At 41.0% G+C, this 144,179-nt stretch overlaps 3 protein-coding genes and 1 long non-coding RNA gene across 4 annotated transcripts; 1 reads left to right on the top strand and 3 right to left on the bottom strand.

Moving 5' to 3' along the window:
- Positions 1-29,596: 29,596 nt before the first annotated feature.
- On the bottom strand, positions 29,597-58,396 carry LOC105922930 (interferon-induced very large GTPase 1). Its single transcript, XM_036147048.1, has 5 exons — positions 57,380-58,396; positions 57,029-57,226; positions 56,591-56,726; positions 39,427-39,630; positions 29,597-34,617 (listed from the first exon to the last, which is right to left on the bottom strand). Exons 1-5 carry the CDS (start codon positions 58,394-58,396, stop codon positions 29,954-29,956), a joined length of 6,219 nt encoding a protein of 2,072 aa, XP_036002941.1. The 3' UTR covers positions 29,597-29,953.
- A 398-nt stretch (positions 58,397-58,794) lies between these two features.
- On the top strand, positions 58,795-79,445 carry LOC105935937 (N-acylneuraminate cytidylyltransferase). Its single transcript, XM_036147047.1, has 9 exons — positions 58,795-58,827; positions 59,005-59,217; positions 74,195-74,437; positions 74,599-74,642; positions 77,151-77,265; positions 77,347-77,441; positions 77,594-77,753; positions 77,836-78,022; positions 79,178-79,445. The coding sequence occupies exons 1-9, from the start codon at positions 58,795-58,797 to the stop codon at positions 79,390-79,392; spliced, it is 1,305 nt and encodes a 434-aa protein (XP_036002940.1). The 3' UTR covers positions 79,393-79,445.
- Positions 79,446-86,666: 7,221 nt separating this feature from the next.
- LOC105935938 (up-regulator of cell proliferation-like) lies at positions 86,667-97,195 on the bottom strand. Its single transcript, XM_036146680.1, has 4 exons — positions 97,157-97,195; positions 96,949-97,060; positions 96,641-96,838; positions 86,667-91,375 (listed from the first exon to the last, which is right to left on the bottom strand). Exons 1-4 carry the CDS (start codon positions 97,160-97,162, stop codon positions 86,694-86,696), a joined length of 4,998 nt encoding a protein of 1,665 aa, XP_036002573.1. The 5' UTR covers positions 97,163-97,195; the 3' UTR covers positions 86,667-86,693.
- Positions 97,196-100,890: 3,695 nt separating this feature from the next.
- On the bottom strand, positions 100,891-107,713 carry LOC118565746. The gene is made up of 4 exons (XR_004932572.1): positions 107,691-107,713; positions 101,266-101,327; positions 101,068-101,179; positions 100,891-100,949 (listed from the first exon to the last, which is right to left on the bottom strand). It is a non-coding gene; the product is annotated as an uncharacterized LOC118565746 (long non-coding RNA).
- Between the last annotated feature and the right edge of the window lie 36,466 nt (positions 107,714-144,179).

Raw genomic sequence — 144,179 nt, 5'->3', positions numbered from 1 at the left:
GCTCACACTTGACACTTCCTTCTTTTAAAATATGAATTCAAACCCGCAGAATTTTCCAACTACTCAAATTGTTCGGACTGCTGGTGGGTATGAAGTTTCATAGCGGAGTTTGCAGCCAGGATGAGGCAGCAGCAGCTGTCTGTTGCCAGCAACAGCCTTGTCAGATAATAAAGGGGGGGGGGGCGTCTTTTCCATCTCACGACTGCAATCTGTGGGTGTTTCAGACAGGCAGATACCTGAGTGAACAGCATGAACAGCATGGATTGTTTGTTTTGAAGAGCGACCCAAACCTTTGTGATCACTGAGCAGACAGGAACTCCCAGTGCTCCAGATGGCCAGACCAGCCCTGGTGACAAGCAAAACCAAGCAGATGATGACTGGAGCAGCTGGTGGTATCTTTAAAAGACTGGAAGGGGCTGATCAACATGGAGGCAGGAATCATCCAAAGGGCATGGCAAGATCCACTAACCAGCGGCAGTCCAGGCTGTGACCAGACTAGGCAGCTGATGAGTCCCTAGAGAGGGCAGAGCGACTACTTGAGCCACACTGGAATGCAGGAAAGGCAGGTGGTGCACACATGCACTACAGTGGAGGACAAGTGAGGGCAGGGCGAGTAAAGGAACGCAAGATAAGGCAAGCCGAGCACACAAACACAACGGAGCAAACTTGGACATTTCCCCTCGAACCAACCAGCATGCGCTTCAGCTGTGGAGCATGGGGACCATACACGTATATAAAGAGTAGACCCCGCATCTACCGCTCTCGCCTATAGGCGCTGACGAGATTTAAGGGGGCCATCTTGGGGCGGTCGACAATTCAGTTCAGGGTAATATGTTAACCAGGTGCAGAAGCAATTTTAGTCAACTATACTCACTGATTATTCAACTTATTTTCACATTGTTGTTTTTTTTTTTAACTTTAAAGCTATAGCTATTATAACAAATGGTTCAGTGCGTTTAAATATTCTTAGTGTGGTTAAAAGTAATTGAATATTCTGACAGAATTTATGTATGCTGCAAAACACAGCCACTCATACAACAATAAAAATTATTGTATATATATATATATATATATATATATATATATAATTTCCTCTGAGTCCCTGTGTAGAGCTTCAAATTGGTGCTTATTGGAAGTGGAGGCAGCTGGCCAGACTGACGTCAGCAAGCTTCCTCACCTGACAGTGCAAGCCCAAGCTCCAGATGATCAACCCCAGCTCGGAGGAGATCAGCTCATTCTTTCTCTCTCTCTGCCACCTACTTCTCTCTATCCCTCCCTCTCCTCTCCGACCAGATATGATTTTTGTTAAATAAATCCCGTTTTAAGTTATCCCATGCGGGTCTTCCCTTTGATTTGTTATGGTCCAAGAACCAGGCCATAACTAAAAATCTATCTAACTGTCCGAATTCCAGTCGTATCCACCGCAGAGGAAGATGAGGGACTCCTCTATGCTGCGTAAAGCAGCGGGTGAAAAGAGACAGACTGTAGCGTGTCCAGGGGCTTTTTACTGTGAGAACAGTCCTTTGGTGACTGTAAAAAACTCACTTTTCAGTGGCTTTAAACTTACAGTGTGATTTTATCTCTCCTGGCTGATTTCACAACTATACTGTAGATATGTGATGAATTTACCTGATGTTAAAAAATGAAGAGTTATTGTAAAGGAATCATGCGGCTGTAAAGTAACAACTCCGACCAGATGCAGAACAATAAAAAATAAAAAAGGTTACGAAAAAATTTAAACCGCTCCTGCACATGAATCCAGTGCAAACTTCAGGCATAATGCTGATCATCAACTACTATTATTACTCAATTGAGACAAAAAATTATAATTGTTGTGGACAATCATGTTTCACTGCTAAAAGTTTAAAAAAGTAATATAAAGGTGCTAAAACAACATCATTACCTTTGTGAAGCTTCTTAGTAAACAACAAACTTTATCTTCTTATTGTAAAAAGGTTTCATCTTACTGACACTCCTTTCTAAATATATAGCCTATATTTGATATTTCTGGAAATAAGATGTTTCTTTTCATATTTTATCATCCATTATAAATGTGGAAAATATTGATATAAACTGAGCAAAGCCGTTGGGTTACGTTTTAGCCGACAAACATCAACCGTTTCCTGTCACTGACCTGACGGAGTACAGACCATTCCAATTGACGCCAGAGTACTCTCATACTCTCAAGTACATACTTTCTGTTGTATGTTCCCAAGAACATACTTAAATACATACAAGAGCATACTTGGGTATTGAGAAACAACCAAAGGCCTTCCCTTCGCCTCAGTGTCAAAATGTCAAAGTAAAAGCGTACATGGAACATTCTAAACGTTGCAGTTGGTTCAGACGCTTTGTGCTTGTTTATTTTTAAAAGCCCAGCTGCTACAATATGTTGAGGTGCAAAGGAGAAAGAACGCTTGGGGGTCCGTTGTTTTAAATCATCTCCCTCCCAACACGGAGGCACAATGTCGTTTAACATCGCAGTTGTTTTTTAAGGGTTCTGACAGGTTGACATACTGTTGATACACTGCCCCTATGTTTGGTATATTTGTGCACGTTCGTGTAGATCAGGGGTCGGCAACCTGCGGCTCCGGAGCCGCATGCGGCTCTTTGATCGCTCTGATGCGGCTCAGGTGTTGAAAATAATTATGTCACGGAGCTGTGTACCTCATACAGGCAGTCGTCAATGCTGGCTGACGAACACTCCTCACCAGTTGGTGGTGGTAATGCACACTGAAAAGATTTTTGCTCACCATCAATAAACTCAAGAAGAAGAAGAAGAAAAAAAAGAAGAACTGGTAGTTTACTGGCTGCAGTGACATAAACACAGCGAGGCGGAGTTGAGGCGGCATTTTCAAATGCTGCTTTTTTGTAGTAAATTCTACAAATGACAAGGGCAACACGGTGACCTAAAATAACATGGAGTCATTGATGAGGGTGAAGAGAGCTAAACAGCAGGGCAAGAGTCGTTTCTATATCTGACGTTTGTTCATTTTCAAAGTGAGGAAAAGCGAACAGCGCTTGGCTCGAGGCTATGAGCGGAGTCCTGCACGGCTGAAGTCGAGCTTCAGGTGCCGCCTGAACGTCTGATAGCTCGTCTAATGTAGCTGTTAGCTGGTTAATGACAGGAGCTCGTTCACTTTTGCAGATGTGATTAAAATGTGTTTGGATTAAAAGGAAAGAAAGTATTCCGGATGAACCATTTATATTGGCTGAAAATCAAATAGTCCAAACATGATGTGCGTTTACTCGCTCCAAGCTTTATTCAAAATAAAAACTCAATTAGCAGAGTTGATGATTTCCATAAAAGAGAGTTGATGATTTCTATAAAACAACAGTAGAAGTACAAGCGCAGAGGTGCATTGGTTCTGGTGCGGGTCCATTCTGTTGCAAAAAAGCCCTTATGTGCAGCGTTATTCCATTTAAAATTTCAAAAGGATTTTGTGGCTCCCAGTGTTTTCTTTACTGTGTGAAATGGGTCTAAATGGCTCTTTGAGTGGTAAAGGTTGTCGACCCCTGGTGTAGATGAAAACCTTTCTGAAAACAATCCCTTGTTTATGATGTTTTTTTGAAAACCAAGCTACATGTCTACATGACCCTATTTTTACTTTCATTTGGTTTCCTCAGTAAATAACTTATTGCTCACACATATTCTCTGGTCAAGGTCCAGGAATAAACAGGCTGTCCCAGCTGTCACTGGATGGTTGAAATTTATACAAAAACAACAACAGCTCAAATAACTTCATGTTTCAACGAAGGTACCCAGAATATTGTCTCTCAATGCAAAAACATGGCAATCTTTGAGCCAATTGAGCTATAGCACCAGAAGATCACACCGAAATCCCTGTCAGTTAAAAACCAGAAACTCAGAAGAACAGTAATGGACTTGTCAGCCTCAATTTCAGATGCAACATTCAGATGGTAGGGTCAGAATTTAGTGTGAACAATTTAAAATCATGGGTCAATGCTATAGTATGGTTCAGGCGGTGAAATGTTCCCGAATATATATATATATATATATATATATATATATATATATATATATATATATATATATATATATAGAGAGAGAGAGAGAGAGAGAGAGAGAGAGAGAGAGAGAGAGAGAGAGAGAGAGAGAGAGAGAGAGAGAGAGAGAGATATGGATGGATGGATAGATGAAATAAAACTGTTCAGCAATTTCCCTCTGGGATTATTAAAGTATGTCTAATTCTGAAAACATCCAGCTGATATGGTTACATCTGAGGGGACTTTGAGTGTTATCAGATAAGCTGAGCGTTTCATTCGCCAATCTGTGCCCAGGAAGGCTGTCAACTATTTTGAGTTATGTTTTTTTCCTTCCCACCTTCCTTTTTTTGTGCCCTCTATCTTTTCACAGAGTAATGGCAGATGACCATCACTATATGCTGATGTCACTTGTGGTTTGTGTGTTTCACAAGCTGAGACTGCACCACACTGCAAACTAAAAACAATACGATTACACAGTGGCAACAATAGGAAAATAAATGTGCAAGACTATTCTTTTTAAAGGTTTTAAGTTGTCTTAGTTAAAAAGAAAAGTGTCTCTCGTGTACATACCGGTGTGTATGTGTGGTGTTTAAAATGATTTTTTTTTTTTTTGCAGACAATTGGCCAAAAAATAAATAAAAGGAAGATGTTTACATCTTGTGTGTGGAAGGGTGTCAATCCACCTGTTGTTATTCATATATTATTGTGTAACATACACTGTTTTGTCCACTACTTTACAGCTGATGAAATGTGAATTACTGATATGTGGGATCAGTAAAGTCTAAGAAGCTTTATGTTTGGTACCTTTTTTCCATTAACTGCAGTGTGTGTGTGAATTACTGCAAGGGCATTTGTTTTTTTTTTTTGTTTTTTTATTGAACAAATTTATACAAACAATAAGGCATTTGTATAAATACAAAATACCAACTATGATGAGAGGCCAAGGTAAAGTAGGAAAATAAAGACAAATAATTTAAAGGAAAAATAAGGAATAAAATAAATAAATCCAAAATAACATCAGGATACAAGATTGTATAGATTTGTAACATAGAAATCCTTGTCAGCATTTATTAGCTTAAGGGATTTAAGAAAGTATTTGGGAATCAGTTTCATGCATTTGGATTTGTGAATATATTTCTTTCCAAGAATTAGAATAGAATTTACCAGTAGAGAGTCTATTTTACACTCCAAGATGGTCCCGAATATAATGTCCTTCAGAGAAAAACACCTCAGTTGAGGAATTTTGGGGTGGATCATTTAAGGATATCTAGCCAAAAAAAACATTTGACAAATGACAATGAAAAAAATAAGTGATCCGGGGTTTGTCTCAATCCCAAAACGCAGATGTAACAGGTCATTGGAAGGAATCCTATTTGTAGCGCAGCTTTGACTCCTCCAATACAGCGGACACACAGTTACGTCCCAGCAGTGGGCCAACCCACTCAATTATATATGTCTATGAGTAAAACCCTTTCACTCGATAAACACTCCATTCTCCGCTAAACAACTCACAAACATGTTAGCTTAAAGACTGCTAAATATTTTTCCTTATACACCAACTTCTAAACAACAAACTAACAAGAGCTCTGTATAAACTCACATTCCTCCATAACAGCATAGACATTATATAAGAGTAGACCCCACATTGAAATTGTGAACAAACGAAGTATGCCTCAGCACTCTGCAACGTGTTTTTTGTTTGAATCAACGGACTATTGACATCAGGGCACCAGGGATAATCTTTCACAGTTAAGATGAACAGATATTGTTTGTATTTTGATTAGAACATTATATTCCTGTATTTTTAATCCACCAACAAAATTTAAGCTTGCTGTAGGAGCAAGTTCTCTATTTTTGTTGCGTTTTAGAATTTAGATTATTTAGTTCATTTTGATTTAATTGATTTAATTTGTTGTATAAATATCTTTGTTTAAATTTAGTATACAATACAATTGTTAGTAATTTGTTTAATTAGTTAATTGATTTTTTTTGGGTCCTTTAGTCCTCAGGAACTAACAGTCAGTCACCTTTAGTCCATCAATGAGTGAGCAGGTGAAGCAATCACCAATGCAGGAACCAGAGCAGGAGAGGCAGCAATGGTTTCAAGTTTGGACCATGTTGTTTGCCTGCAGAGACCTGGGGTCCGTTCTTCGTACGTCGCTAACTCAGTTAGCTGGATTAGATTGTTGACGATTTGGCATGATCTTGGATTCTTTGGTTCTTCAAAACTCATCCTGGACTTGCTGTCATAGCAACATGTACGCAAGCTTAAACCTGCTTGCGAGCAGGCTTATTTCATGTAAACAGGATTAGATCGCGGCTTTATAAGCGGAGGAAATATATCATTATTTATCTTCCCTAGTACATACATAAACTCATTCAAGTAGGTGCGTCCAGTTCTTAATATAGTAAAAATTATCTCTTCCCTTCTGCTCCTTTCTCCATAATTTTTTTGAACCCTATATAATCTTTTTCCTTTCTCATCTTTATCCCATATTTCTGTTTCTTTCTTTTTAATTATTGATTTACCTTCCCCTTTCCCAAATGTAATCTGATCTGTATTCTGCTTTCCTTAAGCCTTTTTAGCTAGCTTGTCTGCTGTTTCATTTCCTTTCACCCCTTCATGTGCTGGTACCCAACAGAACTGAACATCTATTCCACACCTATATAACCTATATAAACTAAGACAAGGTCTTTCCTATTATTTCCTCCTGACTGTATGCTTTCTATTGCTGCTTTTGAATCTGTGCAAATCACCACCCTGTCCGGTCTAACCTCCTCCACCCACTGTAAACTAATAATAATTGCAACCATTTCTGCTGTGTATATAGATAAAAGGTCTGTTAATCTTTTACAGATACATATATTGAACTCTGGAATGAATACCCCTATTCCCACATTTCCCTTTAAATTTTTTGATCCATCTGTGTATATTTTTAAATAACTATAATACAATTGTCTAATGTATAACCTAGTTTTAACCCCAACTTCATTATGTTTCTATTCTCTTTTCATTTCATGTATTTTTAAGTCAACTTTTGTTTCTGGAAACAACCATGGTGGCACAATACTAATTGGGTTATTTTTTGAGAATGTCTTATCATCCAACTAATATATTTTTACCCATTCATGCACAGTCCAGCCAAAGCCCTTTCTTGTAAATTTTGAATACTCCCAACAGGGGCACGTTTTTCGTACGTCGCTAACTCAGTTAGCAGGATTTGATTGTTGACGATTTGGCATGATCTTGGATCGTTTGGTTCTTCGAAACTCACCCTGGTGCGCAAACTTAAACCTGCTCGCGAGCAGGCTTATTTCGTGTAAACAGGATTAGATCGCAGCTGTTTAAGCGGAGGAGATAGGGAAGTCTGTCCAGCCAGTGAACTGGGACCACCTAGTGGCAGAGGACGGGACAGAATTGTGGAACACCATTTTTCAGTGTTTAATAAAAGACTAAACAAATAATGCTTAGTTCCTGTCGTTTTATTGAAACAATTCTTTATAAAGAAAAGCCAGCAAGTCATCTTCTGCCTGCAATAAGAGATAGTTATGTAAAGTCAGCAATACTACGGTCAAATGTTGTATTAGAAATTACTCTGAAGGACTTTTGCAGCAACTCGATCTCTAGTGCAATTTTCTCTTTTTCAAGTTGAGTTATATTTCTCCTCTTAATTTGTGTTTGTTTGTTTTTATCAGGTCAAAATACATTTTTTTTTGTTGAAGAAGCCATTTATATAGGGAAGGGATGTCACCCTGTGTCATTTTGTGAAAGAAAAAGAAGGGGTGAAACATGCCTCATGCAACAAAAGTAAAAAGAACATGTTTTTTTTCCAGCCTTTTTCTTGGTGGCTGTTATAAACAGACAAACACATCATTTAACAGTGGCTTTTAAAAAAGAGGAAGAAGTTGCTTTTTAAAAAACACTTTTTTCCCCATGTTCTAGTGGGTCCCGTGGAGGCTCTGACATAAAAGAACAAAGTAAATGTGAAATTATTAAAAAGCAAAAATTCATACTGTAGAAAGTGATAGAAACATCTACCATGGACAGTATTTACGCATTAATTTGTCTGCTACTTTTTGCCCGCCCTCTCTCCTGGCTTTAACAGATTTTGAGGTGTTTTAATTAATGACTCAAATTCATCATAACCTTCCATTAAAAGCTCTTGTTCTGCTTGGGAGAAAAACTGTGGGCGTTCTTTGGCCATGCTGAACAGCCAATAGCAGCGCTGCTGATCAATGTTTCTACTATCGATACATTTCCCCTTTTAAACAAACGCGCAGTTATCTCAGATAACTCAATCCAGCCATACTAATCATAAACAACAGGTGTGTTGGAAGAACCCAGTTAGCCGGATCATGATTAGCCGGATGAAATCATCTTGGATGTCTCATTTGATCTTGGATGTTTTAAGCACCGTACGAAGAACGGGCCCCAGTTCTTTATTATGCTTGTTGCTGGGTTTTCTTCATTACTGCTTTTAATTCTGATCCAATATGAAAGTGATATTTTAACCTGTCTGATTTATAAACGAGTTTCTCCAGCCTCTTCTAAAAGAGCATTAAATTGTTTCTACTATCAACACATTTCCCCTTTTAAAGTGACGCATGAACGCGCAGTTATCTCAGATAACTCAATCCAGCGATGCTAATCATAAACAACAGGTGTGTTCGAAGAACCCAATTAGCCGGATCATGATTAGCCGGATGAAATCATATTGGATATGTCATTTGATTTCGGATGTTTTAAGCAACGTACGAAGAACGGACCTCTGATCAACACATTACACTGAGCTGATCTGTTAAAAAATATTTTTTCAAATTCAGCTAGTTTCTGTTAATGAGTGCTTTAAGTAAATGGAATAGGCGTCTCATTCACATAACTGTGACACTGGAAGTAGATAGAGAAAAAAGAGGTTGTAGTAAAACAATCAAAACAGCTGTAATGAAGGAGGAAGCAGAGCAAATAATGTGGTATTTTTGATTGTCTCTACAAGATGCCAAACAAAGCAAATTAGCTTCCTAAGTGCTGGCCCGAGCCTTTTGGGGGCCCTAAGCAGAACTTGATTTGGGGCCCCCCCTCCCACCACGCAAAATCACCTATGCTAGAAGATTATTGACACAAACGTCACGCTATAATGTAATAGCGAAAATTAGAAACGAATACAGTGAGGTTATGTATCAATACAAAATAAATAAACGATACTTAAAATACTTCACTATTTTATTAAATCTTCTGAATACAAACTGTCACAAAACATATTATATTTCATCATCATTCATTCATTCATTAATTTATATCTGTGGTCCCCAACCTTTTTATCACTGCGGACCGGTCATCGCTTGTAAATATATATAATATATATAATATATATGGATGGATTATATATATATCCATCCATCCATTTTCCAAACCGCTTATCCCTCATGGGGTCGCGGGGGTTGCTGGTGCCTATCTCCAGCTGTCAAATGGGCGAGAGGCGGGGTACACCCTGGACAGGTCGCCAGTCTGTCGCAGGGCAACACAGAGAGACAAACAACCATTCACGCACACACTCACACCTAAGGACAATTTGGAGAAGCCAATCAACCTAACAGTCATGCTTTTGGACTGTGGGAGGAAGCCGGAGTACCCGGAGAGAACCCACGCATGCACAGGGAGAACATGCAAACTCCATGCAGAAAGACCCAGGGGTGTACTCGAACCCAGGACCTTCTTGCTGCAAGGCAACAGCGCTACCCACTGCGCCACTGTGCAGCCCAAAAATATATATATATATATATATATATATATATATATATATATATATATATATATATATATATATATATATATATATATATATATATATATATATATATATATATATCGTATTAGCAGCTTCCTCATAAAATTGTGCTGGCATTTGTTTAGCATCAAAGTTTGAGATCATCTCTGCCCGTAAATGAAAATGCACGTGGAAGAATACATTCTTCTGATAGCCGCTCCTTTGCTAGCGCGGAGCCGCATAGAGTAACTTCACGTAGCGAACCAACAGCCGCACTCGAACAACCGGTTAAGCAGGTCGGCTGGGTGACGGTTCGTAGGAAGCATAGCTCTAGATTTTAGCCCCCAGATCACCACCAACCCATCTGCGTTTCTAATAAATTTTCCCCTCTGAGCGACAGTCTCGCCGAGGAGCCGACCTTAATTATTGGCAGCTCCGTATTAAGAAACGTGGCACTAAAGAAACCAGGGACCATAGTTAAATGCCTGCCAGGGGCCAGAACGGGCGACATAGAATCTTACCTAAAACTGCTGGCTAAGGATAAGCGTAAATACCGCAAAATTGTTATTCACGCTGGCGGTAATGACACCTGGTCACGCCTATCAGAGGTCACCAAAGTTGGTGTTGCTTCTGTGTCTGAGTTTGCTAAAACAATATCGAACTCTGTAATTTTCTCTAGTCCCCTGCCTGATCTGACCAGTGATGACAAGTTTAGCCGCATGTCATCATTCAACCGCTGGTTGTCTAGGTGGTGTCCAGAAAACGACGAGGGCTACATTGATAACTGGCAAACTTTCTGGGGAAAACCTGGTCTGATCAGGAGAGACGGCATTCATCCCACTTTGGATGGTGCAGCTCTTCTTTCTAGGAATTTGGCCGGATTTATTAGTTCTCCTAAATGCTGACAATCCAGGGTCCAGACCAGGAAGCAGAGCCGTAGTTTAACACACCACTCTGCAGCTTCTGTACTGTTACCCACCCATTACCCTATTGAGACGGTGTCTTTCCCACGGCCAAAACTTAACAGATCAAAAACTGATCTAAAGGGAACAAATCATAAAAATCGAATAAAAATCCATACGGATCACTTTGAACCAAAAAATAAAAGAATTAAATGTGGTCTATTAAATATAAGGTCTCTCCCTCCAAAGACTTTGTTAGTTAATGAATTGATTTCTGATAATCAGATTGATTTATTTTGTCTCACAGAAACCTGGCTACAAGAGGACTACATTAGTATAAATGAGTCAAATCCCTCCAGTTATTCAAATTTCCACATTCCCAGATCTGTGGGAAGAGGAGGAGGAGTGGCAACCATCTTTCAGTCTGATTTATTAATTAGTCCCAGGCCAATTAATAATTACAGTTCTTTTGAACATTTAACCCTCAGTTTCCCTCATCCAAACTGCAAAGCAATAAAACCTCTTCTGTTTATTGTTTTGTATCGTCCACCAGGCCCTTACACTCAGTTTTTGGATCAGCTGTCAGACTTCTTTTCTGATTTGGTGTTAAATACTGACAAGGTTATTATAGTGGGTGATTTTAACATCCATGTTGACACTGAATGTGATAACCTTAGTGTAATCTTTAAAACTATCCTAGATTCAATTGGTTTTGCTCAAAATGTGCATAAGCCAACGCACTCTCGGCTCCATACTTTGGACCTTGTGCTGACATATGGCATTGATTGTGAAGAATTAACAGTTTTCTTCCGGCGGTACTTCCGGCGGCGCCCCTGGCGGCAGCAGCCGAACACAGCTCTGTACCAACTCGCGGACTTTTTGCATAAAAATGCTGCCAAACTCGCTGGAAACCACTCATCTACCCAGCCGATCAGTACTTGACCGCGAGCGCCTGTTGGAGTTACGATCAAGTTGTGTTTTTGGACTTTTAAATACCACGCTCGACTGCTTACGTGACTGTGGCGTCCTACGGAGACCAGCCCCGGAGGCCTGTGAAGCGGCGGCCTCGACGAGCAGCTCACGCCGGAGGAGAGCGACGCGGAAGCGGTGTAGCCGGCCGAAGAAGCGCGGGTGCCGAGGAGGCTTAGCAGCGAGGCTAAAGGCTAACCCATTCAGACCGCCGCTACCATCCATCTGGCTTTCCAACGTTCGCTCACTGGACAACAAAATGGACCATTTACAACTCGAGCTCTCTACAAAGAGGGAGTTGAGGGACTGCTGCGCTCTCATTCTGACCGAAACATGGCTTTCATCATCAATCCCAGACAACGCCGTTAGCCTGGAGGGGCTAGCTACTTTCCGCGCCGACAGACAGACAGAACTCTGCGGTAAGTCCCGAGGAGGCGGACTCTGCGTTTACACCAATAACACCTGGTGTAAAAATGCTAGATTAGTCACAAGTCTCTGCTCTCCGGACATTGAGCTTATGATTATTAGCTGCAGACCTTTTTATCTGCCTAGAGAGTTCACTGTTGTTATCATCGCAGCGGTTTACGTCCCTCCCAGCGCTAATACTAAAGATGCTATGGGTGTACTCTATCGGACTATCTCTGAGCTGCAATCTGCACACACAGAGGGTGTTTTCATCATTGCTGGGGATTTTAACCAGGCAAATATGAAAACTGTTCTCCCTCATTTTTACCAACACGTGGATTTTGCAACTCGGGGAGAGAACACTCTAGACTTAGTCTACACAAACATTAAAGGAGCATTCAGAGCAGTCCCCTGCCCCCACCTGGGCTCTTCAGACCACCTTTCTGTGATGCTATTCCCAGCATACAGGCCCCTGCTGATCAGAGCAAAACCAACAGCGAGGCAGGTGAGGGTGTGGACTGAGGGAGCAATGGAGGCGCTCCAGGACTGTTTTGAGTGCTCTGACTGGAACATGTTCAAAGCTGCTGCAACTTATGAGGACAAGATCAACATTGATGAGTACGCCATGACTGTGTCAGCCTACATCAACAAATGCATTGAGGACGTCAGCACCACCAAGACCATCATCACCCGAGCCAACCAACGACCCTGGATTACTGCGGAGGTCCGTCAAGCGCTAAAAGCACGGAACTCAGCCTTCAAGTCTGGAGACAAGGAGGCACTGAGGACAGCGAGAGCCAACCTGAACCGTGCCATCAGGCTAGCAAAGCGGAACCACAGTCAGAAAATCCAGGAGCTTTTCCATGACGCCAGCAACACCAGGAGCATGTGGAAAGGCATCCGGGCGATCACTGAATACAACACGCCCTCCCCCCCGGTGGGTGAAGTTGATGCTGACTTCCTCAATGGACTAAATAACTTCTTTGGGAGGTTTGAGGCACTAAACAGCACTCCAGCAGTGAAAGCTGTTCCCCATCAGGAAGAGGAGGTCCTCTGCCTTGATACCGCTGACGTGTGGAAGACTCTAAGGAGAGTCAACCCGCGGAAGGCCCCAGGCCCCGACAACATACCTGGGCGGGTGCTCAAGGAGTGTGCAGGTCAGCTGGCTGGTGTCCTCACAGACATTTTTAACACCTCGCTGGACCAAGCCACAGTGCCAGCATGCTTCAAGTCTGCCTCCATCATTCTGGTGCCAAAGAAATCTCAAGTCACCTGTTTCAACGACTACCGGCCTGTTGCACTGACTCCCATCATGATGAAGTGCTTTGAAAGGCTGGTAAAGGAACACATCGTCTCCAGTCTCCCATCAACACTCGACCCGTTCCAGTTTGCCTACCGACGGAACCGCTCCACTGAGGACGCCATCTCCTCTGCTCTTCACCTGAGCCTGGCACACCTGGAGGAGAAGAACACGTTCAACACCATCATCCCACAACATCTGGTGGGAAAACTGGAGCATCTGTGCTTCAACACACCCCTACGAAACTGGCTGCTAGACTTCCTCACCAACAGACCTCAGTCAGTCCGGGTCGGACAGAACACCTCTGATGTCGTCACCCTCAGCACGGGCTCCCCTCAGGGCTGCGTCCTGAGCCCCCTGCTGTTCACCCTGATGACACACGACTGCGTCCCCAGGTTCACCACCAATCACATCGTGAAGTTTGCAGACGACACAACGGTGGTGGGCCTGATCAGAGACGACAACGACCAGGACTACAGAGGGGAGGTGGAGCAGCTGGTGGGCTGGTGCAGAGAAAACAGCCTGATCCTGAACGTGGAGAAGACAAAGGAGATCATCGTCGACTTCAGGAAAAACCGGCCTCACCATGCTCCACTGCTCATCAACAACTCAGCGGTGGAGGTGGTCAGCAGCACCAAGTTCCTGGGGGTGCACATCACGGACAACCTCACCTGGACTGTGAACACCACGTCACTGGTGAAGAGGGCACAGAAGCGACTGTACTTTCTGCGGAGGATGAGGAGAGCCCGCCTGCCCCCGCCCATCCTCACGACCTTCTACAGAAGCACCATAGAGAGTATTCTGACCAGCTGTCTCTCTGTGTGGTGTGGAGGCTGCAGTGCCTCCGACTGGAAGAACGTGAGGAGAGTGGTGAGAACAGCAGAAGGGATCATCGGGGCTCCTCTTCCCTCCATTAAAGACATTTCATCGCAGCGCTGTGTGTCTCGAGCCCGTAACATCATCAGGGACCCCTCACACCCCCACCATATACTATTCTCCCTGCTGCCCTCTGGGAAGAGGTTCCGCAGCATCCGCTGCAGGTCCACTAGGTTCTGCAAAAGCTTTTTCCCTGCTGCCATCAGACTGTTGAACTGCTGAAGTACAAAAGTGTACCACACTAGATTCGCTGATTTGCACATTTGCACATTGTATCGTATCCTGCAAAACTGATGCTGCACCTTAACCGGAAACGTACTGCAAAACTGTGCACAATGCAACTGTCTACTTTTAAATCACTGCTGCACCCTACTGCATATTTGTCTACATTTGGTTTACATTGTCTACATTTCAACTGCCTACTGTTCACTGCTGCACTTTATCCGGAAGTAAATTGAAATTTATCCTGTAAGTGACTGCGATTGATCACTGCACTTTATCCTGTACTGTAATTCACTGCAAGGTATCCTGTAGAGTTACTGCAATATTTCTGAGCTGTGTGAAAACGAAATTTCGTTCTGTATGCACTCTGTGTATACAAAATGACAATAAAGAAAGTCTAAGTCTATTCTCTCACAATCCTGTCCTATCTGATCATTTTTTAATAACATTTGAGTTTAATCTAACTGATTTCTCCACCCCCAAAAGAGGATTCCATTATAGTACATCTTTATCGGATAATGCTGTATCAAAACTTAAAAAGTCTGTCCCCCTCTTAATATCCTCAGTATTGCAGAAATGCCCTGTAGATGGCAGCAATGCTGTTTCTTCCCATTCACAAATAGATACATTTGCTAACAGTGTGACTTCCTCATTGCGTTCTGCATTAGATAATGTAGCCCCCCTAAAAAAGAAGGTGATAATTCACAGGAAGCTGGCTCCCTGGTTTAATTCAGAGCTGCGTTCCTTGAAACACAATGTTAGGAAATTGGAGAGAAAATGGCGCTCTACACACCAAGAGGAATCCTACTTAATCTGGAGGGACAGTCTATTGTTGTATAACAAGACCCTTCGCAGAGTTAGAGCAGCATATTTTTCATCATTAATTGAAGAGAATAAAAATAATCCTAGATTTCTCTTCAGTACAGTTGCCAAACTTACTCAGAGCTGCAGCTCTGTGGATCCATCCATTCCCTTAGCTCTTAGTAGTAATGATTTTATGGGATTCTTCATAAATAGAATTGATGCCATTAAAAATAAAATAATTGGCATCCTCCCAAACATGATTACCTCGTCCTCAGTAAGTGAGGCAGCATTGGAGGAATCATTAGAACCTGCGCTGTGTCTGAACTGTTTAGAAGCAGTAGAGCTTTCTGAGCTATCTAAAATCTTAGCTTCATCTAAACCTTCTACCTGTATGTTAGACCCAATCCCAACCAAGTTGTTTAAGGAGGTATTCCCTTTGATCAGTGGTCCTATTTTACACATGATTAATCTATCCTTAGTAAATGGATATGTACCACAGGTTTTTAAAGTAGCTGTTATTAAACCTTTACTCAAGAAACCTTCTCTTGATCAAGATGAGCCAGTAAACTAGACCTATATCTAATCTTCTTTTCTTATCTAAAATTCTTGAGAAAGTAGTTGCTAATCAACTTTGTGAACATTTACAAAGCAATGACCTACTTGAGGAGTTTCAGTCAGGCTTCAGAGCTCATCATAGCACTGAAACGGCTCTGGTGAAGGTCACTAATGATATTCTCATGGCCTCAGATAATTGACTTGTGTTTGTACTTGTCCTGTTAGATCTTAGTGCTGCATTTGATACAGTTGATCACAATATTCTCCTACAAAGACTTGAACATACTGTAGGGATTAAGGGGAAAGCATTAGGCTGGTTTAAATCTTATCTGTCGGACAGATTCCAGTTTGTTCATGTTAATAATAAATCTTCCTCAAACTCTAGGGTCACCTGTGGAGTACCACAGGGTTCAGTCCTTGGACCAATTCTATTTACTATATATATGCTTCCGATCGGCAAAATTATCAGACAGCATGGGATTAATTTCCACTGTTATGCTGATGACACTCACCTATATTTATCCATAAATCCTGATGAATCCAATCAATTACTTCGACTGCAGTCATGTCTTGATGACATCAAAAGCTGGATGACTTTAAATTTCCTGCATCTAAATTCTGACAAGACAGAAGTTGTAATCTTAGGGCCAGAGTCCTCAAAAAATAAACTTCTTAACCAATCACTTAATCTGGATGGCATTAACTTGGCCTCTGGTAATAAAGTAAAAACCTTGGTGTTATTTTTGACCAAGACATGTCATTTAAATCCCATATTAAACAGGTTTCCAGAGTTTCCTTTTTTCACCTCCGGAATATTGCCAAAATTAGAAACATTTTGTCCAGGAGTGATGCTGAAAAACTAGTCCATGCATTTGTTACTTCAAGGCTGGACTATTGTAATTCTTTATTATCAGGAAGTCCACAAAATGCAGTTCAAAGCCTTCAGCTGATCCAAAATGCTGCAGCAAGAGTTCTGATAAAAATCAACAAGCGGGATCATATTTCTCCAATTTTAGCTTCCCTTCATTGGCTTCCTGTTAAATCAAGAATAGAATTTAAAATTCTTCTTCTAACGTATAAAGCCCTTAATAATTAAGCTCCATCATATATCAGAGCTCTGATTACCCCGTATGTTCCTAACAGAGCACTTCGCTCTCAGACTGCAGGTCTGCTGGCGGTTCCTAGAGTCGCTAAAGTAGAATGGGAGGCAGATCCTTTAGCTATCAGGCTCCTCTCCTGTGGAACCAACTCCCAGTTTTGGTCCGTGAAGCAGACACCCTGTCTACTTTTAAGACTAATCTTAAAACCTTCCTTTTTGACAAAGCTTATAACTAGAGTGGCTCATGTTACTCTGAGCTACCTTTATAGTTTTGCTGCTATAGGCTTAGGCTACTGGAGGACATCGGGGCCTATTTTTCTCACTTTACTGATTTTTACTGTTCTCCAGTTTACTGTTCTCCAGATTTGCATTGCATTACATTGAAATGACTGTTGTCATTTCAGCTTTTAACTTTTTGTTCTCTCTCTTTTTTCTTCATAGTAGGTACACCTGGTCTGACGTTCTGTTGACTGTGAAATCATCCATGGAGGACAGATCACCGACTATTACCATCTAATGTAGAACAGATTACTAGATCAATGTGTGCTTCTGTGCTTTTTGTCTGTCTTGTTGTGTCTCTGCTCTGTCTTCTGTAACCCCCAGTCGGTTGAGGCAGATGACCGTTCATACTGAGCCCGGTTCTGCAGGAGGTTTTTCCTTCCCGCTAACGGGTGTTTTTTCTTTCCACTGTCGCTTCATGCTTGCTCAGTATGAGGGATTGCAGCAAAGCCATGGACAATGCAGACGACTCTCCCTGTGGCTCTACGCTTCTCCAGGAGTGAATGCTGCTTGTCGGGACTTTGATGCAATCAACTGGTTTTCTTATATAGGAACATTTTTGACAAATCTGTATAATCTGACATAAAGTTGTCTCCTCCTCTCCTCTCCCTCACCTCTGGCATACTACAAAGCCCTAACGTGCTCTGACTCTGGTCACTATGGTAACGTTTAAACATGCCGTCAAAGAATGATACAGATACTCAATAAAATAATAAAAAGTGCATGGTTTTTAACTCACCATAACACTAAATCAATGGGAGCCCTGAGCTTTTTTCTCTGCTTCAAGACGGTCCCATCTGGGAGTAATGTCTTCAGAAGGTTCATCAAAGTGACGTTTAATCTTTCTGGCCCTGGTTGCTTCAAACTGCGTTTAACTCTATTAAAACGCTGATGGCGTCGATGCTTTAAGAATATCCGCGTCTGTAGCTTGCAGGAGTTGTGAAGCAGCGTTTATGCACTCAAGAATCTCGGTTTGCATGTTGACCAAAAAAATGAAAGAAAATCTACTTTTGGCATTCTTGAGCGCACTTGCTTCACTACGCTCCTCTTTTTTTTTGTCACTGGTCAGGGATATTTGGATGAAAACTTTTATAATCTCACCATATCTGTGCCTCCTGGACAGTTTTTGTAACTTGGCTTTTACTTGCTCTCTTTTTTCATTTTCTTTTCACTTTGCCGCTCCACTTTTATGCTTATATGAAGCGCTCATGTTAACTTAGTTGTTAATGCTCCACGTATTTTATAAACAGTTGCCAAGTGACAGAAGATCCCATTGGTGGACGTTTGGTGATGATGAGTTTTACCCAAAATGCACTTGGAGAAATTATCAGGGTGAGCACAAAGTCATAAAAAAAATAAAAATAAAAAATGGGCATTAAAGTCATCTCTTACAACTGTCGTGGCCTGCGCTTAGGGCAGAGTGCAGACGATTAAGCTCGCTGTTTGGTTGTCGACCAGTTGTTGCTACATTGCGACATCTTGTGCTTGCAAGAAACTTTTTTAGCCAAACAGGATTTAAAAGGACTAAACTCTATCAATGACAGTTTCCTGGGAGCTGGAGAATCTACTACTGACCTCAGTTTGGGTATTAAAAGAGGAAGGATTTCAGGAGGGTTGGCTATATTATGGAAAAAAAAGCTTGGACTCTGTGATAAATGTCGTGAGATTAGGTGTGGACTGGTGTATTGCAGTACACGTGAAACAGCTTGACAAAGAGTTTATTATTTTAAATGTCTATGCTCCATATGAATGTCATCATAACGAAGAAGAATACCTTAGTAAACTTGCTTATATTAGCTCTTTTATGCAAAATGAGAAGTCAAAAAGTATCTATGTTATGGGTGACATGAATGCAGACATCTCAGATAAAAACTCGCTGTTTGCTAAACATCTGCTTCATTTTTGTACAGACTCTAATTTAATATTGTCAAGCAAGGAACTTTTGCCAGCTGCAAGTTACACTTATATAAGTGAAGCCTGGCATACTACATCTTGGTTGGACCATTGTATAACTACAGCAGATGCTCATGCTGCTTTGATATATATGAATATCTTATACAATGTGTCCACTGTTGATCATATCCCTTTTGAGGTATCAATTAGATTTGATCATATACCTGCAACTGTAAATAAGAACAGTATTCAAAAACAGATGCATATAGACTGGTCTTCTTTATCTAATAAACAAAGAGCCTCTTACTATGCCCAAACTGATCAACTGTTATCTTCCATTAACTTACCAAGAGAGGCAGTTACTTGCACAGACTGTAACTGCTCTAATATTGAACATAGGATCAATCTAACTAGCTTATATTCTGACATAATTGAAGCGCTTATGGGAGCTAGTCTGCCTTATAATAAGAGTAATGTAAAGATTAAAAATAGATCAGGTTGGAACACATATGTGTCTAAATTCCACAAAGAAGCCCGCGAAGCTACTACATCTTGGGCTCTAGCAGGTAAACCTAGACAGGGCCCTATATTTGAGCAGAAAAGGCTGTCCACTTCAAAATACAAATATGCATTACGCTTCATTAAACAGAATGAGCAAACCATGAGGGCTGATTCCTTGGCAAAAAAGTTTTTAGGAAAGGATACAAAAACCTTTTGGAACTAGGTTAAAACTATCAATAACAATAAATCCTCTCTCCCTTACACTATTGATGGTGTTTCTGGGGCGAATATGATTGTAGATTTTTGGCAACACCACTACAGCAAGTTATTCACCTGTGTACAGAGTGAACCCTTCCAGGTTGACAAAGTTAGCGCTGTAGAAACTATCAAAACACACGAGGTCTATCAAGCAATTAAAGAACTGTGTAAATAAATCTATAGGAATGGATCTTATATCAGCTGAACATCTCAAATTTGCCAGTTCAAGGGTTGTCCCTCTGCTTGCCTTGTGTTTCACTGGTTTTATTATGCATGGTTTTATTCCTGAATCCTTGATGAAGGTTCTTTTACTTCCCGTGATTAAAAACAAAGCTGGTAAAATTGGCAGCTCTGATAATTACAGACCTATAGCCCTAGCTAATACACTGTCCAAAGTCTTTGAACTTATTCTTCTGCCAAAATTTGCTAAGATAGTAATGTCTACTGAAAATCAATTTGGGTTCAAGCCCAAACATGGCACTGATATGTGTATATATGGACTAAAAGAATTACTGAAAAATTATAACAGCAAAAATTCTACAGTTTTTCTGTGTTTTTTAGATGCCACTAAGGCTTTTGATCGTGTTAATCATAGAAAACTATTTTTAAAATTGTGCCAAGTTGGTGTACCTAAGTATATAGTAAGATGTCTGTCCTACTGGTATGCTAATCAAACTATGCAAGTGACATGGGACAACTGTATGTCTGCATCCTTTCATGTCAGCAATGGAGTCAGACAAGGAAGCATTTTATCTCCTATTTTGTTTAACTTTTATATGAATGATCTTTCTAAGCAGCTAAACCTGTGTAGAACCGGCTGCATGGTTGGTGATACTATTATTAATCATTTAATGTATGCTGATGACCTAGTGGTTTTTAGCCCAAGTTCAGCTGGTCTTCAGGAGCTGCTTAATGTTTGCTCAGCATATGGTGAGTCACATGATGTTAAGTTCAATCCTTCAAAAAGCACCATCTTGATCTGTCGCACTAAGGGGGACAAAAATAGACTATTTCCAAATTTCAAACTGTCTGGGTCTTTATTGAAAGTCTCAACTGAAGTGAAATATCTTGGTCATATGTTGACAGATTGTCTGTCTGATGATGAGGACATTTACCGTCAGGTTCGAATGTTATACGCTCAGGCAAATATTCTTATTCATAAATTTGGATTCTGTTCGGATGAAGTGAAGCTGAACTTGTTTATATCATATTGTACGTCACTGTATACTGCACATTTGTGGTGCAATTTTAAAAAAGCCAGTCTTCAAAAATTGAAGGTGGCTTACAATGATGCACTTTTGTTAAATAAACCCAGATGGTCCAGTGCCAGTGAACTGTTTGTATCTGCCCGAGTCAGCACTTTGATGGCTGTCTTGAGAAAACTTATGTATAGATTTATTTGTCGCTTGAATGAGTCTAATAATAAAATTATACTACTGTTGGCAAATGTTAAATATAGTGCAATAAAGTACTCATCTGTACTCTGGAGACATTGGTATGATTGCCTCTTGTAAGGCTAGAAGTCATGTGTTTGTATTGTTTATTTTTTGTACTTTTTATTCTTTTATTGTCTTTGTTTTCTCTTTGTATGTAATCTGGACTCTGAGTCTGTAATAAAATCTATCTATCTATCTATCTATCTATCTATCTATCTATCTATCTATCTATCTATCTATCTATCTATCTATCTATCTATCTATCTATCTATCTATCTATCTATCTATCTATCTATCTATCTATCTATCTATCTATCTATCTATCTATCGGCAATCCACTTGAAAATTTGCACCATAAAGTTAAATATAAGAGTGAAAACAAAGCCAGTCGTGCAGAAAAACATTTTATTCAATATTTTACACCCATTACATCACTAAAATCAGGCAGTCTTTTACAGTTTGTGGAAACCGTGATTCAGTCCTTATTGTGTAGCAGTTATAAACTATTCTCGCCAGAGACAAGTGCTTAACTGAGGCATAAATATGTTTGATCCACAAACTTTTTGAAGTCTGCGAGTTGGGGGTATTGAATGACGATATTTATTTAAGTTAATTGATTGCTGACCAAAAAATTAAATATCCAGTAGGGGGCCCCCAGCCTAGATCATCACAGGGGCCCCTGTTCCACTTACTGACCTCGCCCAAGTTTTCTGTTCTTTTTTTTTTTTTTCAAGTCCCACTTGAAAAGTTGAGTTTAGAATATTATACCACCAGTAATAATGTTTGTTTAGCAGGAACTTTGATTTTTTTACTGTCAGGGTTTAGTTTTGATCTGTTTTTTTTTACTGTTAGTTTTCAGTTCTTCCTTCTCTCACTCAGCCTACCCTTCACTCCCTCTGCAGTCAGTCACACCTGTTGGTCATTAATTAGTCAGACTCACTCCACCTGCCAGCCTCCCTATTTAAGGCTCCCTCTGTCTTCACTTCTCTGCCGGTTCGTCATCAGACTACACTCTCTCCTCGCCTGTCTGCCTGGTTTATTCCTGCTCGCTGTTGGAATTCTGCCACCTCTGAGTCTCAGTTAAGTCTCTGCCTGCTTCTGGACTATCTGTCACCTCTCTGCTTCAAGCCTCTGCATTCTGTTGGATTTACCTGCCTTGTCGCCTGGATCTCCTACTGCCTCTACTCTCCAGTAGTCCTGCTCCCAAGAACTCTCTCCGGTGTGTCGGCTCCTGCTCACATCTACACCCCTGTTCCAGTTCAGTCCTGCCTTTCTGGTTTCATCTTCCACAAACCATCCTTCTTCAATAAAACTCACAAATAACCAAGCTCTGTGTGTGCGGTGTGTTTGGGTCATCAGAACAAATCCTGACAATAACAGATTGCTAAAGCCTGTAAACTGTTTAAACGTCATACTGGGGTGTAATGACATGAGAGCTTTTTGGCAAACTCACCTGACCTAAATCCGACATACAATCATTGGCATATAGTTCAGAAAAAAATGAGAAATACCACAAACTATAATACATATGAGAGATAAAGGGCGCTATTAAAGCGACCTGGCCTTCCTCACCACCTCAGCAGAGCCACAGGTCGAATGTCTCGCTGTGTTAATGCTGTAGCTAATTCATGCAAAAGGAGCCCAAACAAAGTACTGAGTGCATATAATGTATACTTTTCATTACATAAACATTTATGTATTAAAGTCCATTTTTTACTCATTAGCTATAAACCATAATCATCTAAACCTTCCTTTTTTGTGCAGTGGAAGTAAATAACACTAGAGCTCCTCTTTTGAGTCTAATTACTGAATTGAATTAACTTTACAATTATATTTGTGTCTATTGAGATGTATATAAATTGGTTGTATAAAAGGGTTCCCACTGCTAGTTATAAAATAACAGCAAGTGTTGCTATTTTATAAGTTGTTATTTTATGCTTTCGTTTAATGAGAGAGAAAGCATTCTGTTAAAGCACTTAACACGCACACTTATATATATATATATATATATATATATATATATATATATATATATATATATATATATATATATATATATATATATATAATATTACATTAAGAGTCAAGACTCCTGTCTATTTCATGGTCTGCAAAATGCCTGCAGCCGAGATCATCATCCACATGAGGGCAGTATGATACTGTTTTGGCATTGTTTAAACACATTTTTGGTTACTCTACATGAAATAAAAGATGTAAGTAGCTGACTATAGCTGAAAGAAAATGTTGAAGAAAAGTTTAAGTTGTAATTTTAATCAGCTAAATTAAATTGACGAGAGGCTGAATTATATTTATGTAAATTATATTTACTAAATGCTGGTGAAGATTTTCAGCCATCTAGGTCATGGTTATTCCAAAAAAAGTAAAAACAAAGCAACTGGACTTGTTTTTTGTAGTTGAAAATGTTTCGCTTCCTCTCCAGAAAGCTTTCTCAATTCAAAACGTCTGGAGTAATGTGGAGTACCAAGCTTTATACTACTGCCAAACAAAGGCCTTGTAATGGCTTAGATAACATGCAAATTCAACCGAAACAGGTCCACCCCTCTGTAACGAGGAATCGTTAGGGTTGTTATTGGCCTGGCTTGGTTGGTTTTCCAGAGAAAAAGCAACCTTAAACAGAGGAGGGGGCCTTAGGTTCCAACTCTCAAAAACTCTCAATACAGCTGTAGGATTAATTCCGGCCAGTCATCACCTCAGTTCTCACCCTCATACGAGTGATCAAAACTTTGCTCCTTTAAGCCAAGCCAATAACAATCCTAACGGACAAATGTTAACAGCTAGGGAGGAATGAGTTGGGTCTGGGAGTCTGGTTCAGCCGGAGAAAGGTGAATCTGATCTGAGTGAGGCTTGTGTGATGGACATGATGGAGGGTGAGCACGTTGGAAGGTGAGCAGGGTTCGATGTCAGGTGAGTCCAAGGAAACAGCAGGCCACACGCTGCTAGTCAGGAGGTTCAGCCCAAAGAAAAAACCTGAATTGGTGTGAGATAACTCTGCAACCGCGAACCGAAGCAGAACCCAGTACGCAGGAGTAATCTAAGAAGCAGGAACACACAAGGTAAGTCTGATCCTTCTAAGTCTAAGAGTCAAGACCCCCAGGGTAGCTAGAGTCATGTCACATCGGTTAACACTTAGGCTAAGAACTGCTGGCAGCAGGCTCCTAAAAAACTCCTCTCCTGGTGAGGCTTGATAGGTAACACCTGCCCCTTCACCCAGCCACCATGCTCGATGACTCCATCTAGTGGAGGAATACTAGACTGCACCACCCAGAGGAGAAAAGGTCTCCCAGACCCCAACAGTATTACAAGCCTAGAGACAAGCCTAGAGACAAAAGAGATTTAATAGCAGGAAAATAAAACACAAGAAGTAATGAAATAGTTATTTGCAGTGATGTCTGCACACCCAACTACCTTTCAACACAAAAGAAAAAAAATTCACAACTTAAACAAATATGTTCTTATTAGACATTTCACAAACAAGTCCAATATGAACTGAGCCAATGACACATGGAGCTCTGCTTTGTTTTTATTTTAGTAACAAACATAGCACCAAGTGTATTGTGTTTAAAAACATCAAAACAAAAAAGACATTTAACACAAGAAAACATTAAATCAGAGTACCACTAAAGGCTATAACAAAAGTTACACAGTTACCAGGGGCGGATCCAGGATTTTCCAAAGGGGGGTGCGCACCTAAGGGTCATGGGGTCAAGGGTCATGGGGTCGAGACAATGTGAGGCTAAACGACCAAAGAATGCCATCTTTATTCTTTCACACTACCCTAATTATTCATCTAAGGATTTTTTAATTGATAATAATTTTAATGGATGAACATAAGTGGAATTAGCATGATTACCTTATTGTAATTGAAAATGGGTTTTTAAGTCAAAATATCGTGCTTTTTACAGCATGCACAAGGTTAAAAAGTAGTTTGAAGAAAAAATTATCCTTATCAACAATTAATCAAACAAAGATTTTCTTTATTTCCAGAAATTATATGTATACATAAAATGAAATAAAAAGACCCAAGGACTAAAGAACAGTTTGGTATAGTTCAAGTGACAAAGGATTTTTTAACACATTTTAACAAGATAAACCATGTTGAGAATTTTTTTTTTAAAGTAAGTTAAACCAATGAACATGTACGGTGAAGTTAAGCCATAAGCCTATAATAGAACTGTGAGAATTGACAAAGAATATTGTTCTCTTCTACAACACCTTCAATTTTATGATGATGATGATAATGGGTTTATGAATGTCAACCCTCTAGGATGCTTCTGGGCAAATGTGTGTATGATTTTGTTGATGTTTAAATGAATGTCCTTGTGGACATACATAAGTAGCAAAGCCACAAACCTTTCCTGTCCCATTGTTGACCTCAGCAAAGTTTTCACTGCTTTAAGGCCCGAGTTAGCACGTTCCACAGAAGCACTCGTAAAAGGTATAACTGACAGAAGGTGACGAATCATAGAAATGTTTGGGTAGCACTTCATATTTGTTATCCTTAGAATTTCAGGGAGAGAGCTGGGTTTTTCCACTGATGATGACCACTTTGTGTGCCACAACTTCACTTCCTGCCTGAATGTTGATCCTGATGGTAGATCATCTTTATATGATGTAAAGATCTCTTTCTCACTCTCATCGTTCATCATATGCAAGTTGCTTGGCAGCAGTTTTAAGCCTAGTATGTTTTCATAAAGGAGACGATTCTTAGTTTTAACAATAAAATGCATGTGGCACTAAAAGGTTTAGATCAGACAATACAAACTACACGATAACTATTGTATGGGTGTCAATGTCCACTATTTTTTTTACTTACACTCTTTTTTCATTACTTCTCAAAAACTGCAACAAAATTTAAATTTTCATAACTTTGCCGTTACTTGAAAAAGTTTTCCTGAAATTGCATTACTTTACAACTTTACACAACTTGTGAGAACTCCATGTTTTCTCATTAAATTATTCAAATATTTATGCTATACAAAATGGAACTCCTCAAGGTAGTGTATGTAGTCCATTGCTTTTTAATATAATGATTAATGATATTTTTGATAATATAGATTTTAGAATTAGTAAAGCATTATATGCAGATGATGGGGCATTATGGGTGAGAGGAGGAAATATTAGTGATTTAAAAAATAGAATGCAATCAGCAATTAAAACGGTTGAAATATGGTCACATAAATGGGGGTTTCATTTGTCTGTTGAGAAGACACAAGTAATATGTTTTTCAAGGAAAAGGGTTAATCCAACAGTAGATCTTATATTATATGGGCATAAATTGAAACAGGTAAATATCGTAAGGTACCTCGGCGTATGGTTTGATGAAAAACTTTCATTTAAGATACATATACAGAAGATCATTGATAAATGTAAAAAATGTATTAATATTTTGAGATGTTTGTCAGGGAATGACTGGGGGGCAACTAGTACATCTTTGAAAAGAATATATGATGTTTTAATTCGATATGTGTTGGACTATGGATGTATCGTTTATGAGTCAGCTGCAAATTCTTTGTTATTAGATTTAGATAGAATCCAAGCCAAAGCGCTTAGAATATGTTGTGGTGCTTTTAGAACATCTCTAATTCCTGCTCTTCAGGTGATTACTGGAGTAATGCCACTGGACTTAAGGAGAATGAAACTGTCAATACATTACTGGTTAAATTTATAAGGACATGAGGAAAATCACCCTACTAAACAGATATTCAGAGAATGTTGGGAATATGGCCATCACATAAGGAGTTTTGGATGGGAAGGAAATATTTATGCAGAGTATTCTGGTATAAGTAATATAGCATACTGTAATTACATCTAAAATTGCTCCATGGTTATTTGAAATGTCAACAGTAAATTTAGAAACCAAAAAAATAGAACAGTCCTGTGGAGGTTTGTATCAAATTATGCAGCAGTATTTAGTTATAAGGTATAAAAATATGACACAAATATATACAGATGCATCAAAACAGGAAAATGGTAAAACAGGAGTAGCAGTATATATTCTGAAAGAAAAAAATTCTATAAAAAGAAGAACAACAGATAATTTATCAATTTTTTCAGCAGAGATGTTGGCAATTATTATGGCATTACAATGGGTGCTGGAGGTGAAGCCTAGAAATGTAGTTATCTGTTCAGATTCATTGTCTTGCTTGACTAGTTTTAAAAGTGGAAAATCTGAAAGCCGTCAAGATCTTCTAGATGAAGTCAGTTATTTAATATATGGTTTAAAGCAACAAAAAATAAGTATTCGATTTACATGGGTTCCAGCACATAAAGGAATTTTAGGAAATGAAAAAGTAGATAAATTAGCTAAAGAAGCAGTTAAGGCAAGAGAAATTGAATATGATGTCCCACTAAGTAGAAAAGAAATAAAAGTAATTATTAAAGATAAAATAAATAATATATGGCAGGAGAGATGGAATTTAGAAGAAAAAGGAAGACATTTATATAAAATACAGAAAGATATTATCATAAGATATAATAGTATAATGAATAGAAGAGAGGAAATATAGATAAACAGGTTCAGGATAGGGCATACTAGTTTAAATACTGGTTTAAAAATAATAGGGAAACATCCAACAGGTAATTGTTCTTATTGTGGAGAAATCGAAGAAGTAGAACATGTTTTGATTTATTGTAGAAAATATATAAAAGAGAGGAAAGAACTGGAAAGGGTATTGGGGAGTTCAGTAAAGATGGCTGATTTATTAGGGAAGCATCAATCAGATAAAATATTTAAAGCACTTATTAAATATTTAAAAGATACAGAATTATCTGGGAGGATTTAGTGTGTATGTGTGTGTGAGTGTGTAAGTATAGATATAATTTAGTTTCATTAAGATATAAAGATATATAGGAAAATATATTTCTAAATTACATCTCCGTCCAGCTGATGGCGGTAATGCACACAGGATGTAAACTGCCAGAAAACACAACAGAAGAAGAAGAAGAAGAAGAAGAAGAAGAAGAAGAAGAAGAAGAAGTAGTAGAAGAAGAACATGCTCGTCACTGCGCGCTATTATCCAACATGGCGACGACCGGTGCGGCAGAGAGTGATTATTTAGCGATAGTGATGGAGTTTCATGGATTTATCATCATCATCTGAGAGCGATTTGGAATATATAGAAGACTTTCTTGACAGCAACCTGATTTTTGACAAAATCCAGCCATACCAGTTTGAGGCAAGGAGACCAAAAAGGAATGATGTGAGTTGAATCTATCTGCTGCGGCAGCGGTCTCCTTATTTTTGAGATGTTTTTTCCACTTTTACCCGATGTATTGCAACATCAAACTGCCATGCACGTGGGCATTGTTTCTTCAATAATAGCTCTAGAAAATTTCAATGGTGAAGTCCTCTGGGAATCTGAAATAATTGTTGTTTATCACACCTGTGTGAGCGCAGTGCCTCTGCTAAGAAACAACACAGGATGTGACGTCAGGCCGCCATTACTGCCCATATTTGGGCACTAAATGCCGCCGCCAGTATCGGTGATTGCGACGACAATTTATGCCGCGCCGGCGTCACAGTGCGTTCTAAATGACAGGTACTGGCTTTTAATCGTAATTCTATGAAGGATGTTTAAAATTTCGGGCTCTTTAAAAAATACTTTTGGTCTCCAAAAGGGGGGTGCGCGCGCCCCCTGCGCCCCCGCCTGAATCCGCGCCAGGTTACTGCTGTGAGTTACTCAGAAGTTTGTTGAGAAGCTCCGATTTGGACAAGGAGCACTCACCCAGTCTCACAAATGAGATCATTGGAAGCTCAGAAAGAACAATTCTTTCCTCCGTGAAGCCCTTTGATGCTAAAAGATCTAGAGGTCTGTACTTCTTAACAATGTCTCTCATGGCCCACAGCATGAGGGTGCTCTGTTTAGTATCACAGTTAGGAAGCAGCAGAGGAACAGAGAACTGACACATGGACATTTTTAGTGCTAACTCTTGCTGAACAAAGTTAAACTTTGATTGAACGTTTGACACAACTCTGCTTCCTATTGCTGAGTCCATTGCTCATCTAGATTTTTCTGTTCCATTTTAGGATAAAAGCTGAGAAAGAAGACCAACTGAGGGTTAACCATGACAGAGCAAGAACCACAGGATGAACCAGAACATGAACAGCAGAATCCAACAATAAACAAATAAACCACAGAGCTTAAATAGTGTGGAGATGTGACTGATGACATAGGAACCAGTATAATGATAACAGTAAACGGCAGTTATTCATTGGTAGCTGAGGAGAGAGCATTATAGACAATATGCAGAAGATAACAACTAATATAATGGAATAAACAAGACTAAACCATAGATAAATATCATCAAAGGAAAAACTCAAAGCCTGAGACCCAGAACTAGACAGAAGTAAAGGCAGAAAACTTATAAATGTGGAAGGATGATGATGAAACAAGAGCAAAGAAATAACATTTTCATACCAACACAACACCATATATGTTAATGACTGCTGTCATAACCAGTGTTTGACATTAATATACCAATTAATAAAGAAATATGTACAACAATATATTGATCCCATACAAAAGCAACAATAATCAAAATACAAAGAATTTAACATCAACCAAATCATATAAACAGATTAAAACCTACATACACCCATTTCAGTACAGTAAGGTTCAGTTTAGTATTTTATTTTGTAAAAATTTTCTTTACTTGTGATTTCACTTGATGTCAAATGACTTCTTGAGACTTTCCTTTGCCTGTTCTTCTGTGATTTTCTCCCAGGAATCAGGAATGTCAGCAGGCAGAGCATCATATGTTTCAGCAAATTCCTTGTTGTACTTGTTCATCACGTATTTCCAATAAGCTGACGCCTCAAGGCTAACATCTGGTTGAAAATCCCAGTCTAGATAAATTATCCTAAATTTGTAAGGATGCCGTTCACTGTTTGTAGCACTGCATTTCAAATGTCTGCCACTGACAACAAGAGAAGAGCAGACGTCAGTAATGAGTTTTCCTGAGTCATCCCGCCTGTTTCTACTTAAACCCTCTGGTCGATGCAGGGCAGAAAAGTGTACAGTGTGGGCTTCTCCACCTGCATCACATGGTACTTTGCAGAATGGACACTGTTTACCACAACCAATAACTCTGTAGAACAGCTCATTCTGTGGTTTAACACGGAGATGTGTCAGTTTTGTTTCAAATCTGGTGTCTCTAAACTGTTCTCTAAGACCTTCTGCCATTTCCATCACACACTCTTTGAGCCAGTAAGCAAACTGGTCCTGGTCAGCTTTGTTCAGAACTATGAAGGAATCAGGAGCATATCGGGAAATTACCAGTTTATCACTGAGATCATTGCAGATATATTTTACAAATGTCTTCAGACTGTCAGTCTTTTCTGCTTTTGCAATTTTAATGGCAGCATTTATGCGGTCAATGCAGGACTGAAGATGTCTGTCCTCAAACTCACATAATGCTGACTCAGAGGAGAAAATCGCCTTGATTCTATCAGATATCCATGATTTTACATAATCTTCATATGACAGAATATATCTCTGAAAGCTTTGGAAGTCACTTTTTGAAATCAGATCCAGTAAAATATAATACTGGAAGGACATCCGTGTGCTGAACTCCTCTCTTGTCAGCATTTTATCAACAATATCAAGACCAAGAGAACGATAGACAAAGTGCTCCACAACAGGTTCCAGAAACTGGTTGGTTAATTCTTCAGCTTTCTTCAGGCATTGGTCTCGCTCATTCAACACATCTTTGAAATCTGCACAAAACTTGTCTTTGTTCTTCTGCAGACGTCTGTAAGGATCATTTTCTTGTATAAAATCTTCATGCATTTTCTGAAACTCCCTGGCTGCAGAGCCACAGATGTGCTGTTTCAGAGACACTTCAAACTCAATCTCCGTGTCAACATCAGTCTTGTTCAGCCTCTCATCAATGATGTGAAGGATCTCCTGGATGTAAGTATCATGATAGTTGGTTTTTCTCATGATTTTATCATTGACACAATCATTACAAGCAGATATGATGCTGTCAGCGATTTGTTGTTTTGCCTTAAATAGACCTGACCAGAGAAAAATTCCCTTTATTTTTTGTCTAAATTTGTCTATATTTCCTTTGGGTTTGTATTGAAAAGGCTCCAGTCCACAGTCCTGGAGGCTTCTTTTACTCAGCAGTTCAGATGCATGGCTTCCTTTGAGTGAAATATTTGTTAGCAAATGATGGGAAACACTGGTGAAGATATTTGAAGTCTGCTGTGCAGAGAAAGACAAGGTGTTCAGTGTTTCAGCCCACATCTTATCAAAACTTTTATCAAGCTGTTTGTCTGTCATTTTTACTCGTTTCTTACGGCATTCATCAATCAAAGCACAAACTGCTTTTTCGATTTTTTGTATATAAGTGTCTCTGATTTTGTCGAGTTCTTCCAGTCCCTGTTTGATGTCAGCTGCTGCTGTGAGCTGGTCAAACACTGATCTTTTAGTTTGTTGTCTCAGACTTTTTATGCTGTTTGAGAAATCCTCTCTGTATGCTTCAGCCAGATAAACACGACATTCTGGGTGCTCAAAGTATTTTTTCAGGTTGTCAAGCATCATTGTCTCCCACTTGGTCAGCTCTGTGGTTGCTTCACTTTTCAACTCAGTGATGTATTCTTTCAGGTTAGATATTTTATATTTTGCAGCAACTGTCCCAAAATTAGAAATTCTTGTCTCTGCATTTGTAACCCAGGTGTACATTTCTTTTTTGAACTCCCACTCCCATTTGTTGTACTCTGTGCAGAGCCTCATGTATGCATCGGCTACCAGGCTGTTTCTGAAGCTGAAGATGAAGTTTTCATGTTTTACTGCAGTCCACAGGCTGTTTATCCACTCTCTGAACTCCAAGATGTTGTTAGAAGTTGACTGACACTTTCCCAACAGCTGGATGATGTTTTTCTTGAGCTCATAGACGGTCTCACTGTATCCCACATTGACTGGTGCCATTGGTGGGTTTCCATTCCAGAGTCCAGGAATGTAGCAGTTCCCAGTATCTGGATTGTACTCCATCACATCAGTGAAGTTCTTGTTCTCCTCTTTCTTTTCCATTTTAGCTGCTGCCTGGGTCATCTCATTCAGCTGTTCTAGGAGCAGCTTCCTGTCTCGTAGGTTCTTCTCATGGGCTGAAACGTCAGAAACGTTCTGGTGAACAAATTGACATTTAGGCTTTTTGCCGACCTCCTTCATCCTGAGGAAAGCATGCACCACTATCTGCAGGATGTCTTTCATTTCTGTTGAATTCTCCATTGCAATATTGATAATGGTGACGTCACTCAGCCCAACAACCAGTGTTGCCAGCTCATTGTCATGTTCATGGCTGTTATCCAGCTGTGCCAGCTCTGGTGACTTTAAGCCTTCAGTGTCAATGATCACCACAAAGTCACAGTTCAGATCTTTTTTGAAGTCTTCACTGACTTTGATGAGCAGCATGAAGGCTCCTCGAGTGCATCGACCACTGCTGACTGCAAACTGCACCCCAAACATGGTGTTAAGGAGAGTGGATTTTCCTGTGCTCTGAACTCCAAGAACTGTGACAACCAGTATCTTGTTCTTTGGAGACACCAAGTCACTGAGCTGAGAGAGAACGTCATTCACCCATCTGAGAGGTATGTTGGAAGCATCTCCATCTACAAGCTCCAGAGGAAATCCATCCAGCAGCAACTGAGCACAGAGTTTGGGCAGATGTTGCAGTTGTTGACGTGAAGGGTCTCTTTTTGGAAGGTAAAGAGAAGCTTCGTAGATCTGACCCATTTCACGGAAAAAGTGCTCAATTCCCAGTGAGCTGCTAGAAAGTTGTTGGTCAATTTCTTTGATTTCATTTTTGTTCTCAGAGTCCTTGCATTTTTCCTTGTAAAGCTCCCTGAGGCTGGAAAGTTTTATTCTAGACAAGTTGTCGAGGTTCATTCGCATCCATTTCAGAAAATAACCCCTTTCTTTGCTGGATATTGCACTAATGAAGCAGCTCATGAAATTTGACATAGCATGGGAGTTCTGTTTCCTACGCAGCTCTTGTTTTTTCATTTTAAGATTACTTTTATAGTTTTCTATGTCTTCAGAGCCAACTTTTCGAAGACGAAATTCTTCCTTTTCCAAAAAAGTCAGTTCCTTCCAGATCTGGCCTTGCAAAGGAAACTGTTTTTCTTTAAATTTAAAGATGTCTTCAATCTCTGCAGTGATGGCATCTGCATTTTTCCTCCCAGCCTGGCACTCTGGTGAATCTTCATCGACAGAAATTCCCAGTTTATGTGCAATGTCAGTCATCTGCTCTATTGACATCTTCGTCACTGGGTTGGTAAGTACACTGCTCACAGTTGTCCTCAAACGTTTCACAAAGTCTGCATCATTGGTCTGTTTCGTTTTTATAATGATGTTCTTCTTTAAGTTCAGCTTGTCTGCTATTTTCTTTAGAACATCTAGATTAAAGCTCTTGCTCTTTTGGTTTCCTACCAAGAAGATCTTTGCTTTGTGGTTTTTGTTGGTCAGCAGTTTACACTCAGGCTCCAGCTGATCAAAGAACACAAAAACTGCTGCAGATGTCTGACACAAAAAGGAGAATTGTGTTTCATGTGCAGCAATGTCACCACGAAGGTTAGCTATAGCAACTGGCTCACTGAAAATGTCCATGTTTTTGTTTCCACAGGGAAGGTACCAGGTAATTTCAATCAGTCCATCAGATATTTTTCTTGGACTGTCTCCACACTCCATGTTGTGGTGAACAAAGGTGTCATAGTACTGCTGAGGGTTACTCAGAAGTTTGTTGAGAATCTCTGATTTGGACAAGGAGCACTCACCCAGTCTCACAAATGAGATCATTGGAAGCTCAGAAAGAACGATTCTTTCTTCTTTGAAGCCCTTTGATTCTGAAAGATCTGGAGGTCTGTACTTCTTAACAATGTCTCTCATGGCCCACAGCATGAGGGTGCACTGTTTAGTATCACAGTTAGGAAGCAGCAGAGGAACAGAGAACTGACACATGGACATTTTTAGTGCTAACTCTTGCTGAACAAACCCATCAGAGCACAGAAAGAGAGCAGTGATTATATCAAGAGGATTAAAGACTTCAGCATCATTTGGACTGTCAGAAAGATCATCAAAATTGTAATCTGTGGTCTCTGAAGCATCAAAACAGTTTGAATCAGCCGGAGGATTCACAGTCCTAGCAGTCACATTAACCATCATCAATTTCTTAAGAAAACACAATGAAGCATTTGCTTTACAAGTACCAGGGTCATCAGTCATTGTCTTCTCATCGATCTGAAGTATTTTGCTGAGCGATAGCTTCTCTCTGTGGTACTGCTCCTTCAACCCCAGATCTTCCAAAAGGCTTTCAAGATTGGTCTCTGTGGATCATATAAATAGATAGTTTTTAATGTGCCTTTTCAAAAGAGCCAAAAAACAGCACTGATGATCACATTTTTACACAGTAGGAAACAAACATTGTTCTACAACTTAATATGTTACATAAAGATGAAAGGTTGGGCAGGTGTTATAAGAATTATTATTCTGAAGTCACTATGGCCTCACACCACTCGGACAGAGGAGGCCTGGAGACCTGATGTCTGTGTATAAGATCCACTGTTTTCTGATTGCAAGGCCAAATGCTGCAGCTGCTGAGGGATACTGATTGTTTACGATAGACTGTCTTTGTTTTGTCTCATGGGAAGGCCACGGTGCAGTATTAGGGGAAGCCCGAAAAGCGAGGCAGGCAGAGACAGGGCAGACAGAGACCGCAGCGGAACCGTGGGGTGCGATTACTTTCCATCTATGTGAATCTCTGCTCTGTTTCTCAATAAAAGTGCTGGAACGTCATACCACCGTCTCCTCATTTAGTAAAGATGGGAACTCAGTTACTATTGCTTAGAATTCCACCCAAAACTCCCACAACAGCAGGCCACATCTAAAACCTCTAAAACTAAGCTAGATGAAGCATCTTGCGATTCCCCAAATCTATCAATTTGAGGTTGATGTCATCTAACACATATCCATCAAATGATGGGTGTTACTACAAGAGACGATCCCAATGATACACCATTATTAATAATAATCTGAAATTTAGTCTGCCTGCTCCATGAAAACACAAGCTCTCCAGTCAATGTCTAAATTTAATCAGATCTAAGACCGCACTCATATTGCTATATTCCTGTTAACTCAGGATTTCGCAATAGTATCATATTAACAATTTTTTAACTCAAATTATATTCCTATAATAATAGTTGTGTTTGGAACAAAATATGAGCAGACTCAGTGCATGATGGGCCACTTGGTAATTTTCTAACTAACATACTGACTTGTCTTAAAAATTTTAATTTAAAATCAAAGTATGAGTGGCATATTCATGTCACAATGATTTGGTGTGCATTACAACGATAAGCATTACGCTATAATTGAGCTCAATGCAGCAGTCAGACAGTGCAGTTTAAATTTGAAAGACATTTTAGAACAAAACAGGTATGAGCAGACAAACTTTATATTTAGACAGCTTCTTAATGAGTTCCTGATGTCACTGAAGAAGCTGTTAGTTTGCTATAATTCACTACAAATATCCCTCAGGATCCACCTGTGACTGTCTAACGGCACTGTGTGGCATATTTGGACATGTGGTATATGCCTTCCGGGCATTTGAATTTATTTACATATGTAATTAGGGGCGGGGACAGGGTTGCCCAAGATACACATGAACTGCTGGATTATTTCCCACACATCCGAATTTATCAAGGCAATTCATGTGTGACATGTCTACACACCGTTTCATACATCTGGATTAGAAGGTGTTGTTTATACTCTGAGGATGAGGTTAAGTCTGTGACTGCAAAAATAGTTGTTTTTTCTTTGTTTATTTTTAGCCGATTAGCTAAGAAGCTTCCTGACTTATTGCTGTGTTTAAAGTTTTCTATTAGAAGTCTTTGTATTAAAAAAATATTTTGCTTTTCAATATATTTGTTTAATTCACATTTTACTGCAGACATCTGAATTGAGAAAATGTCTTCAAACTTCAATAAAGTCCAGTTGTTTTGTTTTTTTAACTTTGTTGGAATGACCATTGTCTGGATGACTGAGAATCTTCACCAGCAATTATTATTTTTACTTTACAGATTTTACCCAACTTCTCCTCTTCTTGGGAGGTTTCAAGTAACTTAATTTTTTCCTCTAATTCCTGAATCTTTTTGTTTTCTATCTTCTTTTTATGAGATTAGAATGAAATTACCCCTCATCACTGCTTTCCCTGCCTCACAGATAATAGATGCTGATGTCCCTGCTAGATCATTGTACTCCAAGTATGAAGCCCATTCCTTTTTTAAATATTTTATAAATTCTTCATCTTTAATGATGTATTAAGTCGTCAGCCATTTTTTGTAAGGATTTTTTTTTAATTTGTTAGTGTTAAAGTAACAGGAGCATGATCACTGACAGCAATAGGATTTATTACAGTATCTCAAATTTCAGACAGCAGCAAGCTTCTGATTGAGAAATAGTCCAAAAGAGAGTAGAAATAAGGACATTTGAAAAGAAAGTATATTCCTTATTGTTAGGATGAAGAGATCGCAAAGACCAAAAATCACTCATGTATTGTTTGACTACATTTAATGACTGCCAACTGCGCTGAGTCCCTGTTGTATTCAGCCTGTCTATTTCCTCATTTAGACCAAAGCTGAGGTCACCCCCAATAAATAGAGAACAATCCACGTGTTTTGAGAGCACATGTAAAGGTTTATGGAAGAATGAGGGGTCATCAACATTTGGGTCATATATACTGACAATGCATAACTTTTGGTTATGAATAGATATTTTTGTTATTATTAATCTAACTTCAGGATGTATAACTCTTGTGTAATATTGTAAAACTGAAAATGTTCTGGATTAAAATTGCTACTAAATCTAGAGTTATAGCAGGCAGCAAAGACGTTAGGGAGCTCAGGTGAGTTAAGATTGTTTACAGTTGTAGCTGATTTATGAGTTTCTTGCAATAAAAAAAACATCTGCCTTTAATCTTTTTAGCTGGTTAAAGATCTTTAACTTTTTCTCTCTGGTGCCAGCTCCATTCACATTCCATGTCACAAACCTTAAATTCACCATATGTATGATTGAGAAGCTGAAGCTAGAAAGTGCATGTCCCTATATAAATAGTTATACATATACCAAGTAAAATGAGTACCTGTTGTATTCAACTTGTCTATTTCTTAATTTGGACCAAAATACCAAAATTGAAGTGCCCTCTCAACAACAGAGAGTAATCCAGGTGTTTTGAAAGTGCATGGAATTGTTTGTGAAAATATGAGGGGTCAAGAACATATATGCTGACAATATATAACTTTTGGTGAAGAATATATATTTTTATTGTTATGAATTTATCTTCAGGATCTCTAATTTTATCTAACATTTTAACATTTTTGTGGATTAAAATTGCTCTTCTTCCATGTCTAGAGTTATAGGAGGTAGAAAACACATTAGTGGACTCAGGTAAGTTAAGATTGTTCACAGTTCTAGCTGATTTATTAATGTCTTGTGATAAGAAAAAAATGTGCCTTTAATCTTTTCATTTGGCTAAAAAAACTTATTCTCTCTTGTGCCAGCTCCCTGCACATTCCATGTAACAAAATTGAGATTCACCACAAGTGGGAAGCTGAAGTTGGAGGATGCATGTCCCATTATCTATCTATCTATCTATCTATCTATCTATCTATCTATCTATCTATCTATCTATCTATCTATCTATCTATCTATCTATCTATCTATCTATCTATCTATCTATCTATCTATCTATCTATCTATCTATAAATATCTCTCTCTCTCTCTCTCTCTCTCTCTCTCTCTCTCTCTCTCTATATATATATATATATATATATCTCTCTCTCTCTCTCTCTCTCTCTCTCTCTCTATATATCTATATATATATATATATATATATATATATATATATATATATATATATATATATATATATATATATATATATATATATATATATATATATATATATATATATATATATATATATATTAGGGTTATAAAATAATTATTTGGGGATTTTAATATGCATGTTTGTAATAAATTAAACTAATAAAAACATACTTGTATCAAAGATTGTTTATTTTTTATTTTTCAAGCACTGGACCTGGAAGAGCGCTGGTCAAGCTTGAACGCGAGCAGTTTGAAAATAGTGTGTTTGTGGCTGTAGAATTTTTTCCTTCACCATTACATTGCTGTCAAAACACTCGTCAAAGTAGCTCCCCAGGCTAATACTGTCTCCTTGTCCAGGGTGTTTTATTGACAAAGTTGACACAGTTGTTAATATTTAAATGTTTTACTTTAATTTATTGGCTTGATATTCCCTGAGTGGATCGGATTGATATGATCAATACACTGCCATTTTTACTTACGCACAGCTTTCGCAAGATCTCAGCCGCTCATCAGCAGCCACTCAGCTACTTCCTCCTACCATACATGAATCATACATGCTGTTATGTTTGAAACAGGGCAGTGTAGTCCAGCAACTACTCTGTCCTTCCGGCAGAGACATGTCATTTGTTCAGAGGGGCAGAGTGATATTTAAGCTGGTTTACAGTGTCTGTAGCACAGGAGTGTGACTATGTCTCTTTATAACTTGTGTTTATAGTCGCTTATTTTAGAGAACATCTGACATCCTGTCTAGCTCATCTGGTTTTTAGAAATTGACACAGTTTGCGCCATCATCCGTTTCAAATAGATTCAATCCATATTTCTTACGGTCAATGGAGGAGGGTGTTCTGTCATAACATGGTGCCAGAGAGCCTGTGGGGAATACCTCATTGACTAGAATGGCTTTTATATGTGACATAACTGAGAACACATGGATGAAGGAGTATGTGTGAATGAAGGGTAAGATGAGTCTAAGATGAGTCCTCAACACACCTGACTAATATTAGCTCAGTAGCTAAACTCCGTAGAGTTTGACTGCCTGCTAGTGAGATAGTTTGACCATGTGATTCAGGTCTTTAGGGCAAGGTAATAACATTCCAATTGGCAAAAATGTATTTAGGTCAAAATAAATTCATTTTCAGGTTTTTTGTTTCACATTCAACTCAGTTGCTGAAGTGACATAGCATGCTTACGTTGTTTTTGAAGTGACATAGCATGCTTACGTTGTTTTTGAAGTGACATAGCATGCTTACGTTGTTTTTGTCCTTCTTCCTCAAGGTTTTGCTTTCCTTGGAGGTTGATGACTTCTGCTGAGTCGTTTGTGTCTGTTGTCTTGTGTAAAGTTTCATCCTTTCTGCTTTTGTTGTCTCCAGATTCTGCCTTTGGAGTCTCCTCAGGACGAGACACTGCCTCATGTCTGACGTCAACCTCTGTTCTCTTTAGGCGACGGCCAGGAGCTGTGAAGGTAACACCCCCATCAACAACAGTCATAATATTACCTGAAGACACTTACAGACTGCAGATCTTACTGTAGCTGTCTTTTTAAATTGAGTAGACTGATCCTTACCATCTGTTCCTGCTTCACACTTTTCAGCCCCACAATGAGCACATGTGGTTCCAGGCTCTCTTTTCTCTTCACTGGAAAGATCCACATTTGAATCTTTGATACTCTTTTCCTTAAGATGAATATAAGATCATTAATATTTGTTTCCAGTATAACAGGTATGGTGTTTTTCATCATTCATTTGAGGCAGAATTGGTGTGTACCTCCATTGTGGAAGCAGAGTCTTTAACACTAAGACCTGCTTGAGTATTCAGGCAGCTTCTCTCTGAAAGACAAATGAGACAAATGATTCAATGATATTTTGCATCTGGAACTTCCTCCTTCAGGTTGATGATCTTATACAATCCTATAAGGCCCAGAAGCTTAGTTAATTAACAGATTGAAATATTTATCAACTAACAATATTGTCCTGATATTAACAACTTTTGCATTAGGGAAAACCTATTTTTTTTGGGCCTGCATAAAGAATATTTCAGAAAATATGGTTCAGGGCAAGAAATTAATGCAGTCACTCTGATACAAAGAAAAAAACATTAGCAAAGGCACAACCTGAAAAGAGAGTAATAGCTCTCAATGTAATGGCTTGCAAGAGAGCAAGCCATCGCACTGTTGTGCTCTCTTTATTTATGTGTTCACATATTACCTTTTCTCTATATTTGCTAATCAATAGCAGCATACCAGTGTTGTGTAACTAGTGCTATAGGCTCCTGTATTTCTGGTCCCAAAATAATAACAATTTTTGTTATGTTTTTAAGGATTCATTTTCATATTACTGTCATGTGGCTTGAAATTAATAAAAGTAGTTTCATGACAGTTGGCTCATGTGTCATTAAAATCACCCCAAAAGTTTTCAAAAATCCATTAAATGTTCTATTTCTGGTCCCTGACATTCAAGGAATCCTCCTAACTGTCCTCCCTATACCACACCCCTGGGTGGGTATAGGTTCAACTTGTGCAATCCTATCTCCTTTATTAGATAATGGACTGAATAGTCCCTGGTAAGATGTCCAGGACTTTTCATAATGTTTTTTTAACTCTGCCATAAACCTCTGAACAGCTTTCTCCCTGACCTTTAGCTTTGCTACTTTCTCTTTGTGATGCTGTCTGTTCAGCTTTGTTCTCATATAATTTATATGGGGCTTTGTATATACCTTATACATTTTTTACAGGACCTTAAAATCTGAAACAGCCAGAGCAAGAATTTTGACTGTAGAAATTCTGTAATAGCCATAAGACATTGGTTAAAAAATTTAATTCAAAACACATTTTATCACTAAAGAAAGCCACGAAAAATAATTGCATGATGCTTAAACGAAATAAGAAACTGTATATATTTTCCACTTTAAGAAACACAGACCGTGTTATTGTGTGCGCTTAAAATATAAAGGTAATCCTTTAAATTTACTTTTCTGGAAAGAATTACAGCTAAATTAATGAAGTTATCTTAAATAAATCTTGCAATTTTACTTTTAGCAAGATGTAAGTGAGAAAACAGTTAATATTTCAATTGATTAAGACTTTTTATATCAAATCATGTTATGGTTACATACAAAGGGGTTGTTTTACCGTTGTAGAATTAACCTTAGAACATTTTATTCCATAGCTGTACAATTGGAACCAAAGCATTTCATTCTTTAGTTACTTTTAGGTTTCCCTAAATATATTTCCTCAGGTTATTTATCTCAGAATATATTTTATTGTCTTGGATAAACCTGCAAATTAAATATTTTTTTGCAGCAATATTTCATTTATTCGATAGCTATTACACATGAAGATGAAGCGTCTTAGACAATATGACAAAGGCCCATTTTCTCCGTTTCTTCATTAAATATTTACTTAGAATTATGATATAGGTATAAACTGTATTACTGGTGTGCCCATTATCCCAAATCTGCGATGTAAATCAGCCTTTTTACAGCTTAGTAAGATGTGCAGGAGTGAAAAATGTTAATGAACAACCCTTTTAAAGGATATGTATAAAGATAATCAAAAAATCTACACAAAATTCCTACCTTTGTAGAAGACCTCTCCATGTAAATAAAAAGATAAAAAAAATGTAAAGATTAAAAATTAAAGTCGTTGGTAGAGGGAAGTGCCAGCTCTCTGTCTGTGATGCTGCAGTGAATGCTGTGGAGCAGTAGTGGCTGAGGTGCAGGAGGCGACCCCTTTTATATTCTTGATGCTACTTTCACTTTTTGTTTTGTCAGCTTCCAGGAAATCTAAGATGCTTACAGTACATTAATTGATTGCCACTTAGTGCTGTGTGGTTTCACCATGTTGTAAGCTGAACACAGCTTTTCCGAAAACCAGAATTTAATGTATATAAATAAGGGGAAAATTATAACTGTCTTTAACATAATACTCTGAACTCTTTTGTAAATAATTAAAAACATAAAAAAAATAAATCACATTTTTGCTGACAAAAAACAAAATAATGAATTTTGAAAAGTTTATATTTGTGTGAAAAGTATAAACAGTAAGATTAATAATGGTCACCAAGAATTTGGAACTATTAAGCATTATATATATAGAATAGGTTAGCACATTTGGACTATAAGCCAGTTTCTAAGTGTTTATAGCTCAGATAGCTATTTACTCAAGCTGTGAGCTCTGGATGATCATCCCTAACAGTTGTTTCTTGTTGCATAAGTACTGTCATCTGAACTGGACCCCTGATCAGCAGGGCCAGATTAACACCTTACTATACCCTATAGACTGGCCACGGGCAATCACTCCAGTCAAGATATTGGGTTTTAAATCTAATTGAACGTCTCTCGTGAAATTTAATAAAAGTCTAACAAAAATGGCCGTGCACTGACGTTTCCCTCCCAACGTCATGGAGCTTAATAGGTTCTGTGTATGAAAAAATTGTGTAAATTGACCAGATAGGTGTGTAAAGCTTGTATTCAAGAAAGAGATTGTAATTACTATCAAAGGTCTAGCAAAGGTTTTGAATATGTACCTACATGGAATTTCTTACTTTATCTTTCATAAATAATTATTTAAATAACTTTGGCATTAGGCTGTAACATAACAAAATATGTGAAAACTTTCATGGTACTCTCCAAATCTCGAATAAGAATTTGTATATGGTAAATCCGGCCCGGCTGATCAGCCCTGACAATCTTTTTCAAGAGTTAAAATAGAAGATGCCCTCAAATATCCTTTTCACTTGCCTTTTCTTTGCCAAAGAGGGTAAAAGAAGAAGCGGTAAGCAACAGGTTCCTTTTGATTGTACATTCCTCAACTTTCTGAGAAAGACTACCAAGGGTAGGGGCCTTGTTACAATGTCCAAAACCCACTTTCACTGTTAGCAGATTTTCCCGGAGCCTTACACCACCTTGGAACAGCAGCTATTGGAGATGAAATGTTCCCTCCATTGTTGAGTTCAGTGCTGTATTGTCCACTGAATATTTTCTTTGAAATTTTACCGATTTCCTGGCAAGGGTGGATTTGGAAACTGATAAAAGTATGATAATCTTTTAATAGTTTGTAGATTTTCATGTACATATATGATGTGGCAGCAAACTCCTGGTCCGGCAATTTCTAAAATTTGGTTGACTCTTTTTGCCTCATTCAATCACTGACTTGTTGTACTCATTAAGGACACAAATTTGTACATTCCCATGCATTCTGCATAGACCCATAAAACATATGTGAGATTGATATACCTGACCATTTTCTAGTTCAGTTTAGCATAGCAGTCCGTGCTCTCATGGCACAAAAAGCAAAGATTTTCATCCTTGTAAACTGTAGTGAATCTCGTTACTTCCCAGCAGTTATTGGCCATTTACAGTGTTGCTCATTTGTGATTACCTGTGTCGAAACTTGTCGGAAACTTACAAAAGCAACGGAGGACATGGTGTGGGGGTTGACTGGCAGTAGGTGTTAACCAGTCATCAAGATCAGCAGCAGGAGCAGCGACAGACCAATGTGTCCTTTCAGTTAATGGATAAAACAAATGACAGGGAAGCAAACTCGGGCTAGTAATCAGGGGTTTAGACAGGATGTGTAAGTCGAGGAGGAAAAACAGGGTCATAGTCTAGAAAGTAGATAAATCCGACATGGGCAAGGCAGGACAGGGGAATCCATGAGATGAATGAATGGTCATGAACGTGGTCAAGCAAGAAAGAAGTGCTGGATAATACTCGCTCAGTGGCTTGCAAATGTCCCTGTATGCCTGCCAGAGGCTGAATATAACTGCTGGAAAACAGACAAGATGCTGATTGCTGATTGCAACCAGCTGGAGATGACAAGCTTAATTGCTGATAGGGAGAGCAGAGCAGGCAGACGGGTCAGAATCAGAAACCCTTTCTTGATCAAGATGACTTAATAAATTACAGACTTATATCTAATCTTGGTAGTTGCTGTGTGTGAACATTTACAAAGTTTGAAGATGTTCAAACAGCAGGGGGCTCAGGACGCAGCCCTGAGGGGAGCCCGTGCTGAGAGGTATTCTGTCCGACCTGGACCGACTGAGGTCTGTTGGTGAGGAAGTCTAGCAGCCAGTTGCGAAGGGGTGTGCTGAAGCCCAGATGTTCCAGTTTTCCCACCAGATTCTGTGGGATGATGGTGATAAATGCTAAACTGAAGTCCAGAACAGCATTCGCACGTGCATGTTCTTCTCCTTCAGGTGTGCCAGGCTCAGGTGAAGAGCAGAGGAGATGGCATCCTCAGTATTACATGTTATATAATACTTATATGTTATATAATACTTATATGTTATGTCTTGTCCAATATTTTGTATTGGATCCATTGTGTGAGAAAACAAAGAGCTGAGTTTGCGGCTCCTAAGTCTGGGTCTGTCTGTTTGTGTACGTGCATAGAGTGGGGGTCTGTGTGTGTGCGTGTGTATCTCCAGGATGGTGTGAATCCCCCCCCCCCCCACACACACAGCTCTGGGCCTTACGATAGAGAAGTACTGTGGAGCAGATTACATTTAGTAAAAAAAAGTCTTCATTATGGAGCAAGAATCTGGCTAAGATATGGGTAAAAGATAAGGAGAATTTGGAAATCATTGGAAAAAAGGTTAATGCATTAATGATGTTTGTTGAAGCCTAGGAGAAGTTTGAATGGAGAAAAGTGATTTGAGGTGTCGCAGCAGCTGATGGGTGAGTTGCATTGGAGACAGCACGGCCAGCTGGATCTCGGTGAGTTTTGGAGAAACATTTTATTTTAAACTGTAGCCTAAAAGTTAGAAAGAGGTTAGAAGTTTGGAAAAGTTGTTGGAAATTTGGGAGAACATTAAACATTTGTTTGAGGCATTAAAAAATTGGGAACAAATAAAAAAAGGGAAGATACCTTCTGTAAGAGCATAATTTTAATTAGTGTTATCTATTGCAAAATAGCATATTAAAATGCCTAAATTAGCTTTTACACTTTCAGAAATAAAATATAATTTGTGATTAAATGGTGATTAAAATGTTTTCATTGTTTGATAGCTCTAGCTATATGAATATAATATATCAGACTTAAATCTAGCTGATTAACAGAGAGCAGGTAATAGCACGTTATCGGCTTCTGCTCATTGCAGGTCTGGGAGAAAACACGACTGAGCAAAACTAAAAGTTGAAAGTTAAGGATAAAATGACGCTTAATTGTGTTGGCAAAAGGACATTGCTGCTGATTTGATAGATTTTGTTAACCCTGCATTTAGTCATGTGTCAGTTTTGAAGTTATCCTTAAATGAAGCAGCTAATATTAAGGAATCTATGACAAATGTTAATGGCTTGCATCATTTTATTATAGATACTGATATTGCAGAGTGGCAGAAAAGAGCAGGAACGGAAAGTATTAAAGGAAAATCACAGGACGGTCCCCAAAGTCTTCATTATATGCAACCACATTTTCATAGTTCCACCAAATGTAGATGCCCTTGTTACGAAGTAATTTAGGAGCCGAGGAATCTTTTCTTTTTTTCATTTGGTGATATCCAATTTCTGGTGAATAAACTTCTGAACATCTTGCTGGTGATCAATCGTGGCTGGCTGAATTAAAAAAAATTTAAACAAAGGCACAAAACTGATTTTAGAGCCATTTTAGTATGTAACTTTAGTGTTTTTTATCATTTCTTCTTTGGAAGAAAGCTGTGTAACCTCCGCATGAAGTTACACAGCATTTTCTTTTATCTATTTTAGCAGAGCTTCCTAAGTTTGACTGAGATTTACAACATCTACTGGAAAAAATCTGTCCAATTTGGGTGAATTATTTAGAGAAATAGTATTAAAAAGTGTGTCCTCTTCAGTATCTCAGCTGATGAACTTAAATCCTGGTATGCTCACTAGGAAAAATATTTAATACACTATTTGCATGTGGCTCAAAAGGAGGGGAGAAAGACAAAGCTTGAGTTTGTTAATTACTGAAAGATATTAAAATTACAGTTATTGGAAATAGAGTAGAAAGGGAGTAAGAGAAAGCAGCAGATTGCACCAAGGATTGTCTTTAATTTAATCCAAGGAGGGGGGCTGCCTGTTTTTTTTTTGTCTTTCATTTCATTGCAGGTCTGTTGGTTCTGAAGCATGGAAGCAGATGACAAATATGGTGATCAGTGCCGATTTGAGGTTGGAGTGATACAACTGAGCATTTAGAGCTGATATGTCGAATTTATTAAAGCACCCATCATCTGCTACAGTTGCTCACGCTAGGCACTAGGCACGAGGCTGTTTCACACCACCAGTAAGTCAGCCTGGCATGAATTCCCAATATGACCTCACCTCAAGAAGGTCAGTATCCTGGCAAGGGGATAACGCTCCCATGAACAATGTTTATGCACCCTGGAAGAGTGGCCAACGCCCATGAACAGCGCAGATCCCAAGCTGTCAAATGAAGTGACTGTATGAACTTTCTGCACACATTGGAGCCACATATTTCATCAGATTCTGAGTTGTGGACTGATACTTTGTCACTGAGGTGCTTCGCAGAGACATTACAGCGATCTGCCACTGCAACACGTGGGGGGGAAAGATGCAGACTTCCACACATGGAAGCTTTGAACGCGAAGTCTAAGTTCCTATCTCCTTCTGCCTGATGTGCCAGAATGTCTATCTAAATCTATGACAGGAACCACACAGACTGGTAACAACAATCTTTAAGGTAAAACACAGATAGTTATTTCTAGCCATATACTGCTTAACAAATTTAATGGGAGGTGATCTGGATGACGTGTTATATTTTTTTCTTTCTCTTCATCTTTGAGCAATTAGGTAAATGGATCAGGAGGGGGTTAAACATTTCTTTGGGGCAGCCGATTGAGCATATACCAGCGTACAGGTTTCCGGTTTTGAAAATATACTAATGTCTATTCACTTTTCAGTTATGTAACTGATATGTCCTTTTAAACGTGAGTTTTGATGGTATTGATCATAATTAAACAGCAGAAGGTGTACAATTATGAGCAGGAGATCCAATGGGTGGGAATGTCTCTCTGGTTAACAACTGCATGTCATAAATTTACAAAAGGGGGTTGCTCAGGACTTCCTGGGGTGACAGGTTTATTACAAGGGCCTTTCTGGTATGCGCAGATGTGCGCTGAGTTAGACATTCTGTTTTTAAACAAAATAGGTTAGACAAATTTGTTATTTCTTATTAGCTGAAAAGTATTGAGATTTTTCTATTTTACATATAACAGTTGCCAGCTGCAATACATCAGACCAGGATTTGGTATATGTTTTATATGTCCTTTGCCCAGGCACACCACCCTGCTCGGTATGTAAATAACTTGGAACATCCAGCATTCTCACAAAACAACTTTTATGCTACTTTTGAAGGACCCCTTGCAGATACATTGTATGCATGGTAAACTTGAATAATGTTTTGATTTGAATTTAGGATATAAGGCAGTGTTTCTCCTACTGTTTTTTTAATTCTCTGCAACACTGCCAATAAGTCTTTGGGTCCCGCTGCCTGCAGCGGAGCGCCCCACAGTTCCGGTTTCTTCCACTACTGCGCACACACAACGCTATCTTCTTAAAAAGAAGCTGTTCCCACCTCAGGACTATCTTCACTTCCATATTTGTATATTGCAGTCTCTTCTCTATCCTGCAAAATGTTTTATGAAATTTTTATTCAGGTGCGGAAGAGATCGGCAAACACAAATAAGGACTCAAACTCTGTTTTTGTTAGAATATAAGGCCCACATTTATTGTTCCCCACAGAACACAGCAACACAAAACAGCAAGCACTTTGCACACTGTTACATGCCTGCAGGCTGTTTCTCTTTCCCCTCCCCCTTTGTCTCTTCACAGGTACTGGGGAAAGCTGGTGTCAATCTCCCTTGATTGATTCTCACCAACCATGGGCCAATCAGCATCCAGGGAGGCCTTATTTAAGCAGCCCAGCTGGGGAGAGCTAGAGATCCAATCTGGCTTTGTTACCTGACGCTTGTGTTGTTTGCTCTTTGTGTGAAGGTTTGTGGTGGGAGTTAGAGGGTGAGGTAAGTTTGGGGTACCCTGTACATTTCATCACGTAGATGTTTGTTTTTCTGTTAGATACACTAGGCAAGTAGGTGGGTGCCACCCATGTAAAGTTTTGGTGGAAACTTTTGTTAGATTAGATAGACAGGGTTTTTGTTTTCTTTTGTTTCTTTAGCCCAGATGGTAGTTAGGCCCTGTTTTGTTTTATTATTTTCTTTGATTTGGCACCACCTAACCACCCCTTTCTCCCCCCACAGTTTGTGTGAGCCTTCTCGGGATTTTTGTCATCAATAAATCCCTCCTTTTTACAACATTCACCTGGACTCTGTCAAATTGTTGTGGTTGTCGTGTTACTCCCCTCCTCACAAAAAGGGGGGGGCCGTAACAAGTGGGGGCTCGTCCGGGAGAAACCATTTTCCCTGAGCTGTAGACATCCATAATAAGTTGAGAGATCTTTGTGTCTGTTTAGAAATGAGCTTCAGCTTAGAGGACTTTGTACAGGCTCCTAGCCATGAACAGCTGGAGTTGTGTCGTAAGGACGACTTGTTATGTCTTGCTGAGCATTTTGACATTTCAGTGAAAAAACACTTTTCAAAAGCTGAAATTAAGAACATTGTTGTTCAAAAACTGGTTGAGATCAAAGTCCTGGCGGACCCAAGTAAAATGGATGTAGATGTTTGTGATGTTCCTTCTGTTGATTTAGGACTCCCTCCTTCAAAAGATGAAGGAGATGCTGTAATGGCAACGCCACCAAGGGGGTTGGCAGAGCCACAGGCGCCCCCTGCGACTTTACCACGGTTTGATCCAGTGTCACCAGAGCTCAGTGGCTCCAGTGGTAATGTCAGACTTAAGGTTCGGCTGGCTCGCCTACAGCTGGAGGCAAAGGAGAGGGAGTTGGTAAGAAAAGCTGAGTTTGATTTCAAACTTGAAATGCGCAAGTTGGAAATTGAAGCTGAAAAAGAGATTAAGCTGAAACAGCTAGAGGTGGAAGCTCTAAGACTTTCACGTGGCACCTCGCCTCCTCGTTCATCTGTGAACTTTGATTCTCCACAGGTGGTGTCGGACAAACACAAGTTTGATGTCAGCAAGAATATTGCTTTGGTGCCTGTGTTTAGGGAGTCAGAAGTGGACTCTTATTTCAATGCATTTGAGAGGATTGCGGTGGCACTGGAGTGGCCAAAGGAGATGTGGGCTGTTCTATTGCAGTGCAAGCTCATAGGTAAAGCACAGGAGGTTGTTTCATCCCTGTCAACAGAGGAGGGCATGAAGTATGAGGTGCTGAAAAAGTCAATCTTACGTGCTTACGAACTTGTACCTGAAGCTTACAGGCAAAAGTTCAGGAACCATAAGAGGTCTAGTGGCCAGACCTATGTGGAGTTTGCACGTGAGAAGGGGCTACTTTTTGATAAATGGTGTGCTGCAAGTGAGGTTAAAGATGACTTTGAATCCCTTCGCCAACTAATTCTGTTGGAGGATTTCAAGAACACATTGCCTGACAGAATGGTGGTTTTCCTGAATGAGCAAAAGGTGGCCTCTTTATCGAAAGCAGCCATTTTCGCTGATGAGTTTATGTTGACTCATAAGAATGTATTTGTGTCTGTACCTCGTTCAGATAAAGTTTTGAATATTCGTCAACAAAAAACTGACCCCACTCAGTCAGAAGCTAAGGCTAAGCAGCAATCTCTTTCTCCACGTGAGGTAAGGGAGTGTTTTTACTGTCATAAAAAAGGCCATGTCATTGCTGACTGCCTTTCATTAAAGAGCAAAGCTTTGGCAACACAGACAAAAGGTGTTGGGTTGCTTAAAAATGTGTCGCACTCCAGCAACCAAACTGCTAAAAATGAGAATGAACTAGATCCCTGTTTCATACCTTTTGTTACCCAGGGTCTTGTTTCTTTAACAGGGGATCCAAAGGATGGCCGACAAGTCATAATCCTGAGGGACACCGGTGGGTCCCAGACAATCATTCGGGAGGGTATCTTGTCTTTGCCTGTCATGTCATCTTGTCAGTCCAGAGTGGTTGTTCAAGGTATTGGAATGACCTTTGTATCTGCACCACTGCATAATATCTACCTTGACTCATCTCTTGTGAGTGGTTTTTGCAGGGTTGCTGTTCTTCCCACCTTGCCCATAAAGGGGATTGATCTCATTCTAGGGAATGACTTGGCAGGTGGAAAGGTATTGCCTGTGCCTGAGGTGTTGGACACACCTGACACAAGTGTGGTCTTTGAACCAATGCCTGACATTTTTCCTGCTTGTGTGGTTACGCGGGCCCAGTCAAAGAAATACAATCTTGATTTGTCTGACTCTTTTCTTGCTACAGAGCAGACTCAATCAGCCGGATCGGAGACTGAACTCAACAAATCTAAAAAAGTATTTCCTCTTCCAGGTCCAGAGATGATGAAATTACCAGCTTCCAGGGAGGAATTCATTGCTGCTCAAAAACAGGACATGACTCTGTTGAAATGTCATTCTTCTGTTCTTACCCAGGAGGAAGCCCAGGGGAAGAAGGTGGCATATATGGTTGATGATGGTCTCTTGTTGCGACGCTGGGCTGGTGAAAACTTGGAAGACTGGAGTACTGTTTATCAGGTGGTTGTGCCAACAAGGTATCGCATGCAGGTGCTAGCATTAGCACACGATCACCCACTGTCGGGGCATCTGGGTATAAATAAAATGTATAGCAAAGTTCTTAAACACTTCTTTTGGCCAGGTCTCAAATCTGATGTTTCACTTTATTGTCGTACTTGCCATGTCTGCCAGGTTGCAGGCAAGCCAAACCAGGTTATACCTCCTGCTCCTTTGTCCCCAATTCCAGTTGTGGGTGAACCATTTGGAAGGGTGATTGTAGATTGTGTGGGGCCTTTGCCAAAGTCTAGAAGTGGAAACCAGTTCATCTTGACTATAATGTGTGCTTCCACCAGGTTTCCTGAAGCCGTTCCCCTGCGGAGGATCACAGCTCCCATGATTACCAAAGCTCTGGTAAAGTTTTTCTCAGTGTTTGGTCTTCCCAAAGTTGTCCAAACAGACCAGGGCACAAACTTTAAGTCTAGAACCTTTGCCCAGGCACTAAAACAGTTGGGTGTAGAGCATGTCACCTCAAGCTCTTACCACCCTGAAAGCCAAGGTGCACTTGAAAGGTTTCACCAGACCTTAAAAGCGATGCTGAGAAAATACTGTATGGATACAGAGAAAGACTGGGATGAAGGTATCCCATTTCTATTGTTTGCCGTGCGTGGAACAGTGCAGGACACTTTAGGTTGTAGTCCTGCTGGACTTGTGTTTGGACATGAGGTCAGGGGACCTTTAAATGTCCTTAAAGACCAACTAATCTCATCCTCTCACTCTGTAAAAAGTATTACAGAGTATGTTTCAAAGATGAGAGAGCGCCTTCAGACAGCTTGCGCACTTGCGCAGAAAGCCTTGGCTTCAAAGCAGGTCAAAATGAAACAACATTATGACCAGAAAGCAGTCACTCGTGAGTTCAACCCTGGTGATAAGGTTTTGATCTTGCTGCCCATCCCTGGCTCGTCTCTGGAAACAAAGTTCTCTGGGCCATATGTGGTAGAAAAGAAACTTAGTGAAACAAATTACATTGTTCAAACTCCTGATCGCCGCCGCAAGACCAGGCTTTGTCATGTCAATATGATAAAACTGTATCATTCAAGAGAGACCGACCAAGCAACCCAGAATCGGGTTGAAACCATTTCCCCTGTAACCTGTGTGTCAAAGTCGGCTGAGGAGGATATAGTAACACGCAAAGATCCTCCACAAGTTGCAAGGCTTAGTAATAGTGAAATACTGGCTAACTTGCCTGACTATTTGTCACATTTATCGAGTGACCAAGTGGAGGACATCACAAAACTCATATCAGACTTCCAATGTCTGTTTGGGGATGTTCCTACCAAGACTAATGTGGTGTCCCATGACATTGTTCTTTCCAATCCTGCACCTATAAAGCAGAGAGCATATCGTGTCAATGCCACAAAGAGGGAGGTCATAAAAAAGGAAGTGGAGTACCTTATTAAAAATGGACTTGCCATTCAGAGTTGCAGCCCATGGAGTTCCCCATGTCTATTAGACATGAAGGCTGATGGAAGTCCAAGGTTCTGCACGGACTTTCGTAAGGTGAATTCTGTCACAGTCCTTGATGCACACCCGTTACCCCTCATTGAAGACTGTATTGATGAAATCGGACCTGCAAGATTTGTCACTAAACTTGACATGCTGAAAGGGTATTGGCAAGTACCTCTAACCAAACAGGCCTCTGATATCTCAGCTTTTGTTACACCGGACTGTTTTCTTCAGTACACAGTGATGCCTTTTGGGCTATGTAATGCACCGGCTACATTTCAAAGGCTTGTAAATAGAGTATTGGGAGATGTGTCAAACTGCCGGGTATATCTAGATGACATTGTGGTATATTCAAACGACTGGTCTACCCATCTTTCTGTTTTGCTTGAGGTCTTCAAACGTCTTTCAGCTGCGTCCCTGACGCTCAATCTTTCAAAGTGCGAGTTTGGTAAAGGTACCATTGTCTATCTGGGTCAACAGGTTGGTGGAGGAAAAGTGTGTCCTGTGGATGCAAAAGTCAAAGTAATTTCGGACTTTCCTGTTCCTTCAAGCAGGAGGGAGCTCCGTCGATTCCTGGGAATGGCAGGATTCTACCGTCGGTTTTGTAAAAACTTTTCTATGGTAGCTGCTCCTTTAACCACTTTGACCAGACCTTCTACAACTTTTACTTGGTCTGATGAATGTCAGCATGCTTTTGAACATCTAAAAGGATTGCTCTCGTGTTCTCCTGTTCTTTCCGCCCCAAATTTTAGTCTGCCATTTAAACTGGACATAGATGCCAGTGCTGTTGGGGTAGGAGCTGTCCTTCTGCAGGATGATAAAGACGGAATAGAGCATCCCGTAAGCTACTTCTCAAGGAAGTTTAATCTTCATCAAGGTAGATATTCTACCATTGAGAAGGAAGCGCTTGCACTACTCTTGGCCTTACAGCATTTTGAAGCTTACCTTGGCTTGAGTGTAGAACCAATCACTGTCTTCACAGACCATAACCCACTTGTCTTTCTTTCCAGGATGTATAATCAAAATCAAAGACTTATGCGGTGGGCTTTGATCATTCAGGAGTACAACCTGAAGATCTGCCATAAAAAGGGGTCTGAGAATGTATTGGCAGATGCTTTGTCACGTGCTTTTTGAGCCTGTTTTTTTTTTTTTTACCTTGAGTATTCCAAACATTTATGTTTGGACTTATAAGGGTGGGGGTGTTACATGCCTGCAGGCTGTTTCTCTTTCCCCTCCCCCTTTGTCTCTTCACAGGTACTGGGGAAAGCTGGTGTCAATCTCCCTTGATTGATTCTCACCAACCATGGGCCAATCAGCATCCAGGGAGGCCTTATTTAAGCAGCCCAGCTGGGGAGAGCTAGAGATCCAATCTGGCTTTGTTACCTGACGCTTGTGTTGTTTGCTCTTTGTGTGAAGGTTTGTGGTGGGAGTTAGAGGGTGAGGTAAGTTTGGGGTACCCTGTACATTTCATCACGTAGATGTTTGTTTTTCTGTTAGATACACTAGGCAAGTAGGTGGGTGCCACCCATGTAAAGTTTTGGTGGAAACTTTTGTTAGATTAGATAGACAGGGTTTTTGTTTTCTTTTGTTTCTTTAGCCCAGATGGTAGTTAGGCCCTGTTTTGTTTTATTATTTTCTTTGATTTGGCACCACCTAACCACCCCTTTCTCCCCCCACAGTTTGTGTGAGCCTTCTCGGGATTTTTGCAATCAATAAATCCCTCCTTTTTACAACATTCACCTGGACTCTGTCAAATTGTTGTGGTTGTCGTGTTACTCCCCTCCTCACAAAAAGGGGGGGGCCGTAACACACACGCAAAGTAGCAAGCACTAACAAACACTATACCTGGCAGAATAACTATGTCCTTCATTATTCCCCACAGAATATAGCAACAAAACAGCAAGCACTTCGCACACGCAAAGTAGCAAGCACTTAAAGCAACATTGCTTTCAAACAGGCGTGATGTTCCATCCCTTACCATGGTACAGGACTGGGAAGTCGGTCAGTCCGGTTAGAGCGACATCAATGCGGCCGGGCATCCTCACACGGCAGACTTCAATGACTGAGGATGGTTCCCTCCTTTTTATACTAATAAACAAAGTATCAGATGGGAGCGAAAGCGGCCACTTCTCCCTCCCATCTGAGCTGTTAGCCTGTTTCCAAAACATGTTTCCCAAACAAAAAACGTTCCCAGCATCTCAGCAGTGTGTGAAGCAAAATAACATTGCAAACTCAGAATACAGCAAATCAAACAAAATAAGGAATCAGTCTTTCCCATAAGACGTTGTCATAGGTTCCCACCACAAGTTAAAACAAGTTATAGCAAAATGACACATGTTGTTCACGAGCATATATGTTGCTCTTAGTCTAAAACTAACCAGTTTTTCCCAAAATACATTGTGAAAGAACAAAAATAATTCTTTAATATATCAACACACTTTTCATTACACAAGCACTATACTGTACATACACACCTTACATAGACACATGAACACATCAGAAGACGCATGAACATATTTTTGGCACAAATGGAACCCCATAGTTTCCTACTCGGGCCATGCTGAACAGGATTTGATCACTATGGAGATGTCTAAACACGGCGAATTTGAAAGGGATTATATCATGAAAAACGGAAAAAAAATCCTATTCCTCCCCTAAACTCGTCTGATTGGATAAGCTGTTATCTTTACAGACACCTACCCATACTTGTATCTGACCATTTGATTGTATGTAAACAGTGAAAACCCCCGACGGATATGTTTACTAAAGGGGGGAAATACCATTCCATGCTAATCTTGTCTGAGTGGATAAGCTCTATCTTAACAGACATCTACCTGTAATTGAATCTGACCATTTGATTCTAAGTAAACCCTGAAAGCGATGTCCTGGCCACCTACAAAGTATGCAGACACATTTTGTTCTAAGTAATCTGAGAAAAAGACATTTCCTGACCCGGAGATTGGTTGTGTATTACAGAATTAAGTCTATCCCGAAATAAAATTTAACTCTAAGCTAACGTAGCGTGAAAGAAGTCACAAAGGAGATGGTACATAAAACCACTGACCTAGGGGGTTGTGGGGTGGAAGTAGGGGGGAGTTGTGTAACTTGGGGGGAGGGTCTAGGGTAGGATGATGGCTGGAGGAAAACTGGGCTAATTGAATAGTGGGTGATGGCTTAGAGAAGACAGACCGAATAAGAGAAGTCCAGAAAATGTCCTAAGTAAAACAAACAAAACCAAAACCGTGACATTCTCTCTCCCTCTCTCTTGTCATCAGACACATATCAAATTAAACCTGCAGGCTGTAATGTAGCTATTAAAAAAGCTTTTTATTTTTTTGAAGGTGTGTGGGATTGGCGGTGTGTCAACCCAATTGGGACAAAGAAGGGATTGTGTGGCTAAAAAGGTTAAATAGAGTTTTCTGGAAAGAATTTCAGCTAAATTAATAATGTTAGCTTAAATAAATCTGGCAATTTTACTTTTAGCAAGACATTAGGAAGAATTTTTTTCCTTAAACTGATCAAGACTTTTTATATCAAATCATGTTATTGTAATGACCGGGGTCCGAGCCCGAATTCAAACCACACACAGAGCCGGATATTTAGGAGCTTTATTGCCACAAAGAAGGTTGGATGGATCAGGACCAGGCTGAAGAAGACTGGAGATGGTGGAGATTAAGCAGGCAGACGGGTACGGTGGTCCTCAGGGCCACCGCAGACGGGACGCAGGAGCACTGACAGAACGAGCCTGATGAGCTCCGGAGCTGGGTCCAAAGCGTGCTGACGAAGTGGGACAGGTGGTGCGTCGGAACAGGGACCAGGATGTGAAGGAGGACTGTGGCTGTGGTGCGTCAGGGTGAAAGCCAGGACGTGCTGGTGGATCGAGACAAGAGGGAAGACTGGAACACAAAGTAAAGAGGTGAGTGGGAGGCAAGATCAACTAACCTGGGATGGCGTGAGGTAGCAGACTGGCTGGCGAGGAGTGCACAGGCTGGAGAGCAGAAGGGAAGCTGGACATCTGGTGATTGAGGGAGTGCAGAGTCTTGGAGATCAGACAAACCAGCAAAGACAAACTGAAAGAGGAGTGCTTATATAGGGATGGGCTGACAGGAGTAATTAGAGCAGGGAATTAGTTGCAGGTGACGGTGATCAGTGGGGAGGAGGTGATCAGGCGAAAGACTGAGCTAGAATCATTACAGAACCCCCCCCCCCCCCCAAGGGCGGATTCCAGACGCCCAAAGCCATGCATAATAGGGGCAGACCTGACAAAGACCAAAAAAATGAAAAACTACCCACCCAGGGTGGGCGGAGGGAGGCATAGGACAGAGGGCCAGGAACCAAAGAACAAAAAACAACCCCAACCGGACGTACAAATATGTGGGGGCGTGCTGGACTGCGCCAGCTTGATGAGGCGCACCGGGCAGCGCTGGCTCGGAAGCGGCGCCCAGGGGCGAGTCCGTTGGGACCCGGCTCTGGGGAAAGGTTGGGTCTGCAGGGGGGCGCCGGGCTACAGGCGACAGAAGGGGAAGCCTGGCTACAGGCGACAGAAGGGGAAGCCTGGCTACAGGCGACAGAAGGGGAAGCCTGGCTACAGGCGACAGGTGGGGGAACCTGGCTACAGGTGTCTGGTGGGGGAACCTGGCTACAGGCGTCTGGTGGGGGAACCTAGCTACAGGCGTCTGGTGGGGGAACCTGGCTACAGGCTGTCATGGAGGACAGACCCTTGGCAACAAAAAGTCTCAAAACCAGCCTCTGGAGTATGTCAGACAGTGACAGCCAGTAAAGTTTCTCCCAGAGATGGCTGTCTACCAGGGCGACCAGGGGCTGAGGCTTCAGAAGAACACCAAGGGGGGCAAAGTCTCCAGGAGATCTTGGGTGCTGAGCCCTCTCCCGAGGACCGGGGCGCTCGAAGGAGGAAGCGTCCACCTGGGTTCCCACCTCACAGGTCGACGACGGACCCTCCTGGGTCGTCGCGTCGCAAGTCGGCGACGGGTCCTCCTGGACCTCCTGTTGAGGCTTGGGCGCAGGCGGGTCCTCCTGGACCTCCTGTTGAGGCTTGGGCGCAGGCGGGTCCTCCTGGACCTCCTGTTGAGGCTTGGGCGCAGGCGGGTCCCCCTGGACCTCCTCTTGAGGCTTGGGCGCAGGCGGGTCCCCCTGGACCTCCTCTTGAGGCATGGGCGCAGGCGGGTCCTCCTGCGATGGCAAAGCAGGGAAGCCTTCAGTGGCCGCAATGTGCGCAGCCCCTCCATGGGCCGGAACAGCCCTTATCGAGAACAGGTTCTCCCTGTCCCCATAGAAGAAGTCCCAAAGGTGAGACTCCTCAACATGTGGTGCGGCCATTGTAACATCGTCCCAGACTGGGGCATGTGCACCTTCACAAACTTGCTCTGGGACTGAGGCGTCCGCTGGACCCTTAGTGACCGAATCAGGAGGTGAGGCGTCGGCCAGACCCTCGGTGACCGAATCAGGAGGCGAGGCGTCGGCCGGACACTCGGTGACAGGAGCGGAAGGCGAGGCGTCGGCCGGACACTCGGTGACAGGAGCGGAAGGCGAGGCGTCGGCCGGACACTCGGTGACAGAAGTGGAAGGCAAGGCGTCGGCCGGACACTCGGTGACAGAAGTGGAAGGCAAGGCGTCGGCCGGACACTCTGTTACAGGAGCAGAAGGTGAGGCGTCGGCCGGACACTCGGTGACAGGAGCAGAACGGCTGTAGAATGCCCTGAGAGCTGATCTACACTTGTCCTCCAACTCCTTTAATTTTCTCTCCAGCTCTTCAGAGTACTGAGAAAATAGAGTCTCCCTCAGACGCTTGATTGTAGGGGCAAAAGTTCTTATTTTGTCCTCCAGTCTTCTGTACTCTGAGCTGGGGGCGTCACAAGGGGGAGCTGTGGAGAGCTTGGCTCCGTTGGTCTGCTGGTTCCGGACTACAGAGCAAGGAACTGGGCAGGAAGTAGCAGCAGGAGCAATGGAGTCTACCGACTGGGACAGGGGCTCGGCAGCAGATGGCAGCCGGGTTGGCTCGGCTAATGGCTTCACGGAGGTGAGAGAGACCTGACAGGCAGGCTGACGTCCTCGCCTCCGGCGGCGAGCCGATCCATGCAGGACGGCCGAATCCAATTGACTAGACGGGACCGCTACAGCCTGCGGAGCCCTCTGCAGCTCCTCGTCATCCCCCATTATGCTACGGTCCCCGAATTGGCTCTGTGTGGGTGACGGACTCTGTCATGGCTGGTTTGTGTAATGATTGAATGAATTATGTTTAGGTCCACTAGATGGCGATCATGAGTTTATGTGAATGCAGAAATGTAAAGAATAGGACAACAGAAGCAGAGAGAGTCTTGATGACACACCTGTGAGAAACCTGTGTTAGGAGATCCATAAAAGGAGACTTTAATAAAAGAATCTGAGCAAGACAAGAGGCCTGGTAATTGTCAAACACGAACATAACATGGTGTCAGGAGTGAACTGAAAGGCCGACCATGGAGCTGAAACCACCGGAGAGCTTGAAGCTGACAGGAAATGTGGATGAGCATTGGCGTGCTTTCAAACAACGCTTTCAACTGTATGTTGCCGCAATGGGGTTGGAGACAAAGCCGGAGCCAAGAAAGGTAGCAATGTTGCTGACCATAGCAGGAGCGCAGGCTTTGGAAGTCTACAACACATTTGTGTTTGATGAACCAGAAGACAAAGAAAAGTTGGATGTTGTGCTAAGTAAATTTGATGATCACTGTTCACCTAAGAAGAATGAATGTTATGAGAGATATGTGTTTCGTTCCCGAATGCAGACTCAGCATGAACCCTTCGATAACTTTCTGACAGACCTAAAAGTGAAAGCTCAGTCGTGCAATTTTGGTCTGCTGAAGGACTCGATGATCAGAGATCAGATCGTCTTTGGAGTACGTGATGGGAAGCTCAGAGAGAGACTGCTGAGAGAAGTTGAACTGAACCTGGAAACAGCGGTAAAGATGTGTCGGGCGAGTGAACTGTCTCTGCAGCAAGTAAGGACATTTTCTGAACTTTCAACAGGAACTACTTTACAGTTCAGTGATGGAACAGCAGCAGTAGGAGTGGTGTCCTGCCAGAGGAAACGACATGCACAGACGACGAGGCAGCTGCAAGAAGAAGCCATTATCAACTGTAAGCGCTGTGGATCACGGCATAAAGTGAGACAATGTCCTGCTTACGGTAAGCAGTGTTTAAATTGCCGTGGAAAGAATCATTTTGCAAAGCAATGCTTTATGAAGAGGAAAGAAGACAAGAAGAGGAATCATGTAAACTTAGTAGATGATACTGACCTAAGTGATACATTCTTTATTGGTGTTGTGAGCTGTGAAAATGAGTCAGAAAAAGTGCAGCGTGTTGACAGAGATGATAAATGGATAATGCCTTTGTTGATAAATGGAACCATGGTTAAGTTCAGATTGGACACAGGTGCGAAGGCGAATCTCATAAGTATGTCCGATATAAAAGAAATGCAGGTAAAACCTCATCTAAAAGAAGTAAAGTCGGGTCTAAGAGACTATAATGGACAATCAATTGAGTGCATTGGAACATGTCAGCTGAATGTGACAGTTAAAGGAACAAAACATTGTGTGTTCTTCTCAGTTGTAAAGGAAGATCGTGAGTCACTTTTAGGTGATAAATCCTGTGAAGAACTTGGACTGGTGAAAAGAGTTTATCACATAAATACTGAATTAAATGAATCTAATAACCCTGTGGATGCAATGCTTCAGGATTATGAGGATGTCTTTAAAGGACTAGGTGCTGTACCCTGCACATACAAGATTCAGCTGAGAGAGGGCGCTCTGCCTGTTGTGCATGCTGCTCGTCGTATACCAGCACCACTGCGAGAGGGGTTGAAAAATGAATTGGACAGAATGGCCAAGTTGGGAGTCATTCAGAAGGTGGAAGAGCCCACAGATTGGGTTAATTCCATAGTGGTTACAAAGAAGAAGAATGGAGAATTAAGAGTATGCATGGATCCAAAAGATTTAAATGAGAACATCAGGAGAGAACATTATCAAATACCCACTCGAGAGGAAATAATCAGTGAAATGGCTGGAGCAAGTTATTTCACCAAGTTAGATGCATCACAAGGGTTCTGGCAAGTAAAGCTGGATGAAAGCAGTACCAAGTATTGTACCTTTAACACACCTTTTGGAAGATACTGTTTTCTAAGACTGCCTTTTGGGATAAAATCGGCACCAGAGATATTCCATAAAGCAATGGAGCGGATCATAGAAGGCTTGGAAGGAGTGAGAGTCTACATTGATGACATCATTATCTGGGGATCAACAGCTCAAGAACACAATGACAGATTGAGACGCGTCATGGAGCGCATACGGAAAAATGGATTGAAGCTCAATAAAAATAAATGTGAGTTTTGCGTCGAAGAAATTATGTTTCTCGGAGACAAACTATCTGCCCAAGGTGTTCAACCAGATAAAGATAAAATACAAGCCATCTTGAAGATGCCACCGCCTGTCGACAAAATGGGTGTCCTGCGCATCATGGGGATGATTAATTTTATAGGAAAATTCATTCCCAATTTGAGTGCAAAAATGACAAACATTCGCAGACTCCTGTGCAACGATAGTAAGTTCCAGTGGACAGAAGTTCATGAACAAGAGTGGAAGGAACTAAAAAAATATCTGACTATGGAACCAGTGCTCACCTTCTACGATCCAACTAAAAAAATAAAACTGTCTACAGATGCCTCAAAAGATGGGCTTGGAGCAGTTCTTCTTCAGGCTGAGAATGAACATTGGAAGCCAGTGGCTTATGCGTCCAGAGCCATGACGAAAGCTGAATGCAGATATGCTCAAATTGAAAAAGAATGTTTGGGGCTGGCTTATGGACTTGAACGGTTTCATAACTATGTGTATGGTCTGCCATCTTTTTTAGTTGAAACTGATCACCGACCCTTGGTTTCCATCATAAAAAAACATCTGAACGAGATGTCACCGAGGATTCAGAGGCTTCAATTCAATTCAATTCAATTCAATTCAATTCAATTCAATTTTATTTATATAGCGCCAAATCATGAAACATGTCATCTCAAGGCACTTTACAAAGTCAAGTTCAATCATATTATACAGATTGGGTCAGATTATACAGATTGGTCAAAAATTTCCTATATAAGGAAACCAGTTGATTGCATCAAAGTCCCAACAAGCAGCATTCACTCCTGGGGAACCGTAGAGCCACAGGAAGAGTCATCTGCATTGTACATGGCTTTGCTGTAATCCCTCATACTGAGCAAGCATGAAGCGACAGTGGGAAGAAAAACCACCCATTAACGGGAAAAAAAACCTCCGGCAGAACCGGGCTCAGTATGAACGGTCATCTGCCTCGACCGACTGGGGTTACAGAAGACAGAACAGAGACACAACAAGAGAAAAAAAAAAGCACAGAAGCACACATTGATGTAGTAATCTGTTCTACATTAGATGGTAGTAGCAGGTGAGCCGTCTTCTCTGGATGATGTCACAGTTAACAGAACGCCAGACCAGGTGTACCTACTATGAAGAGAAAAGAGAGAGAACAGAAAGTTAAAGCAGAAATGACAACACATAATGCATAATTGAAGAACAGTAGAACTCAATAGAGTGAGAAAATTAGATCCTGATATACTCCAGTAACCTAAGCCTATAGCAGTAAAACTATAAAGGTAGCTGAGAGTAACATGAGTCACTAGTTATAATTTTTGTCAAAAAGAAAAGTTTTAAGCCTAGTCTTAAAAGTAGACAGGGTGTCTGCCTCACGGACCAAAACTGGGAGTTGGTTCCACAGGAGAGGAGCCTGATAGCTAAAGGATCTGCCTCCCATTCTACTTTTAGAGACTCTAGGAACCACCAGCAGACCTGCAGTCTGAGAGCGAAGTGCTCTGTTAGGAACATACGGGGTAATCAGAGCTCTGATATATGATGGAGCTTGATTATTAAGGGCTTTATACGTTAGAAGAAGAATTTTAAATTCTATTCTTGATTTAACAGGAAGCCAATGAAGGGAAGCTAAAATTGGAGAAATATGATCCCTCTTGTTGATTTTCATCAGAACTCTTGCTGCAGCATTTTGGATCAGCTGAAGGCTTTGAACTGCATTTTGTGGACTTCCTGATAGTAAAGAATTACAATAGTCCAGCCTTGAAGTAACAAATGCATGGACCAGTTTTTCAGCATCACTCCTGGACAGAATGTTTCTAATTTTGGCGATATTCCGGAGGTGAAAAAAGGAAACTCTGGAAACCTGTTTAATATGGGATTTAAATGACATGTCTTGGTCAAAAATAACACCAAGATTTTTTACTTTATTACCAGAGGCCAGGTTAATGCCACCCAGATTAAATGATTGGTTAAGAAGTTTATTTTTTGAGGACTCTGGCCCAAAGATTAAAACTTCGGTCTTGTCAGAATTTAGATGCAGGAAATTTAAAGTCATCCAGCTTTTGATGTCATCAAGACATGACTGCAGTCGAAGTAATTGATTGGATTCATCAGGATTTATGGATAAATATAGCTGAGTATCATCAGCATAACAGTGGAAATTAATCCCATGCTGTCTGATAATTTTGCCTATCGGAAGCATATATATAGTAAAGAGAATTGGTCCAAGGACTGAACCCTGTGGTACTCCACAGGTGACCCTAGAGTTTGAGGAAGATTTATTATTAACATGAACAAATTGGAATCTGTCTGACAGATAAGATTTAAACCAGCCTAATGCTTTCCCCTTAATCCCTACAGTATGTTCAAGTCTTTGTAGGAGAATATTGTGATCAACTGTATCAAACGCAGCACTGAGATCTAACAGGACAAGTATAGACACAAGTCCATTATCTGAGAACAGAAGCAGGCTTATGATGAAGATGCTGAGGTATGAATTTACGCTGATCTACACTCCAGGGAAGCATCTGATTCTTGCAGATGCTCTGTCTAAAGCCCCTACGGACAAAAGTGTGAGTTCAACTAAAGAGGATATTCAGTGCCATGTGAATTTGGTGTCCACTGTGTTGCCTGTGTCAGATGGCAAGTTACAGCAAATAATTGAGGCAACAGCTAAGGATACAGAGTTACAGTTGGTCATGCAGAATATGGATGAAGGATGGCCAATAGGCTCATGTTCCCAGTTCTTCAAAGTTAAAGCTGACCTAAGCGTGGTGAATGGGCTGTTACTGAAAAACAACAGAATTGTGATTCCACAAGAGTTAAGACAGGACATTCTACAGCGGATTCATGAGGGTCACCTAGGCATTGAAAACTGTAAAAGAAGAGCTAGGGAATCAGCTTTCTGGCCTGGATTGAACAAGGATATTGAGTTGTTAATAAGTAAATGTGACACATGTCAGACATTTAGAAACAAACAGTACAAGGAACCTATGATAACAACTGACATTCCAACATCACCATGGCTGAAAGTGGGAATGGATTTGTTTCATTTTAAAGGTAAAGATTATTTAGTGATCATTGATTACTATTCAAATTATCCAGAGATGGCTCTGTTAGCTAACATGTCATCAAATTGTGTCATAACTCATTCTAAATCAATCTTTGCAAGGCATGGGATTCCACATATTGTGGTGAGTGACAATGGACCATGTTTTAGTAGTAGAGAATGGCAAAAGTTTGTGGAACAGTATGATTTCAAGCATGTAACATCAAGTCCTCATTATGCTCAATCGAATGGAAAAGCGGAGAAAGGAGTTCATATTCTTAAGCAACTTCTGAAGAAAGCTGCAGATAGTAACTCTGACCCATATTTAGCTTTATTAAGCTACAGATCATCACCATTGCAATGTGGATTTTCACCTGCTGAACTTTTGATGAATCGGAAGATTCGTACAACTCTACCAAGTTATGAAAGTAAAGAACAAGGTGCAAAGAAATCGTCAAAGTTGGAGTACAAGTTACAAAAGCAGAAAGCAAAACAAAAGTCATATTATGACAGATCAACTAAGATTCTACCCCCACTGTCATACAAGGACCCAGTAAGGATTCAGGATGATAAGGGATGGAATACTAAAGCAACTATTCTGCAGGAAGTAGCTCCACGTTCATTTGAAGTGAAAACTGAAGATGGACAAGTTCTGAGACGAAATCGTCGCAGTTTGTTGAAAACTCCAAGTTAAAATGTCTGCATATTGTAATTCATGTTTTAAATGAGTGTTAATTAGGATAGGTGAAAGTGAAGTAAGCTTCATTATAATTATGTGGTATTATGCTCTATAGGTTTCATACAATGTCTGTTGTTATTCTTTGACAGGATTATTTTTGTAACATTCTTACTTTAAAGAAAGGAGGATGTAATGATTGAATGAATTATGTTTAGGTCCACTAGATGGCGATCATGAGTTTATGTGAATGCATAAATGTAAAGAATAGGACAACAGAAGCAGAGAGAGTCTTGATGACACACCTGTGAGAAACCTGTGTGAGGAGATCCATAAAAGGAGACTTTAATAAAAGAATCTGAGCAAGACAAGAGGCCTGGTAATTGTCAAACATGAACATAACAGTTTGTACTGTAATGACCGGGGTCTGAGCCCAAATTCAAACCACACACAGAACCAGATATTTAGGAGCTTTATTGCCACAAAGAAGGTTGGATGGATCAGGACCGGGCTGAAGAAGACTGGAGAGGGTGGAGATTAAGCAGGCAGACGGGTACGGTGGTCCTCAGGGCCACCGCAAACGGGATGCAGGAGCACTGACAGAATGAGCCTGATGAGCTCCGGAGCTGGGTCCAAAGCGTGCTGACGAAGTGGGACAGGTGGTGCGTCGGTACAGGGACCAGGATGTGAAGGAGGACTGTGGCTGTGGTGCGTCAGGGTGAAAGTCAGGACCTGCTGGTGGATCGAGACAAGAGGGAAGACTGGAACACAAAGTAAAGAGGTGAGTGGGAGGCAAGAGGTAGCAGACTGGCTGGTGAGGAGTGCACAGGCTGGAGAGCAGAAGGGAAGCTGGACATCTGGTGATTGAGGGAGTGCAGAGTCTTGGAGATCAGACAAACCAGCAAAGACAAACTGAAAGAGGAGTGCCTATATAGGGATGGGCTGACAGGAGTAACTAGAGCAGGGAATTAGTTGCAGGTGACGGTGATCAGTGGGGAGGAGGTGATCAGGCGAAAGACTGAGCTAGAATCATTACAGTTATTGTTACTTAACTGTTAGAATCAGAATCAGAATCAAGTTTAATCGCCAAGTAGGTTTCCACTTACAAGAAATTTGACTTGGTGTTGATGGTGCAGACAAAAATAAGAATACAATAAAATTAAATTAAATTTAATAAAATCGATATATATACAGAAGCAACATACACTCAGTAAACTGTGCGTTAATGTAACGCAGAAGCTTGTAAGTCCTGAACCGGGGAGAGAGACAGTGTCCAGTGTCACAGGCGGCTCTTGGCCTTGTTCATAAGGCTGGTAGCAGATGGGAAAAAGCTGTTCTTGTGTCGTGAGGTTCTGGTCCTGATGGACCGCAGCCTCCTGCCAGAGGGAAGTGTCTGAAATAGTCTGTGACTGGGGTGCGAGGGATCAGCCACAATCTTCCCTGCACGCGTCAGTGTCCTGGAGGCGTACAGGTCCTGGAGAGATGGAAGATTGCAGCCAATCACCTTCTCTGCAGACCTGATGACACGCTGTAGTCTGCTCTTGTCCTTAGCGGTGGCACCAGCGTACCAGATGGTGATGGAGGAGGTGAGCATGGACTCAATGATGGAGTCGTAGAAGTGCACCATCATTGTCCTTGGCAGGTTGAAGTTCTTCAGCTGCCACACGACGTACATCCTCTGCTGGGCATTTTTGGTGAGGGAGTCGATGTTCAGCTCCCACTTTAGGTCCTGGGAGATGATAGTTCCCAGGAAGCGGAAAGACTCCACAGTGTCAATGGTGGAGTCACAGAGGGTGATGGGGGTAGCTGGGGCTGAGTTATGAGTTCCGATTGGCAAAATTATCAGACAGCATGGGATTAATTTCCACTGTTATGCTGATGACACTCAGCTATATTTATCCATAAATCCTGATGAATCCAATCAGTTACTTCGACTGCAGTCATGTCTTGATGACATCAAAAGCTGGATGACTTTAAATTTCCTGCATTTAAATTCTGACAAGACAGAAGTTGTAATCTTTGGGCCAGAGTCTTCAAAAAATAAAGTTCTTAATCAATCCCTTAATCTGGATGGCATTAACTTGGCCTCTGGTAATAAAGTAAAAAATCTTGGTGTTCTTTTTGACCAAGACATGTCATTTAAATCCCATATTAAACAGGTTTCCAGAGTTTCCTTTTTTCACCTCCGGAATATCGCCAAAATTAGAAACATTCTGTCCAGGAGTGATGCTGAAAAACTAGTCCATGCATTTGTTACTTCAAGGCTGGACTATTGTAATTCTTTACTATCAGGAAGTCCACAAAATGCAGTTTGAAGTCTTCAGCTGATCCAAAATGCTGCGGCAAGAGTTCTGATGAAAATCAACAAGAGGGATCATATTTCTCCAATTTTAGCTTCCCTTCATTGGCTTCCTGTTAAATCAAGAATAGAATTTTAAATTCTCCTTCTAACGTATAAAGCCCTTAATAATCAAGCTCCATCATATATCAGAGCTCTGATTACCCCGTATGTTCCTAACAGAGCACTTCCCTCTCAGACTGCAGGTCTGCTGGTGGTTCCTAGAGTCTCTAAAAGTAGAATGGGAGGCAGATCCTTTAGCTATCAGGCTCCTCTCCTGTGGAACCAACTCCCAGTTTTGGTCCATGAGGCAGACACCCTATCTATTTTTAAGACTAATCTTAAAACTTTCCTTTTTGACAAAGCTTATAGTTAGAGTGGCTCATGTTACCCTGAGCTATCTCTATAGTTGTGCTGTGATAGGCCTAGGCTGCTGGAGGACATCAGGGTCTAATTTTCTCACTCTACTGATTTCTACTGTTCTTCAGTCTACTGTTCTCCAGTTTTGCATTGTATTACATTGAAATGACTGTCGTCATTTCAGCTTTTAACTTTTTGCTCTCTCTCTTTTTCTTCATAGCAGGTACACCTGGTCTGGCGTTCTGTTAACTGTGACATCATCCAGAGAAGACGGCTCACCCGCTACTACCATCTAATGTAGAACAGATTACTGGATCAATGTTTGCTTCTGTGCTTTTTTGTTTCTCTTGTTGTGTCTCTGCTCTGTCTTCTGTAACCCCAGTCGGTCGAGGCAGATGACCGTTCATACTGAGCCCGGTTCTGCTGGAGGTTTTCCTTCCTGTTATAGGGGAGTTTTTCTTCCCACTGTCGCTTCATGCTTGCTCAGTATGAGGGATTGCAGCAAAGCCATGTACAATGCAGACGACTCTCCCTGTGGCTCTACGGTTCCCCAGGAGTGAATGCTGCTTGTTGGGACTTTGATGCAATCAACTGGTTTCCTTATATAGGACATTTTTGACCAATCTGTATAATCTGACCCAATCTGTATAATATCATTGAACTTGATTTTGTAAAGTGCCTTGAGATGACATGTTTCATGATTTGGCGCTATATAAATAAAATTGAATTGAAAATTGAATTGAAGTCCACAACCATCTCCACTGTTTTTACAGCGTTATCTCCACTGTATAAGTCCGATGAGAGTGGTGTCGTCCGCGAACTTCAGGAGCTGACTTGAGGTGCAGCTGTTGGTGTACAGGGAGAACAGCAGAGGAGAAAGAACACAGCCCTGGGGGGAACCAGTGCTGATGAGCTGTGAGTCAGAATCATATTTTCCCAGCTTCAAGTGCTGCTTCCAGTCAGATAGGAAGTCTGTGATCCACCTGCAGGTTATACAGTTAAACAACCCTTGAATATTTTATTTTATAGCTGTGCAAATGGAACCAATGTATTTCATGCTTTTGGTATTTTTAAGTTTACCCAAAGATATTTCCTCAGTTTATTTACCTGAGAATATATTTCATCATCTTTTAAAAACCTGCAAATTAAATATTTTTTTGCAGCAATGTTTCACTTATCCGACAGCTGTTACACAGGATGATGAAGTGTCTTAGACAATATGACAAGAGTCCAATGTCTCCCTTTCTTTATTGATATTTCATTAGCGCTTTGAAGCAGGTATAAAATGTATTACTGATACATTAACTGTCTAAATGTGCCTTTATTCGAAATCTGCGATGTAAATCTGTCAACCTATTTTACAACTTACTAAGATGTGCAGGAGTGAAAAATGTTAATGAACAAGCCTTTATAAGGAAATGTATTAAAGTAATCAAAAAAGCTACACAATGTTCCTACTTTTGAAGAAGATTGCTCCATGAAATCCAAAAAAAAAATGTATTAAAAAATAAAGGCGTTGTCAGACGGGAGTTCCTTATCTGTTTGTGATGCTGCAGAGGATGCTGCAGAGCAGTGGCGCCTGAGGGGCTGTATTGGAGGCGACTCCTTTTATATTCTTGATGCTACTTTCACTTTTGGTTTAGCCTTCTAATAGTTTCCAGGAAATCCAAGCTGCTTACAGTAAATTAACATTGCCACTTTGTGGTGAGTGGTTTCACTGTGTTGGAATTTCAACAGTTTTTCAGAGAAACATAATTTAATGTATAAAACCTGAGGGTAAGAATTATAAAGGGCTTTACCATTACATCTAAAAAACATTTTGTAAATAATTAAAAACATCCAAAACATAGAAGATTGGATATTTTGCTTAGAAAAACTAAAATAAGTCTTTTCAAAAGTTTATCTTTGTGTGAAAGTAAAAACAGCAAAGATTAATAAACGTCAGGGAAAATTTGGAACTACAAACTAACACATGCCAAGCATGTGTTAGTTTGTAGTTTAACACATTTGACTATAAGCCAGTTTATAAGTGTTTATACCTCAGCTAGCTTTTCACTCAAGCTCTGAACTCTGGATGATCATCCCTAACAGTTGTTTCTTATTGCATAAATAATGTCATCTGAACTGAAACATTGATAAGATCTGTTTCTGTGATTAAGACTTTGATCAATATTAAATTTAACAGATAAGTTAGCATAAAGCACCACACTAGAAATGCCATTTTATGCATGCTAAATGTATTTAAAATGTTTTACATGAACCTACAAATAAAGGCTCATGTGAAAAGATTCACATCAGTCCTTCATTGAGCTTGCAAGGATGACCAACACTAGATGGTCACACACTATTTAGCTGAACGTAAACGTAACGTGCATTTCCAGTATTTTGATTGGACTTGCTGAACTTAGGTCATAGTATTTGTGCAGTCTACTGGGTGTGTTGGGCTCACTGCGATTTGTTGTTCTGGCCCCAATTTCTGGGCACCTCAAGTTGACTTAGCCTACTGAGCTTGTAAGTATTCTGGCAGACCTGATATATATATCAGGTCTGCCAGAATATATATATATATATATATATATATATATATATATATATATATATATATATATATATATATATATATATATATATATATATATATATATATATATATATATATATATTTTTTTTTTTTTCATAAAATGTTTTGAACAGGACAGTGTTTTTACAGTATTACTCTTTTCACTGATCATTGCAAACATAAACATATTGCAAACGTAGACATAGCTACACAGCAACATCTAGAGGGGCCAGGCCCTGACTTTCCCCAAATGCAGCAACGCCACAGCACAAATCATCAGCATCAGTATAATTTTCACACAAAAAAGCAACCACTTTTAAACTATGGAAGCTGACTTAACACAACAGTCAGCAACTTTAAGGGAAATCAATAACTCCTCCTTCCTATTTTCAGTAGAAACTTTACATTTTCAGCATTTACTTTTTTTTTTCCCAGTGTCCTGTCTAGCAATGTGGCAATAAGAATTGATGTCTTACTGCCAAATAGAGCTCAACAGATTTTGCTTTCGCAAGTGGAGCAACCAGCTTTCGCCATAGTGCTCCGCTTGATTTATGCATGTAAATAGCTTTATTGTGATTCCTGCAGGGAGAGTTTCAAATTATATGGACACTACAATGGGAAGGTAGGAGAGTAAAGGAAGATCAAGAAGAGAAAAAAAGAAAGAGAAGAGGTGAAAGAAAGAAAGAAGAAATAAAAGGGAGAGAATGATAAAACGTCCTCCGTCTGCTCCATCACCTGAAAAGAGAGATGCAAAAAGAACAGCACAACCAACAGACATAAAGCAACAGATACAATCGAGTAACACTTTGATGCCATTGCTAAATCATATGTATTATTATTTAGTGATACTTGAAAAAAGAAAGTGAAAGAAAATAAATAAATAAATTATGGGCTTTCTGTATATAAGTGAACACCTAATACCTGGAACCCTGCACCTGTGGGAGTTTGTGAGAGTGCACTAGTTTAGGTGAGATTCATCCAGAAGGAAACAGCTCGATAGTGGTTGTGGAGAACCAAAGTCCCGCCTTCCCCGAGCACAGAGGCATAACCCCAGATTCCCAAAGGGGCCCCCAAAGCAGGGCGCCCAAGAGGGGCCAACACACAGCACAGGAAATCAGCAACCCCCCCCCAAGGAAAGAGGAGAGACGACCCTGAGGAAATCCCCCAGCCACCGCAATGCCGACGCCCGCAGGAGCCGTGGGGACGAGCCCAGCCAGCCGCGCTGAAGTGGTCCCGGCCATGGGCCCTGGGGGCCAGAGGCCCCACGGGCGCCCCGCCCCCGCGGTGGGGGCCCCGGCCAACCCCCGGGGGGCTAGACCACGCGAAGCCGGCACCGGGAATGGGCTGGCACCCACCCGAGGACCACCAATGCGCCAGAGGGCCAAGGCGCCCGCCAGTGCAGCGGAGGAAGGCAGGACGTGGGGGGAGACTTGAGATCTTCTTGGGTTGGGAGAGGGAGCGGACCGGACCCGTACCTGGAAGAAAAAAAAAAAAACTCATTCACACCATCCCTCCCTAGTGCCCCACTCACCACAGACAGACTTACAAAAAAAAAAGGACGCTGTACACACATTCTTATGTAACACTCACATCCAAAAATCCCAAGTGGGGTGGGGGGGTCACCACAATTCAACTATACGACTGCCATTTTCAGCATTTCTAAGAGGGGTCTCAACTCAGGTTCACAGGCAGTGTCTCTCAACGTCTCTCTCAGTGCCATCTGTCTATGAAGCAAGGGCTCCGGCAGACAGAATAACATGAAGAATGAGATAATAAGATATTTTGCTTGGCACATGCCCCTTTGTGCAGATAAGCGGGGTATAGACGGAGGGAGGCCTGTATATGCTGGCCAGAGACAATGACTCCAACTAAGATATTGAGGAGACGCTTTAGGACATCTCTCACAATAAATACCCTTGAGCAGTCATGCCAGAACCTGGGTCTTAAATTCCTGGATCAATGTGCGCTTCTGTGCTTTTTTGTCTGTTTTGTGTCTCTGCTCTGTCTTCTCTAAAGTCCATCGAGGAAGATAACCAGTTACACTGAGCCTGGTTCTGGTTCTGATCAGAATCAGAATCATAAATACTTTAATGATCCCAGAGGGAAATTACTGTTTCAGTACAACTGCCATCACATACATCAGAAACATTTCAGGGGGAGACGATTTACTAAGACCATGCTGCCAAGAAAACAGCTTACACTGTGCCCACGGGGATGGAGGTTTTCCTCCCTGTTAAAGGGGAGTTATTTTTTACACCGTCGCTTCATGTATGTTCAGTATGAGGGATTGCTGCAAAGTTATGTACAATGCAGATGACTGTCACTGTGGTTCTATGCTCTTTCAGGAGGAGTGAATGCTGCTTGTCAAGACTTGATACAACCTACTGGGTTTCCTTAGAGAGGAAATATTTTGATGAATCTTTATTATCTGATCCAGTCTGTATACTCTGTATACCTAAATTTGACTTTAGAAGGGGCCTGGAGATGACATGTTTCATCAACTGGCACGATATAAATAAAATATTATGTGAATATAAGGAAACATAACAAAAACATAACAATAAAAATTTAGAGGGTTATTGTAGACTTACATTCCTTTCTTAAATTCAATCAGTTTTCTCAATTTCTCCCCTGTAAAAAAATTGCAAACCATTTAATGGGAAGAAGGAAAAGGGGGGGAAAATGGTCCAAGATCCACATGATGGAAGCTGTTCAACACAAGAATAAAATTAACAGTCCCCCTTCAAGTCTCTAGAGACAAATACCAAGATGTTTCGTAACTAACACACAGGCAGTACAGTGTAGCTCGCCATCTTGACTTGTTTCAGTCCATGCAAAAAAAACAACAACAACTATATATTCTTATGAAAACTAGTTGCCATATGTGAACATTTACAAATTTACAAAGTTTGTTCATTTTAATAATAAATCTTCTTTAAACTCTAGGGTCACTTGTGGAGTACCACAGGGTTCAGTCCTTGTGCCGATTCTTATACGTAAATCCTGATGAATCCAATCAATAGCGTACCGCGCACGTGACGTCACCGACTCAAGAGCAACGCCCCTTTTGCCGCTTAGGTAGGGCATACAGGTAGAGAACGCCCGTAGCAACCAGCTATTACACGCGCAACAGAAACAGCGATCTGACCGACTTTATAGCCATTAAACTTTCCCAAGACGATGTTCCAGGCGCACGGATTACTGGTCGCACTGTCGAAGAACAGACCAACCTTCAGCTCAAACGATGGCTTGAGTGTCGAGGGCTTAAAAAGACCGGAAAACGGGCCGAGTTGATCGAACGGTAAGCTTTGGTTTTTTTTCCTGCGCGGCGGTCATGGCGTCGTCGGCTGTTTTTTTGTTTGTAATCACCGTCCAGGGATCGGTATATGTTTAATGTTTGTCTTATTTGAAATGTTTTTGAGTAAGCTATCCTGGTAGCAGGGTATCAAGTTAGCGCCTGCTACCATGATAGCCTATATGCTATCATGGTAGCAGGCGCATCATTAATAACATGTCGGCCACCAAAATACTCTTACCTGTTCACTACTTGATGTCGCTGGAGTTGGGTCAGGATGTTCTTCGGTTGTGCCCTTTCCTCCAACAAAATGCTTGCTACATATGTACGTGGATTTGGTAACTTTTTCCGGGTTGAACTGTTGTGTAGGGCGACCGCACCGGTGTACCCAGCGCACACATTTCTCCTTGGCAGTCTTCAAGAAAACATCCTTCATATGCGGCCGATCAGCGTACCTCGAGTCGCTGTTGCACGTTCCATAGCAACAATGTTTAAAAACCATGGTTTTAGATTTGGAAAAAGCAGTCGTATACCGAGTAAAACCAAGGGTAACGCACGTCTCTTTTACAGCGAAAGAGCGGCGGACTATGCAAGTTTGTCCTACTGCGTACCACGTGATGTGACATCATCGTGACGTTACGTTTCTAAAAATAGCTCGTTCGCGGTACGCTATTACTCCGACTACAGGCATGTCTTCATGTTGTGCTATTACACACTGTTTTAAGTTATTTAACGTTTATTAGAAAAATATCTGTCTGTTAGGTATTGTCCAGTGAATATCAGCCCATTGAAAGGATTTATTCGAGTACTGGCATTCTTTTAACAGCGAACTCTGCATACATATACAATTTTTTGCGAAAGTATTCGGCCCCCTTGAACTTTTCAGGCTTCAAACATAAAGATATAAAACTGTAATTTTTTTGTTAAGAATCAATAACAAGTGGGACACAATCAGGAAGTGAAACAAAATTTATTGGATATTTCAAACTTTTTTAACAAATAGAAAAACTTAAAAATTAAACCTGCAAGATTATTCAGCCCCCTTGAGTTAATACTTTTGTTATGCCACTTCAGGACGTGACAGCTTGCATTAGTTCGGGACATGACAGACTGCATTTCCCATGATGCAAAGTTGTCAAAATGGCCAATCCAAGTGCTTTTTCCTACTTGCTGTTTTTCTGCTTTATTTCCTGTATTTTAATCATGTAAAGCACTTTGCGATGTCTGTGTACTGAATTGTGCTATATAATAAATTTGTCTTGCCTTGCCTTGCCTTGATTTTTGGCTCTAACTCTGTCTCCTGTCTTCTTCAGTTCGTTGTGCTCTGGAATTACTCACCCGTGTTGTCTCTGTGCGCTGAAGATCGGTTCCTGAATCCCTGCGGCACAGATTTTGCTCTGGCGTTCCCCTCGAGCCCACTGAGTGTTACCAAGCCGGACACCAAGACCCCCCCTTCCTGGATTCACCCTGGTTCTTCCAGCTGCTCCTCTTGTCTGCCTCCGCTGTGGTGCTGCTCGGGCTCCCCGCCAGCGTTCCATCTGCCAGCTCACCCGTCAGTGAGCCATCTCCCTCCATCAGAGAGTATACGGTCTCAGAAATCCTTCTTCCATTCATCCTCCCCGGATAGGTCCTCCCTACCAAGCGGTAAGCAGAGCAGTATCTCGTAGATTCCCCTGGTTCGATTTACGTTTAACTATTATCCTCTTTCTTTCCGCAGTACCCTTTTGCGCTGACGTTCCGACCTCACCTGCTGCACATATTGTGTGCACTAGATCCGTGTTTAGCCTAAATAAACATCTATTAACTGTCTCTGTTCTCCAACTGTGTCTGCATGTGGGCCAAACGCCTTAAAACCATGACAGTTACTTGAATGCATCTTTAATACTTAATCGGCTGGTTGTGCTGTTCTTTTTTCATTTCTCTTTGCAGGTGAAGAAGCAGACTGAGGATATTGTATTATTCTCTCCCTTTCTCTCCTCTTTCTTTCATCTTTTGTCCTTTTTTCTCTTCTACCTTCTTGTTTTAGTGTCCATATAACATGAAATATTCCCTGCATAAATTCTAACAATGCCACTTGCTTGTATAAATCAAGTGAAACACTATGGTGAACGCGTAACAGCTCCACTTGTGAAAGTAAAATCTGTTGGCTCTTTTTGACAATAGGACAACAATTCTTATTGCCAGACAGAACATTTTTTTTTATTTTCACCCCTCTCTGAGACCACCTGTCTTCTCTGTCAAAAATTTGAACATTTTGGTCCTCAAAAGAGTGTCCTTTTTCCTTGAGGTGCAGGCTGAGTCGTGTCCTGAGGAGGTAGCTCTCATGTGTTGAGCCATGCATCTGTGAGGAGGTTGTTTGGTTTCTCCAATATACTTATACATACAATATATAATTGAGTGCATTGAGGAATGTTCTTATATTTACAATTGGGGAAAAGCAACACAAAACCTGCTGTTCCTGGGGAAGCTTGTTGACCCTTATTACTGGAGAAGATTTTGGGAGTATCATGAAAAAGGAAAGACCACAAAATAAATCCATGGTTCCAGGAAAATGTTCATGCAGATCCCACAGAAAGACCCTGTTTTCGGGGGCGGGGGGGGGGGGGTATCCCTGCTCTTAAAACACTGGAGAAAAGGAAAGACTAGTTCCTGGCATGGGAAAGAATAGGGAAAAACAAAGGCCACACACAAAGAACATTAAAAAGACAACTTGGACCTCACTGAGATGAGGGTCCTACAAGATGACACTGTTTCTTGCAGGTCCCTGCAATCAAAACAAAGGAGGCCAAGTTACTATTTCTCACTGTTTCCATATTTCATAATAATGAATTATTATTTTGAATTTATTGTCATTGCAACATGATTTACTATGAAATAGATCCTCTACATTTAACCTGTACTTCAGGAAGCAGTGGGATGCATCGCGATGCAGTGACTGGGGACCATTCTGGAGCAAAGTGTCTCGCAGTCTGTGGGATTTGAACCTAGAACCTTGCAGCCCTGCTCTCTAAGCACTTGGCCACCATTCCCCATTTCAGCATTGCTTCTTTTAAATAAACAGAAATAGAGGTAAACATATATGGATTTTTTTATTATTTTTTTTACATCTGAGAGAAGTGATATTACTGAAGCCTTGTAAGGACCAAACAATGCCTTTCCTAGTGAATCGATCATGTCTTCTCTCAGGCGATGAATTTACTCAGCCCTTCAATCTGGTTGTGATGCTGCAGAGGATGCTGCAGAGCAGTGGCGCCTGAGGGGCTGTATTGGAGGCGGCTCCTTATATATTCTTGATGCTACTTTCACTTTTGATTTAGCCTACTAATAGTTTCCAGGAAATCCAAGCTGCTTACTGTAAATTAACATCGCCACTTCGTGGTGAGTGGTTTCACTGTGTTGGAATTTCAACAGTTTTTCAGAGAAACATAATTTAATGTATAAAACCTGAGGGCAAGAATTATAAAGGGCTTTACCATTACATCTAAAAAACATTTTGTAAATAATTAAAAACATCCAAAAAATAGAAAATTGGATATTTTGCTTAGAAAAACTAAAATTTCAATCTGAAAAACTCATACAGAAAGAAAAGGCAATAAGAATTTTATTGATACAATATTTTAAGAGTTTGGCGCTCAGACCTCGGCAGGGAAAATTCACGCTGAATTATACTTCAATATGCATAAGCAGGCGTATGAGAATAGGGACATTTCCCCCCAGGCCTGAAACTGGTGGTGGTGTGGAGTTTGTTCAGTCCATATGATGATCTGTTTGAGCTTGATGTCCAACTTGATATCACAGGTTTGCATGAACTGTCCATGATGAGCAAGCATGAAGCGACTGTGGAGAGGAAAAACTCCCCTTTGGGAAGAAACCTCTAGCAGAACCAGGCTCAACATGGCGGTCTTCTGCCGGATCGTTTTAAGGAGTGACAGGGAATTCCATAAGAGTCCAGGAGGAATTACACTCTGATAGGGACGAGGTTGAAGCAGCACCATAGGAAAGCCAGGCGGAGCTTGCTACGATGGTGGAGAAGGGGATGGAGGTGGGTTGAATCCGGTCATCAGAGTCCAAACCAGACATGCGCAGCCACCGCTTGCTCGCTGAGGAGAAGGCCGAGACAAGGATGTGGAGTTCTTTTAAGATGAACCCAGGATGCTGATTGGCTTCGAGGAGGAGCAGTTCAAAGCTGATTGGCTTGCGTCGGAGGCGGATGAGTCTGATTGATGGAGGTAGGCAATAGAGTTTCTTCAGTTTGAATTTTCGCTTAAGCTCCATAAGTCTTTTCAAAATTCCCCGCCGTCAGGACTGGGATGGAGAGCTGTGTGAGAACGGCTCATTTTACATCGGGACCAGGGACCTCATCTTAAAAGAAAATACAACGCAGGTAATTCAACAGTATCACTAACGTCCTGGCGGTGTTGTTTTGTGTGTAGACATTCTGATGTTCATGTTGCCATCACTTTAGGGCAGAAAGGTGGCCTACTTTGAGATGGAGCCAGAGCACAGCGTGGACATAGATGTGGATATTGACTGGCCGGTGGCCGAGGAGAGAGTTCTCAGGTTAGACTGCCATTAAAAGCATCAAATCAACCGTCATAAAGTTCTCCTGTTATTGCAAGGAGGTGAAAAATGATCTATCAGAAGATAGAAAAAACATGAATGTCTGCAAAGTTTTTATTTCCGTTTGATTTATTCTGTGCTTCCTCAAACAGGTTTGGCTACTTTGGTCGGGGAGTGTCTATAATGTTCTGCAGGGTTTCCAGATGTTTGACCGATGGAAAGGTGTTTCTGTCCCCGTCTGGACAGGACATGGTGTCTTTTCACACTAGAGACACTACAGGCCTCAGGATGCTGCAGAACGATGGCGTTGAGGTTGGATTATTTTCAGACGCTCAAACATGGTTGGGTGAACATTTAGCATTTGTTGTAAAAACGTTCTAACTCTGTTCTTTAGGTGGTGCTGCTGACCTCCAGTGAGGACCTGGTGACCCAGTCAATGGCTGACAAACTAAAGAAAATGATTGGCTGTGAGGTCATGGATGTGGGGGAGGAGCCACTGAAGGATGTGCAGTCAGTCGTGGAGAAGAAGAGACTTGACTGGAAGGATGTGGCCTACATGGGGGAAGAAACGCATTCTTTAAGTTGTTTGTGACGATGATTATGATCATTTTAAATTCAGCGTATGTAGAGACACATGATTTCCACATGGGGTGCAGTACCTTGCAATGGTACATACAGAGTAGAGCAAAAGACAAGACAGGGTTAGGTTATACAACAATGAACTTTGAACACCCTGCAGCAGTGTTCAAGCCATCATCTGCAAACAGAAAAAGAAAGAATCTGTTGCTGGAATTGAATTGGAGAAGAACAACATTAGTCAGCGACGCAGCCAGGAGGTCTGTTCATCTCTGGAGGAGCTGCAGAGATTCACAGCCCAGATGGAAGACTATATTTACATCAGAGCTGCACAAGATCAACGACAGACATAACTGCCATCCATCCATCCATCCATCCATCCATCCATCCCAACTGACTCCTTTCCATGTGGAGAAGCAGCAGCTCTACTTAGAGCTTCCCTGGATAACACAGCTCCTCACATTTTCTCTAAGGCTGAGCTCGCCCCCCTTCGGAGGAAGCTCGTATCGGCTGGTGTTCAGCCGGTAAAATAGATTATTGATTGCAGACAGTGAATGCCTGACACCAAATATACAGTAACCAATAATTACAGTAATTGCGTCCAAGCGGTCTTTTGCAACTGAAAGATTATTGTGATGCAATATAGATGTATGCTAATTTACAAGACAACATTAATGCAGTCCATTTATGCAACACTGGGAATATGTTGAAATACTAAAGTACAGGTGAGAGAATTACGTCTTGCAGTGTGCCGCAAACAATGCAGGAATACAGGAAACTAAATGCTGGAGAATTTGAGAGAAAAACGGTTAGAGGCTGTGAAAGACTTCAGAATCAGAAATACTTTAATAATCCCAGAGGGATACTTTAGCCTGGGGGTAAAGTTTTAGCTTCCAGCTGGAAAATGACCCTGAACATACAGGCAGAGCTACAATGAAATTGTTTAGATCCAACCATAATTATTTGTTAGAATGGCCTAGTTAAAGCCCAGTTTTTGTCACAAGAACTGTAAGGTTCTTTAATTAACAAAAAAATCTCTGTTTTTTTTATATGAAGTACTTGTATTCTATAGAGACTGTAAACACTGAAAACATCTAACTGGACATTTTTTTCATGAGCGTAAAGAATTTCAAATAATTTTTCCCCATTTCTGCTCTCAGGTAATGACCCAGCAGACGCCACCTGTCTGAACTTGGCGGGTCTGAGCGCAGCACCTGCAGACGCTCCGAAGGACGCAGCTGATTCTGCCAAGTACACCTGCCGCCATGCGGGAGGGATGGGAGCCTTGAGGGAGTTTGCTGAACACGTACTCCTGCAGAAAGAAAAGGCGAAAACCCAGATGAAGCAGGACAGGATCGACCGTAATAACTTCTAAAGCTTGGAAGGAGAGATTTGGAAACATGAAGTCAGACAATACTGATTCACGAAAGAAAAACTGCAATATAGCTGAGTGTAAAAGAAAGGTTACCTGACTCCGCCAGATGGATTTGCTCCTCATATCCATCTGGAAACCTTCCGTTGAAGTAATTTTGGGAAGGGGCGACAATACTGGTTAGCTGATTGGCCTATGTTGGTGATAGACGGGCCAAATAAACCAATCAGGTCAGCGAAGCATATGATGTACTTGTCAACATGCCAAGCTACTCTTGCTGCTGCAGGTCAAGGCTCGTTAGCTCAGCAAAGAAATACTCTGTAATTCCGATAAAACTTCCTCGATAGCCACACTAACGCTAGTTTCATCGGCTGAAGCCGCCATGCTCTTTAGACTGAACTGTCGCGCTTCTCGTTGCGTCACACCTCAAACCGCCTCAAAGCCAATGCTGATTGGACGTTCGTTTGGTGAACGGCTCCAAATTTTCTTTAACGGAAAGTAGCAAGACTGATCTGCGAGTGAAACCTTGAAAGCTCGCGAGATCAGGATGGTCTCACGAGGCTAAAAGAAAGGGGCTATCAAGACAAGTTGTCTGCTGTAAAAATGAGTAATCTCCATGGTGGTTCTCCACATTGACCATATGGGCATTTGCCAGGATGGCATCAGAAAGGATGGAGCCCAAGTGCAAGATAAAATATAACAGTTATACCTCAGTCCAGCCTTATTATTCAGGTTATTCAGGTTTCTATGGATTATTTAGACGTACACTTGGTTTATCGGGTCTCCATTCCTGCCTTCTGCTGAGAATAGGGAGACTATTTTGAGTACTTTGTGTTGAGCTGGATCTGATTGGGAGCGGCAGAAGAAAAGGTTTTCTCAGGGTTCAATTCATGCAAGAAAAAGCCACTGGTAAGCAAACACCATATTTACCAGACTCTTTAAAAGAGTTAAAGTAAAACCAATTATCCTTCCAATAATTATTAGTCAAGAAAGATTTAATGATCTTCAACATTAGGAATTTAAGTAAAAAAATTTAATACTTATATTAAATACTTCATAGGGAAATAGAGTTTAATTAAAATAAACAACATTGGGACATTTAAATATCTTTTTACATAGTTTCTCTGATATAAGTCTGTTGTGAAAAGGGTTTTATGAAGGGTGTGTGTGTTGACCAATGCAAAAAATTTATTAAATTGAATTTATTGATTCATAAGGTTTGGTAAAGGAACAGATTTAGATTCAAAGTGAAAGTGCTTCTATTTCTCTAGTTTTGTGTTTGTTTTCCATCTGTTTTAAATTTTACATATATATAAATATATATGTAAATAAGTTATTGGGGATCTGCCAACCAATCAGGAGTGATTTTACTTGTTTGAAAGAAGTGGTTCCATCCAATACTCAGTAAGAACATTCAAGCCTGGCCTGGCCACGTGTGGTTTTGCTGCCAATCAGGAGCGATTTTACTTATTTAAAAATAGTGGTTTCAGCCAATACTGAGTAGGTTATTCAAGCCAGACCTGGCCAGGCGTGCGGGTTCGCTGCATTCATATGCTAATTAGGGCCATTAGTACAGCTGATCGCTCTCCACATACGTCAGAGTCCGGTTCCGACAATTTGTGGCACTGAAAACGGCAACAAGCGCGGGTTGCAAATTGTCGTTAACTGCCGAAAATGAGGGAGATCTGCGGTAGTTTACGGGGACGAAAATCTCACTTTTCATGCAGTGTCTTCTGGTGTTTTATGGCGGTTGGCAACAAACTTTTAGCAGCATTACCGTCACTTACTGGTATGGAGTGTGGTTCTTCTTCTTTTTTCTATTATGGCGGATCACAAGCAACTTGAAGGTGCATACCGCCACCTACTGTACATGAGTGTGTAGCAACATTACTTTACATCTATTAAATTCAATTTTTTAAATTTTGTATTCTGAAGATAAATAAATTATGTTTTTCTTAATCTATAAATATCCTTTATATTTCCTTAATTTCCCAATAATCCTTTAAGACTCCATTCTTGGCCTGTCCTTTCTACTATTCTTCTCAATATCTCCCTTTCAGGTTCATATGTTTTATAGTCTCATGTCTAAATTTATCTCAGGAAATAACCATGGAGGAATAACACTAATTGGATTAAACTGTGCTATTTTCTTATCCTCTAATCCAAATTCTTTAATCAATTTGCTTATAACCCATCCAAATCCATTATTATGGAACTTTGAATATTCCCAACAAGTTTGTAGAATTGTTGAAGTTATATTTTCTTCCATGCGACTTTTAATTTTCATTCAATTTAATGGAGTGTGGTTCTTGATGGTCTATCTATCTATATCTATCTATTTATATATATCTTAGTATTCTACTCATTTATATAATTCACACCTTCTCTAATCAAATTCTATGAAATAATTTAGTTTTTTTTAAATATTGAATAACTATTTGTATATGTTTACTCCCCAAAGGCTTCCTGAAAATATCTAATAAATTTATCTTTTCCTTAATACATTTAAACTCTTTCCTCATATGTATCCTCTCTCATATTTATTGCATTCTAATATAACATGTTCTATTGTTTCATACTCTCCACAATAATCACATTTGCCGGAATTATGTTTTTGAATTTTAAAAAGTGTATAATTAAGTCCTGGATGCCCAAATCTACCTGGCTCCTTCTCCAGTGCAGCCCTGATTAGGCACACCTGTCAGGCTGTAATTAACCAGGGACTTGTTCCACCTGCTCACCTGGCTATAAAACTCACCCCAGTTTGTTCCTCGTCGCCTGCTAGTATTCAGTCATCCAACACCTCGCCTGTCAGTTCCAGTCCACGTCCTTCACGTCTTGCTCCCTGTCTGTTTAGTTAAGTACCTGTTTGCTGCGCTGCTGGATACTGCTCCTTCGTCTCCATCTTCATGTTCTCTGGTCTACACTCCTGGTTCTGCAGCAGCCCAGCTCCTCCGACTCCTGACAATCATCTCCGCTCCGTTCCTCCCGTCTGGTAACTGTCTCTGGGTCTCATCGTCCACCAATTGCAATAAACTCTCAAAAACTGTGTGTGTGTGTGTGTTCATCCAAGACAAATCATGACAGAAGGACTAATTGAAAGGTTCCGGTCATATGATTGTCTAGATTTTTCATTTCATTATGTTCGTTACTGAGAACCTGAAATGAAAATGTTTACTTAAAGTCTTGGTCATCCTTTTTAGTATTGAGCTTATTGCCAGAGTGGTTTTACTTTTAGAGCGTATTTTGTTATATGTGAACTCATGGGTCAAATGAAACAAAAGTTGTTGAGAATCCCTGAAAGTGGGTTAAGAAAATCTAAGTTTAAATCTTAAAAGTTATGCTTTGTTTTCTTTTGCTACAAATAAATGTTTCATATGGTGTAAGGTAGGTTATTGTCAATGAAAAACAATGTTCATAAAAGTAATTTTGTACCAATAAAACTGAACCTGTACATCACCATTCTTTTTTACAATGATTAAGTACCTCCACCAGCTCACCCCTCTATAAGCATCCTGTGATGTACCTGTTATTTTGTGTGTGTGTGTATATATATATATATATATATATATATATATATATATATATATATATATATATATATCCATCCATCCATCCATTTTCCAAACCGCTTTATCCCTCATTGGGTCGGGGGGGTTGCTGGTGCCTATCTCCAGCGTTCACCGGGCGAGAGGCGGGGGACACCCTGGACAGGTCGCCAGTCTGTCGCATATATATATATATATATATATATATATATATATATATATATATTAGGGCTGGGCAACGATTAAAATATTTAATCGCGATTAATCGCCCTGATTAATCGCGATTAATCGCGATTAATCGCATTGTATTTACAAACTCCAAGAATAAATTCAAAAGTAGTGTAAAGAGCACTTTTATTTTAATGTTCTGCTGCCATATGAACAAAAGTGTTGTAACATTTGTAGCACTTATTTTATACTGGATATTTTCAACCCATCTTGAATTTAGTGCACTAGTTGATCTTTTCTTCATACGAGAACAGCAAGCACTGCAGCCAAAATATGGCCTTTTTTGACCTGCTGTATATTAGCCAGTCCTTAAGCTTGATGTATCATGAAACTGTTGACCTTTTGGGTTTTGTGGTTTTTATTTTATTATTACAATTAAATAATAATAATAATAATAATAATAATAATAATAATGTTATGTTCAGTGTTTTTTCGCTAATCCACCTCTTATATATTTCAATCCTTATGTAATTTTGTCTGTGTTGTGTGCACCTGCCTGTTGCTTTAATCCTATAAATTTCCCCGTCGTGGGATAAAAAAAGGATTAGCTAATGTTATCTTATCTTAAATAACACTTTTTAATATATGTACTGGGTTCTTTCAAGGTCTTAATTACATGTTATGTGTGGGCTCCAGTAACATCCATCCATCCATCCATCCACTGATCTACCTGGATGTTCCATGGAGGACTGAAACGCCTCAGTCAGAGACGTCTGTGGGTCTGTCGGGGCAATGAGAGAAGTTTCGTCTCCTCTCTCCGTTTCTGGGGCTCGACGTTTTCATGTTTTTTCACAAGGATCATGTGTTGCGCTGTTACAGCCCACAATACAGCAACGGTTTACCATGGTTGAAATCAAGTTAAGGTGAAATTAATCAAATTAAAACATGGCTGAGAGAGGGAGTACAGTACGCGGTAGTCATAGGCAGTAGAGGCGGCGGAGGCAGTCAACATGGCAGCCACGTAAAGTAATAAGTCATAACGCCCAAGCCCTATTATTAATATATTCTTCTTACATGTTTTAAATACTTAACAGTTAATTACCTGTGACAAAGTGAGCACCGCAGACTCTGGCGTATTCCAGCTTAACACCGTCCAAATCGGACCTGGATATCCGTGTCAGCCATAGGTGACGGTGTTGTTCAGAGAGCTGTTTTGTTTTTTCACACTGATTCACTATTACGGCTGGTAGGCGATAGAAAGAGCGTTGATCTCCACCTCCACGGGCCGTGCAACCAACCATTAAACATGTTTTCCCCATTGTTCACTTCCAATACTGCCTAAGGCGTCATACAATGCAGGTCAACGGTGCGAAACGACTGCCACCCAATATGGCGGACGCGCTGAGTAGTCACGTGAGCGTGACGTCAGCTGAAAACCCCCTATTGCATGCTGGGTATTGGAGTTCAAGAGCTTTCTAGCTCATAACATGACGGGATGGATTGAACAGTACTCCATGACATGTATAATGGTTGGGAAATATTTTTATAGTCTAAGGGTGCTTTAAACTTCACAACTGAGGCAGACACCCTGTCTACTTTTAAGACTAATCTTAAAACTTTCCTTTTTGACAAAGCTTATAGTTAGAGTGGTTCATGTTACCCTGAGTTACCTCTATAGTTATGCTGCTATAGGCTGAGGCTACTGGAAGACATCAGGACCTATTTTTCTCACAGATTTCTTCTGTTCTCCAGTTTTGCATTGTATTACATTGAAATGACTGTTGTCATTTCAGCTTTTAACTTTTTGTTCTCTCTTTTTTTCTTCATAGGTCAGACCATAGGTACACCTGGTCTGACGTTCTGTTAACTGTGACATCATCCAGAGAAGACAGATCACCCGCTATTACCATCTAATGTAGAACAGATTACTGGATCAATATGTGCTTCTGTGCTTTTTTGTCTCTCTTGTTGTGTCTCTGCTCTGTCTTCTGTAACCCCCAGTCGGTCGAGGCAGATGACCGTTCATACTGAGCCTGGTTCTGGTTCTGCTGGAGGTTTTTCCTTCCCGCTAATGGGTGGTTTTGCTTCCCACTGTCGCTACATGCTTGCTCAGTATGAGGGATTGCTGCAAAGCCATGGACAATGCAGACGACTCTCCCTGTAGCTCTACGCTTCTCCAGGAGTGAATGCTGCTTGTCGGGACTTTGATGCAATCAACTGGTTCCCTTATATAGGATATTTTTCACCAATCTGTATAATATGATTGATATTGACTTTGTAAAGTGCCTCGAGATGACATGTTTCATAAATTGGCACTATATAAAAAAAATTGAATTGAATTGAACTGTATTGTTTATATCAGGAAAGAACTAACAGAGAATAAACCAAACTCAAATTAATGATAAATATCAAGACAGAGGAAAAACTCGAAACATAAGACTCAAAACTAGACAGAGGTGAACCCAAAATCTTTAATATTGTTTAAGCATGATGATACAAACGCAACAAAACTTGGAAGTAGTTTACTCTATATTATTATAACTATAACTATATATAAGTTAATTTTAAAGATTTGATTAATAATTTGCCCAGACTTAATGACTAATATCCTAATTGGTAATTTTTATTTACTGTGTACTTTATAGAACCATACACAAAGGAATTGTAAGGTGGACTAAACTGAGAACTTAAACAACAGAAAGACAAGTGAAGCCACATCTTTAATTGGATGTCTGCAGCTTTTGCACTTAGAATAACAAAGTATTTAGTTCAAACATACATAAACAATATCTGGCAATGATAGAGTGTTTGACATTAAATGTGCCAATCAAAAAAAATGTGTTTTTTCACAACATAACTACACCCATACTGGACAAACAACTATAACTAAGATACAAAGCATTTGTGATAAAACTTAACTAAATTTTTATTGATGACTGATTCACAACAAATGTCATACCCAAAGGACCTTAGATTACAAAGCAGATCATGTTTATATATAGAAATATATAATCAGTTCAACATCATTTAGACATATTCACACATTCTAATTTGATCATACTTGTAAATCAAAACAATAAGGTTAAGTTTGGTATTTCATTTGGTAAAATGTTTGCACTCCGCTAAGTTTCCGCTAAGGAAACTTAGCGGAGTGCATGAGTTGCTGACTGAGAAGCAATCAACCCTGTTGAATGACAACGTAACGCTGGTGGCGATTATGAGTCGTTAAATTTGAACCAATAGTTTATAATGGAACATTCCAAATATTTACCCAAACTTCAATTATCTAGGCAATTTAGAAGCACATTCAGAGTTTTTCAACAAGAGTGTAAATATTTACTGAAGAGATACTGTTGACAAAGGTTTAACAAAGAATAGAATGATAAATGGCTAAAAATATAAATAATTACTGATAAATTAAGGAGCTATACCAAAAAAAGGCTTTAGCAGTTTATTTAATCTTTAGTGAAAGAGATAAACTCTACTTGTAAATTAGGTGGGCTTTTGAGGGGGAAAAAAAGATAAAAAACTGCATGAAAGAACCACATTTTGTTTTTGTGTTCTTTCAACTAGACATGAGTTATGATTTCACTTGATGTTGAATGACTTCTTGAGACTTTCCTTTGCCTGTTCTTCTGTGATACTCTCCCAGGGAGCAGGAATGTCAGCAGGCTTTGCACCATATGCTTCAGCAAATTCCTTGTTGTACATCATCATCACGTATTTCCAATAATCCGACGCCTCAAGGCTCACATCTGGTTGAATTTTCCAGTCTTGATAAATTGTCCTATAATCTTTGTAAGGATGCCATTCACCTTTTGTAGCACTGCATCTAAAACGCTTGTCACTGATAACAGCAGAAGAGCAGATGTCAGTAGTGAGTTTTCCTGAGTCAACCCACCTGTACTGACCTAAACCCTTTGGTCGATGCAGGGCAGCAAAGTGTTCAGTGTGGGCTTCTCCACCTGCATCACAGGATATTTTACAGAACGGACACTGTTTACCACAACCAATCACTCTGTTGAACAGCTCATTCTGTGGTTTTACATTGAGTTTTGTGAGTTTTACTTCAAATGTAATGTCTTTAAACTTGTTTCTAAGAGCTTCTGTCATTTCCATCACATACTCATTGAGCCAGTGAGCAAACTGGTTCTGGTCAGCTTTGTTCAGAACCATGAAGGAATCAAGAGCATCCCGAGAAATTACCAGTTTATCACCAAGTTCTTTGCAGATATTTTCTGCAAATGTCTTCAGACTGTCAGTCTTTTCGGCTTTTTCCCTTTTAATGGCAGCATTTATGCAGTTAATGCAGGACTGGAGATGTCTCTCCTCAAACTCACATAATGAACCGACCTTCTCCTTCTCAGATGAGAAAATCTCCTTAATTCTATCAGATATCCATGATTTTAGATAATCTTCATATGACAGAATATATCTCTGAAAGCTTTTGAAGTCACTTTTTGAAATCAGATCCAGTAAAATATAATACTGGAAGGACATCCGTGTGCTGAACTCCTCTCTTGTCAGCATTTTATCAACAACGTCAAGACCAAGAGAACGATAGACAAAGTCCTCCACAGCAGGTTTCAGACACTGGTCGGTGAATTCTTCAGCTTTCTTCTGGCATTGGTCTCGCTCATTGAACACATCTTTGAAATCTGCACAAAACTTATCTTTGTTTTTCTCTAGACGTCTGTAAGGAACATTTTCTTGAATAAAATCTTCATGCATTTTCTGGAACTTCCTGGCTGCAGAGCCACAGATGTGCTGTTTCAGAGACACTTCAAACTCAATGTCCATGTCAACAACAGCCTTATACAGCCTCTCATCAATGATGTGAAGGATCTCCTGGATGTAAGTATCGTGATAGTTGATTTTTCTCATGATTTTATCACTGACACAATCATTACAAGCAGATATGATGCTTTCAGCGATTTCTTGTTTTGCCTTTAAAAGATCTGTCCAGGAAAATATTCCTTTTACTTGTGGTGTTAAATCGTCTTTAATTCCTTTGGGTGTGTATGTAAAAGGCTCCAGTCCACAGTCTTGGAGTCTTCTTTCACTCAGCAGTTTACATGCATGGCCTCCCTTATGTGAAAGATTTGTTCGCAACTGAAGGGAAACACTGGTGAAGATATCTAAAGTCTCCTGTGCAGAGAAAGACAATGTGTCTAATGTTTCAGACCACATCTTATTAAAACTTTCATCAAGCTGTCTGTCTGTCATTTTCACTTCTTCCTTATGACATTCATCAATCAAACCACAAACTGCTGTTTCAATTTTTTGTATATAAGTGTCTGTGATTTTGTCGAGTTCTTCCATTCCCTGTTTGATGTCAGCTGCTGCTGTGAGCTGGTCAACCACTGATCTCTCAGTTTGTCGTCTCAGACTCTTTATGCTGTTTGAGAAATCCTCTCTGTATCCTTCAACCAGATAAACATGACCATCTGGCTGCTCAAAGTATTTTTTCAGGTTGTCAAGCATTATTGTCTCCCACTTGGTCAGCTCTGTGGTTGCTTCACTTTTCAACACAGTGATTGATTCTTTCAAGTCAGATATTTCAGTTTTTGCAGCAACTGTCCCAAAATTAGAAATTCTTGTCTCTGCATTGGTAACCCAGGTGTACATTTCTTTTTTGAACTCCACTTCCCATTTGTTGTACTCTGTGCAGAGCCTCATGTATGCATCGGCTACCAGGCTGTTTCTGAAGCTGAAGATGAAGTTTTCATGTTTTACTGCAGTCCACAGACTGTTTATCCACTCTCTGAACTCCAAGATGTTGTTAGAAGTTGAGTCACACTTTCCCAGCAGTTGGATGATGTTTTTCTTGAGCTCATAGACGGTCTCACTATATCCCACATTGACTGGTGCCATTGGTGGGTTTCCATTCCAGAGTCCAGGAATGTAGCAGTTCCCAGTATCTGGATTGAACTCCATCACATCAGTGAAGTTCTTGTTCTCTTCTTTCTTTTCCATTTTAGCTGCTGCCTGGGTCATCTCATTCAGCTGTTCTAGGAGCAGCTTCCTGTCTCGTAGGTTCTTCTCATGGGCTGAAACATCAGAAACGTTTTGGTGAACAAACTGACATTTAGGCTTTTTGCCGACCTCCTTCATCCTGAGGAAAGCATTCACCACTATCTGCAGGATGTCTTTCATTTCTGTTGAATTCTCCATTGCAATATTGATAATGGTGACGTCACTTAGCCCAACAACCAGTGTTGCCAGCTCATTGTCATGTTCATGGCTGTTATCCAGCTGTGCCAGCTCTGGTGACTTTAAACCTTCAGTGTCAATGATCACCACAAAGTCACAGTTCAGATCTTTTTTGAAGTCCTCACTGACTTTGATGAGCAGCATGAAGGCTCCTCGAGTGCATCGACCACTGCTGACTGCAAACTGCACCCCAAACATGGTGTTAAGGAGAGTGGATTTTCCTGTGCTCTGAACTCCAAGAACTGTGACAACCAGTATCTTGTTCTTTGGAGACACCAAGTCATTGAGCTGAGAGAGAACGTCACTCACCCATCTGAGAGGTATGTTGGAAGCATCTCCATCTACAAGCTCCAGAGGAAATCCATCCAGCAACAACTGAGCACAGAGTCTGGGCAGATGTTGCAGTTGTTGATGTGATGGGTCTGTTTCTGGAAGGTAAAGAGAAGCTTCGTAGATCTGACCCATTTCACGGAAAAAGTGCTCAACTCCCAGTGAGCTGTTGGAAAGTTGTTGATCAATTTCTTTGATTTCCTTTTTGTTCTCAGAGTCCTTGCATTTTTCCTTGTAAAGCTCCCTGAGGCCCGAAAGTTTTTGTCGAGACAAGTTGTCAAGGTTCATTCGCATCCATTTCAGAAAATAACCCCTTTCTTTACTGGATATTGCACTAATGAAGCAACTCATGAAATCTGACATGGCATGGGAGTTCTGCTTCCTGCGCTGCTCTTCTTTTTTCATTTTAAGATTACTTTTATACTTTTCTATGTCTTCAGAGCTAACTTTTCGAAGACGAAATTCTTCCTTTTCCAAGAAAGTCAGTTCCTTCCAGATCTTGCCTTGCAAAGGAAACTGTTTTTCTTTGAATTCAAATGGGTCTTCAATCCTTTCAGTGATGGCATCTGTATATTTCCTCCCAGCCTGGCACTCTGGTGAATCTTCATCACTAGAAATTTCCAGTTCATGTGCAATGTCGGCCATCTGCTCTATCGACATCTTCAACCCTGGGTTGGTAAGTACACTGCTCACAGTTGTCCTCAAACGTTCAACAAAGTCTGCATCATTGGTCTGTTTTGTTTTTATAATGATGTTTCCTGTCGTCACGTTGAGCTTGTTTGCTATTTTCTTTAGAACATCTAGATTAAAGCTCTTGTTCTGTTGGTTTCCGACCAAGAAGATCTCTGCTTTGTGGTTTTTGTTGGTCAGCAGTTTGCACTCAGGCTGCAGCTGATCAAAGAACACAAAAACTGCAGCAGATGTCTGACACAAAAAGGAGAATTGTGTTTCATGTGCAGCTATGTCACCTCTAAGGTTAGCTATAGCCACTGGCTCACTGAAAATGTCCATGTTTTTGTTTCCACAGGGAAGGTACCAGGTCATTTCAGTCAGTCCATCAGATATTTTTCTTGGACTGTCTCCACACCCCATGTTGTGGTGAACAAAGGCGTCATGGTACTGATGAGGGTTAGTCAGAAGTTTGTTGAGAATCTCTGATTTGGACAAGGAGCACTCACCCAGTCTCACAAATGAGATCATTGGAAGCTCAGAAAGAACGATTCTTTCTTCTCTGAAGCCCTTTGACGCTGGAAGATCTGGAGGTCTGTACTTCTTAACAATGTCTCTCATGGCCCACAGCATGAGGGTGCTCTGTTTTGTTTCACAGTTAGGAAGCAGCAGAGGAACAGAGAACTGACACATGGACAGTTTTAGTGCTAACTCTTGCTGAACAAACCCATCAGAGCACAAAAAGAGAGCAGTGATTATATCAAGAGGATTAAAGACTTCAGCATCATTTTGGCTGTTGGACTGATCCTCAAGATCGCGCTCTCTCTGCTTTGGTGCATCATTACAGTTTGAATCAGCAGGAGGATTCACAGTCCTAGCAGTCACATTAACCATCATCAATTTCTTAAGAAAATACAATATGACATTTGATTTACACATTCCAGGGTTATCAGTCATTGTCTTCTCATCGATCTGAAGTATTTTGCTGAGTGATAGCTTCTCTTTGTAGTACTGCTCCTTCAACCCCAGATCTTCCAACAGGCTCTCAAGAATGGTCTCTGTGGATCATATAGATACATAGTTATAAATGTGCCTTTCAAAACGAGCAAAAGAACAGCAATGAAAATTACATTTTTACACAGTAGGAAACACATTGTTCTACAATTTAATCTGTTAAATTAAGATGAAAGTTTGGGCAGGCCACAACTAAAAACTCTGAAACTAAGCTAGATGATGTATCTTACAACTGCATTCCCCAAATCCATCAATTTGAGGTTTATGTCATCTAACACACATCCAGTAACTGATGGGTGTTACTAGAAAAGAAGATACTAATGATACACCAATATTAATAATAAACTGAAATTATGTCTACCAGCTGCATGAAAACACAAGATCCAAGACAGTGGTTCCCAACCTTTTTCCCTCAAACCCATCACCTCCTTTATGGTTTAAACCCATAAAAAGAAATAGTATGTCATTTAGCCTCCAACAACAATGTAAAACCAAATGATGAAAAACTATTCCTCTGTTTTAATCACGTGTAGATGTAGATGAGGACAGGCCTTTGTACCATTATTTAAAAATCATATTGCTATAATCCTGTAAACTCAGGATTTCACTATAGTATCATAATAATTATATTCTAATTCTAATATTCATATCATAATAGTTGTTTTTGGAACAAAATATGAGCAGACTCAGTGCACGATGGCCCACTTGGTAATTTTCAACGTAACATCCTGACCTGTCTTAAAAATTTAAATTACTCTACAAAGGTGACAGTCCTATTTCAAGTCTGGGAGGCATATTCATGTCACAATGATTTGGTGTGCATTACAATGATCAGCATTATGCTATAACTGAGCTCAATGTAGCACCCAGACAGTGCAGTTCAAATTTGATAGACATTGTAGAACAAAACGGGTATAAGCAGACAAACTTTATATTAAGATAGCTTCTTTAATGAGTTGCTGATGTCACTCAAGAAGCTGTTAGTTTGCACCTCTTTTGTTGAGGCGCCTAGTCGGAGCTGTGGCCGCAAGGTTATCGGTGCATGTCGCGGTGGCAACCCTCGAACACAGTGGTGGACACCAGCGGTGAGGGAAGCTGTCAAGCTGAGTAAGGAGTCCTATCAGGCTTCGTTGGCCTGTGAGACTCCGGGAGCAGCTGATGTGTACCGGCAGTCAAAGTGGCAGGCGGCTCGGCTGGCTGCTGGGGCAAAAACTCGGGTGTGGGAAGAGTTCAGAGAGGCCATGGAGAAAGACTTCTGTACGGCTCCGAGGCGATTCTGGTCCACTATCCGGCATCTCAGGAGGGGGAAGCAGTGCAGTACCAATACTGTTTATAGTGGAGGTGGTGTGCTGCTGACCTTGACTCGGGACGTCATGTGTCGGTGGGTGGAATACTTCGAAGACCTCCTTAATTCCACCAACACATCTTCCATTGAGGTAGCAGAGCCTGGGGACTGTGGGTCGGGTTTCCCATCTCTGGAGCTGAGGTCACCGAGGTGGTTAAAAAGCTCCTTGGTGGCAAGGCCCCAGGGGTGGATGAGTGGGGCTGTGTTGGTTAAAGCGGCTCTGTAACATTGCCTGGACATCGGGGGCAGTTCCCCTGGATTGGCAGACTGGGGTGGGGGTCCCCCTATTTAAAAAGGGGGGCCGGAGGGTGTGTTTCATCTACAGAAATCGGAATCACACTCTTAAGCCTCCCTGTTTAGGTCTATTCCGGGGTTCTGGAAAGGAAGGTCCGTCGGATAGTCGAATATCGGATTCAGGAAGAGCAGTGTGGTTTTCTTCCTGGCCGTGGAACACTGGATCAGCTCTACACCCTCAGCAGGATCCTGGAGTGGGCATGGGAGTTTGCCCAACCAGTCTACATGTGCTTTGTGGATCTGGAGAAGGCATTCGACCGTTTCAATTGGGGGTTCCTGTGGGGGGTATTCCAGGAGTATGGAGTACCGAGCCCTTTAATAAGGGCTGTTAGGTCTCCGTATGACCGGTGTCAGAGTCTGTTCGGCATTGCCAGTAAGTTGGATTTATTTCTAGTGATAGTTGGACTCCACCAAAGTTGCCCTCTGTCACCGATTCTGTTCATCACTTTTAAGGACAGAATTTCTAGGCACAGCCAAGGTGTTGAGGGGATCCGTTTTGGTGGCTTTGGATCGCGTCTCTGCTATTCGCGAATGACGTAGTTCTATTGGCTTTATCAGGGCGTGATCTACAGCTCTCACTGGATCAGTTCCCAGCCGAGTGTGAATCAGTGTCTCCAAATCCGAGACCATGGTCTTCAGCCGGAAAAGGATAGAGTGCCTTCTCCGGGTTGGGGAGGATGTGCTGCCCCTAGTGGAGGAGTTTAAGTATCTTGGGGTCTTGTTCACGAATGAGGGGAAGATGGAGCGGGAGATCGACAGGCGGATTGGTGCAGCGTCTGCTGTGAAGCGGGCGCTGTACCGATCCGTTGTGGTAAAAAGAGAGCTGAGCCAAAAAGCAAAGCTCTCGATTTACTGGTCGATCTACGTTCCTTCCCTCATCTATGGTCATGAGCTTTGGGTTGTGACCGAAAGAACGAGATCCTGGATACAAGCAGCCAAAATAATTTTTCTCCGTAGTGTGTCTGGGCTCTCCCTTAGAGATAGGGTGAGGAGCTCAGTCATCCGGGGAGGACTCAGAGTAGAGCTGCTGCTCCTTCACGTCGAGAGGAGCAAATTGAGGTGGCTCGGGCATCTGGTCAGGATGCCTCCTGGACGCCTCCCTGGTGAGGTGTTCCGGGCACGTCCCACCGCGAGGAGGCCCAGGGGAAGACCCAGGGCACGCTGGAGGGACTATGTCTCTCTGCTGGCCTGGGAACGCCTTGGAATTCCCCCAGAGGAGCTGGCCCATATATATATAAAATTATCGATCTAAAACAGTGAAAATGACGTTGTGCAAAAACAGTGCAAAAGAATAAATGTCAATTACAGAGTGGTGGCCTAGTGGTTAGAGCATTGAGCTTTTATATATATATATATATATATATATATATATATATATATATATATATATATATATATATATATATATATATATATATGGTCATGATTTGTCTTCATGAACTCGGACAGAGCACATACACACAGAGCTTGTTTTGAGAGTTTATTGCAAGGAATGAGTGGTGGATGGTGAAAACCAGAGTCAGTTACCGGACTGGAGTTGATGAGTGCAGGAGCAGGCTGACTGGAGGAAACTGGAGATTGCCGGATAGGAATTCGAGCAGGATCATGAGACGAGTTCTTGGAGTTGCCAGGACTGCTGAAGAACCTGAGGTGCAGCCAAGAAAGTTCCTTGAGGTGCTGGGCTGCTGTATAATCTGAGATGCAGCAGAGAAAGTTCCTGGAGGGGCAGAGGCTGCTGTAGAACAGAGGTGCAGCTAGAGGGTTCTTTGGACGTGGTGCTGCAGAACGACCAGGAAAGCAGCAGGGAGAGAGTCCATAGAACGTGAGGCTGCAGTAGATCCAGCAGCGCAACTGGGAGAGTTCTTGGAGGCGCTGGGCTGCTGTGGAACCAGAGGTGCAAATGAGAGAGTTTCCAGGACATGGAGCAGAGATCCAGCAGCGCAGCAAAAGAGTACTAGACTTGACAGGTGTGGTGTTGGTAGAGACTGAAGACGATCCGACGACGAAGAACAAACTGAGGTGGGTTATATAGCACAGAGAGTTCTGATGCTTATCGACATGTTGTGTGACAGTGGCCAGATCTTGTGTAAAATTCAAGCGACCAGCTCTATGGAAACAACAAGGAACACTGCAATCAAGTGAGCCGACACCTGGAAATAGACTCTCTTAAGATTAACTTTGTGCCTACATGGTGGCATACATAGGGAGGCAGATCATCCACTAGTACCGTATAACATAGAAAGGATTCTTAGATCAATGTGTTCTTCTCTGCTTTCTGTGTCTCTGCTCTGTCTTCTTTAACCGCCAGTGGGTCAAGGCAGATGACTATTCACATTGAACCTGGTTCTGGTGGAGTTTTTCCTCCCTGTTAAAGGGGAGTTTTCTTTTCCACTGTCACTTCATGCATGCTCAGTATGAGGGATTGCTGCAAAGCCATTGACAATGTAGACGACTGTCCACTGTGGCTCTACGCTCTTTCATGAGGAGTGAATGCTGCTTGCCAAGACTCAGTGCGATCTGCTGGGTTTCCTTAGATTGGAAACTTTTTGACCAATCTGTCTGCTGGATTGAATTTGCATTGAAATGTGTTGTGAATTGGTGCGATATAAATAAAAAATAATTCAAATGAATGCACATCAAAGACATTTTTAAAAATAAATAAATAAAAAGTAGTCTAAAAATCATTAATAATAATAATTGACAAAACACATTAAAATGTAATATTTTTTTCATAGTTTCATATTGATATTTTTTGGATGTATAATTTTTAAATATATTATCAATAACCATATTTATTTAATTTATTATGAATAAAAAAACTTTCTTGTTTCTCCTGACCATTGGCCCATCACTGAAAACCAGTGTGCCCATCTCAAATCTCTTCTTGGGTCAATTTTTTTTTACCCTGCTCCTGAGCAGGGCCGGAGAAACCTGAGCTGGCCCTGAAAAAATCTGCTGCTGGAAAGCTCACAAGTGGGTGGAGTCGTGTGGTGAGTGGCCAAAACAAGAAGGTGGGAATGGAGCGATAGGTAAAGAAGTTTAAAGAAGCTAAAAGGAGGGAAAAAAACCTAATTCCTTTGGTAGCACACAGCCAACGAGGTATGTTTATGTTTTACATCTGTATTGTGTTTAATATTTAATTTAATATTTAGTTATGTCTTAAATTTTCTTAAGTTAATTAAAATTCAACTCGTGAAGACTAAATAATACCCAGAAAAAACATTAATTAACTCTAAGACACAAGTGGTTTCCTCACCAGTTTGAGGTTAATTTATAGACAAATAGATTTAATCCGTATTTCTTACGGCTAATGGGGGAGGGTGCTCTGTCATCCCATAGCGTCACAGGGCCTGTGGGGAATACTTAATTGACTAGAAGGGCTTTTACATGTGACGTAAAAGAGGGGTGTATGTGTGCATAAGGGGTTAGTTGTGTCTCTGCTTCAACATGTCTCAGTAATATTGGCTCAGAAGCTGAACTACTGAGTTTGACTACCTGCTAGTGAGGTAATTTAACCACTTGATTCAGGCGTTTAGGGCAAGGTGATGACATTCTAACTGGCAAAAATGGTTTTGGGTAAAAAAAAAATTCGATATAATGTTTTTTGTTTCAGAATAATGTTTTTTGTTTCAGATTGACCTCAGTTGCTGAGGTGACATAGCATGCTTACTTTGTTTTTGTCCTTCCTCAAGATTTTGCTTTCCTTGAATGACGGCAATTTCTGCTGTACCGTTTGTGTCTTTTCTCTTAAGTAAAGTTTCATCCTTTCTACTTTTGATGTCTCCAGATTCCCCTTCTGGAGTCTCCTCAGGACAAGGCACTGGTGGCTCATATCTGATGTCCACTGTTGTCTTTATGAGACCAGGAGCTGTGAAGGTAACACCCAAATAATTAACAATCATAATATTACCCAAAGAAACTTACAGACTGCACATCTTACTGTAGCTGTCTTTTTAAATTGAATAGACTGATCTTTACCATCTGTTCCAGCTTCACGCTTGTCAGCCCCAGAGTCAGCACATGCTGTGGTTGCAGGGTCTCTTTTTTCTTCACAGGGAAGAATCATATGTGGATCTTTGATACTCTTTTCCTTAAGATGAATATAAGATCATAAATATTTTTTTTTCCAGTATGATAACAGGTACAGTATTTTTCATCATTCATTGGAGGCAAAATAGGTGTGTACCTCCATTTTGGAAGCAGACTCTTTAACACTAGAACCCGCTTCAGGATTCAGGCAGCTTCTCTCTGAAAGACAAATGAGAAAAATGAAACGATTATTTGCATCTCAAACTTCCTCCTCCAGATTGATGATCCTATACAACCCCATAAAACACAGAAACGTAGTTAATTAACAAATTAATAGATTTATTTAAAACAAATTTTCTCCTTCTGATATTCACATCTTTTGCATGGGTGAAAACCTAATTTCTCAGGCCTGGGTAAAAAATTGCATCAGAAAATATGGCCTGGTTCGTTCAACTGAAGAAGAAAGGGTCATGGCAAGAAACTAATGCAACAAATCTGATATAAAGAGACAAAACATTTGCACACGCATTTCACTGACTTCACACGCAACACATGGCATTTCTCACGCATAAAAATAACAAAGCCCATCTGAGCGGTGGATGATTGGTTCACAGCTGTCCATCTAGATTTCTGTCTAAACCCCACCTACTTTGAAGGTGTTTCAGCTTCTTTCACAGCTTGTGGCCATCAGTAATTATTCTTGCTGCAGTTCATGTTAACAGAGGAGCAGGACCAGCGATCTATGGAAAGCCGATTGAGCATTTATTCTGATATCTTGATATCAGGCATAATTGTCATGTACATGCAAGCCATTTCTGCCCACTAGTTAACTAGTGAGCCATTTCTGTGTGAACTAGTTAACTAGTGACAGCCAAAATGCCCACTAGTTAACTAGTAAGGCCCAAATTCTCTCTAATTAGCTAGTTCATATGTTTCATATCTTACTAGTTAACTAGTAATGCTCTGCATGTTCACTAGTTAACTAGTGGACATTGCAATGTCCACTAGTTAACTAGTTTAAAGACTTCTATATATTACTAGTCAACTAGTAAGGTACAAAAATGTTTACTAGCTGACTACTGAATGGCAAATTCCCACTTGTTAACTTCTATGTAATTTGGCCAGCCGCTTGAGCATTTATTCTGATATCTTGATATCAGGCCATTTTTGTCAACTAGTTAACTAGTGAGCCATGTTTGTGCACACTAGTTAACTAGTGACAGCATACATGCCCACTAGTTAACTAGTGAACACATTTGAGCTTCACTAGCTAACTAGTGAGAGCCAGAAATGCCCACTAGTTAACTAGTAAAGGCCAAAATGCATACCAGTCAGTTAGTTGACGGCTTTTGGGTCTCACTAGTTAACTAGTGACTGCCAAAAATGTGCACATGTTTACTAGTGAAGGCAAAACACCTCACTAGTTAACTAGTTGCAGTAGGTCAATGTCACTAGTTAACTAGTGAACCATAAATAGCTTTCTAGCTAGCTAGGTGATGGCAGTAGTCTCACTAGTTAACTAGTTAATGCATCCTTTGTCCAAACTAGTTAACTAGTTAGGTCGTAAATGTATACTAGTAAACTAGTTCAAGACAAAATTCACACTAGTCAACTAGTGGCGCAGAATTCAAATTAGGAGGCGGAGAATCCTGGAAATTGAGGCTTTCTATTGGCTTTCAATGTCCAAATAGAACATGAAGACCAATCACAGTGCAGACTTTCACGAAATCCCACCCACAACATTTGCATGTGGCACACAAGTTAACATGCTGGCCAAAGGTACTCTAGGTAGTAAACTAGTGGCTTCAGTTGGACACTTACATGTAAACTAGTGAAGGCAGAACTGCTCACTAGTTAACTAGTGAAGACACAAATGCCCACTAGTTAACTAGTGAGGTCTAAAAAGTGTCACTAGTTTACTAGTGTGAACCAAAACACCCACTAGTAAACTAGTCATGGCAAATTCCATTCGATTAGTTAACTAGTGAGGTGCAAAAAGTGTCACTAGTTTACTAGTGTGCCCCAAAATGCCCACTAGTTAACTAGTGAAGGCCATTGCAGCCCCACTAGTTAACTAGTGAGATGCCAAAACGCTCACTTGTTAAAATGTAAAGGCCAAAATGCCCACTAGTTTACTAGTGAGGGTGTTGTGGGCCTTACTAGTTAACTAGTGGCATGCATATTTTGTTCACCCTCCTACAAAAATCACCCGGTACTGATGGTTTCCCAGGCGAATGGTATATTTGAAGAAATATACCATTCGCCTGACCTCACACAGTGGTCTGAATCTATATTCGACTTTAATTCAAGAATTGAAGTAATTAAGATATTTATTGTACCTATTTATCTTGCTGCCTGTCAGAATTCCTCGTTCTCAGTTTTGTGAGTGGGAGAAATTGATGTCTCGTTTTATTTGGAAGGGACGGAAACCCAGAATTAAATACAGTACTCTTACAATTAGGAAAGAAAAAGGGGGTTTATCGCTCCCAAATCTTCATGACTATTACCTGGCAGCTCAACTCAAAACAGTAGTACAGTGGTGTGACCACACTCACGAAGCTGGATGGAAAGAATTAGAAAATAAGTGTGGAAACATTCCAATACAAGCTCTGATTGGGGATCAAAAACTTGCAGCAGCATGCCAAAAGAAATTAGACCCCCTTGTATCATTTACCCTCTCGACCTGGTTTGAAGTGGTTAGGGAATTGAGCTTGGGTAACCAAATAAGAATTTTCAGATGGGTCGCTTTCGACTCAGATTTCACCCCTAACCGATTAGACTCTAGTTTTAAAAACTGGTCACAGAAAGGAATAACTGCATATTGCAGGATATTGGTCAAAAATGCACTACCAAGTTTCCTCACACTACAACAAAAAGATGATCTAGAAAAAGGGGACTTCTTTCGATATTTGCAATTTAGACAATATTTATTTTCAAACATATTAAAGGACTATGTCTCAGAGTCTAACGAGATAATTCAATTGGTTTCACAAGCTTACTCAAAACCTGGCAAGATCACAATTTCCAAACAGGGGTTGTTGAGATCTAGAGGAAGGTCAACAGATTGTTAAGAAAAAATGGCAGGCAGAGTTGAATACCGAAATATCACAAGTTCAGTGGGACAATATGTGTGAATCTGCAGCTTCAACCTCCTCCTCGAACTACTGACGTGAGTTCAGCTGGAAAAACTTGTTAAGTTTTTTTAGAACACCAAAACAGCATACTTATAGAAGCCCAGATGCTTCTAAATGCTGGAGAGGATGCAGAGACATAGAGGCAAATCATACCCATATTTTCTGGTCCTGCATAAAGATCAAGACTTATTGGAAAGAGGTCACGGAAAAGATTGAGTCAATTATGTGTCTTAAACTACAACAACCTACCATGCTATTACTGCTCGGAGCCGTTCCAGAGGACTGTTTTGTTCCTTGCTCCGCTTTATGTTTGTATATGTTAAAATGAAACAAATAAATAAACATAAAGTATAAAAAAAGAAATTGACACATTTTGCGCCATCATCCTCCTCAAATAGATTCAATACATATTTTTACAGTCAACATAGGAGGGTTCTCTGTTATCACCCAACGAGTTAGACTGCCAGCTAGTGAGGTAGTTTAACCACTTGAATCAGGTGTTTAGAGCAAGGTAACGACATTCCAACTGGCAAAAATGTATTTAGATCAACATAATTAATTTTCATTGTTTTTTGTTTCCCATTCAATTCAGCTGCTGAAGTGACATAGCATGCTTACTTTGTTTTTGTCTTTCTTCCTCAAGGTTTAGCTTTTCTTGGAGGTCGGTGACTTCTGCTGAGTTGTTTGTCTCTGTTGTCTTGGGTGAAGTTTCATCCTTTCTGCTTTTGATGTCTCCAGATTCTGCATCTGGAGTCTCCTCAGGACAAGGCACTGGCTCATATCTGATGTCCACTGTTGTCTTTACGCGACCAGGAGCTGTGAAGGTAACACCCACATAAATAACAATCATAATATTACCCAATGAAACTTACAGACTGCACTGTACTGTACTGTACTGTAGCTGTCTTTTTAGATTTATTAGACTGATCTTTACCATCTGTTCCAGCTTTGCACTGGTCAGCCCCAGAATCAGAACATGTTGTGGTTGCAGGGTCTCTTCTTTCTTCACATAGAAGATTCATATGTGGATCTCTGTTACTCTTTTCCTTAAGATGAATATAAGATCATAAATATTCCAGTATAACAGGTATGGTATTTATCATCATTAATTTGAGGCAAAATAGGTGTGTACCTCCATTGAGGAAGCAGACCCTTTAACACTACATCCTGTTAGAGGATTAAGGCAGGTTCTATCTGAAAGACATATGAGACAAATGATTCAACAAATATTTACATCTCAAACTTCCTCCTCCAGATTGATGATCCCATACAACCCTATAAGACCCAGAAACTTAGTTATTTAAAAAACTGAAAGATTTATATCAACAAAAAACATTCTCCTTCTGATATTAACAACTTTTGCATGAGTAAAAACCTAATTTCTCAGACCTGGTTAAAATAAATCAGAAAATATGGTCTGGTTCATTCAACTGAAGAAGAAAGGCTCATGGCAAGAAACTAGTGCAACAAATCTGATATAAAGAGACAAAACATTTGCACAAGCAGGACCTGAAAACTACACAAATAAATATCCGCCTCCATTTATGTGTTCATGTATTCATTTTTCTCTATATTTGCTCATCATTAATAGCACACTTGTTCTGTGTATCTTGAGGCTGCAGGTTCCTGTTCTTCTGGACTTTTACTTTAAGATTTAGAGTTTACCTGAAACCAACATATTTGTAATGATATTTAATATTAGCATACACTTATTTTCAAGCCTTCTTGGGGACCTATATAGTACAGATAATCTAACTGAAATCTTAAGTAAGACTTATCACTTCTTCATGTTTTTAGGGATTCGTTTCTATGTTAACGCCATGAGGGTTGAAGTAATGTCAGTGTCTCCTAAAGCTGATCACGTTCAACACTAACTGTGAAATAGATTTCTAAATAAATGCTTTGAATTATACTTATTTTGTCTTGTTTTAACAAAATAAAGTCTACATTTAGTGCTCATGTGGTTCATATTGTAATTTTAATGTAAAGCTTAGGGCTGCACAGTGGCCCAGTGGGTTACACTGTTGCCATGCAGCAAGAAGGGCCTTGGTTAAAGTTTGCATTCTCTCCCTGTGCATGCGTGGGTTCTCTCCGGTAATTTGGCTTCCTCTCACAGTCCAAAAACATGACTGTTAGGTTAATTAGCCTCTCTAAATTCTCCTTAGGTGTGAGTGTGTGCGAGAATGGTTGTTTGTCTCTGTGTTGCCCTGTGATAGACTGGCGACCTGTCCAGGGTGTACCCCGCCTCTTGCTCATTGACAGCTGGAGATAAGCACCAGCAGCCCTCAGGACACCAACAGGGATAACCGTGTCAGAAAATGGATGGATGGATGTAAAACTTAGATTTGTGCAGTGTATAAGTAATTGTTTACCTGTCACCAAATTGTCCCAATGAAGATGTGAATTTCTGCTGCTCTTTCAGAGTTACCACATGTTTCGGACTATAAGGTGCACTGTGAATTAATGTGTCTTTGTCTGTCTTTGCCCACACATAAGCCGCACCAGAATATAAGATGCATTAAATATTTGTCCAAAGAGTGTTATGTCACTCCGCCCCTCTGTGTACACAGCTCTCTCTGAGAGGGCGACTATCAGTCTCTGTTGGAAGGACAGAGTAATTGGACTACGCTGTCGTTTTGGGCCCCACTTCCATATCAAACTGGTCAGCTCAACCAGTGTGATATAAAACCGGCCCCGGAGTGGCTAATGCAGTGTGACAAGCAAAGAACATGTTTTGTTAATGGAACACAGGCAAAGCAGAAATGAAACACATTTTAATTGGTCCATGAGTGTCAAGAGCATGGATTAAAGAGAAAGCTAAAAAGAGGAAAGCTTTGATGTTAAGAAAGTGATTCTTAGAGCTACACTCACAGACAGGACACATATCATTGGATCTACGTTCCTACCCTCATCTATGGTCATGAGCTTTGGGTCATGACCGAAAGAACAAGATCCCGGATACAAGCAGCCGAAATAAGTTTTCTCCGTAGTGTGTCTGGGCTCTCCCTTAGAGATAGGATGAGGAGCTCATCTGGTTAGGATGCCTCCTGGACGCCTCCCTGGTGAGGTGTTCCGGACACGTCCCACTGGGAGGAGACCCAGAGGGAGACCCAGGACACGCTGGAGGGACTATGTCTCTCGGCTGGCCTGGGAACGCCTTGGGATTCCCCCAGAGGAGCTGGCCCTAGTGGCTGGGGAGAGGGACGTCTGGGCCTCCCTACTGAAGCTGCTACCCCCACTACCCGACTTTGGATAAGCGGAAGAGGATGGATGAATATGTTATTATTACTGAAGAAAGCCATGAAAAATATTTGCATAATGCTTAAAAGACGTAAGAAATATATATATTTTCCACTTTAAGAAACACTGACGGTAATATTGTTGGAGCTTAAAATATACAGGTAAAACTTTCATGGATGTAAATTACATGATGATTCTTCTGTGTTTGTTGGTGCTGGATTTCGTAGGACTAAGGTGGTGGATCGTATGAACAACATCTGGTACTTTATCCTTCCCCTCTGGTAAAACAGACTTCTACATCTGCATAACTTCTTGTCGGACATCTTGCTTCTCCTTATTGGCCATGCCGTACTGTTTCAGATTTCAATGGTGTGAGCACTTGAAATGGATAAGGTGCTTTATTCATCATTTTAAATACAACTAAATTTTGTAACTCAGATGGAGGGTTAGCTGCTGCGACTGAGCGAGCCGCCACTAATGACCAACCTGACCAGCATGTCTTTAGTGGGAGGGGAAGGCGGAGTTCCCAGAGGAAAACTATACGGATCAAAACGGGGAGAACATGCAAACTCCATACAGAGCCCGGGAGCTTCTTGCTTTGAGGCAAGTGTGCTAACCGCTGCGCCATCTTACCACAGGTGACATCAAAAGACTCTTCGACTGATGTAATATGTTTAGTGTTCTCTTAAACAGCCCTTTTAATTTTGGAGATCATTATGGAGTTTTATCTGACCTAAGTATCTGACCTTGAGTTGATAAGCTTGGTAAATGAGGAGAGTTGGAAGAGGACAGTAGATATTTAGGTGTGTAACTCACTAGAGGGGTTACTTCAATGATCTATCACCAATATTATACACTTATAAGGGATGTTGGGCCTGATCAGAAAACTCTAGATCTGTGGGACCCTAGGTGAGTGTAACAACAGAGAAATGTACACACAGGTCATGAAAAACAGTAGGATTTACGGATTGGAATATCATGTGTTATGCCATCACACCATGGCTAAATCCAGAGTGACATGGGAAAGGAATCAAAATGCATTTTAAGCAAAATAATTTCCCCACAGCCAAAAAGGAGCTGCCTCTCAGCAGGGTGCCTGCTGTTAAACCAAAGCATTCCCCCCACAGAAAAAGGTCAGAGCACTCCTAGCAGAGATCTAGTCTATTCCTACAAGCTAAATGGAACAGTACTGCCAGCACCTGGGAGAAATCTCTCTTCACTCTGGGAACATGACCGGGCAAATCAAAGTTAAGTCTTCTGTCTTAACTTCAGCGTAAAACGCTGGAGGAAAGGATGCCTCCATGCCAAAACAGCTTTGTTTATTTCTCCTCAGCCTTTACAGGAAAGCAGACTCCAGATGGAGCTGAAAAGCCAGCAAAGGACCCACTTTCCCATCCTGAGGGGAAAATCTGCTGAAATTGCCTGCTGCATGCTGGGGAGTTGACTTTAAACGGGACAGAGACGCTATAGGGCCTCGGAGCTGCAGATCCCGACCACTAACGGAGGTAGCTCATTGCTAGCATACCATGTCATTGCCGAGTGTGTTTTTATGGTTATAACAAACGTTATCTCCTCAAGGGATTCATACATTGATGCGATATTAATGTTTATGTTATCCGCCCCACTCATTATGACTAAAATAAAAGCCGAAGCTTTTATTTGTTAGCGCTGAAAATCCACTAGCCAAAATGCTATTTAGCTTCTGGTTACATCCAATTGCGGACATTGTTTCGCTCCGCTGCCGTTCGATAGTGCTATGAGCTTTATTCCCGCATTAATATTGAGTATTAATGTCGATTTAAAGGCGTTTTGTTTAACTTTAGGAGTAACCTAGTTTAGCGACCCCATCGCTACAGCGACCCCTACCTCCCGGAGGTATAATCACATGATAAAATGGAGCTTCCTTAAAGTAATCATTTTACTGAGGAAATCATTCTTTAAAATGTTATTTTCTCAAATAATGTTTTGTGTAACTTGGGATTTGCATTGTGAATGGGTTGAAACACATACCAAATGTTGTTCTGAATTAGTGAAGCTAATTTAACCTCAATTCACATTCTTTAAGATGAACTTTGGTTCTTTAACTTAAACAAAATTTTATTTCATCAAATAATGTTTTTGATGAAAACATTATTTGTCATTGTGAATGGATTAGAACACATGCCAAATTAGTTAAGCTATTTTAACTCCATTCCATGTCCTTTTGGGTTACGTTCACACTGCAGGCCTTGATGCTCAATTCCAATTTTTTTGTGAAATCGGATTTTTTTGCGTGTCCGTTCACATTTCCAAATATATGTGACTTGTATGTGATCTCCTGTGTGAACTGCATTCATATGCCTAAGTGTCACACATGCGCAGTAGAGGACGTGATGACGTCATACGTAGCATGCATGCTCATTGTTTGCGGAAGTAAACATGGATCGTAATGCTGCAGCGTATCTTGCGTTCTTTACGTTATTCTCCAACCGGAGCCAGCACATTACCAACGCAATCTTTTTAAGAAGATCGAAAAGGAAGAGAGCCAAATTTTAGTGATGTGAGTTGGATGTTCGTTTTAATTTCTGTTAATAAATTCTTGAACTTGAAGAGAAGTTGTCACTCCTTTATTCTATGTGTGTGCAGAGTTTGCTGTCAAAAGATCGCTAGTGCTCAAATTCATCCCTTTCAACCTTTGTCCTGATATCAGCTTAAGAGCTGATTATTACCAGAAAATACTTAACAGAGTTAGTTAACATTAAATAACTTCAAACAGTGTATAATTGCACAACACATGGATCCAAGTTTGAATGTATAACAATATGATTTTTATGAAAAAATAGAAACCCAGTCCTTTTTTGTCCTCCAAATAGACATTCAGTGTCTCATTTATAGGGACCAATCGGGTCACAATCTACCAGTTCATCCAGTCCTTCGGGCTGAGTCTGGCCATCCAGTTTTTGGAAAAGTTATCTGCTCCTCTCTGCACTTCGGGTTGAATAATGTAAACAATGCTACAAAAGGCTAGATAAATGATTACCAAGTTCCAAACGGCTTACAACAGAAGCTTGCAATTTCCAAGTTTCTCCAGATGTTTTTCAAGATTTCAAGGCTAACAGCAGAAACAACCAGTGCCCTAGGTCGCTCTCAAGCCATGTGCAATCTGAGCAGAATCTCCGCCCCACAGGTCGCCCTCAAGCTGTGCCCCTGTTCTACACAAGCCTAGCAGGATCTCTGTGGCAGTGGCCGCTCTCAAGCTGCATCTGTGTCTGATTTTATCTGAGCAAATTTCTCCACCACAGTAGGAGGAGGGGGACAATGAACCTCAATGGCTGATGTGAATCATACTATTCCAACTATTGGTTGTTCAGGCCATCACAGAAACAGAGGCTAAAAGGTGCATTAGACAGTGGTAAATATTTTTAACACTTTTTACATATGTTTAAGACTGTATTTATGAACTTATTTTTAACTGATTTTATTACTTTTTACTTGTAAAACCAAATATGAAATAAATATTCATTCTTGTTTGTGTTTTTAACATTGCGTTGCACGTATCCACAATGTTTTTTAGTTTAATGGCAGGAGAGGCACAGGGTGTGACAGGGAGCAGAGGAAAATCTTCTTCCATGGTTTGGTTTGTCGTATGCAACATTTTGAAATGAATTATGTAGCAAACATGAAACGTAGGCAGTGTGAAGCCGACATTTGATTCGGGTGATGATTTGTGTTATAACTTTTCTTCAACTGTATACTATTCTTCTACTTCTTGCCAAATGTCCATATACAAATAGAATCACAAACAACAATTGACCTGGGTGAGGGGAGGTAATTGCTATGTGAAACAAAACCTTAACCCGAGTTTTTAATTTATATCTTTCACTTCAGATAAATGAGTTGGATCATTTCCAGTTTTTATTATCAGTTTTAAACAAAGTTCAGTGTGCAGGAGGACCTAAGATCCCTTGTTAATATCAGGCTCAGAATGATATTGAAATGGGCAAAAATGTTGTATAAAAAACATCTTTTGCTTTTTATGTTTTTTGTTTTACATTTAACTCAGTTGCTAAACCATTTAATGGTTACCGGATCTTTTTCTTTCTTCCTCAATTTTTTTCTTTCCTTGTAAATTGCTGATTTTTGCTAAGTTGCTTGTGTCTGTCTGTTGTAAAGTTTCTTTCTTCATGCCGATGCTGCTTTTAGGCACCCAAACAGGAGCCTTTTGAGGCTGAACACTACCTCATGACTGATGCCATCCACTGTGAGGGTAACAACCACTTTAAAAGCAATAACATTACATAAAGGTACTTACACTCTTTTCAAATTAATTACACTGACCTTTGCAGTCTGTGGAATCAGACTCATTACCACAACACCATGCTAGACACTTCCAGCAGCTTCTCCCTGAAAACAGAATCAGACAAATTATTCAACTTTTCATCTCCAACCTGCTTCTACACATTAATGATTCCATACAACCCAAGAACCAAAAGCTTTCTCACCAAACAGACAAAACGGTACAAGTTAAGAAAATATTCCCCTTCTGTTATTGGCAACTAATTTAAGGAGAAGATAGAATTTTTTATCTTAGTGAAGGTGTGTGGTTGACCTCGTTGCGAGGTGTTGAAGCTGTCTTTTAAGAGCTGTGATTGGTTGAAATAAGAAGCAAACAAACAAAAAATCACAAATATGTTCCTCCTAATCAATGTAGCACAATTAACCAATTAGAAAGAATTAAGAAATTTGTCATGATGATGAAGCTTAGAAAAATTGAATCGTCAGTTAGGAATCCGCCCTGGAGGGCGGGGACCTTGGCGTTCCGATCCTCGGCTGCAGAAGCTGGCTCTTGGGACGTGGAATGTCACCTCTCTGGTGGGGAAGGAGCCTGAGCTTGTGCGCGAGGTTGAGAGGTTCCGACTAGAGATAGTCGGACTCACCTCGACGCACCGCTCTGGCTCCGGAACCAGTCTCCTTGAGAGGGGCTGGACATTCTTCCACTCTGGAGTTGCCCATGGTGAGAGGCGCCGAGCTGGGGTTGGCATACTTGTTGCCCCCCATCTCGGTGCCTGCACGTTGGGGTTTTCCCCGGTGAACGAGAGGGTGGCCTCCCTCCGCATCCGTGTGGGGGGACGGGTTCTGACTGTTGTTTGCGCTTATGCGCCAAACAGCAGTTCAGATTACCCACCCTTTTTGGAGTCCTTGGAAGGGGTACTGGAGAGTGCCCCTCCTGGGGACTCCCTCGTTTTGCTGGGGGACTTCAACGCTCACGTGGGCAATGACAGTGGGACCTGGAGGGGCGTGGTTGGGAGGAATGGCCCACCTGATCTGAACTCGAGTGGTGTTTTGTTGTTGGACTTCTGTGCTCGTCATGGATTGTCCATCACAAACACCATGTTCAAGCATAAGGGTGTCCATATGTGCTCTTGGCACCAGGACACCCTAGGTCGCAGTTCAATGATCGACTTTGTTGTCGTTTCATCTGACCTGCGGCCGCATGTCTTGGACACTCGGGTGAAGAGAGGGGCGGAGCTCTCCACCGACCACTACCTGGTGGTGAGTTGGCTCTGATGGCGGGGGAGGAAGCCGGTCCGACCGGGCAGGCCCAAACGTACTGTGAGGGTTTGCTGGGAACGTCTGGCGGAGTCCCCTGTGAGGCGGAGCTTTAACTCCCACCTCCGGGAGAACTTTAAACACGTCCCGAGGGAGGCGGGGGACATTGAGTCTGAATGGACCATGTTCCACGCCTCTATTGCTGAGGCGGCTAGTCGGAGCTGTGGCCGCAAGGTTGTCGGTGCATGTCGTGGCGGCAACCCTCGAACCCGCTGGTGGACACCAGCGGTGAGGGAAGCCGTCAAGCTGAAGAAGGAGTCCTACCGGGCTTTTTTGGCCTGTGGGAGTCCGGAAGCAGCTGATGTGTACCGGCAGTCGAAGCGGCAGGCGGCTCGGCTGGTCGCCGAGGCAAAAACTCGGGCGTGGGAAGAGTTCGGAGAGGCCATGGAGAAAGACTTCCGTACGGCTTCGAAGCGATTCTGGTCCACCATCCGGCGTCTCAGGAGGGGGAAGCAGTGCAGTACCAACACTGTTTACAGTGGGGGTGGTGTGCTGCTGACCTCGACTCGGGACGTCGTGCGTCGGTGGGCGGAATACTTTGAAGACCTCCTTAATCCCACCGACACGTCTTCCATTGAGGAAGCAGAGCCTGAGGACTCTGGGTCGGGTTCTCCCATCTCTGGTGCTGAGGTTGCCGAGGTTGTTAAAAAGCTCCTCGGTGGCAAGGCTCCGGGGGTGGATGAGATTCGCCCTGAGTACCTTAAGGCTCTGGATGTTGTGGGGCTGTGTTGGTTAACGCGGCTCTGCAACATTGCGTGGACATCGGGGGCAGTTCCCCTGGATTGGCAGACTGGGGTGGTGGTCCCCCTATTTAAAAAGGGGGACCGGAGGGTGTGTTCCAACTACAGAGGAATCACACTCTTAAGCCTCCCTGGTAAGGTCTATTCAGGGGTTCTGGAAAGGAGGGTTCGTCGGATAGTCGAATCTCGGATTCAGGAAGAGCAGTGTGGTTTTCGTCCTGGCCGTGGAACACTGGACCAGCTCTACACCCTCAGCAGGATTCTTGAGGGGGCATGGGAGTTTGCCCAACCAGTCTACATGTGCTTTGTGGATCTGGAGAAGGCATTCGACCGTGTCCCCCGGGGGATCCTGTGGGGGGTACTCCGGGAGTATGGAGTACCGGACCCTTTAATAAGGGCTGTCAGGTCTCTGTACGACCGGTGTCAGAGTCTGGTCCGCATTGCCGGCAGTAAGTCGGACTCGTTTCCGGTGAGAGTTGGACTCCGCCAAGGCTGCCCTTTGTCACCGATTCTGTTCATAACTTTTATGGACAGAATTTCTAGGCGCAGCCAAGGTGTTGAGGGGATCCGCTTTGGTGGCCTTAGGATTGCGTCTCTGCTATTCGCGGATGACGTGGTCCTATTGGCTTCATCAGGGCGTGATCTACAGCTCTCACTGGAGCGGTTCGCAGCCGAGTGCGAAGCGGCCGGGATGAAAATCAGTGCCTCCAAATCCGAGACCATGGTCTTGAACCGGAAAAGGGTAGAGTGCCTTCTCCGGGTTGGGGAGGATGTCCTGCCCCTAGTGGAGGAGTTCAAGTATCTTGGGGTCTTGTTCACGAATGAGGGGAAGATGGAGCGGGAGATCGACAGGCGGATTGGTGCAGCGTCTGCTGTGAAGCGGGCGCTGTACCGATCCGTTGTGGTGAAGAGAGAGCTGAGCCAAAAGGCGAAGCTCTCGATTTACCGGTCGATCTACGTTCCTACCCTCATCTATGGTCACGAGCTTTGGGTCGTGACCGAAAGAACGAGATCCCGGATACAAGCGGCTGAAATGAGTTTTCTCCGTAGTGTGTCTGGGCTCTCCCTTAGAGATAGGGTGAGGAGCTCAGTCATCCGGGGAGGACTCAGAGTAGAGCCGCTGCTCCTCCACGTCGAGAGGAGCCAGTTGAGGTGGCTCGGGCATCTGGTCAGGATGCCTCCTGGACGCCTCCCTGGAGAGGTGTTCCGGGCACGTCCCACCGGGAGGAGGCCCAGGGGAAGACCCAGGACACGCTGGAGGGACTATGTCTCCCGGCTGGCCTGGGAACGCCTTGGGATTCCTCCTGAGGAGCTGGCCCAAGTGGCTGGGGAGAGGGACGTCTGGGCCTCCCTACTGAAGCTGCTACCCCCGCGACCCGACCCCGGATAAGCGGAAGACAACGGACGGACGGACGGACGGACAGTTAGGAATCGCTCGTCAAGAATCAAAATGCAGTAGTGTCAGCTCCTCCTCCCTGGGGCTGCCAGGTGGCTAACTAGCCACCTCTGCAAGCCACCTCAGACTCTCACTTCTCTCAGACCACTTCTTCCTAGACACTCCAGGACAAAGCTACTCCTTCTTGACCATTCCTTCCTCCCTGAGACAAAAGGAGGAGATGGAGACTGGCCTGAACAACGATGGGCCCTGCCAGGGCCTGAAAGACGCACAAGCCAGCACCTGGGAGAAATCTCTCTTCGCTCTGGGAACATGACCGGGCAAATCAAAGTTAAGTCTTCTGTCTTAACTTCAGCGTAAAACGCTGGAGGAAAGGATGCCTCCATGCCAAAACAGCTTTGTTTATTTCTCCTCAGCCTTTACAGGAAAGCAGACTCCAGATGGAGCTGAAAAGCCGGCAAAGGACCCACTTTCCCATGCTGAGGGGAAAATCTGCTGAAATTGCCTGCTGCATGCTGGGGAGTTGACTTTAAACGGGACAGAGACGCTATAGGGCCTCGGAGCTGCTGATCCCGACCACTAACGGAGGTAGCTCATTGCTAGCATACTATGTCATTGCCGAGTGTGTTTTTATGGTTATAACAAATGTTATCTTCACAAGGGATTTACACATTGATGGCATATTAATGTTTATGTTATCCGGCCCACTCATTATGACTAAAATAATAGCCGAAGCTTAGCGCCGAAAATCTGCTAGCCAAAATGCTATTTAGCTTCTGGTTACATCCGGTTGCGGACATTCAAAGGGAGCTTGTTCTAAGGCATAAGACCTGTTTGTTTCGCTCCGCTGTCGTTCTATGACCCTTATTCCAGCATTAATATTGAATATTATTTCAATAATTTCTGCCAAAAGCTGCATCATTTTGATTTAATCCATTTGAATGCAGTATTTGCAACCCATACTCTGATTGGATGAAAAGAAACCAGTCTGTGATTGGCTGGTGAGGTGAACAGTTTTTGAAGTCGTGAGCGCAGAAACAGCCATGCGAGCCCAGCTGGTGTTGAGCGTGGAAGGAAAAGGTCGAGTGCGCGAGCAGAGATGGAACTGAGCGCGAGAAGGACAGTGGGTTGAGAAGAGTTTTTCAGAGTTGAGTGTGCGCCAGACCAGTTTTGAGCCCGCGCGTGTTGTCTCACTGCGTGCTCGGATTGGTTCCTGTGCGCTCAAGCAGAAGGCACAAATATCGCTCCATACGGCAACACCGATGCATCGGCACATGTGTCGAGCTCACAGAGCAAAACCTGTGTCGATGCGTGTCGAATTGCGTATCGCAATGGCAAAGTCAAGTGACCGATACAGGAACTGTTTCGAACTGACTGATGCGCCAAACTGTGTTTATAAGCAGTGTTCCCTCTAAGCTGCGCACGTGTGCATTCCCACACAGCATCTGGATTCAGCGCGCACAGCAAAGCTATGCTGCACAGTAAATAAAATCCAAGCTGAACTGTAAACAAAATAATAATAAACCAAGTTTTTTTTTTTTTTTTTTTTTACCATTTTGCAACTCTGGTGAGATTGTATACCACGGCCCGGCTCTGTGAACGCCAGGTGCTGATCGGAGCGCACCACTGACTGATGGGTTGGGCAGACGCCTTTATGGTTGTGCAGGTTGCTCTGTGCATCTTTGTTCTGAGCCTCGTTTCAAACGGCTGATTTACACTGAGTAGAAAGCTGCTACTCTGAGTAGTTCTACATCACTCTGTCATGCTCAGCGTTTCTGGTTTCAGAACAGATGATATCAGTCAGGTAACTAAGCACAAGAGCGTCCGATCAACCATGAGTTGAACGTGAGTATGAGCATGAAAAAAGTCCGATCAATGGAACGCAAATAACGTGATTCACCATGGCAACGGCAGGGAATAAGCTTGGAAGTGTGCATGCCCTACGATAAGAATTAGAAATCTTTAAAGAAGGCATATGGACAATATAAGAAACAATGCCCTTGCTGCTGAAAACCGCAAGGGAGAATTGTTGAAAAAGTCAATGCATGCGCAATATGAAAGTCTTGTGATGAAGAATTAAAGCTGTTTTCTCACACTTTACTCGTTCAACACAAAAGGGGGAGTATATGTGTGTGTATGTGGGGGGGGGGCATTGATTACTAAAAGGCATTGAAAGGACATGGCAGCAAATCATGATGAAGTGCAGTCAACTAAAGCATTAATTGGCTATATTCAACACATGCAATTAATGATGGGATGGTGTGTGTTATTGAAATAACTGATATGTTCATCTTTTTGCCATTGTTCACCAATCCTTCTAAAAATAAGTTGACACTGATTGTCTTGTAGGTGTTTAATTGTGCCTACCTCACTTTATATTAACAACATAGAATGGAAAATTAGAGCTGGAACTGCCAAGATTTGATACAGAATAAATTACCGCTTTCATTCTGGAACATCTTTAAGCTATAACTGAGTAACATTTCTGACAGCACAACATACAGTTGTCTTAGAAAGATTTTCTGCGTCTCCTACGTTATTAAAAAGCTGCCGTTGGCATAAAAATTAAGAGCAGCACAAAGAAATTGTTCAGAACTGAGCGTTCCCTCATTGTGCCACAGATGATGCCTTCCAGGAGGTGCACAGATACTTGGCAGAGGGTCCCAGGATCCTGTGATATACTGGAAAAACCAAAAGAGTCTGTCCAAACCTCTTCCATCTTTCATTACAATTTCTCTGCACTCCAGCATCATCTGTGCCGTGTGAGCGGCTGTTTTCTACAGCTGGAGAATTGATATCAAAAAAGCGCAACAGACTCAATATCAAAACGTTGAAACAGCTTTTTTTTTGAATAAAAATTTGTAAAAAAAAAAAATGCCAGTCCACAACCGTCCTAATTCACAACAGGTTTACTTAGAGGTTATTACTTTATGATACAGGTTCACATTATTTATTGGCTGTATCTAAAAAAAAAAATCAAAGATATTTCAAATTCAAATGAAAATATAAAATAATAAAATGCAACATACAATGACTTAAATTGTATTATTGTGTATACTGGGTCATCAAATCAGTGTCAGTTAACTCTGTCAACTAGGTTGCCTGTAGTGATTTTTAAGGTCCAGCAGGTGTCAGTATTCAGTGACACAGTATCGGCACAGTATCAATACAGTTTGGCAATGGGTCGAAACGCTTCATGACGCCTCATCAACCCATCACTACTAAACACTCAACAATATTAAAATTGAAGGCCAACGAGTAAAAACTGGATAGTGAAGGGGCTTGTCGAATGTATGAAGGTAAGTCGTTCTACAACTTTGGGGCCCGAATATAGAAGGCCCTGTCCCCTTTAAGCTTCTGCTCAGAACTGTGAATGGCCATGATCAGTTGGTCAGGAGACATGAGTGACCGAGCGGGGGTGTAAAGGTAAAGGAGAAGCTTAGTTAAGTAAGGTGGACAAAGCTGTTTAAAACCTTAAAAACAAACAGAAGTTCTTTAAAGTCCATCCATACAGCCGTCCATTTTCTTACTCGCTTTATCCCTCATGGGGTCGCGAAGGGTGACCCCATGAGGGTCGCAGAAGTTATTTAAAGTGAACTCTAAAATAAACAGGCAATCATTGAAGCAAAGCCAGGATGGGGTAATGTGCTCTCTTTTATGTTTTTCCATTAAAAGGTGTTTGAATCAGATGCAGATGTTTAAGTGAAGACTGACCGATTCAGAGATAAAGTGAATTACACTAATACAGCAATGATGAAACACAGGGTTGGAGTAGTGTTTCCAATTGATGCCTTGAAAGAATAGGTTTTACCTTTTTGCTTTGTTCCTTAAATGATATAAATGACTTAACTGAGGCCCTTTTTTGACAATCAAGTTTAAAATCCCCGTCAATCCTAAAATTAAGGTTCATAAATGTGGACTAAATATTAATTGCCAAGGGGTCTAGATCAACAGGATGAACAGCTTTTTGTATGTTTCAACTGGTATTTTTGACAATTTATGATTTGCAAAGAGTGTTTTTTAAATTTCCAAGGCCTACTTGTCATCGCCTTACCTTTATCAATTCAATTCAGGACTCTGCATGTGCCTTTTCATCTAGGTTTATATTTAAAAAAAACTACAGTAATGTAATGAAATGTTTATTCTGGATGTACTATATGAATTCCTTTAATATAAACCCAAGAAACATTTGCTAGAAAAAAAAATCTAAAAAAGAGACAACAGCATTTTTCACACCTCACTTAGTAACTCAAAAAAAGTCTGCAGGACTTGGCGGGCAGCGCCGAGCAGCATTCTGCCGGCTTGCCTTTTTTCTCCTCTCTCCTTTCTCCACAGGTGACTGTAGTTGGCAGGTGGGCGTGGCGCGCACACCGGCGGCTCGTTCGGCAGCGCTGTGCGGGAGTATTTAGGCAGTGAGCTCACAGCTGGAGGATGCCAGAGTGTTAACCTTGATTGGTACGCCTCAGTTGGCCACTTGTCTCCGGACAGCTCTCGTGTGATCGGCACTAATTACCTGTCTCTTGTGTCTCAGGTTGCCTCATGCAGGTTGCCTCCCACTCCAAGCACTCCCTTGTGCTTAGAGTAAGACCCAAGGGAAGCGTCTCGGCTCTCCTCGACCTGGATCACGTTCCAGACGCCCCCTCGTGCTCAGGTATCGTCTCCATTCTCTCTCAACTTGGATTCCGTTCTGAGGCTCCCTTGGTGTTACTAAGCCAGGCTGACTACCTCACTGGATATCCCCTGGTTCCTCCAGCTGTCCACTGACCATTGCTCCATCATCAGTGCTGCTCGGACCCCACTACAATCCTCTGCCCTACCTATATGCCACTCTGTCATCAGAAAGCAACTGCTGCCTCAGAAAGTCACCCGCTGAGTCCACCTCTCTGCTCCACTCCCCCCGGGCAGGTTTCCGAACTCGGTGGTAAGCACTCCATCACCCCGCAATCTTCCCCTAGCATTTAGCTCTGCCTAACCCTCCGTTCTCTCGCCCACATAACTAACCAACTCCGTCTTGCGTCACAGTCTGGTGTTCTACATTGTGGTTCCTCCTCTGATCCACCTTAACACTAATGTGTATTTAATAAACGCCTTAAACTGCTCTCTGCCTCCCGACTGAGCTCTGCATGTGGGCCATTCACCTAAAAACCATGACAAAGTCAATGTTTACTGGAATACTTAGCTTTTAGTGAGCATATTTTTATGCTTGACTAAATATTTTTGGCTAAAATATTCAGCTGGTTGTTTATTTATTTTTCTTTTAAATTACATCATTGTGTTTAGTCTTTTCTGCCAAAAGGTGTAGCATTTTAATTTAATTCATCTGAATGTAGTATTTGCAAGCAATACAATCAATAGATGTTGCTGTCTATAGCAATAGGTATACCTGGTGGTCAGTTTTTGTAGTTGGAACCGCTCAACAAATTCAACTTTCTTCTTTGGTATTTCACAGTGGATCTACTCTGTTGTATTACTGCTCTCTTGAGACCAAATTTTGTGTCTATATTTCAAATTCTATTAAGATTCACAGAGCTCTTGTATAACAAAAAATTAAAAAAAACTCTTCTAGGATAACAAATGTTTTTGCTTAACGCAATTTTGTAATGTAAATTGAAAATGTTGTTTATTGGAGCTAAAGATTGCAAGAGACTTATCCAAAATCAACTAATGCGACAATAAAGCAGAGTTCCATTATATTGATAGCTATATCATAAAAAGATAAAGTAAACCTCAATAATTTAAGACTGATCAGACTCTTCAACAGAGATTATAAAATAACTTTATTTAAGTAATGATCATGGTTTTATCTTGTTTTGGGATTTACAGCTGGAACATTATTCATTTTTGAAACAAATTCTTTCTTTGGCAAATTTTTTTTTGTATATGCTGCATAAAGATATTGACAGTTGTATTTCCATAGGTGAGGGAACATTTTGGGTGTCAAACTCATCCCGGGCCCTTCTCCACATGGCATTCTAGCACTGGATGGACACCATCTCAACCACTCCCACCTCGTCACTGAGAGGATAAGCCTGACTATTGGAGGTAATCACAGTGAGGAAATTTAATTTATGATAATCCAGTCACCACAGGTTCTTATCACATGGCTTAAGAAACACAATCCCCAAATTGAAGGGTTGAAGTTCTGGGTTGGGCTCCTTCCTGCTCAGAGACCTGCTTATTTGCACCTCACTCATTCCCCAGTCCTGAGAAGGATAAAGAGGAGGTTTACCCTAATCTGTCCAAAGTTCTTTCTGATTATCATGACCTAAAGGAGATGTTCAATAAATCCAAGACCACTGCTTGTACAATCATCGTCCATTTGATTGTGGAATCGATCTGCTTCTTGGTACTACATCCCCTAAAGGCTTTCTGTACTCTCCAACTCTGCCAGAGTCTCTGGCTATGAAGAAACATATTAATGAGTCCCTCAAGGCTGCAATTATACGCCCTTTGACCTCTCCTGCTGGGGCAGGATTCCTTTTTGTGGCAAGAAAGATGGTTCCCTCAGACCCTGTATCGATTATAGGGGACTCAACAATATTACTGTTAAGAACCGGTACCCATTACCACTCATGAAGACTGCCTTTGATCAGATTCAGGGGGCGAAGATCTTCACTAACTGTATATTCGAAATGCTTATTATCTGGTCCGTATTCGAGAGGGGGCTGAAAGAAAGACTGCCTTCAACACCCTGACCAGACACTATGAATATTTAGTCATGCCTTTTGGACTGACTAATCCACCTGCAGTTTTTCAGAACCTAGTGAATGAGGTTTAAGGTACATGATGGGTCAATTAATTTTCGTCTACCTTGATGACATCATTGTTTACTCCAAAAACCTGACAAGCTATAAACATGTCTCCAAAATCAGTTATTCGTAAAGGCAGATTAATGTAAGTTTCATGTGTCCACTATGTCCTTCCTCTGGACGGATCCATGGATATTTGATTGGGAGACACAATAAAGCAAAGTCCGGGCTGTTTCTGAATCGCCAACACCCTCTGACAGGAAACAGTTACAAAGGGTTCTGAGATTTGCTAATTTCTACAGATGATTCATTTGTAACTACAGCTAGGTCGCTGCTCCCCTCCATGCTCTTACCTCCTCCAGAACCAAGTTCACCTGGAAAGACCAAGCAGACAAGGCTTTTTCCAGACTCAGGCACCTTTTATACCTCTGCCCTGGTTCTTCAGTCTCGTGATCCTGACAAGCAATTCCTCACGGAAGTGGATGCTTCTAGCACCGGAGTGGGAGCAATTCTCAGCCAAAAGTCTGACGAAGGTCATATTCAGCCATGTGCCTTCTTTTCCAGAAGTTTGTCTAGTGCTGAACACAATTATGATGTAGGTGACCATGAACTCCTGGCGGTAAAGCTGGCTCTTGAGGAGTGGAGACATTGGTTGGTAGGGGGTAAGGAACCATTCATCGTGTGGACTGACCAAAAGAATATAGTATCTCAAGACAGCAAAAACATTAAATACTAGACAGGCAAGATGGGCTCTGTTCTTCGGAAGATTTAATTTTTCCTATCTTACAGACCTGGGACAAGAAACGTTAAACATGATGCTCTGTCCTGGAAGTATGAGACTTTGTTGAAGGTACCAGTGCCACTGAGGAATTTTTCCTCCCGGACTCTGTTTGCCTTTCCATCATCATGCTCGACCTGGAGAGTGAGGTGAGAGAGGCCCTCCGTGACCAACATACTCCTGATCCTTGTCTTAAGGGCCTGATCTTTGTCCCTGATCATCTGGTCAGTAAGGTACTCAACCTCTCACACAACTCACACCTATTCTGTCATCCTGGGTCACCAAAACTACTCAGGTTGTCCAGACTAAGTTTTGGTGGGCCATCCTAATCTCTGGCATCAAGGAGTTCTTTGCAGCCTGGACCCAGTGCAATCAAGCCAAGACCTCTCGACGACCTCCATTTGGACTACTACGGCCACTTCCTGTGCCCCCTCGGCCCTGGTCCCACATATCCATGGACTTCATCACTGGGCTGCCCATCTCTGAAAGTAACACTATCATTCTCTTTTTTTCGGGTACACGGTGTCCCCAGAGACATTGTTTCTGACACAGGGTCCCCAATTAGTTGCTCGATACTGGAAAGAGTTCTGTTCTCTGCTGGGGATCTGTCAGCCTTTTCATCCTCAGACTGATGGACAAACCGAGAGGGGCAACCAGGAGGTTGAGACCAAGCTCCATCTTTTATTTGAGTCATCTCAAATAAAAGTGGGTCGAGCATGCGATCAACTCCCTGCCTTCTAGCATCACTGGTCTCTCCCTCTTCTATGTCGTTTTTGGATTTCAGCCAACGGTGTTCAACATCCAAGAAAGGGATTCCAAAGTCCCTTCTGCCTGATTATCAGCCCTGAGGTGGCAACTACTCTGGACAAAAGCTAGGAAGACAATGTGCAGGATGTCTCAGTCCGCCAATTGTCACCGCTTGCCACTACCACAATGCGAAGTATGAAAAAGGGTGTGGCTTTCCACTCAAGACCTTCCATTACGGTAGGATAGAAGAAAGTTTGCACCTCGGTTTATCTGTCCTTTTCCAATCTCCAAGGTGGTGAACCCGGTGGCTGACCAGCCCAAAAGGGTGTCTGAAATCCGCGATTGGAGGGGTTCTGTTATGATCTTGGCACTAGTGCTTGGCTGATTCACCATCTGACACACCTTTGCGCAGAGGTTAAGGAGTTGTCCTGCAATTGACAGGTTGTCGGTTTGATCCCCCCTCTGACTGTCTCCGTCGTTGTTTTCCTTGGACAAGACACTTCACCCGCATTGGCTGCTGGTCAGAGGGCCTCGTGGTGCTCGTATATGGCAGCCTTGCCTCTGTCAGTCTGTCCCAGGGCAGTTGTAGCTACTAACATAGCTCATCACTGTCAGGGTGTGAATGTGTGTGTGAATGACTAAACTGTAGTGTGAAGCGCTTTGGAGCTCGTCAAACTAACTAAGGTGCTATACAAGTACAAGCAATTTACCATTTACAAGCAAATGCAGCCTTTGTGCAGGTAGGCTATGGCTGTTTGTTTGTTTTTTAGCAGAAAAAAAACATACTATCCATGAGGGCTGTTCATGTGAGCTTCACTGTTGCACAGTCTACTTATTATAAGCAACATTTTCTATCAGTTGCTTCCAACTTTTGAGAGTCAGCAGTTGCGGTTTCTTGGGTTTGTTTTTTAACTTGAAGTCGCTTTTTTGGGATTGGCTTTTTTTGGACAGAACCCTGTTTTTGTTATCGTGCCGCCGGGCCAGAAGAGCTATTTAGCTGGACTAATATCAACCCTTCATCCTCCCTGACAACTATTTTGTGAACAGTTAAGTGGGGTGATTGACTGTGCAACTTTAGCAGAAGCTGTTTTTAAGTAGAGCTTATTATTTTTTTGCAATAAGCTCTATAATAATTTAAAACATATGCCTCTAATAATATTATTAATTTTTTTTTGTATTTGCTGTAATTCTACGTGGATTCAGCTGGCTTCTTCCTTGCGTCTGATGCTTTTTGCGAGAGGAGAGGACACTCATCACCTACCTTTACAGCTTTCTTTCCGCTCATTTTTAGGCCTCTACATTTCAACCCATGTTTAAGCTGTTCTATGCTGTTTTTTCAAGTGAAGCATGTTGAAATTAAGCTTTTGGGACGTCATCATCTTCCAGAACAATTGGTATTGCGGTTGTTGTCATTGTAGTTTGTACACAGCTTGTCTGACGAGCCAGGAAACCGGGATGTCTCCGCATAATGTGAAGTGATTTGAGAAGCATCCTTTGATAAAGACTCCTAGATTGGAGTTGAAACACTTTCAGAAAGAACCGAGCAAAAGTCAGGTTGCCTCTGATTAAAGCCTGTTTGCTGTCCTCTTCATGGCTTTGGCAAACTCCGAATGTGACTTCTTTTGACTTTCGTTTACCAGGATTAACTCTAAAGTTGTTGCCCCTGTGGTTCATAGGATATTTTTGCCTAAATGTCAGATTTGTACAATGTGTAACTGATGGTTGACCTGTCAACAAATTTTCCTACTTAAGATGTGAATCTCTGGTGCTTCTCCAGAATTATTATGGACCTCAGTACTGCTTCTGTCATTAACACTCACCTTGTTCCACCCGTCAGTTCATGTGGATGATCATGTCTTTGTAGGTGCAATTCTATTTTCATTATTAGATGATGGACTAAAGTATTCTCTTTAGAACGTGTCATAATATTTTCATAACCTAACCCTGCCTTAAACTTCCCCACAGCTTTCTCCCTGACATATTTGCTGTGTCACTTGCTCTTTTTCTTCACTGTTGTTCTCCAAAAAACTTCTGCGACCTTGACGGAAGATGAAGATTAAATTAATGAATTAACTAAAGTTTGTAAATAAGGGAACCCTCAACGCAATTTGTTGCTCTGGATTTTTTCTACACGAAGAGGAATAAATGCAAAGGGATATATTACTTTTAGATCTTTATTTGTAATTTGTAATAGTTTAATTTTATTGTGGGCCACTTGGTGTTGGTCTGTCAAATATAATACTAACAAAAATCATTCAAATTTGTGTTTGGAAAATTATGATAAACACTTTGAAAGTTTTTTCTTCTTGAACAGTTATATTTAACATAAAGAGCATTTTTAGTAGCTTTTGTTAAGGTACTGTAACTAAATACATGTGTAGTTGTTGCAGCAGGCTTACTTGTTCTTCTGGTATGCATTTCTTCCTGGCAACCATGTGAATTCCTTTTCTTCCTGTTGTAGATGTTCATTTCACCATCAGGAGTGTCCAAAGATGGATATGCAAGTTCACTGCAGAGTGTGTGCCCTGCTGTCTTCACATAACAATATTAGGCTGTGGGTGAAAAAACAACATTAATAAACTGCACTAATATTTATTGATATCCAGATGACTGTTTTCGTAGTATTTTAAGAAAATGCTACTTAAAATACTACTGAAAATACTAATTTCACAATGACTTGAAGCGAAAACACGACTTCTTTTAGAAAAAACTTATGATCAAGACTCTTGGCTGAAGAGCTTTCTAAATCCAACAAAGCTCATGTTTTATACCGAGGTGTCAGGGCCTCTTTTTGAAAGCTGATCAAGGTCAATAATAACAGAGGCCACTGCATTGTTCAACGTATTTAAATCTCTTGCTACAAGCCTTTTATGATCATGCTTTCTAATGGTTCTCTGTTCTGAAATCTTTGAAAAGATCTTGTATGTTCACATACAAGAAATGTAAACGTATAAACAGAAAATTGACAGAACTTTTAATTACAGGTTTCCTGGATCACTACTGCTCAAATAAATAGATTGGTACATTAAGCAAAAAAATAAAAATATTTAACTGTGGGTAGTTCATATCCAACGCTGGAGATAGGCACCAGCAACCCCTGCGACCCCATGAGGGATTAAGCATTTCAGAAAATGGATGGATGGATAGTTCATATCCTTGCCACTAGATGGGGGGCAAATCCCATCAAACGTTATTTTTGGTATGTGTTGATGTTTGCGTTTTGAGTGACTTTTTTTATTCATGTAATGGAGAACAAGTAGATCTTTTTAGAATAAAGCAATTGATATACCATACATGATAAAGACTGAATTTATACAGCATCCTTAATTTCTGAAATAGCCAAAGCAAGAATTTTTAGATAAAATACTCCAAGGCTGTAAGATAAAAAAAAACTAAAACAAGAACATAATTTTATCATTATTAAACTAAGGCATTTGAAATTTTTGAATAATGCATAGAAAAAGTGACGGCCTTCTCCGCACACCAGCGCTCAAAAGCTTTCCATTTTGACGCATATAGCGCTGTTGTAGAGGCAACTCGTGAGCCCTGAATCGTGCGCACAACTTCTTGCGGAAGGCCAAGCCTCTCTAAAGTCGGGCATACATTGTATGATATTTTCAGTCATGGTACTCATATACAGCTCAAACTGTACGACGAAATCACAGGGTTTAAAAGTTCACTGGTCACGATATATGTTCTTACACTGAGGGGCCGACACTCGGATGCAACCTAACTGCTCACACTGTACGTTCAAAAAGCACACGTTGGACTCAGCCCTGTAGAGAGATGGTGCTACTTGGAGTCGTCTACCCGGAAGCCAAATGTTAACAGTAGAAGAAGAAAAAGGTGGAGGTGTCAATGCTCACTGTTAAATATGAGTCTCACTAGAACAAAACGCGCTGCCTTGGCAACTCTACGAGCTGCTCCTCAGTAGTTTTACTCCATGTCATACGTACCGCCGTCATGCTTCTCTCCACTCCTATTTATTTCATTTGAGAAGACGAAGAATTTGCTTGTTTGTGCATACACAGTGCGCGCGATTGGGGGAAAATAGGCTCGTAGACTCCGCTTCAATAGGAGGACGCGCTCACGATCAAGAGGGCTCACGAGGGCCGACTGAATTTCTAACATGTTTGATTTTCATCCGACCATCCGATCCCTGATCGGGAAGTGATCGTGAGAGGTGACTCCCCCCTCGTTACCCCCTGTATACTACAGGACGCACAATTAAGCTAAAACTCGATCCGATCCAAAAAATTCTCGCACGACTGAAGAATCGGCCCGAAAAGGGCAAAACTCGTACAGTGTATACCAGACATAAGCGCTCCCATTCAGCGACCAGGCCCAGAGACCCTGGCCTATTTCCGGGTAGCTCCTCCATGTGCTCCTCCAGGCAGGAGGAGCGCATCGTCCCTCCACGGCAGCTGCCACTGGCGGCCTGACAGCAACTGCTGCAGGTTGGGGGACCACAGAGAACCTGTGCGCTGTGAAGCTGTTCGCAGCGAACCCAGTCTGCTGGTCCCGCAGCAGAGGAGCAAAATGCTGAGTCACCTTCAGCACCGTGAGGAGCTCCAGCACATTATGTGGCGAGACATGTGGGATTCAGCGCGCCCTTGCTGAGAGGAAGTGTGGATAACACGTTGCTTGTCATCAAGCGGGAGGAGCTGGCAGAATGACGACTGGGGCGTGAGGGCGAGGCCTGCATGCCGCGGATCATGCCAGCTCTCGCAGATGACATGGAGGTCAAACCCCATGATGTAGTCCTTCTGGCAGGACGGGCACAGATGGATGCTGCTGCCGCTGGACAGTCTTCAGATCTTGATCAGTGCTCCTCTGTTGCTGAAGAAAAAAACGGGAGCCGATTGTCCGGTCTGACCTTTATTTATACTGACCGGAGTGAGGCCCACACAGCAGGTGGGCGTGGACTAAAGTTTTCAGTGCTCGCGCGAAGGGATAAACCCACTAGCAAGAGCGTTAAAGGGCGAAGCCTATATGAAATAGAACATGAAATTTACAAGTGACAGAAAAGTTAAGCACAAAGTCTCTTATAATAAGCGAACTTGGCAACACTGCGTATGACCCTTTAAGAGCTGGATCTGCACCTCTCAAGTTACATTGGCAAGTTTTCGAGAAGGGCAGCCTGTACTGATCATCCATACGTGCTAAGTGCTGTATATTGACCTGAACAAAATTATTTAATATATCTCAAATTAAGCTAATAGTACTTTGGTCAAAACTTGCACTGTGCTGCTTTAACTATAAAAATGAAGATTATCATATTAAATACCTGTGTAGTTAAAACCAATTAAAAATAGTGATGCATATTCCTGCCTTATTTTTAGGGGAGTTTAACCAGTTATATTTCTCAGTTTATTTACCTTTTAGAATGTGTCTCTTCGACTTCGATACAAACCAACATATTAAATGGAGCATCTGGGAGAAAAATAGTTAATTTGTTAATTTTCTACCTTCCTAACTTATTTCAGTTATGAAATGTAGTACTAATAGTTTACTTATAGCTTTTTTCTTAAACCAACGATGTAATCAATACAAACTGCTTGCCTTTTTTGCCACTTAAGATGTGCAAAAGAGAAAAATGTGAATGAATCAGCGATAAGAGAGAAAATATTCTTACCTTTTAAAGAAGAGTTCCCTAGGAAAAAAAAAAAAATCTAAGTGTTTGCTTTGAGAGGTTTGTTGTTGTCAGAAGGAAGCACCAGTTCTTGGTGGTAGCAATGCTGTTGCGGAGCAGTGGTATCTGAGAAAATATGCAGGAGCCGGCTTCTTTTATGTTCCTCAACACTATTTTTACTTTCAGTTTCTCATCTTGTTTATTTACAAAAATTTCAAGCTGCTAACAGCAAATGGTCTAATCGTTACTTACCGTGTTAAAATCTGAAGACAAGAGCTCAAGCTATAAAAATGACTGGAAAAACAAAGTCACAAAATTAATTGATTCATTACAATTAATATAAATATAACTGATTAAAACTGCCAAAAAAATCAACATTTATGGTAAGAAAAGTCAAGGTGAGAATGAATATAAAAAATATAATGTATTTGAATTGACAGTTTTTGACTAAACATGTTTTTATGTAACTGAATATGAATTTGACCTGTTTTATCTTCCAACATGCCTATTAATAAAGAAGCATTTGTTGTTGGTTGGTGCTATATTACTAAATTGATTTCAATTTCATTCCTTTCCCTCTAAATTTATCGTGAAACGGGGGAATCACAAGCCAAGAATCAAAAGACAACAGTCAATATTACACAGCTGTGTGAGTAACTCAGGAAACGCATTATCCAGATTTGTTTTACTAAATGAGAGAAATTCATGTAGCATGACTTTGGGTACAATATTTTATTTTGACATATCTTAAATTATAATTTCACATTGTTCTTAGTAATGTTATGTATTACATTTAAAATGGCTCCACAGCCCCGAAGGCTGGTCTAAAGAACCCTCATTTTGTTCCCTATATTAAGAACTTTACATTTTACTTTTATCTAAACATTATCAAAATAATAAACACCCTGTTACAAATAAAGTACATTCAGTTAAACTTTATTTTTGTTATTGTTAAATTTTATAACTTTGATTCTTTACCAATCTTTGGCATGGGTTCAAATCCCCTGTTTGAGAAGTTTGTCATAGTCAGAAGGAAGTGTCAGTTCTTGTAATACCGGTGTAATAGGTGTTTGTAATACCATTCTTGCTGCTACTTTTACTTTTGTTTTCTCTAACAATACCTTCAAACTGCTTACAATAAATCTATGGAAGAGTATCATAGCCACTGAAAAAGTATCAGAATTTTAATCTTAGAATTCTGAGGAGGGGGGGGGGGGGGGGGGGGGGGGTCTTTTTTTATATAGTCTAACTTTTAATCCAAAGTCAGAATTCTGAAAACATGAGAACTCTCAAATAGCAGTCAGAATTATTTCTTATTTTCAGTGGCCCTAATACTCTTCTGTATCAACATGATTAAAATCTTAGGACAGTTGGCCAAAAACCCAGAGCTCGATGTACAAAATTAGGAAAAAATCCAAATGTCTTTACTATTGTGATTACTTTCAACACTTCAAAGACTAAATGTTTATACTAAGAAAAATCAGTATCAGAATCAGACATACTTTAATAATCCCAGAGGGAAATTGCTGTTTCAGTGCCATCACCATAACATAAAATAAGAGTAAAAGTAAGATAAAGTAAAATAAAAGTAAGAATTTGAAAAGTTACTGCTAATTTAAATAAATTTGGGCTGCCCTGGACTCTACGATTTCATATGAATTGGAATATTTTTTTTTTGCTTTAAAAGATATGAGACAAGGTTGTCAAAAACAGTTGGTATTTAGAAAAATGATTAATTAGTAAAAATGAATGCGGCACTATGTCCAGCGTTTGTAGCCCCCTGTACTTCTATTTGTTTGTCAAGATGAAACTGTTCTAGTTGTGTATAATCACCAAACACACCAAAGTTTCAGACCAACTGAAACCACCTAATCAGGGTATGATGTAAAATGATGATGATGGCGGCGGCGGCAACAACAGCAGGAGCGTATCATTTTGACAATGCCTCTTCTCGGACAAAACCTGATGTCTATAACACTACCTGCGGTAAAGTGATTGTGGAAGATGAGTTTTTACATTTTATCTCTGTTAAGATAAAAACACTGCCGCATGATGACATTGTTTTGTTGGCTACAAACAATTTTTCATCTGACTGGATTGAAGAATCCAAACGACTCCTATATGAACTGTGCCCAACCAAGCAGCGTAACATCAAACATAAGGGAGCGCAGAAAGACGTAAATAATGTAAAGGACTGTTTGAAGTTGTTAAACGAGCGTGGTGAGAATATTCCCCGTTTTGTTTCGCACTACCTGGACGACCTTCCACCTGTTGGTTTCGGCAACATTGATGCCTCGGCCCTGCTTGGTAGAATGGAGCGTCTAAGCCAGGAAGTCTCTGTACTAAGAGGAGCTATGGAAGCTCAGGCTACTGTGAGTGAAAATCTTGGACGAGCGACGGTGGATCTGGAGCGCCGGCTGACGAATATTGAACCACCACCTCATGAATCCAGTCGGGCTAATGAACCCGTGCATGGATCGACGCAGGCTGAGGCGGAATTGGAAGAGTTACGTGGGAAAGACGCTAAACCGCAGCAACCAGAAGACGCCTCCAATCAACAAGTCCTGTCTCCGGCTTGGAGTACTGTTTTGAGGAAAGGGAAGCAGAAGCCCCAGAAACCCTTGAAGGGAGCAGTATCATTGGAACATGGAACACAAAACCGTCAAAAGCGGGAGCAGCGCAAAGGAGGAATTATTGGCACTGACATAGCGGCTAATATCCCAGTGGTTAGAACCAAGCTGGTAAGTGTCTTTGCTACGAAATTCTCTCCCGACCTTGATGTTGATACTCTGAGTGCCTACCTAACTGAGAAACTGGGCAAATCGGTGACATGCAGGAAGATAGATTCGATGCGTAACCGATTTAGCTCGTTTCATATAACTGCAGAGTGCTCGGAAGTTGCTGAAATATACGATCCTAAACTCTGGCCATTGGGTGTGTATGTGCGTCGCTACTTTGAGGCGCGCAGACCAAAAAACGACAGCATCCGTTTGGCTCATATGTCAGAGACTGGTAGACTGCAGCAAGACAATGTACCTGCATCCGTAACACCGCAGATGAGCAACGGCCACGCAGATCCCGATAAATAAATGACTGGTATTAATATTGTGTCATATAATGCGCGAGGTCTGCGTGTTGGACACAGTGAAACAGACAGAGCGCGTCGCCTTGTGGTGGACAAATTACTGGAGACTTGTGATATACTGTGTGTGCAGGAGACATTCTTAGCTAAACAGGACCTGGAGAAGTTGAATTGCATACACAAAGAATTTTACGGCGCTGGTGAATCCACTACCGACCTTAGCACCAGAATAATTCGGGGAAGGATAGCCGGTGGTGTTGCAATATTATGGCACAAAAAATATGATCAACTGGTTGAGGTGATTAGACTGGGTGTGGATTGGGCCATAGGGCTAAAATTTACTTGTGGAGACAAACTTTTTATTGTTTTAAACATATACACACCTTATGAATGTCCTCAAAACGAAGACGAATTTCTTAATAGATTGGCTTTTATTATGTCTTTTATGCAAGATAATCAATCTACTTGTTTTTTTATTGTGGGGGACTTAAATGCAGATGTTACAGATAAACATTCTACATTTGCTTCGCATTTAATGCAATTCTGTCACAGTAATGCCTTAATTCTTTCTAGTAAGGCACTTTTGCCTAGCAACAGTTACACCTATATTAGTGAATCATGGCATACAACTTCCTGGTTAGATCATTGTATCTGTTCAGCTGATGCTCATGATTCCATTCTGGGAATTTGTGTCAATTATGACCTCGCCACTACTGACCATATACCATTCTCCTTATGTGTAAACATGAATTGCATACCTTCTGTTTTGCCTGTAGACTATAATATAAGTACAGGAAAAATAGCATGGGATAACTTGACTGAAAAAGATCTATCAGATTATTGCTATCGAACTAATGATATGTTCAGCAATATATATTTACCAAAGGGAGCAATCTCATGTCGTGATATGAATTGTAAAGACCCTCAACATGGTATTGAGTTATGTACTCTGTATGAGAATGTTGTGAAATCCCTTCTTATCTCAAGTAAGCCACTGCATAAAACCATCTCGCATAGCACCAAGCCGGGTTGGAACGACTATGTAAAAGAACATCATGCAGAGGCCAGAAGGGCTCTTAAAGCATGGGCTGACGCAGGTAAACAGAGACATGGTCCCTTGTTTGAATACAAAAAACAAGCAAATGCTAATTTTAAACATTCTTTAAGAATCATAAGGAGACATGAAAATACTATGAGGTCTGACTCTCTCGCTAGAAAGTTAGGAAATAATAATGTTAAGGACTTCTGGAAAGAAATAAAGAAAGTAAACAACTGTAAAACGTCACTTCCATCTACTATTGATGGTATTACTGGTGTAAAAGAAATCACTCAGTTATGGAAAGAGCACTACAGTGCGCTATTTAATTGTGTCAAAAGCGATATTCCTGACATAGGAAACATTCACAGTAATGAGAATGTGACTGTATCCCCACAAGAAATATATCATACAATTATGACACTGAAAGACAATAAGGCCTGTGGGATGGATAACATTTCCGTTGAGCATTTGAAAAATGCAAGTACAAAACTCTGTGCATTACTCTCTATGTGTCTTACTAGCTGTCTAGTACATGGTCTGTTACCTAATTCAATGCTATCTGTCATTCTGGTACCTACCATTAAAGATAAAACGGGTAAGATTAGCTCCTTGGATAATTACCGACCCATAGCTTTAGCTAGTAGTTTATCGAAAGTTTTTGAAAGAGTCCTTCTAAATAGGCTGGAAGAGTTCTTTTTGACCTCTGAAAATCAATTCGGTTTTAAACCCAAACACGGTACAGACATGTGTATTTTTGTGCTACAGGAGATTTTAGATCTGTATAATTTGCACAACACTACAGTATTTATGTGTTTTATTGATGCTTCTAAAGCATTTGATCGTGTGAACCATCAAAAATTGTTTTGCAAGTTAGAAAACAGAGGTATACCCAAATATCTAATTAGAATAATGGCCTATTGGTATGGCCATCAACTAATGTATGTCAAATGGGGTAACTCATTGTCTGACTCGTTTAATGTTGGTAATGGAGTAAGGCAGGGAAGTATATTGTCCCCTTACCTTTTTAACATTTACATGGATGAACTATCAAGGCGCCTGAATTGTTGTAAAACAGGCTGTGTAGTTGGTGACCGCATAATCAATCACATAATGTATGCGGATGATTTGGTAGTCTTATGCCCATATAGTGCTGGCCTTCAACAATTACTAAGGGTCTGTTCCCAATATGGATGTGATTTTGATGTCAAATACAATGCTAAGAAAAGCAATATCATGATTGTTAGAAGTAGATCAGATAAGCATCTGATAACCCCTGACTTCTCTTTATCTGGCATTGTCCTCAATATACGCAATGAAATTAAATATCTGGGACATTACATAACTGATGACCTATTTGATGATCGTGACATTCGTAGGCAGTATTGCATGATATATGCTCAGGCTAATATTTTGATCAGAAAGTTTGGTATGTGTTCATCCTCTGTGAAGGTAGCTCTTTTTAAAGCTTTTTGCACTTCATTTTACACAGCCCATCTATGGCGAAGATATAAAAAAAGTAGCCTGCACAAACTTTATGTGGCATACAATGATGGCCTGAGGCTCCTACTTAAAGTGCCTAGATGGAGCAGTGCTAGCCACATGTTTGTACATACCGCTGTTCCCACATGTGCAGCTGCACTCAGGAATCTCATGTATAAATGTATGTGTAGATTATCTGTGTCATACAATAATATAATAGTAATTTTAGTGAACCCTGTTTTTAGTACAGTGAGATTTTTCTCAAGATTGTGGAAACATTGGCGTCATCATTTATTTGTGGCTCAGTGACTGTCATTTTATTCCTTGTTTGTCTTTTTCTTTTTTTATCATTTGTTTTTTACTATGGACCTCTTTTGTGTCTGAAATAAAGATTGATTGATTGATTGATGTACACAGAACAAGGCATGCTGATCCTTTTTTGTCAGGTATTCCAGCTGAGATCTGACTTTTTTGCCTTGCATGAATTGGACTTACTCGTTATTACTGAAACCTGGCTCCACAAAGGTGACTTCACACCATTTTCTTAACTTCATTCCTCAGATTCTTCATCCTATTATAAGGAAGCGTTTTACCTCTAAACGTGTTAAATACATTTATTAGCAGTATCTCATTAAAATGAGAAAGCTATCTCATTATAATGCGATATTTATCTTGTTATAATGCGCTAGTTATCTCGCTATAACCAGATGATTCCTGGTTCTTATCCATTATAACGCTTAACATGCACTTTCTAAGCCGTCATTTTGACTGCTTAATTAATTCACCTTTTAATTTATAACTGTCAGGGTTCTGCAGGCTGCGCCTGATCAGGGTGCAAGCCTTTTCCTCCCTCTCCTCTCACAGGTGACCCTGATGAGCGCGGAGGCGCGCTGTGGCAGGTGTTCGGCGTTTAGCGGCACTCGGTGAGACTACTTAAGTGGCTGACTTCCAGCACAGAGCCACCAGAGTGTTAACCTAGTGTGGTATAACTCAGTTGGCCACTGTCAGATGACAGCTCTCTCTTACCTCGCTAACGCTGTGTTTCCCTGTGCCTCAGGTTGCCTCAAAGCCTCTGATCCCGCAGCGCTTCCCGAGCGCAAGCTCCCGACGTCTGACCTCGTCGATCCCCAGCTGACAGTCGGTCCAGGATCCCTCCGAGCCCCGTCAGCCCACCTGCCTTCAGGTCAAAAGAGAGTATTTTTAATTTACCAAAGTTTAATCATGTATTAAGCTTTCACATGTACCAGTCATCATCATCAATCTTTATTTATTTAAGATAAGACTCCTTGAGGTCAAAGATCTCTTTTACAAGAGTGTCCTGATAAAGAGAGTAAAACATTTAAAACTTGCAACAAGTGCAGATCTCCTCTCTTTCTGGCAGAACTCCCACACATAGCTTTGTGCATTTGATGTATGTGTCTGAGGTATTAGAGCAGCTCTCTGCACCTGGCATTGCCTCCTTTTTTGAGCTGGCTGCACGCTTAAGTCCTGATGGCTTAAATGACCCCTTTGATCCCCCTTCCTTGATGGCTGTCTCCCCAAACTCAGTTTAAAGCTCCTTTCCCAGCTTCTGCAAAAGCCGTTGCGGGATCTTGCTGCCAGTGCACTTCTGGAAGACAACATGGGCATTTACTTCTGCAAGGTCCATTATATTATAAACCCAGCAGTGGGCCATCTCCGTGCACCACCAGCCCTTTCCTTGCCATCTGATCAATGATGTCTACACCATATTTCATGTTTTCATAATAGGCTGCTGCACAGACTCTGGATTTGCCTTCGGCCCATCAGTAATATTTACACCCAAGGGGAAAGCACTGAGAACACAAAAAGTTTTGCGGGACTTTCATTGATAAGTCGTAACAACACGCTTCAGCTCTGCTTTCTGTTTAGCAAGGGGACAGTCACTTGGCCTGTGTTTTGGGGATAATGTCATTTTTAATCTGTCTTCTCCCCGGAGTTTCAGCAGGCCTAACAACTTTCACAAAGTCCCACCCTTCCCTTTTTCCACCACTGAGGATGACGCCAGAGTTGATGCCCTCTTGACATCAAGTTCAATAAGTCCTACATTATAATGAAATTTAAATAAATGAATAAATGTTGTCATATGATAATTCATCCTCTACTATAAGGTTATTTGTTAGTAATCTGCTGATATAGCCTATAGACCGCCCATAGTTAGACCAGCGAAATGTTCCCCAGACTTTTCTGTTGTCAATGTCAAATGTATTTATATACCACTTTAAAAACAGGTGTAAACTGCACCAAAGTGCTGTACAATAATAACAATAACACAAATTAATAAAAACAGAGTATCGAAACACTACTTCAAATAAATGCCAAAGAATAAAAATTAGTTTTGAGAAGTGATTTAAAATTATCCAGGCTGTGGGCAGATCTGCTGCGTTCTGGATCATTAGAAGTCGCTGCATCTGTAATTTATCCATGCCTCTATATAATGAATTGCAATAATCCAAGCGAGATTTAATGAAGGCATGGATAAGTCCTAGAAAGTCCTTAAAACAAATATAAGATTTAACTTTTGCTAAAATCCGCAGGTGATAAAAACTTGATTTAACGACAGAGCTAACTTGTTTATCTAGCTTTAAACAGCTATCAAACGTAAAACCAAGGTTACTAGCAGATGTCTGACAAAACCAAGCTAAAGGACCAAGAATCAGATCTGGATTTGTAGTGTGAAGACTTTGGCCAAATAATATAACTTGAGTTTTACTTTGATTGAGGTGAAGAAAGTTTTGTTCCATCCAAGATTTAACTTCAGCTGAACAATCTGTCAAAAGCTGAAGTTGAAGATTCATTTTTACCATTTTGTAGTTTAAGGGGCATATAAATTTGGACGTCATCTGCAAAGCAATGAAAAGAAACATTAAATTTATGGAAAATCTGACCAGGCAATAAATATAAAATAAACAAAATGGGACCTAAAATTGAGCCTTGGGGAACACCGTACTTTAAAGGTTTGGCCCCAGAACAGCATTGGTCAAGATGAACTGAGAAAGTTCTGTTTTCTAGATAAGATTTAAACCATTCAAATACTGGGCCTTATATAGCTTAAAAAGTTGTTTTAAGCTATATAACAGAATCTGATGATCTATGATATCAAATGCAGAGCTTAGATCAATAAGTAATAAAATTGCGACATTGCCTGAATCAAGATCATTATACACTCGAAGCAAAGCTGTTTCAGTGCTATGGGCAGCTTTAAACCCAGACTGAAATTTCTCAGTTATATTATCGTATTTTAAAAACATTTCAAGCTAAATAAAAATTATTTTTTCAAAGACATTAGATAAAAAAGGGAGTTTGGAATTGGGCCTTAAATTAGCTAGTACACTTGAGTCTAGATTAGGTTTTTTAAGAAGGGGTTTAACCACAGCATGTTTAAGAGTTGATGGGAAACAACCTGACTGCAATGAGGCATTTATCACTATCAAGATAAATTGGCCAGAAGTGAGAAAAATGTATTTTATCAGACGAGTAGGAAGACGATCCAAAGGATAATTTGATGGCCGCAGATGCTTAATAACTGAGGTCAGTTCATCTAAAGAAACTGGCTGAAAAAGGTTGAGAATAGCTATGCATTGTGGCATTTCTTGGGAATCTAAATCTGCCAGAGGATTCGAGCCTCTAAGAGTTACAACTTTTTCTGTGAAAAACATAGAACAAAGTCTCACAAAGTTCAACAGAGGCTAAAGGGCCAGATATAGTTGAGGGATTATTAATCCTATCCAGGACATTAACAAGGAGTTGAGGCCTATGCCTGTTTGAAGCTACAAGATTAATAAAATATTTAGATTTTGCTAATTTGACATTATTCTGATAATTAGACTTTCAAAATTTCAAACAAAACCTGCAATTTATCCTTTTCCACCTCCTCTCAGCACGCCTACACTCCCGTCTGAGTGCACGAGTGGTTTCATTAAGCCACGGCTCTGAAATGTTCTTTTTTGTAGTTTTTATAGTTTTCAAGGGAGCTACTGTATTTAGAGCATTTGAGCATGCGTTTTTAAAATTTAGAGCAAGAGCTTCAATATTAAGATTGCTATCAGTAGGGAACATGGTATTTGCAAGGACTGCATTTAGTTGAAGAGCAGTATCAGAGTTTATAGTACAAAAAAGTAGGGGTTTACTGTTGTTTGTATCCACAGAAGATGAAATATTAGTAGAAAATAACATGGGCAAATGATCAGAAATACATGTCTGAAGGATTTCAATGATCAATGATATCCAAAGAAAGCCCATGTGATAACACCAAATCCAGAGTATGTCCCTTTTAAGTGCGTTGGCCCAACCACACATTGTGTGAAATGTAATGAATCAATCAAGTCCAAAAACTCCTTCACCAGAGGTTTATCTGGGCAGCATACATGTATATTAAAATCACCTATAATTAAGTTATAATTAAAATATGATCATACTCTAAGGTAATCCATGCCATAGGTTCTGAGAATTCATAAATAATATCCTTGTTGAACTTTGGTGGATTGTAGACCACCACACACAGAATTGGTTCAGTTAATTTGACTTTAAAAACTTGGAGCTCAAAACTGGAAAATGAATTTACAGATAATTATTGACAGTGGAAACTTGATTTAAAAATTGTAGCCAGACTTCCACCTTTGCCAGTCAACCGGGGAGAATTTATAAAAGCACAGTTCTGAGGTAGAAGTTCCGAGAACAGGAACAACTGACCTTCTTGTAGCGAAGTTTCTGTGATGAATAAAAAATCCAAATCCCGAGAAGTAAACAGATCGTGTAGCATGAACGTCTTGTTAGCTAAAGACCTAGCATTAAGCAAGGCCAAGCAGATGGTTGATGGTGCAGCGGCACAAGTTAAAGATGAATCATAGTTCAACCACTTGAGGTTTCCATAATCCACATTTCTCTTTTGATCGCAAAACTGTCGATGATAGAAAAACTCCACTGCGTCCATCTGAGAGTAGCACATCCCCGGAGCAACGGGTTGAATCCGGCGGTGTTCTACATTCAAGAAACGAGGACACCAAGACGACAAGAGCCGCCTCGACGGCGAAGAAATGCCAAATAGGCTTTAATCCTCACCGCCAGTCCCCCACATTTACCACGTCTTCGATGGAAACACCTTTCCGGAATCAGATGTGGAAAATTCAGTAGCTCAGTAGGGATGTCAGAGAGGAACTGGAAGCCTCAATTTCTCGGACCCAGACCATATCCAAATAGATCTACCGAAGTTGTAATGTCCAGAAGTGCTTTACGGTTGTAAATAATTAAGGCACTAGAGCACTAGTAGGAAATGTTTAGCTGGAGCTAAAATGTTCCACTCTGTGGCTGTATACAATTGTGTATCTTCCACCTAAGTTTAATAAAGATTTTATTATATTTTCTTTGCTGGGGTGAATTTAAAGTAATGACCGCTTTTTAATTGTTGGAAATTTTACTGCACATGTATGCTGTGACAGCAAACGCAGGGTCCAGGGGTTTCTGAAATTGGTTCGCTCTTTTAGCCTCATTCAATCAGTGACTCGTCCTACCCATGATAAAGAACACACACTGGATCTTGTAATCTCCCATAGACTCTGCATAGATCTGCTTAACATACACTGTGTGACACATGTATGTCTGGCCATTTCCCAAGTACCATACCGGTCCCAGCTCTGGATGTAAAACCCTAGCCTAGCCAACCAAACTGAATTACACAGAGAGTAAATCATTTTGGCAATTTTCGATTCCCTCCAGCCCAAAACAGACCAGACCAATCACAAGGTGGGAGGCGGGACTTTAAGATGCGTCACTCTCAATGGTAGAGGTGGGCGGATTGATCCTAGTATTGATAATATCGATACCAACGCTGGTACTGATATTAAAAAATACTCGTTTAAAAAGATCAATTATTTGTATTCTCTACCACACGCACTGACTGCAGCAGATTCACCACAGTCTCCCTTTTTGAGTCATAGCACTTTACTGCCCTCCCCACCCCCCTTCGTCAACGTCTTGCACCATTATGTGGCACCATTATCAGGCTGATGATGTGTGTACGGTGTAAAACTGGCTGGCTGGCCAGGCTAGTAAAACCCTGCGCTGTAGAGTGTTAAATCCATTTTATTTTATTCCAAGGTTCTCAAAAAACTGTTCTTATCCAGTTTTAAACTGTTTTAAAAAGCAACTCTATTTATTAAAAGTTTCAGACTGGTTTTAAAAAATATCACAGCAAATGTACTGCTCTCATAAGAGTTTTTAATTACCTTAGTTATTTTTTCAAGAACACTTACTTTACCAATGCTTTACATTGATGTACCACACTCATAACAGACTTTTGTCAAAGTTTAAAGATGGGTAGAAACTGCTCTACAGTGATTTAAGTTTTACCTGACAGTAATGAAAAATTACTATGCAAGTTGATGGTATGTGCTCATGGAGCTGTGAAAACATCTTCACACTCTTTGTGCAACTGCATAACCTACCCTCTTGTCTTTTAGCTATCTTTGTTCTGCTTATCAGTAGAAGTAAGCAGAATGGAAGCTTGTCAAGCAGGAAGTGAGCTTGAGGAATGTATTAGAAAGAGAAATAGATACTGTTAAGAAAAAAAATTGTGTGTGTGTGTGTGTGCGTGCGTGCGTGCGTGCGTGCGTGCGTGCGTGTGTGTGTGTGTGTGTGTGTGTGTGTGTGTGTTTGTGTATCACTACCACTTGCTACCAATTCATTTAAGGGCTGCTCATATAGTAGAATAGAAAAAAGGTCTAAGACATTTGACTCTTTACCTTAGGCTATGTGCTCTGGATGACCAAGTATCTTAACTATGTCATCTTAACTTTACCCCTAACCAGCCCTGACACCTGTTAGATAAGATAAACCAGAACCCTCTCTCAGAGTCTTAAAAGTTCTGGTATTTAGAAAAAATATTAAATAGTAGAAATGATTGTGGCACTATGTCCAGCGAGTTGTCTGTCACATCTGGGTCAGTTTGGGTTGGTGTTTGTAGCTGCCCTGTACTTCTATTTGTGTTTTCCAGATGTTTGTGCTGTAGTTTTGTATAATCACCAAACACTTCAAAGTATTGGACCATCTGAAAGCACCCTGTTAAGGTATGATCTACAGGGAATAAGGCATACTGATCCTTGTTTGTCAGGTATTCCAGCTATAATCTCTGAGTTTTTCACAGCCTGCAAATTGGACCTTTTTTGTTACTGAAATCTGGTTCTGGTGGTGACTTAACTTCTTCCCTTGAATTCTGCATCTGGGAGGGGGGGGGGGGGGGGGGGGGCTGCAGCATGCACCTGGCCAATGGCTGCTGAGAGCCCTGTGCAGAAACTAGAGGGTAAATAGTTTCATAAGGACCCTGGGACTCCCTTTAAATGGCAGAAGATGCCATAAGAGCTACTTACATATTACCAAGAGTTGTTTATGAGTGCTAACACAGTAAGGACTCAGTCGTGATTTCTATAAACTGTAAAAGACTGACTGATTTTAGTGATGTAGTAGATGTAAAATATTGAATAAAATGTTTTTCTGCATGACTGACTTCATTTTCACTCTTATATTGAACTTTATGATGCAAATTTTCAAGTGGATCACCGATATTTTCTCCAAGTGCATTTTGCACCAACATCCCCCAACGTCATCTTTGGTCACTTGGCAACAGATAAAAGTGGAGCGGCAAAGCGAAAACAAAAGGAAAAAAGAGAGCAAGCCAAGTTACAAAAACACATATTTTGTTCACTGTCCAGGAGATGAACCTGATGTATTTATTGGCAGCGATTCAGCCCCACCTAAACTGCCTGCACAGCCAAGGAGGCAAACTAATTACACGTAGCTGTAGTGCCATTGAGCCATGATGAGAAAAATAAAATCAGATTGGATTGGAAGCAACAGGATTTTGGGACCCACACAGGCACAAAGGACCTCCCCTCTCAGGGTTCCATGCTATAAAACTTTGGTCTCACAGGACCCCTCAGACTCCTCATTCTTCTTCCTGGGTCTGCTCTGGAAAACAGCGCCAGCGGGAGTCTGGGTCTTCACATCTTCTGCCTGGGACATCTGGAGGAGAGGAGGTGGCTGGGCCACCATGCTGGCCTCACGAGGCTCGAATGCCCAGCAGCTGAGAAGAAACTCGCCCTCTGCAGAGCGGAGGACCTGACTGGGCTCGGGGATTCATCGACCCGACCGAAGCTAAATTGCACTCTGACTTCTGCGCAACCAGCCGCGAAGTAAGGAATGCCAAAACAGCTTTGTTTATTTTTGTCAGTGGTTGCAGGAAAGCGGACACGAGACAGAGGAAGCCTTCCCTGACCAGACAAGCTGAGAGCTCAGACTACTAAATGGACATCGGGTTAGGCCTCCCCTCCGACCATGTTTCGGCTAGCTCATAGCCGTATGTCTGCTGCTGCCAAGAGCTAGCCAGCTGCTAAGAACCAACATTTTCCGCTTTTCACTGCTCTCTTCCTTGGATGGCCAAAGTGGACCGATCTCACACGAGGCACCACCAGGTCTGGCAGGATTGAGGCAGAGAGAGTTCAAGGGTTTGTCTGGAAAGCTGGTGTAATGCGTGCATTGTGCTTTTAAACACAAAGAGCTAACGGACGTAGCTCATGCTAGCATTCTGATACCATGTCATTGGCGATGTGATTGTGATTATAATCACGATTGTGATTATAATATTATGGTTATAACAAACGTTATCTCCACAGGGGTTTCATACATTGATGGGATATTAATCCCAACAAGAGGGATCATATTTCTCCAATTTTAGCTTCCCTTCATTGGCTTAATGTTAAATCAAGAATAGAATTTAAAAGTCTTCTTCTAACGTCTAAAGCCATTAATAATCAAGCTCCATCATATATCAGAGCTTTGATTACCCCGTATGTTCCTAACAGAGCACTTCGCTCTCAGACTGCAGGTCTGCTGGTGGTTCCTAGAGTCTCTAAAAGTAGAATGGGAGGCAGATCATTTAGTTATCAGGCTCCTCTCCTGTGGAACCAACTCCCAGTTTTGGTCCGTGAGGCAGACACCCTGTCTACTTTTAAGACTAATCTTAAAACTTTTCTTTTTGACAAAGCTTATAGTTAGAGTGGCTTAGTTTACCCTGAGCTACCTCTATAGTTATGCTTCTATAGGCTTAGGCTACTGGAGAACATCAGGATCTATTTTTTTTCTTCATAGTAGGTACACCTGGTCTGGTGTTCTGTTAGCTGCTTCATCATCCAGGGGAGACAGATCACAAATATTACCATCTAATGTAGAACAGATTACTGGATCAATGTTTGCTTCTGTGCTTGTTTGTCTCTCTTATTGTGTCTCTGCTCCGTCTTCTCTAACCCCCAGTCGGTCGAGGCAGATGTTCATACTGAGCCTGGTTCTGGTTCTGCCGGAGGTTTTCCTTCCCATTAATGGGGAGTTTTTCTTTCCGCTGTCGCTTCATGCTGCTCAGTATGAGGGATTGCTGCAAAGCCATGGACAATGCAGACGACTCTCCCTGTGGCTCTGCGCTTCTCCAGGAGTGAATGCTGCTTGTCGGGACTTTGATGAAATCAACCGGTTCCCTTATATAGGAAATATTTGACCAATCTGTATAATCTGACCCAATCTGTATAATGTGATTGAATTTGACTTTGTAAAGTGCCTTGAGATGACATGTTTCATGAATTGGCGCTATATAAATAAAATTGAATTGAATTAATGTCTATGTTAACCGGCTCAATCATTATGAATAAAAATAAAACCGAAATATTTAAAGTAAATGCAGAAAATCTACTAGCCAAACAGCTATTAGCTTTTGATAACTTCCAGTTCCCGGATGGGCACGAAAAAGTTTGTTTTAAGCTTAAAACTTGTTTGTTTCGCTCCGCCGTTGTTCGATAGTGCTATGAGCATTATTACTGCATTAATATAGAATATTAATGTCGATTTAGAGACGTTTTTGTTTAACTTTACGAGTAACTGATTCTAGCCACCGGTCACTACACCGACCCGTACCTCCCGGAGGTAGAATCGCATTGATAAAATCGAGCTTCCCTAAATTGTAATTGGGAAATGGACTGAATTTAAATAGTGCTTTTCCAGTCATGCTGACCACCCAAAGCACTAAAGTTAATGATTTTTACTGAGCAAATCATTCCATCTTTAAGGTGAACTTTGTTTTTTTTTAACTTAAACAAAATGTTATTTAATCAAATAATGTTTTGTTTACTTGGGATTCACATTGTGAATGGGTTGAAATCCATGCCAAATGTTGTTCTAAATTAGTTAAACTAATTTTAACTCCATTCCATGTTCTTTAAGTCAGATCTGCAATGAACCAGGATTCACCGAATTATTCTGATGATGATCAACCACTTTTGTTTTGTCTTTTGTGTTCTTTGCATGTACATAGTTCCTTAGCTTAGCTTTTTTTTATCTCCATTTTGCTTAGTAGTTTAGTTAAGTTTCACTAGCCTAGTAGAGAGGATTTGTTAATCGAAATATTGTGTTAATTCAGATAAACAGCATTACATAGTGATGTTCTCTGGATATTCATTTTATTTCTGTTGTTAAATTCTTGAACTTGAAGAGAAGCTGTCACTCCTTATTCTGTGTGTGCAGGGTTTGCTGTTAAAAGATCGCTAGTGCTTGTTTCATCCCTTTCAACCATTGTAAGAGCTGATATCCACTGGACAATACCTAACAGACAGTTATTTATTAAACATAAAATTTCTTTAAACAGTGTATAATTGCACAAGATAGCCAAACTAACAATCACTATTTATAATGTGTGGGTTCGTTGTAGGCTGTTGGCGACTGTAAATTGTAGTAGCCCAGGCGCTTAGCTTATTTCTCCTTTTCTCTCTCTCTGAGGTACATCGGTGATGATGTCAAGGAATCAGCAGTTGCTACCTGCTCCAGTGTAGAGTCAGACCTGGTGCCTGACCATAGCCCCCCCACCCCCACCCACCCACGCTGGACACTGAAAATGAAAGCAGCTGCAAGTCTCATCTAGCGACAGATGACAGACAGGCGTGGGATGATGGAAATCCTCATCTGGAATGTTTTCCGACTGATCGAGCCCCGGAGCGAAGCAGTTCTATGACACTAACGAGAGCCTGTACAGCCTTTTTGGTCACAGTATAAAATGAACATTAACGTGAGTTAATCACGCCAGAGAGTAGAACTGTCACAATAAAACGCCTCTGTCCCACTCGCTGGTCATCTCCACATGATGTTTCATTAAGTCTTATTCAATGAACACCTAAATGTAAAAAAATTTGGTTTTCATATAATTTATTTAACTCCAGGCTAAAGGATAGTCAACTAATGGACATAGTTGTTATTATATTTGTTCACAAATTCCAATCTTTATGAAATAGGTTTATTTTTCCCCATGACTAATCATGAAACTTGTATGGAAAGTTTTTCTTTTTTGTCCAGTTACATTGAGGCTAAATGTCCAGATTATCTCTATCTAGATTCCAAAATAATGTTTTACAGAAATATTGTCTTCAGGAAATGTGAGGCTGGAAAAAATAAAGGGGAAGTTGTTAGAGTAGTTGGTATGCTGCCTGGGTTGTTGGATCAGTCTGGGCAGATATAGAATTCCCCTTCCTCTTTTTCCTCATTGCTGTTGTTTACACAGAAATGAGATTTTATCTACAAAGTGCAGATGCAAAGGTTGGAAGTGACAGTCATATAGCAAAAAAAATATATATATATTTGGAACCAGGAAGAACAGTGCAAAACAGAGCACATTATACTCACTGACCAGGGACCAAATTACGTATAAGAAAACATTTTCTCCAATTTACAAAATATTCACCACAGAGACACAGAATCTGCTTGAAAATTACAAAAAAGATTCCTCAAAAGTGGAGAGGAAAACTCCACTTCAACAACAAGAAACCTCCAGCAGAAGAAGATTCAGTGTGGATGACCGTCTGCCAAGACTGTCTGGGGGTTTGAGATGACAGGGCAGAGACATGAAGTGGTTTAATCTAGGAGAAAGACACAGCAAAACTGACAAACTCCAATTAAGTGTTCAGGTCAGCAGCAACCCAGCCAATAATGAGAGAGATGTGGTTTGGTTGTAGGGGACAGCGCTAAGGAGAACCGTCCCACCGGTCTCAATTCTAACGCCATCAGACTGGCCGTACATTCTGTCCCCCTCTACTCCCTCAAAGTTAACCCTGAGAGAACAGAGGTGAGGAAAGGGGGCACAGCAGTAGTGTGAATACTAATGAAAGCTACACTATAATGGGTTTGCTTCAGTGACTAAATATGAAAGTTGGTTCCCCAGGAGAGGAGCACAATAAGTAAAAGATGTGTGCCCATATTCACAAAGCATCCTAAGACTAAAAGTAGCTCTTAGTGACATCAGAGATGATTGGCTGATCTACCACCTAAACAGTGTAGGACATTAGCACATAAAGTTGATGTAGATAAGATAAACTTTACCATCCCGATAGGGGGAGATTAATTAGTTACAGTGGCCTGAAGGGTTAAAGGTGTGACTCTTGTAATGTAATTTTATTGAGGATGGAGGATAAATAAAGAATAGAAAACATATTAAACATTACAAACAGTAGCTGGTGCATAAAAGCACCAAGACACTCAGAGAAAAAGATACACTGAAGTGTATTGTTATAAATTTTTCCAGACTGATCCAACAGCCCAGGCAGTATCCCAGCTACTCCGACCACTCCCTTTATATTTATCTAGTCTCATATTTCATGAAGACAATTTATATATTTCTGTAAGACTTTATCTTGGCATCTAGATAGTTAATCTGGACATTGAGCCTCAATGTGGCTGATAGACTGGACCAAAATGACAAACTCTCCATACAAGTTTCATGATTAAGGCTGCAACATACTCCAAGAGACATTTTGTCTTGCTCCCACTGTGAATGACATAATTTTGTTCAGACAGTCCAGTCTTTCTGTGTAAAAGATCTGCTACAGTTTTGGTGTCGGAGAAGAACATCCCCCATTCTTCTGCAGGTAATTGTATGAGATGGATAGTTTTGAAGAACGGCTTGCTAAGGTGGTGAGGAAATATGAAAAATTATTTAACACGTCTTCGAAGTGTTATGAAGACGCGCAAATGGCAAAAAACTCCTGGAAAGAGGTAGCGCCAACTTTTGAAATAGAGGAGGTGGTCTGTCGGAAGAGATGGAGATATTTTCAAGATAAATTTGCTAAAGCCAAACGTCAGGTCTACACAAAGAGTGATGATCCTGGTGAGAAGAAGATCTCTGTTCTATTCATGTCCTTGCAAGGCTCGACAAACAAGTGAAACACCGTGAGATGACCACCGACGTCTGTTTTCCAAAATGCGGTAATGTCAAATAAACAAAGTAAATGTGACTAAATGGCGGATATCATTAAGGATAGGATTAATAGGCACTATTTTGCTCATACCATCGTATTCACACTGTGAAAACCAAAAAAGGCCCTTTTAATACATACAGAAATACACACTATGCCATACCAACATTAGGTTAATGCAAAGACACATGCTTATTCTTTCATTATAACTGGGTTCACAAATGAAACTATACTACTAGTATGCTACTAGTGTTGGATTGTGAACAGAAATTGTAAATTCAAA

Source organism: Fundulus heteroclitus, chromosome 14 (genome assembly GCF_011125445.2).
Source record: "Fundulus heteroclitus isolate FHET01 chromosome 14, MU-UCD_Fhet_4.1, whole genome shotgun sequence".
NCBI lineage: Eukaryota > Metazoa > Chordata > Actinopteri > Cyprinodontiformes > Fundulidae > Fundulus > Fundulus heteroclitus.
This window is presented reverse-complemented; position numbering and strand designations above follow the sequence as displayed.

Bases quoted from the DNA above. Each gene is read 5' to 3' on its own strand.
- LOC105935938 (XM_036146680.1), bottom strand. The intron at 96,839-96,948 runs GTAAAGATCAGT...TTACCTTCACAG, and splicing joins GCGTGAAGCTGGAACAGATG to CTCCTGGTCTCATAAAGACA. The intron at 91,376-96,640 runs GTAAGCATGCTA...TATGATCCACAG, and splicing joins TGAGGAAGGACAAAAACAAA to AGACCATTCTTGAGAGCCTG.
- LOC105922930 (XM_036147048.1), bottom strand. From the start codon at position 58,396: ATGGGGGATGACGAGGAGCTGCAGAGGGCTCCGCAGGCTGTAGCGGTC. The intron at 56,727-57,028 runs GTAGACAGCCAT...TGTCGCCTGTAG, and splicing joins CTCAGCCCCTGGTCGCCCTG to CCCGGCGCCCCCCTGCAGAC. The intron at 34,618-39,426 runs GTAAGCATGCTA...TATGATCCACAG, and splicing joins GGAAGAAGGACAAAAACAAC to AGACCAATCTTGAAAGCCTT.
- LOC105935937 (XM_036147047.1), top strand. From the start codon at position 58,795: ATGGGGTTGGAGACAAAGCCGGAGCCAAGAAAG. The intron at 77,266-77,346 runs GTAATTCAACAG...CCATCACTTTAG, and splicing joins TAAAAGAAAATACAACGCAG to GGCAGAAAGGTGGCCTACTT. The intron at 77,442-77,593 runs GTTAGACTGCCA...TTCCTCAAACAG, and splicing joins GCCGAGGAGAGAGTTCTCAG to GTTTGGCTACTTTGGTCGGG.